At 49.5% G+C, this 144179-nt stretch overlaps 2 protein-coding genes, 1 long non-coding RNA gene and 1 pseudogene across 5 annotated transcripts in view; all 4 read right to left on the bottom strand.

Annotated features, from left to right (window-relative positions):
• Positions 1 to 58585: 58585 nt before the first annotated feature.
• Positions 58586 to 85487, bottom strand: LOC144179392 (uncharacterized). 2 transcript variants are annotated; one of them, XR_013324218.1, is made up of 5 exons: positions 85407 to 85487; positions 80798 to 80980; positions 76733 to 76943; positions 69247 to 69367; positions 59053 to 59190 (listed from the first exon to the last, which is right to left on the bottom strand). XR_013324218.1 is itself a non-coding variant. In XM_077707728.1 (4 exons), exons 1-4 carry the CDS (start codon positions 85470 to 85472, stop codon positions 58742 to 58744), a joined length of 909 nt encoding a protein of 302 aa, XP_077563854.1. In that variant the 5' UTR covers positions 85473 to 85487; the 3' UTR covers positions 58586 to 58741. The 2 variants fall into 2 exon arrangements, 1 of the variants encoding a protein (XP_077563854.1); XM_077707728.1 differs by lacking the exon at positions 69247 to 69367 and having other exon boundaries at positions 58586 to 59190.
• Positions 84284 to 85312, bottom strand: LOC144178851 (uncharacterized; annotated as a pseudogene).
• Positions 85488 to 111141: 25654 nt separating the features above from the next.
• On the bottom strand, positions 111142 to 136834 carry LOC144179391 (uncharacterized). Its single transcript, XR_013324217.1, has 4 exons — positions 128148 to 136834; positions 119003 to 119167; positions 113423 to 113669; positions 111142 to 112067 (listed from the first exon to the last, which is right to left on the bottom strand). It is a non-coding gene; the product is annotated as an uncharacterized LOC144179391 (long non-coding RNA).
• Positions 136835 to 140377: 3543 nt separating this feature from the next.
• The window catches only part of LOC144179390 (uncharacterized), a 20958-nt gene continuing 17156 nt past the window's right edge, over positions 140378 to 144179 (bottom strand). For both annotated transcript variants that reach the window (XM_077707725.1, XM_077707726.1), the window contains one exon: positions 140378 to 140937. In XM_077707725.1, the coding sequence (XP_077563851.1) occupies positions 140489 to 140937 (449 nt within the window). In that variant the 3' untranslated portion in view covers positions 140378 to 140488. The remainder of the gene's footprint in view (positions 140938 to 144179) is intronic.

Raw genomic sequence — 144179 nt, 5'->3', positions numbered from 1 at the left:
GAGAGAGGTGGGCGAGAGTGCCGCGGCCTACTGAAGGCTGCGCCCCGGGAATTCTCGGAAGACGCGCGGCCCGGTGGACTGTGGGCGTGGTGCAGCGCGGGGTTTCCGGGGAGAATGGGCTGAGAACTGGTGGTGGCCGGACGTACGGCCGGGACGCGGCGTCGGCCTTGAGGGCTGTGCTGGGGAGGCCGAGCGACGACGGCGGTGAACTTCGGGCCCCCGAAGATTCCTCAAGGAGGCGACAGTGCGCGGCCGGAGTTCACCCAAATTGCGTCGCTGATCAGCGGTGCCCCACCACAGACGACCGACAGCCTCCGTCACTCCGGCGAGACCATCAGCCGGACCGCAGCTAAGATGTTCTCCCCTTCTCCATCTTTCTTCGGACTCTTCCTATTCATCTTCTGTGTTGTATTTCCCTAAGCGGACTGCACGGGCTTATCCGCCTCCTTCAGTGCACCACGCGGTATGTGTTTCTAGCGGGCCTATTGTTAGTAGTTGGGGGAAGCCTCCAACCCCGCCTATTGTATACTCTACTGTCCCCTTCATTTACTGTCGTCTTCTCCTCGGGCTCGTAACGGCATGTACCTTTCCTTTCATTGGGATTAATGTACTTCGTGTCGGTGTCTTGGCAGCTCTGACCCCAACGGGGTGTCAACTGCAGTGTGTATTAACTCGTCAACCCTCCTGTCTGTCTGTTTCGAATTTCCTGTGAATGTGAAGTAAATGTCCGTTGTTTTGAAACTGTTTTCCCGTACCCCGTCTCGTGCCTCACGCCAGCGGCCAATCAGGCGTGGACCTATCGCCGGTTAGCAGGTTCGAACCACATTCTCGAATTCGCACGTAAGGGGGAGTTGTTTGTCGCTCCTCCCGTCCGAGACATCGGCCACTAAATTATTACCTCGCTCAATTCTGTGACAAACTGGCGGCCACTAAATTATTACCTCGCTCAATTCTGTGACAAACTGGCGTCCGCGACAGGACCGCTAACCACGATTGGCCCAGGGCGTGAGGCATAGGTTAGCACGAAGCAAGTGTTCTTTCTGCGACAGGCAGAATGAGAGTTTTGGAGCGTCTAGTCGCCCTTTGTAAAGATGCGCATCGAAGGGAGCGCTCTTCAGGAATTTTTTTTTTTGAGAAGAGAGAGGGAAGAGCGCGAGGGCGCCAACGGGAAGACGTGAGAGAGAGGGAGCGCGAGTCGCTTGAGTGGGAGATCGCGGTACACGATAAGGTTCGGCCGCCACGACATATGGTAGAGAAAGAGACAAGAGATGGAATTCCTGCGCTCGAGGAGCGAGACTGGTGGTAACGGGAGCGTTCTTTCGATGGATTGAAGCGGCTTCTTTCCGGGGCACCTGTTTTATGGAATTCCCGCGCTCGAGGAGCGAGACTGGTGGTATCGGGGGTAAGGGAAGCGCTCTTTCGATGGACTGAGGCGGCTTCTTTCCGGGGCACCTGTTTTACAGGTTGCCGGCTCCGACCAACCCTTGGTGCTTTGCACAGATGCCTCCAACAAGTGGAGGCGGGGTGATGTTACTGCAGTGAAAAGTAGCCGCGTTCCACCCTGGAGAATCTACGATCGGAAGTTGTTTCCGAGGGAACGCGCGTAGTCGGAAATAGAGGAGAGTCGCCTCCGGGCACTGAGATCCTTCAGCTCTTATGTACGGGAGGACCTATTCAAATATGAGACGTGTTTGGCTGTATCACCGTGAAGCTATATGTGGGTGCATCGTTCAGCGTGCCCCGTGCCACCCTTATGTGGTCTAGTTGTTGTCAGGTTTCTGGTAGTACTTTGGGGTTCTTTTTGTTATGTCTTCAATACACATACTCATGGGTGTAGGTATTGATGTATGAATAGTGTGTGTGTTTTTTTTTTCTCAACCTTATGTAGTTATGTACGCGTGTGCGAATATTTGTATTTTTTTTGGTACACAGTTTCTTTGTATTGTATACATGTGTTGTACTTCTGAGGGTCGCGCCTTTTGTCTAGGCCGGGTAATTGGGGTGATGGATTTTTTTTTGTGTGTACCCGAATTTCGCTTTGAATATTTGTAATGTTAATAGGGATAACATTCTTGATGGGGGGGTGGTGTCGCGAAATTCATGTCCCTCCTTGACGGGTTTTCTTGCCGCTCGCCATTTCTTGCCGTTCGCCGAGAGGAGCCGTACCGCAAAGCGAAGAAATGTTCTCGCCGCCATTGTCGCACCCGGGTCGGCTGGCCATGTGTTTCGGGGAGAGAGGTGGGCGAGAGTGCCGCGGCCTACTGAAGGCTGCGCCCCGGGAATTCTCGGAAGACGCGCGGCCCGGTGGACTGTGGGCGTGGTGCAGCGCGGGGTTTCCGGGGAGAATGGGCTGAGAACTGGTGGTGGCCGGACGTACGGCCGGGACGCGGCGTCGGCCTTGAGGGCTGTGCTGGGGAGGCCGAGCGACGACGGCGGTGAACTTCGGGCCCCCGAAGATTCCTCAAGGAGGCGACAGTGCGCGGCCGGAGTTCACCCAAATTGCGTCGCTGATCAGCGGTGCCCCACCACAGACGACCGACAGCCTCCGTCACTCCGGCGAGACCATCAGCCGGACCGCAGCTAAGATGTTCTCCCCTTCTCCATCTTTCTTCGGACTCTTCCTATTCATCTTCTGTGTTGTATTTCCCTAAGCGGACTGCACGGGCTTATCCGCCTCCTTCAGTGCACCACGCGGTATGTGTTTCTAGCGGGCCTATTGTTAGTAGTTGGGGGAAGCCTCCAACCCCGCCTATTGTATACTCTACTGTCCCCTTCATTTACTGTCGTCTTCTCCTCGGGCTCGTAACGGCATGTACCTTTTCTTTCATTGGGATTAATGTACTTCGTGTCGGTGTCTTGGCAGCTCTGACCCCAACGGGGTGTCAACTGCAGTGTGTATTAACTCGTCAACCCTCCTGTCTGTCTGTTTCGAATTTCCTGTGAATGTGAAGTAAATGTCCGTTGTTTTGAAACTGTTTTCCCGTACCCCGTCTCGTGCCTCACGCCAGCGGCCAATCAGGCGTGGACCTATCGCCGGTTAGCAGGTCCGAACCACATTCTCGAATTCGCACGTAAGGGGGAGTTGTTTGTCGCTCCTCCCGTCCGAGACATCGGCCACTAAATTATTACCTCGCTCAATTCTGTGACAAACTGGCGGCCACTAAATTATTACCTCGCTCAATTCTGTGACACTGTGCTGGCGCTTTATGAAACCAATTACCATTACGGTTAAATGCATTTCACGTCCCGTTGCTACCATAAATGTGTCTACGTCCGGCAGTAGAGGTAACATCAACACAAAAATACTGCAAAACACTTCATTAATTTCCAATGAGATTTTATGCTATTTATCCTTATTTCATCCTTAGAGCCAAAAAAGCTACCGCGAGATTGGAAGATTTCTTAAGTGGTCCCTGCGTTTAAAAGCGGAAACAAGCACTCGCCCGATAATTATCGTCCAATAGCCCTGACATGTATTTGTTGCAAGATGCTTGAACACATCATTGCATCTCATGTTTTCAGGCATCCATAATCTGATAATTTTTTCCCACACCAGCACATATTCACAAAATACTTTTCTTGTGAAACACAATTATTGGAATTTACTACCGACTTACACTTCAGCATCGACGCCAATCAGAAATTGACTGCATTTTCCTTGATTCCTCAACAGCGTTTGATCGTGTAGCGTATACTGTCGACTAATATCTAAACTATCAGTCCTTAAGCTAGACTCACTATCTCTGACTTGGATCCGTAGCTTCCTTTCTCTCCATCAACAGTGTACCAGTGGTCAATGATTTTTCTTCCCGTCGTTGCCGTGTTACTTCCGATGTTTTTCGTGGTAGTGTTCTTGGGTCTCTTTTATTTTTGATTTATAATAATGAATTTCCACATAATATATCATCGAGGACGCGCTTTTTGCCGGTGATTGTATTGTATACCGCACCATCACCAAATCTGTAGATCAAATAGCTCTTCAAAATGACCTGAACAATGTTATCCATCGTTATCAAATCTGGCTGACGTCTCGGAGCCTGTCCAAATACCAGCTTGTATCAATCAGTCCCAAGCGTAACAGTTCCACCTTTACATATCTCTGCCGTCGTGTTTCTATTCATGACTGGTGTATATAAGTCTCCCAGAGGCTTTACTGGTTAGCGACTCTGGGCAAAGCTAGAGGTTGGTCTCTGAAAAGGCTGTTTGCCGCCGCGAAGAACTTGCCAAATAATATTTCTGCAACAAATATTAAGCTGGAGAAAGAGTGAATAACCACAAACTGTCGAAAAAAGCTCCACAGTTCCAGAGTGCTTTGTGATCCTTCCGGGTGCGCTTCGCAATTTTCAGACTGTTGGAGAAACAGGTGCCCCTCACTGATCGAACGCATGAATCTGCGAAAGGGCCTGATTAACCTGAACTCCTTCTGCACAGGAACGGGCGCCACTACACCTGTAAGAGGCTGCTTGAACTTACCGAGATCGGGAAAAGCTTTTTTCACTTGACAGATCGGAATGCTCGAAGTCAAACATACATGATTCTTTGTAAGCGCGCAACGAAGGCAATCGCGGGGAGAGTTTCTTACGATTCCTCTATTAATATTGTATAAAAAATTAGCTCTGAGCTTGTCGACCAAAACCTCAGACCCGCTGGGAAACTCCTGAAGGTATTTTATCTCACTGCTATGATTCGTTACGCAAACAAGAACTTTATGGTCATCGAGGGCTTTCTCTAGTTCTGAGAGCGTGTCCATGTGGTCTGCTGGACGAAGCACTGTCACCAGCGATGTCAGCTGGCTCCTTAAATAAACCGAAAACGGAAGGATGCCGGCAAGCCATAAAGCATACACGAAATGCCGGACGTTTACGTTTCTTCGAAGCTGGTGCTCTAGCGAAGACGTGTTGAGGAAAGACGCCAACAAGAAAAAAGCCTCCTCTGCTGCGATGAATATATAATTGCGAGAAATTTGTGGGACTCGAGTGGCAGCAACCGTAAGTGCGCAAAGTATGAGGCAAGATGCTGTCAGAGCCATGCAAGAGGAACTTCCTATTGCCTCGGCCATGGACAAAACACGAGAGCTGTTAGCCAAAGAATAGAAAGTTCTGTATTCGAAAAACATGTCTGCAAAAGAAAACCACTCAAGCGTCGTGTCGTCAAATCCTACTCTGACCAAAATAATATCGATTTTCGCTTCATAAAAGGCATCGAATATTTCGTTGACACTCCGGTATCGAAGAAGCGTCAAGGTAACATTTTTCCGCAACAGCAGTTCTCTGACACTTTTATAATATGACATCTCACACCAGTCCTGATATTTGTGCGATAAGCAACCGACCACTACGTCTTCCCCAGAGAAGGCTTTAATTTTTGATACCTCAATGATATGTCGAGCCAAATTTCTGGAAGCTCGTAGGGCGGGTAATTCATCTTGGGGTTTAGAGAGGCAGCGGAGAATGGCAGGTGAAGCTGTTTTGTCAAGCCCCAATGTACACACGCTGTGGTAAGGGGGCACGGACAACGCGGAGTTAATAATTACCTGGAACATTTCTTCGTTCGCCAGCAGCACCCAGTGGGATAAAATACGGGAACGCGGGTCCGACATGACTTTTAGGATCATTTTTAAGTTCGGTAAGCAAGGACTGACGAAGACAACTGTCTTGACGTTAAAATGTCGATTCTGAATGATTAAGCTGACAACGCTGATGAGAGAAAATAGCTGATTTGTAGTGGCTCTCCAAACAGTGGCTTTCTGGTGGAAAAGCTTAGGCAAGGCGGACGCCGGTTCATGTGGGCTACAAAGCAGGACCACAATGTCATCGCCTTTAGTTATCCACGTGGAAATATATTGTTCTGTTGTTGTTGGTACGGCGCTAGTTCCAGACAGGAATAAAAGAATAACAAGAACGGGCAATGGCGTTACGTTTACAGTGCAGCTGTCAGTCACCATATTAGTGAACGTCATGCGCCAACAGTCGTGATGAAGTGCTAGCTTTAGGACTGTTAGACGACGCGTTCCACGAAAGTAGAAATTGTGAATTGTCGAGCTTGATTAACGGAGTAGAGAACAGCTATAACACTGGGGGTGCTATGTGCAAGAAACACGTATGCCGATACACAGAGGTGTGGCTAGTGAACAATTTAATTATTCAGGAAGGGCCGTTTATATAGAGAACGTTTTGCTGTAGTTAGTATTTGGTATCAATTATTGGTTTTTCTGCTTTGCCTTTCTTTCTCCTATATTCACGGCTGTGCCACGATGAAATACCTGCCTTATAAAACCCTTAAAACACGAAATTGCGCAAGCTTTTGGGCAATGTCAGTGCCTCAGAGATATTAGCGATCCCCGAAGGGGAAACCTCAACAGGGTACCTTATTCTTTTTCATGCACTAACGTACAGCGAATGCAAATAAAGAAGACGTAAAGTAAAAACAGTACAGTCTCACACACAGCCTCTTGGTGGAGGGGCGTACACTGGTCGGTGGCAGCGGTGCCTGGCTTTAGGCAGGGAAGAGGCTTCACTTCAGAGGATTACGGTGGCGTGGCAGGCGATTCAGACGATTGGGAAAGTGTATCGGTGGTCTTGCTTGGGCCTTCTCCGTGGCAGTCAGTGCGCACTGCTGCTGCGCACCGCGACACTTGAGATGGAAGTTCTAAGTGAACTGCGAGTACTGAAATGCGAATGCAGGAGTTAGATATGGGTGCGGGCGTTCGCGACAAACAAGCAAACAAAGTACAGAAAATGACGGTAAAGGAATGCCAAAAATGCGGAAAATTTTCACTGCCCGACCCCACTGAGCCCTCCTTGCCATATTTTTTTCTTTGAAGTCGTTTTCTGGTCTTCACTCAAATAAATTAAAAAATTTCATTAAATTGTGCTTGTACGTGTTGAGACTTAGTGTAACAGTGTTTAAGTTGCACGAAGGCCTGGGCTGCACATTTTAAAAAAGAAAACAACTCCTGGGTGAATTATTGGACACGTCGAAGTGACGAGGAAACTTTAAAGCCATTCAAAAGACCGTGAAAAAATGTACGCGAGGGGAGTGCAACCAGATCGATCTACTTGTTGTCTCTGGGGGGGGTGGGGGGGGTTCAGTATTTTTTGGATAAATTAGGAAATGGCGTGACACGGTCCGTTACAAGTGCGAGGTCCTTATCTCTCACCGCTTAACTCTTTCGCTACCGCCGGAAAATTGACTAATTTTAGGGGTCCAAGAAAACATTTTTTTTCCTGCTACAAAAATGGCTAGGCACTAATTGCAGGAACACAAAATGCAGATTATTTAACGGCCTTTCCAATAACACCAGTTTTTTAAAGGTTTTTATATATCATATTTGTAAAAAAAATATCCAAATCAAAATTTTTGTCGGGTCGTTGAAAAAAAAAAAAGATAAAAAAGGAGTTGTGTTTATCAAACCACCGGTAGTAGAAAAAAATTAGAATATACATTTTGTAGGGAAACATTTCAAAAACACGCCCTAGAAAAAATGTCGACTTGCGCGGAACAGTTCGTCAGATATAAAAAAAAAATGTTAGCATGCACGGTGCTCGTGTCATGCGGTGAAGCCAAACCTCCAATTCAAAATGTGCAATTTCGGGTGGTTTCCTGGAATAAACCTGGCGGTTTGTCATTATCAGAGGCACCAATTTGCACCCACATAGCGTAAAAACATCATGTCAATGGCTGACTTTGCATTTACAGCGAGCACAATATTTGGGACTAGCACGCGATGCGGAAAAAAACATGCATGAAGTTGAAAACGGAACGCCGTGGCTGGTGCTTGTTGTCGTTCACGGTCAGTTATCTCTCAAAGCATAAAGCTGAGCTTTATTATCATCTTCTTACTCGCAATTGTAGCCTTGCTCGCAAAAATGAGGTACAATGAGCTAGAATCGTGCCCTGCGATCTTTGGCCAAGTAGCAGTTGCGCGATGAAAAAGATCAGCACAACGAGCCTCCTCTATTGCAGCGCCACCTAACATTTTTCAAATGAAACAGTACAAAAACTTATCGGAGGCTCCGTCCGAATAGACAGTTCAACAAAGCAGCAACATTAGACCCCCGGATATACCCTCGCATGGAAACGAAACTGGAAGTCGAACAGCTGTTAGTGTAAGGCCGGTTTCAAGCGCTGTCCTGTGCGGAACAGATATCTGGCGACTGGGTGTGATCTTTTGACTTGCATCTGAAGTTCGTATTGCAGAAATCGGGTTAGGGTGGGGGAAATCAGGAGCGCCGTGCTTTGTTCGAGGATCAGTCGCGGACGCTCCAGGCGCCATGGCAGGTAGCCTTGAAGTTGGGTAACTGCATGCGTAGTAGCGCTAAATATGAATTTCGCGATGCAGAAACGATACCGAAACTGTTGTAAACTGTTTGCGAATGGTCCTGGGGTAAGTTTCCATCGAGCGGCCGTGGTATAACTACCACAGTACTTAGAACAACGTGCGCAAATGCAATAATACTGCCTAAAATCATAAAGTAGCTTTGCAACCAGGCACTGGTTGACATTTTCAGCCGATTTCTGGGATTATTACTGTCAGAGCACGAACCTGACGATTGAAAATCGTTCGCTAGTTCCCCATTCACGCCCTGATAGCAAAAAACAAGCGCTGGTGCAGAGTAATTACGAGTTGCACGCATTCTTCGTTGGTAGTCGTTACGCGCGATGACCACGCCCCTTTTCCACACCCAGGTGATTCAAAAGCGTGTCAAAAATCCCGTTTCCGTAGCAAAAATGAAAACAAAACTGATTTTGAAAGGCCATTTTCTGATCTAACTCCGAACAGATTTACTTGTTCGAGAAACGCCTGGAACGCTATGAAAAGGCGCTCCCAAAAGTATCGATCAAATTGATCGATTTTGATAGGCGCGGTAGCGAAAGAGTTTTAAGTGGGTGTATTGAGACGTTGGTGAGAGAGTAGAAGTTTTTAAAGGAGAGTTGCTTTTGGCGGGTGAGTGTTGGGCACTTGCAGGTGGTACGAGGCGTTATAAACGCCAGCAAAAAGCAGTGAAAAACAAACGGCCTGACATTTGAGACTAGTGTACAAAATTAAGCGGTTTTTATGCCTGGAGTGATTATACCTGGCGTAAGGGCGGTGCAGGGAGCGCAACACGTGCACTGTCAAAACACACTGGTGTGTAAGTGGCCGTAAAGACGTACTTCTGTGCGGTCCCCTCAAGGGGAAAATTTCTATTCTATGGAAAAATTAATGGACACGTCCAACTTGGGACACAAGAATAAAATCACGGAAAAAGGCGGAAGAAGAGAAACCCATCGACACCAAAATGACCACTCTTTCTATCTCTGGAATTTTGAGTAGTTTTCGATGTTTTGGCAACCTCCATTTCAAACAGGCATGACGCTGTTCCTGAATCGTGTAATGACCATCTTCACTACCGTGTAGCGGCCGTACGAATACTGTGTGTCCTAGTTTAGAGCTATAATTTTCCCTGGCTTGGAGCAAAGGGCATGACGAGGAACGCTCACAATACAAACAAGCAGAATAAAGTAATCCCACAAGAGCGTGCCCACGCAGTCGTACTTCAGAAATATTGGAAACTTGACCGAGTGTGTGACCCATTGGATGACCTCTTACACCACCCCATAAGGGCGTACAAATACGTATCAGCGTCGTCTCTATTGAAATAGGAACTGTTTGCTGCTGGGTGTAAAGAACCTTTCGAAGCATCGCGACAATTTCCAAATATTTGTAAGAACAGTAAAAATGAAGCACACGACGCGAGAATGTTCCCCTTCGCTTATGCTTTTTGCGATCGGGAGTAATTCCAACCGCGTTGTTCGCCCCAACTTGGAAATGGCATGGCAGAGCGGGTATTCAACGGGCAATGATCACCTAGAAACGCGTGAGTGTGGACATCGGCATCTTGGTGTTTTGTGTATTTCAGACGAATAACGGTTTTGAGTATGGAATAAAAAACCCGCCCAAGTGCCGATGCGGGTTCTAAACCATCCAGAAAACACACTGCCATAAAAGACAAGTCGCGAAAACTCCGTGCTGGTCCATTCCCTTGTACCACGAGTGTTTTTCACTGTTTTATTCGTACCAACTTATAAACAGTAGGGCCTGGGGCGTGATACGGACAATGACCTCATGCACTATTCTGTGAGCAATCGTAGAGACGTTTGTCCTGTTTTTGAAGTAGGAAAATCTTCCGTGTTCTAGTTGAAAGGAAGCAGGAAGTTGAAGGAAGAGGTGTACGTGCTTGTCCGAGTGTGCAGCTACAGCAATAAAAATGACAATATTCACCATCAACTGACGACCCAGACGAATGTAGCCACATTTCTTCGCTACATTGTTTCCTTAAAGATCAGCCCTTGGAGCAAATGTTACCTGTTTCCAGGCAATTGATCCGCAACAACAGCTATGAGAGGACAGTGTGTGTGGCACAACAACAAATGCACGGCGCTCTCAGAGCAACTTTTACCCTACCCAACGCGGTGGCCAAGCCGTCGAGCTGCTGGGAAAAGGACGCGGGTTCGATTCCCGGCCGTGGTGGTCAGTTTTCTGATAGAGTGGGAAAGCGAAATCACCCTTGTATTCGATATTTTGGGGAGCACGTTTGAAGATCCCCTACGTGGTCAAAATTATTCCGGAGCCCTCCACTACGGCGCCCCTCGTTGCCTGTGTATCGTCGGCGCGCTAAACATCTTAATCTATCAAAATGTGACTAGTGAAAACTGGGAAGTGTTGTTTATCTGTAGAGTGCAAAGAGAAACGAGCAGGGAAAATCTACGCTGAAAAAGTTTGGAAGACAGCATAAACGATGGCTCAACGAAAAAGTATCCGGCTAAACGCTCAAAATAATGGGTATATCCGGGCTACGAAAAGATAAATGAAGGTTTCCGGGACTATAATGGACAGTCCATCAGATCTGCAAGCCAACAAAAAAGAATAGCACGACAAAATTTCTTATCCGAGAAAAACGTTTCTTTCTTCTAAGAAACTACATTTATACCTGAAAAACGTTGATAAAAAATTCATACCTGAAATTCAAAACCTTTTGAAAAACACTGGTTTAATAATTCGTTTGTCTTTGTTATTAATAAAGCCAACTGCTGCTGCAGCACTTCGTTTCCAATGGGTTCGCTTGATCAGTTTTTTTGGGATTGTAGATATTTTTCCGTGAAAATATACCCACCGCAATTGCTTTTACAGCGTAAATAAAAATGACAAGGCATCTTTTCTTGATTCCAAGCAGTTGGTTGACTGTAGTAGGCGTTCCCGCATTATCAGTCGCGTAAGACGCGTTCGGGTAGGCTTTAAATATTATTAAGCTATAAGGGATCCCGTACCGAGGAAAAATAAACGACCGTTGGATCGGGAAGCAGCTGAAGGCAAGCGCACTGTGCAGCGTTTGCCTGGCCTTTTTACTATCTTAAAAACAGCTTGTTTCTCGTCATAATGTCAATAAAAATGTATAGCTCCTGTCACTACAGCGTAACATTAGAGCGAAGTTGGATTTTGCGTTTCAATGAAGAATGCTAACGGTGTGTGGTGGTCGTTCACAGGAGTCTTTCGAAGCAAGGAGTAGCAGACGACGCGCCGAGACAGATTTCAACCTTTCAACGCTACCGCAGCGCCATGGCCTGGTCGGCGGCAGCACCGGCCTGCGTCTAGGTACTGGAAGGCCGCGCTCTCTGCAAACTGACCCTAGGAATCTTTCTACGGGGGAGTGGGGCCTAAGTATTGCTGGACCCTTCGTCTCAGTGGACCTTTCATCTCGTTGGACATTTAGGCTCGATTGGACCTTCAGACTTGGTGGATCTTTCATCTCGTTGGACATTCATGCGCAATTGGACCTTCCGACTCGGTGGATCTTTCGTCTCGTTGGACATTCAGGCTCGATTGGACCTTTCGTCTCGTGGGATCTTTCGTCACGTTGGACATTCAGGCTCGATTGGACATTTCGTCTCGTTGGATCTTTCGTCTCGACGATCACGTGACGAATTGGACCTTTAGACCTGTTGGATCTTTCGTGTCGTTGGACATTCAGGCCACAAGCGCGATATCATTTTGTCCTTTTTTTCGCTGCATTTTCACCCTTTACACGTTTCATGTACGTATAAACGTTTTCCGTATTTTCTGCTTTATAGACTGAGTTGAAGTACTAACGTGTGTTTCGTCTCTTTACCTTTGTGTCTGTGTTAATGTTCGCTAGTACGCTGAATTTCTTAGTAACCAAATCGCCCAACTTAGCGCTTTAGTTAGACTTACAAGACAGAATTTAAGGAAAAACTGAAGCACAGCCCACCTTCACAGAATAAAGTCCGGAAATGCAAGAAAAAGCAAAGAATACTGCAAAAGGTTGAGTCTAATACAGTCTTCTTATTAGAAATAAAGCCAACAGAAGACTCACAGCCTCACGTTGAAAGGGCACAGACAGGTAGGCAGAATAGGCCAGCGAGTAGAGAAGCCGTGTTATGTGTCAGGGACAGCGTGGGAGCTTCTGCCACTCGGAAAGCGCATGCGCCAGCTAGGGATGCACTCAGCCTTGTCCCTTGCTCTGTGGTAAGCTGCCGCACTGTGCATCGCTACTTAGTGCCCCGCCAAATCTGATCTTGTAGGACGATGAGGTTGGAGTGATAAGAGGCAGAGCGGACGCTGGGTCAGAGATTGGCGCACCCCTTCAGCTGACACAAGCACAAAGGATGTGTTGGAAAGACTGCAAAGAAGGACGACAACACGTACCAACACGTACCAATAGTAAATGGCACGACACCAGTCCGTCCACTTGTAATTATTTGCGTCTGCAGCTGTTTGGAGCACCGCACTCACCTCAAGTGGAGCGGAAAATAGCGTGATGCTGTGCCCGATAAGTGCGAGGACTAAATACACTACTGTGTGAGTAGCCGTCACGACCTAAGTGTGTCTTATCTCGTGATGTGGGAAATTTCTACCGGGTGGGAGCGTTGTACAGGTGAAAGTGGTGAGGCAAGTGCTAAATAATCGGTAAAAACAAACTGATAACAGAGAACACCCCGAATGTGTGAATATGCTCTTTCTTTGATTGCATAGCCTATCCCTTGAGTTAGAAACTATCAAGTTACAGTGCGTGACAAGTGTGATGGCAAATATACGACCGCTTAAGTGACCACCAAGACATGCGAGTGTCCGATGGTTTGAATGGGTAAATATTTGTAAGTCGGAGTACTTAGCACCTCAAAGTCCCGACACAAGATAACAAGGACCTAAAAGGCCAAACAAAAGGCGATTCCGCGATACGACTATGCTTTGCTAATTTATTTAGAAAATTGGTTGACTCCGTGCGTGACACCCGTGAAAACCCCAATCAGCGCCATCTAAATGGTCGCCAAGATGCAGAGGCGTGCTGTTTTTCGAAGTAGCAGATTTCAGCAGATAAGAGTTTGAGGTAAGTCCAGGGAAAATAACATTTCCCATCACTGATAAAAAGTAAAATGAAAGGGTAAAGCCAGGACCTAGCTCCTCGAAATTATTTTGTACAAGTTCGTTTTGGTCCTTTCATTAACACTAATTTTAAATTGTGAGCACAAAAGGAGTGACCACATACACAAACGTGTGATTGGAAATAAAAATGTGTGCGTGCGCGTGTGCGTGTGCTTGTGCGTACGTGTGTGCGCATGCGTGTGCCTGTGTGTGTGTGTGTGTGTGTGCGTGTGTGTGCGTGCGTGCGTGCGTAGGTGGGTGGGTGGGTGGATGGGTGTCGAATCTACAACGATGGATAATGCGATGCTTTCCAAAGTCAGGTCCAACAGCACACTAACCAACCCAGAAGCGAGCGGATTAAAAGAGAGAGAGAGAGAGAGAGAGAGAGAGAGAGAGAGAGAGAGAGAGAGAGAGAGAGAGAGAGAGAGAGAGAGAGAGAGAGAGAGAGAGAGAGAGAACTCTTTAGTAAAGAGGAAAACGCAGAGAGGTTTGCTGACATCAGCTCGCCGACATGCTACTCTGACAGGGAAGGGAGGACAAGGGAAAAGGTAGTAGGTATAGTTAAGGAAAATACAAGTAGTAAAAAAAATAATAAAATAAGATACGGTCCTTCTTCGGGGTATTGATTTAGAAGTTTCCTCAAATGAAGGGACGGCTACAACTACCTTGACACAACAATGGTCTGGAGAAATTCGAATATTGCGGACATGACTTTCGAATTCGAATAGCGCGGAGAGAGGGGGCCATGGTCCAAGTACAAATTTCAGTGTCAATAGTCCTGGGTGGGGGAAATCAATTTGATGTTGTAAACGACACCTTGAATCGGCATAAGCAGAGCAATCTAGTAATATATGTTCGACAGTTTCACGTGAACCACAATTATCACAATATGGGCTGGATGGGCTTGAAAAGATTACCTCTGTTATTGGCACCCAAAAGACTACTAGTCCAATTAAAGAGCTCACAATTAATGGCAATAAAGTTGGGGGCACTTAATTATCTAATGCCTTTACTGAGTTCCTCGTAAATTTGCACCCGCCCTCTCACACGAGGGACTATCAAATATGCTTGGAAACAGCTTGCGCTGGCACCATATATTTAAGTCCTATTTCGGAGTCTGAAGTGTACTCGAGCCTTATGCACTTTAAAAATAGTCATTGCTCTGACGTTTTCGATTTTAAGGTTCAAGCCGTAAAATTTGTTGCTGATGTTATAACAGCGCCGCTAACCCACGTATGTAATCTCTGTATTGTCAATGGAAGCTTCCCAACTGAGTTACACACAGCTAAAGTGACTGTCATACACAAAAATGGGGACCGCAATGCCCTATTCAATTATAGGCCAATTTCTATATTGCCCATTTTTTTCTAAAGCACTCGAAAAGCTCATTCACACGCGTTTTACAGATTTTATCGACGAACACAATTTATCAACAGAATCTCAATATGGGTTCCGAAAAGGTCGTTCCACCGAAATCGCTCTTTTAGACCAAAAAGAATTTATACTGGCGAACATTCAACAGAAAACATTTCTGCTGGGAATCTTCATCAACTTCCCAAAAGCGTTTGATTTACTTAACCGAACGTTGCTCCTACAGAAATTACAATATTACGGAATCCGTGGGACAGCACTTGAAATCATGACAAAATATTTTGCTCACCGTAACCAATGTGTATCAATCAATAACCATGCATCTTTAACTAAACCGGCACTTTATGGGGTTCCTCAGGGAAGCATACTTGGCCCTTATCTATTTAACATGTATATTAATGATATAGTGCGAATCGATCAGTCAGTAAAATTTGTTGTCTACGCAGACGACACCAGGTTATTTCTCAGTGATAGTGATTGCAAAAAAACTGAGTAAGGCAACGAAATTTTGGTAAAATTAGCTGCGTGGTCCTCAGCAAATGGCCTCAGTATAAATACAGAAAAAACAAAAGCGGTAATTTTTAGAGCGAAAGGCAAGGGCATAACACCCGACGCGCTCTTTATGAACGGGACTAGAATCGAAGCAGTATACAGGATCAAAACGCTGGGTATAATTTTTTCTGAACATATGCTTTGGTATTTCCAGATTGATCATGTAATGACAAAGCTAGCCCGTACCGTTGCAATTTTCTATCGAACTCGGGACTTGCTTCCTACGAAAACCAAGCTTCTATTATATAATTCGCTGTTCTTGTCTTACATACTTTATTGCTTCCTTGTATGGGGCACCACAACCTTTTCAAACATCACCAAACTCGCACGTGTTCAAAACAAAACAGTTCGCATAATTTCAAATTCCCCTTTCGACACTTCAGCCGGTCCTCTGCTTGAAAAACTCAACCTGATTACTGCAGGCAATTTTTATGATTACCGCCTAAGCACGGCTTTAAGAAGCGAGGCAAAGCGTAGCGAGAGAGAAACTGTCAACGAAGTGAAGCAGATACGCGTCCAATTTTTTTTGTTTTGTTTTGTTACCCAGCTGTTTCTTTTTTGCTAAAGGAACGTTACGCGCGCAAAGGCCCGCTTTATGGCGCGTCTTCGCTTATGCGTAGCTGCGCTAGCCCTTATTGAGTGAAACATCGCAAAAGTGATTGGTGCTTGTTACGGTTGCGCGGGCGATAGCAGAATTGTTAGGCTCCACTGAACGCATCGATGGAAATCGGAACGCCGGTGCTGGAACGACCACGGCTGTGACGCAACGTGGCGCGGCTATGACGCAACGTGGCGCGGCTATGACGCAACACAATCCACTTTAATCCAATCCAATCCAAATCCAATTCAATCCAATCCAATCCAAGCCAACCCAACCCAACCCAATCGAATCCAATCCAATGCCCCTCGCGAGAGAGTGTTCGCTATCGGAGAGGAGAGGGGGTGAGCGGCGGAGAGCGCAGCTCGCGGGGCGAGGAGAATGGGGGAGGGGTGTGGACGGACAACAACAACGCCATATGGAGGGACAAGGCGAGTGAATGAGATGCAGTCCCATCTAAAAATTCAAATTTGGCGCCCTTGGAAGACCGCCTCATAGTCTCTACAATGGCAGAAAGAGGGCGCCAGGAGTCCGCTAGAAGTAGGAGTTCTTGTATAAACATCCCCCTCGCGAGGGGCACGATCACATGCAGAGCATTTCCGGGGGAGCACGACGTTAAGTAGTTTGCGTTACGTTAATGTTGTTGCACTTGTGGCAACTGCTGACGAGAGAGCGCTCGTCAGCAGTAATTTGAATGAGTCAACGATATAAGGCGCGTTAGTAGCGTCCCATGCTGTGTCGCCTTCGTGGCGCAGTGGTTAGAGCATCATGTACATTGCGTTCCGCCCGCAGGGTCGAGGGATCGAAACCTGGCGCCGGATAGTATTTTCTTTTTATATAGTAGGGAGGGGTGCGGTGCGGACTACGGACGCCAACGCGGGTGACATCGTGAGTTACTGAAATGCTCTGCATTTAAAATTCCTTACTAGTTTTGCGCAATTAATTCCCATTGTACCTGTGTACAACACTCGACATATTAAATATTGGACGGTCCGCTGTAGAACTAACTATGGTAATCAAATGTTGTCCCACCGTGTCCCCGAACTTCTTAATCAATTTATTGAACGTGGCGTTGACTTTCATTCTTTAAGGATTCCTGAGCTTTTACGTATGTACCTGTAATAATGATTGCTCTTTTCTTTCTCTCTCTCTCTCTCTTTTCACGAAGAGTACCAGTTCTGGTTATATATGCAAGCAATGTTCCGCTAGCCATTGTGTAAACGTTTTTTTTCTCATTTTTGTTTATTTACAACATTTGTTGTAACATCATTTTCTTTATAAATAGTTTACTGAATTTTACAGAAAAACACGGTCTTACTGAAATTGCCCTGTATTAGTTATACGCAAATGCTGTAGTATGTATACCGTCAGGCGCCATCTACTGCCCATACACCCGTACAGGGCGAGAGCTCGTCAAGCTGTCCATAGCAGCTTTTTCTCTCGTCCCGTCATGTCTTATAAAGAACATGAAATAAAGTTCTATTCTATTCTATTCTATGTCTGGCCGATCCGATGTAGATAGGAGTTTGTTAATGCTGCAATGGGACAAAGCCTATGCAACAACCCCGCCAAGAGGCGGGGTCGGCGTTCTGGCAGCCGTATTCTGATATACGGGTCTATGCAATGAAAAAAAAAAAAAAAACCTTAATAGTACTGCGGCAAGGACTATAAACGGTTCCTTTACGCCAGAGCTAGTGCCTTTTTCATTGTGGTGGCATCATGCTTCGTGAAGAATCTTCCTCGGGAAGATTTCCTTCAAGGGGAGAAACAGGAAATCTGTTTCTCATTTGAAGGCCCCTGCGGGCAGCCTCGTCCTCTTTCTCGTTTCCCATGATGCCACTGTAGCCTGGAAGACATTGCAAGGCTTCGCGATGTCCAGCGACATATGCAAGATGGTGTAAATACTTTACTTCGCGCTCGACGCGTTCGGGAAAACTGAAACTGCTAGCATGTTGTAAACTTTGGAGTGCTGCCCTTGAATCCGAGAGGAGTGTCCAAACTGTCGGCGGCAGGGGTGGAATGTACCTAAGGGCTTCTCTAATCCCGTATAGCTCCACCGACGCAGCCGAAGTCGTGGTCTGAAGTCGATTGGGAATACTTTGTCAGCTGATGGAATAAAAATTTCCGAGGAGCTGCATTAAGGTGTTGCCGATCCATCAATATAATTGTGAGCAGTTTGAATTGAATTGAAGTTTATTTTCTGAATACAGAAAAACGGAGGGAAGACAAAATGCGGCTAGCCTGACAGACGCCTTCCCTCCGAGTAGAGTTGACACGCAGGTATATCTTTATACAAACAAAACGAAACAAAAGAAAACGTGGCAATTCACAAAGCAGAACATGTCCCGAAAGTGTTTTGAAACGAAATTGGTTTACATACAAACTCTAAGCAAGATAAAAGGACACTGCTATGTATTGAAAATAAAGGCACATATCACAACGTCATTTGGTTTAAAATATTAAGTCATATCAGGATAAGCGCAGTATAACAATGACAAGAAAAATACCTTTTGTACTGGCGAGGAGAGAAACTCGTCGGCCAATATTAAGTAAATACCAGGCACAGAAACAAATTAGGCACACTGAACATTGCTTTCAATTATTGGAGTTTTAAATGTGTGATTTCATATCTTCTTTTCTAAATCTACTTGCATCCCTACCATATTTAAAAGAAAAGGAATTCGGTATTCTAAATATTGTCTGCCGTACTTGGTTCTTGTTTTTGGCACCTTCAGCTCTTGCCGGTGAAAACTGTATTAAGATGTATCAGATACGTTATCAGTGATGTAGTGTTTACGTATGTATATATATCGCAAAAGACTAAGATAATAAACTTGATTTGCTTTCAATAAGGAGTATTTTGTATAAAGGGGAGATGTTAGCAAATATTCCGCACGACCCGTGTAGCACTCAAAAATGCGCAATATCTTATTCTGCAATTTAGCAGTCTGCCATAATTCGTATTGCAATAGTAAAATGCAATAGTAAAATGCAATAGTGTAATCTTGAATAGAAAAATTAGTAGTACAAAGAAAGTTTCAGCCGTGTGGGAATCAATGAGGCTAACCTATACAGACAGCCTACAGACCCGAAAAGGTTTGTTGGTTTTCCTGTTTCAGTTTCACACCTTGAAAACTAATCTCAAAGCCAAGCGTTTTTGGCTTATTGATAGGGGCAAAGATTATGTGTTTGGTTTTATCAGGATTTAAGTGGAGCTTATTTAAAGTTAGCCAGGCGGATAACCGATTTAAGTACACATTGACTATGTTTTCAAGCTCGAAAAGGGTTCGAGCCGTAAAGAAAATGTTAGTATCATCGGTGTACATAATTACTTTAGGTGATAAGGTATGCTACAAAAGTCGTTCACATAAATTAAAAATAGCAAGGGTCCAAGGATAGGGCCCTGGGGTACGCTTCTTATCACTTTGATTTGGTCTGACCTGTCACCACACACTGACTTATTGACATCGATCAGTGAGGTAACTCTCTATTAACTTCAGTACCACCCCCCGTACACCATATTTTGAACTTTCGACAAAAGGTCATCATGGCACACCGAGTCGAACACTGCGTAAGTCCAAGAATAGTCTTAGAGTGCATAATCTGCTTTCAAAATTATGTACTATTTCGTACTTGATGCCAAGTAAAGCGGCTCCAGTAGATTTTCCTTTCTGAAAACCGAATCGCACATTGCTTATAATACTAAATTAACTAAAAAAATTATCTAGTCCAGTGCTTATTGCACTTTGGAATACTTTAGACAAGACTGGTAGAATTGAGATTGGCCTGCATAATTCTTTTTCACAACCACTCCTATAAAACAGGACAAATTCGTACTATTTTTAACTGGACAGAAAAAATTCCCGTATAGAATGTTCTATTAACAATAACTGCTCAGAAAGGGGATATGATACCTGTTACATGCTTAATAAATACAGATTTTAGATCATCAAAACCCGAAGCAACCCTGTTTTAAATATTCATAGTATTTTCCTTATTTCGTTAACTGTAACTTGGGTCCATGAGACAGAATTAGCTATTTGGTATGGGACTCTGAGACTCCCATATCCTCTGAGAACTGAGGATATGGGACTCTCAGATTCATCGCATCTTTCATCAGGCGCAACATAACTAGCACCAGCAAAGAACAAACAGCTGCATCGTAGGTTTTAAGGCCTGTGGTTGTCATTATATTTAGACAGCTCCGTTCTTTGTGGCCCCCTATAAGGTTATTAATTTCATTTGAAATTTTGTTGGGGTCATCACGTATATTACTGAAGCCGTTGATAGTACTCTAGTTTTGCTCTTTTCAGTTCAGCATTGAGCTGATTTCGGTACTTTTTAAATGCAGCAAAGCTATCCCGGTCTTAGGACTGCAGACAGTAATAATACATACTGTTCTTTTTGAAACCTTTTTAGAAGCGTTTTGTTGATTTAAGGCAAGCGTATATTTTTACATCTTGAGCTCTAACGGGCATGCTTGCTCATAGCACAGCAAAAGATTTTCTAAAAACAAGGTGTACGTCTTGTTCGGGTCTCTTTCTTTAAATATACAAGACTACGAAAGTGTTCCAATAATTGGTAATTTATCTTTCGAATATATTTTTCCGCGCGCAGTTGACGTCCATCAAACCTGAGTGATTCTAGACAATATACGGGTAAATGGCTTATCTCGGTTGATAGTACTCCAGCGGTGCAAAGCGGTGGTCGTTTGTTTGTGACACATATATCAAGAAGGAACGCAGTAGTTGACGCTATTCTAGTGGGTTCAGTAATAACGTTTTAACAACACAGAGGAATTTATTAGGTCCGTGAAGTGTCTCGATGAAGGGTCGTTCAAAAGCCTATTTATATTAACATCACCCATTATCACGAAGGTTAAGCTAGAAGAACTCAGAAACTGAAGTACATTGTCTAGGAACTCCAAAAAAACCTGCTTGCAGTCTGCTGGTGGCCTATATATTGGTAACAATCACAATCGTTTCCACGTGCACGGTGGGGCGTTCAACATTGGCGTCAAGAGAAGAAAAATCTGAAATCAGTTCATGGCTCGCTGGTATATTTCCATACGCAGCTACACCGCCGCCACGGCCATGTGTACGTTCAATTCCATAAGATACATAGTTTTGAAAATGTGGAGAAGTGAGCCAGGTCTCAGTAAATAGCCTTACATCAAAAGTTGCAAAGTAAGATCTGTCAACATGTGCAAGCGTCATCTGCAGTGGGCCAGTTTGAGGTAAAGTAAAGGCCGCTTATATCGAACACGGATATATCGAATTATTGCCTATATCGAGTCCTTGTATAATTCTGGTAAAAAGTAAATGCATTTAAAACTTTTTATATCGAACGGGACTTTGCTCACAATTGATATATCGAACTCTCCCGCGCGGGATTTTTTGCTCTCCTTTGGGATGCGGCAGGCTTTCCCGCAATACATCGGCGCGCAGCGGTGGCGCGGGTGTCGCTTGCGACTCCCGCGCGAGCTCGGGCGCGTCCAAACCGGCCGTGGCAGAGTAGACCAGCTCCTCGCATGCATGGAGCCGTTGGAGCCGTTGGAGCCGAAAGCGCCACAATGGGCGGTGCGGGCTGCGGTGTCACCGAACTTCAAGTCCGCGCCCCTCGCTGCGCGCACTTGCTCTGTTTGATGGGTTCGCCGTTATTCGCTTGTATCCATGCTTGTCTCCGCTCTGTCGAAGACGCCGAGGACAACGTATCGCTTCCGAGCATGAGCGAAGCCGTCGCTGCCGTGGCCATGCTACGGCGATACTGCAGTGCCATTGGGGGCAGCGGTCTTGTGCTGCTCAACTGTTTAGATACCGTGGAGCAATCAGTCACCAGCAACGCGTTGTGCTCCAAGAAGCAGGCTACACTCACGCGGTTCTTCCGCCCCAATAAATCAACGTTTTCTTTCCGAGAAAGTGCCGCATGAATAGTGAACTGCTGGGTGGTAAGAGCTCAGCGTTAGCTCGTGACTCCGTCGGCAAGATTGCTCTAATATAATTTTCCCCCTTCACTTTCTGTATCGAATTTTGCTATATCGAACTATTTTACAATCCTCGCGCTGTTCGATATAAGCGGGCTTTACTGTATATCGTTTTCGAATCAATTCCAGGTATGAATGATTTTATCCGGAGGGGCATCAGAGTCCAGGGTGGGAAGTTCCGTGGCATGGTCGGTGGTGCTTGAGTTAGAATTGAGTCATTAATACTTTTATTGTTTCTTCAAAGCTAGAATTATGGTTTTGAACAGCAATACGGGACAGCAAAAGGGCTCTTGCATGTAGTCAATGGCTCAAATGAACGCGGAGCGTTTCTTGCAGCCGTAGCACGTCCAAGGGGAGGCAATCGGCTTCAGAAGTTGACCCAGAACACAACGAGCCTTTAGGAAGTCCGAGACATTTTCTGAGGCAGTTATTCCTCGCCGCCTCCAGCTGTTTTCTGCTTGTAGCTATCAGTTGCTGCAGGACAGGAAGGCTATACGCAACACGCCGTCCACATACGCCTTCAACAGGAAAATCATGGAGCGCAATCGCTAACCCAGTGGCTACCAGCAGAATACGCAATAATTTGCGATGCTGTTGAAACTCGCGTCCTTAGCCTCTTCACTTCAGGGGCCCATGAGAGGTTTCTGTCTAACTGGATACCAGACATCTTTTGGTCCGTCCGGAATACAGAGGCCGGCCACCCAGATTAAAGAATAGCTATTTGTGCATTTGCGAGTGAATGCCATAGTGAAGCTTCTTTCTGAGGAAAGGTGGATCCCTTTAGGCACTAGGTATGCAGATATTTTTACAAGCGCCTTCTGAAGTTTGTTTTGCGGTACCGTCGGGGATTTTGATGCACTTCAAATACAGATGTCGCCCGTGTAGAGAGTGATCTGGACGCCACGGGTGAGACCACGCTTCAGGTAGATAAGCATGAGATTAAACAGTAGAGGGCTTAATACAGCTCCTTGAGGTACTCCTCTTTTTATTTCATGATATGATGTTGGGCCTTCTGCCATGCACATGAAGAGTTTTCGTCCTTCAAGGTAATTGGAAATTCATGCGTACAATCTTCCGGCTGGTGCAAGTGCAATAAGGAGGGCTAAAATTGCATCTTGATAAACTGAGTCGAATGCTGATTTAACGTCTAGAAACACTGCAATGGGTACATGTCCAGAATGCAGTTCTTCTACAGACGGTACAAGGGCAATGATGTCAATAGCCGATCTGTTTTGTCGAAATCCATTCATTTGAAAGTGATCAAGTTTTTTGGTTTCCATATATCAAGTGACTCTTTAAAAATCATCTTTTCCATTAATTTCCCAACGCCACTGAGTACGGCTATCGGTCGAAGGGAGTTGTAGCTTGTCGTGGTGTTCCAGGTTTTAAGAGAGGTAATTTTTGCCAGTTTCCAACCAGACGGGACGATGTCATGTAGTCACGCTCCATTATAATATTCTATAAGACGTATACCGGAATGCTTAGATAGATGAGAAATAGCCTCGTATGTAATTTCGTCATAAGCAGGATAGTAGCGTTTCCCGACGTCGGAAATCGCTGCGTTGAGTTCCTCTATTGTAAATGGGAGGTCCAAGGCGGGTGATGCAGCTGACGGAGGAACGATATCGTTGAACTGTGAGCGCATCTGCGTAGACGAGTTTGCCGACAGGAGCTTGCAGTATGCTGTTCAGCTGCTTCCATCTGGGAAATTTTTGTTGGAGCGATAGCGCGCTGAATTGGTGTAGCTGCGGGATATTGTTCCGCATGACCTTTACAACGCGCCAAATGTGTGACGAGGGTTTGAGAACATCTAAATTTGCGCAGAAGTCTTGCCATCGCTGCCTGCGTAACTTTTCCAAATGGCGTATCACATGTCCCTGTGCCTCGCGGCCTTGTTCAAGTGCTGGTTCGTCGCGCCTTCCACTCCGCGCGCCTGCGAATGGTTCGTAATATCTCGTATTCCCCATCCGTCTTGATGTTCAAACGCGTCCGCATCACATCACTCAATCTTACCGTACATAGAACATATTTCTTATCTGGTCGGTTTACTGCGCTGCAATTGTGCCCTCTAGTACTTTACTGACACGGTCAATTCACGGGTTTCCCCAGCGTTGGACAATCGTCGTCGTTAGATGGAGGGGTGTACTTCCTGTCTAATTTAACGTGTCCATGCGTCCCTCTCCAATACGAGCTCCTTCGACCATGGCGAAATGGTGTGATGGTATTGACGTCTGCTGCATAGCGAGAAGGACCCAGCTTCGGTTCCCACCAGGGGATGCGTTTTAATGTTCTTCACTTCACCCCCGAACGTCATCATTGTAAGAAGAAGTTGACTTTACTGCAGAGCGATTTGGGCGGACATCAGTGACAGACTGAAAGCTTCGCTTTAAAATCAACAAGCTGAGCAGCACACTCTCGCATTAATTTTAATTTCACGAAGGTCGGGACGTGGTTGTGGTTTGCAACAGGAAAAGAAAAGGAAATGCACTGGGGATACTTTGAGCTCGGCAGGGAGCTCACCTGCATACACCCCAGTGCAGTGGAAGGGAAACAGAGGAGGAGTGATAGGATAAAGTAGAGAGAGTGAGAAAGGTATAAAGAGAGCTGCCATTCTTAGAAAGCTCTCAGTCCGGGCACATCAGTCAATCGCTGCACTCCGGGCTACAGCTGCTGCGTGAGGCCGGTGGTCTCCAGGTAAAGGAGCATATGGGCGAAGACTTCCCGTTGGGCTGCTGCAGGCCCCTTCAGGAACAGAAGGTCCTCCATACCGGCGCTGGGAAGGCCTCGACGCTGGAGCGCTCGGTGGAGCTCTGCTCTCAAAACCACGTGGTGGGGGCAGAAGCAGAGTAGGTGCTCCAGCGTCTCCAGTTTGCAACAGTCCGCACATGTAGGGGAGTCCTTGCGCCCGTGTCGGTGCAGACGCTCCGCCACATTGCAGCAGACGAGCCGCATGCAGAGAAGCAGGGAGCGGGCGTCCCTGTTGATGCGTGCGGGCAACGATCGGGGTGCCAGGCAGCGCACGACCCGAGGGTCGGGGTGTATCGTCTGCACCATGCGAGCCAGGGCGGTGCGGGCCTCGTCGAACGCGGTGACGTCTTGGGGAACTGGGGTGTTAGAGCGACGGGTATGTCAAAGTAAGTGGGGACACAAGTCGGAAATTATCAGCAAAACTAAAAAAAACACGACACAGATCTGTTAAAGTGGTCCTGTTTCCGGTATCCAAAAATCTGAGGTATTGTAGTCCCCTAAGTTATTATAGCATGACCGGGTGAGAGCAACTTTTAATGTCTACAAACATCACCCTGTATGTGGATATGAAAATAAATGTGTCCCCCATGACCCAATCACACAAGAACAAGCCCTTTAACGCACTGTACGCCGAGTAGAATCAAATAGGTATCTGGGAGTGTGCATAAACAAAGAGAAGAAATGCTTAAGAGCACCCGAGGACCATCTAAAATAAAAATGACAGTGAAGCATAATAATGAAGCATAGAGCTCAGAAGCGGTATAACACATCCAAAGTAGTGCGAGGCATTGGGGGAGGTGTAAGGATCCCGCCCTCACCTCTCCTAATGCAGTACTCTGCCTAAAACCAGATGTGCTCTTGCGTGTACAAGTGAAGCAGAGAAAAATAGGCTGCTTGGGTTTGCGCGCGCATACCCAGACATGTAACCAAGCAGTTCATGGAAATATGGGAAAGGTGTACTGTGAGGTTCGAGAAATAAGAGTAAAATAACACTGTAAAAGAGATTAAGAGCAATAATTCCAAGGTAGATACTTTCACATGGCGGATCGTGGGCACAATCATGGACGTGAAACTGATTGTGGACACGAAGCGGTAAAGAAAGACTAGAAGTTTCAAGAAAAAAAAAAAAAAAAACATTGCGTTAAGGACAAAATTGTATGGGATTGCGTTTTCTTCTTAAAATGCAACACGAACTAGACCAACAACTTGCTTTACGAAGACTAGAAGATATGTAAAATTGGGTGGACAGGGAATGACGCCCAACATCAGCATAAAAGAGGCAAAGCAGGCCGAAAGAAATAAATAAACGAAAAAATAAAACGAATTTGAGAACTTCGCTGGGGACGAATGAAGTAAAATCTGTATGACCATTCTAAGGAAATTTCGTTGCTTATTGAGGAGACTCGAGCAAGTTACTTGCAAACAGAACCTTTGCTGTGAAGTATAACCTAGTTATGGGGTGTTTGTGGCCTGAGATAAAGAAATAGAATCAATCCGCATGTTGTATTTTGATGTGATTGCATTAATTTCAATCTATACACGAGGCGTATTGAGCTTCCCAGGATCAGAGCGCTTAAAAGTGATACGGAGAAAATACACTGCAAGGCGGCATAGATTACAACGGTGGTACAGAGTATAATGGCCACCTTAGAGAATGAAGCTTAGTCCCAGCCTGTCGCAAAGTGCGGCGCCAGAATTCAATTATGCGTTATAAATACATTAGGTCTTTGGCGTGACGACACACCCTGACATACAGGGGATGGCATTAGCAATGCATCAGTCAGTGGGGAGATCGGAGGAGGGCATGGGGAAGATGAGTGTGGCACAAGAGAGAGTGGCTGGGGAGAAGTGAGGGGAAGGGAAGAGGGGAGGAGAGTGAAGGATGGTAAATCAAGCAGCGGAACAGGGCCCACCGGGAAAGACAGATAAAGGCAGCAAGAAGGGTGTAGAGGAAACAGAACTGGGAATAGAAGGTCGTCGAAGAATGCGAGTACGACTGCAGTTCCGGAATATGAGAGGGGCCAGGACGGGAGGGGTGAGCAGACATTTAGGATGGTATTAGGTGAGAGAGGGAAGATATGAAGACTACAGCGAAAGGAGAAAGGCGAGGAGTAAAGGAGGATAAAGACAGAAGGCGCAAGGTTAAAACGAAGCTTATAAAAAAAACACAAAAAAACCCACAGCGCGAACGAAACAGGACCCGCTTGTGTCCCACGTGTTTCTTTCCTCGGTCCTGTTTCGTTCACGCTGTGTTTTTTTTTCATGAACATGAACCAACTATACTCGTGGAGAACTTTCTGTGGCGATGGAGGGAAAGCTGCGGGAGGGGGTGAGGGTGAAGTGGCCGGCCGAACCACGACATTTCGCTGCACAGTTGTAAGTAGTTCTACAAACATTATTAAATGGGCATAACCTATGCAATTCAAAAACATCTATTTCTTTTTTTAGCCTTGCATTGATAATGCCAATAAATCGCCAGAATATAATCGCCAGTAAGCATTACTTTTTAATAATTTTCGGTTTTGTTTGGTTGCGGAAATTACCACTGTTGGAGCGAAGGCTTTCTTCAGAAAAACAATGGCGTCTTCCTCGACAGCAGCTACTTTTCCGTCCAATATCCCGCCACTTAATTCGCCGCAAAAGATTTTCAAAAACCTTCACAACCAAAAGCTGTCAAAACAGACCAAGCAAGTTGCCTGCAACGCGTACGCCCAAGTGAGACTGACGGAACCAGGACTCTCCGTCGTTTCCGCATTTCGTTCGGTTAGCCAGCTTACTGGCGTAAGCGAGCGTACGGTCGCAGGGCTCAAGAATGAGGTTTTGCGTTGCACCGAAGTCCCCAATCGTTTGTCGACTGGGAAACCGCCTGCAGTTACAGGAAAGGCAAGAGTACAGCGGTACGAACGCTTCACCCTTGCTGCTCTCCGACGGAAAGTGCACCAGTACTTCATTCGCAACGAGGCGCCAACTGCAGAAAAGATCCTCAGCGATGTGACCAGCGACCCCGACATGGGGCTGCCGAAGCTGAGTGTCAGAACGATGCGTCGGCTTCTGAATGACATTGGCTTTGCTTTTCCGAAGCGAGAACGTAACTTTGCGCTTCTCGAAAGGGAGGACATCATTGTGTGGCGGCGGAAATATCTGTGGACCATTCGAGAAATGCGAAAGCAGAAACGGTACGTGGTTACTGTTTCGATTTGGCGGACAGATAGATAAATGTCAATTCCGTAGATTAAAAGAAAAGTTTCGTATGTAACATTATTTGACAGTTGAAATGTAACAAGAAAAAATAACGATGGAAGTTTTCGTACAGCCAAAGATTTTATTGCTGAGAGTTACTTATCTACACCGCTCGGCATGCATACTGGCGTTCACTTTATTTTTTTACTGGCGTTTTTCTGGACCTCTGCCTCTTGTTCGTATTTTGCGTGCTATTCTGGTTCAGCAAGTGAAGGGACAAGTATGCATCGACATGTTCTAATAATGTATGGATAGCACTCACTGACTGGATTTCGTTAGCCATGTGAGTGGTGTACGTTCCGCGAACTTTTTTTATTTTGGTACTTTGTGGTGACACCAAAAACTAAACATACCTGCCTGCGTAATAGAGTGATGTTGTGTGCAAGCAAGAAATGCCGTCTGTGTCTTAAAGGAGCCGTGAAGACAGAACGCAAGTTTGTGTTATTCGAAAGATTTGGTGTTTTATAGTGCCCCCAGCGCTTGTCCAAATGTGCAAACGGTGCTTTATTCACTGACAAATTATTTGAAGTTAACATTTTGATTTTCCCGCTAAATCGTGCGTTTTCGTGGTCTGAAATGACATCACAGGGCCTTGTTTACCGCTAGTTAACCTAGATGGTGCCGCCACACCGCGGCAAGCGGTTTTCTGCCTTTGGTTTGCTTGTGAACGTATTTTTACCTGGCTTGTTTTGTTCATGGAATTGTTTCGTGAAACATGGTGCTCGCTGGACAAATACGGTCACATAAGACATAGTCGCTTGCGTCAATCGGCCAGTGTCGTCTGAAACAACCCCAAAGCACCGTAGTCCTGTGCAGCTAAACCAAGCATAGTGCGCGCAGTACCAATAGCAGTACGCATCGGTACTTCTATGTTTACGTGTGTTTTCGTAACTTCCACTGTTTGTCCCACCATTCTTAGGGCTTTAAAAAGAATGTGCCCTAAATTTAAGCGCAAATAGCTCGTTCGGCAAGTTTATCAGCTCTGCCTAATTTGCGTTTGCTTTTGCCGCCCTCCGCCAATTGCAGAGCTGTCTGGTAGGACATCATAGGTTCTGTTGCGGGAAATGAAGAAGTGGGTCGCATGTCCATTCTCTTTTTTTCCTATTTATTTATTTATTTATTTATTTATTTATTTATTTATTTATTTATTTATTTATTTTATTGACATACTGCTAGCCTGATTGCCAGGCTTTAAGCAGGAGTGGGGAAATGCGGTACAAGAACACTCACCAAAATAACAGGAAGAGGAAAGACAGGTCGAGTGATTATACAATGGACAATACTATACAATATCGACATAGTTATATACACACACACTCGTATGCGCGGAAGAGCTAGTTACAACGCATGGTAATGACAAACGTATGCAAACAATGTAATAGGTAGGATCACAACGTACTTGGTGCAAACTAAAACAACAGAGAAGCAGATCGCAACATTTTTACCACAATACAAACTATAAAAAACAATTATGGCAGTTTGTTTAGGAACGCAGGTACAGAGTTGGAGTCAACAGTGCTAAACGGTAAAGCATTCCAATCAGCTGCTGTGCGCGGGTAAAAGGACTGTTTGAAAGCATCTGTACGACATGGCTTTCTTGACCTTTTTTGAGTCGTATGACCGGATTGAGTGCGGTTGGATTGGTTCTATGTATTTAGTTTTGGGTATGCCGAGTTTATCATAATATATGAGACATAATAGTTTTAACCTATCCCGGTAACGTCGGGCCTGCAATTTTTCCAAGTTTGTTGACTGTAAAAAGCTTGATGGAGATGTGTGCCAGTTATAAGTGTTAAAGATAAGCCTAACAGCTTTCCTCTATTAATTTTCTTTCTTATCAATATTAGACTGTGTGTAGGGATCCCAAACTGCTGCTGCATATTCGAACACAGGCCTGATATGTGTTTTGTATGCTAATAGCTTAAATTCGCGCTTTGATTTTTCAAGGGTTCTTTTGTAAGGTATCCAAGTTTTTTCATTGCTGAAGTAACGTAGAAAACCGCGCTAGTTGGTACATATTCATCTTCGCAGCACACAGATCACGGGACTAAGGGGAGAACAACACAGGACAAGTGCTTGCAAATGACTTATTGACTGGCAATTGCCTTATTCACAATGTGTGTTATGTGGTCGCTCCACCGGAAGTCAGAGGTAAAGACTACGCCAAAGTATTTGTACGTAGTTACTGCCTTTATACATCGATTATTGACATGGTATTGGAATATGAGCGGATGTTCTTTGCGAGTTAAAGTCATTGCAACCAACCGTTTTCTCTAAATTTATTGTCATTTGCCACGTTAAGCACCATTCCTGTATTTGGTTTAATGATGAGTTTAAAGTCATTTGGTCGCTGGAAGTTTTGATTTCATGGTATAATATGCAATCATCCGCAAATAGTTTTACTTGTATAGGCATGTTGCAGGCTATATCATTGAAAAACATTAGAAAGAGAAGTGGTCCTAAAACTGAACCCTGGGGGATTCCAGACTCTACATTGGGGGTTTGAAACTTGCTTCGTCAATGCATACCACTTGGCGCCTACATAACAGATACACTTTAATCCAAGCGATCAATGAATCAGTTTTCAAGATTGGTTTTAACTTAAGAATGAGTTTTGGATGCGACATTCGGTCAAAGGCTTTTTCAAAGTCCAAGAAAATTACATCTACTTGAAGTTGCCTGTCGATAGCGGATGCGAGATCATGGGTAGTTTCGAGCAGCTGTGTTATCGTAGAAAAGTTTCTACGAAAGCCGTACTGTTTATTGTCGATTAGCTTATTGTTTTCGAGATAGGCTGATATATGCTTGAATATTATGTGTTTAAACACTTTGACGTACGTGCACAATATCGATGTGGGCCGATAAGCACCGGGAAATGTTTCATTTGATTTTTTTTGTAACGGGATAATTTTTGCGTATTTCTAATCACTCGGAAATTCTGCGTGTGAGAGTGATTTCTTAAATATTAAACACAAATACTTAGCACTCCACACACCACACCTTACAAAAAAAACATTAGGTATCGCATCTATTCCCGGGGACTTCTTTACGTCTAGTTTAAGAAGAAGCAAAAAAATCCACTCCTCACTTATGTACCCGTCATCGATAGGCGGGGTGCCAACACAAGGAACAAAATAAGGAATGATCCCGTTATCAGCGGTAAACACTGAGCAAAAGTAACGATTGAGTGCTTCACAGATCTGTCTTTTCGTTAACAACAAGATTATCGACCATAATGCTAGGTATCGACTTTTTTTTAGTTGAAAAGTGGTGCCAAAACTTTCCAGGGGAAGAAACCAGATAATGTTTTAGGGTAAAGCGCTGATAATATTCTTTGGCTTTCTTTATAGTTCCTTTTAGGTCCAGGCGCAGGCTGCAAAGCTTGTCGGTGTTACAAGCGGTAGGGTTTCTCTTGCATTTCTTTCTCGCTTTTTGAAGCTTGCGTGATACGCGTATTATTGCCCTGTTCAACCATACATTCCAGTTGAGCACCACCTTTCTTTTGAACGGAACAAAGGAATTGATGCGCGTATAAACAATATTTTTGAAGTAACGCCAAGTGTAGTCCGCCAAGTACTCGTCTGATTCACAGAATGAAACAAATGATGAAAAAGAGCCTTCAAGAGCATCTTGTACGTCTAAGTCACTAGCGCGCGAGAAAATCCGGAATTCTGCACTCCTTATCCTTTATGACTGAAACAAATTTGCTTTGCAGCGTTAAGCATACCATTTTATGGTCCGAGATGCCCTCAAAATATGTACTTGTGGTTTTCGCCGAAGGACGTGCATGTTGACCAGGAATAGATCGAGGATGGATTCTGTGGAATTTTGACTGGGTGTAGGTTGTTTGACGAGTTGCGACAAATCGTAAAATAACACGAAATCGGCAAATGCCTGCGAGGAAGCAGAAAGAGCGCACGGGAAAACATTGTCCCAGCTAATGCATGGGAAATTGAAATCTCCGGCTAGCAAAATGTTGCATGGACGGTTTCTATAAGGGCATAAAAATGCATTAACCTTTTCGACGAACGGGTTGTCGGTGTTAGGAGGACGATAGAAGCCCCCTATTAGGCGGTTGCAATCGTTCAGGAAGAATTTAGCCAACCCGCATTCAACTCCAGTGATGTCGGGCAGCCTTGTCACGCGCAAAGTATTTTTAAACATAATGGCAACTCCACCACCAGGAGAATTCCTATCTTTTCCGAAGACTTTATAACCGGGGGGGGGGGTAGTATTTCAGAATCGCTAACATCGGAATGAAGCCATGTTTCGGTTATGATTAATATATGTGGTTTGTGTACCAAAATTATGGTTTCCAAGTCGGCGCTTTTGTTTATTATACTGCGGGCGTTGATGCGTATGCATCGGAGAGTTTTTTCAGTCTTTACGAGTGGTCATACGGTCTTTTTAGGCTCATTAGGTCTTCGTGAAATGGAGACTATTTTCATTTGAGTGCTGTCCCATGAAAGATGGCTCTGTTTACTTTTATCTTGTCGAAGAAAAGTTGAACTTTCGTGCCTGACTCCCTAGCGTCAGCTGCACTCTTCCAAAGGTGCCTTCTAATTTCCCTCGTGGCTGGTGCAAAATATTCAGATATCGAAATGTTGGACCCCTTAAAGTTGAAGCAGCTCTTGAGTACTGACAATTTTTGCCTGTGGTCAATCAGCCTGAGAATGATTGGTCGTGGTTTATCAGGTTGTTTCCGGCCTATTCGATGTATCCGCTCGACGAATGACACCGTCACGTCGTTCATTTTCGCCTGGAATATGTCGTCAACAACTTCTTTCGTGAGTGATTCAGCTGTTTCTTCTTCCTTTTCTGATACTCCCAATACGAGAATATTATTTTCGTCTTCCCCTGTCTTCTAAGTCTACACTTTGTTTTTCTAGCCTTGGAACAGTTTTTTTCGAGGGCAGACAGTTTACCACCGAATTCCTTAAGCTCGGAAACACAGGATTCAACAAGTTTTAGTTTGAGGTCAATCGCGTCCAGTCTTTTTTCAACATTCTTTTGGCCTTCTAGGAGTTGTCCCAATAATTGCTCTGCAGTTGGCCCAGGGTACGACTCGACGTCTCCATTTGGCAATAAGAGTGAAACAACAAACTCTTTGACATACAAGCACAAGACGGACAGGCTGTGAGGGCACGCCAACTGGATAAAGCATCGGTCGCTGGTTTTGATCGTAGAATGTGTTCACTGACCTGAACGAAAAACAGCAGTGGGTTCGTCATGGTTCTAGCTGGAGGCCAGCCGGCATTCCCACTGAAGATGTGCCAGCAGCGCAGGCTTCTTATATGCTCGGTTGTCGCTGTAGCGGTAGGTGGCTTCCAGGCTTCCGCGATGCGTGGTAGTTCTGCGCAGACCTCGTTAAAGAGTGGTTGAATGATCATCGGTGTTTGTCGTTCTTGATAGGCACCGGTAGCGTCCGCCGCTCCGAGCAAGGCAATATGTACGAAAAACAACAGCGGGTTCGTCATGGTTGTAGCTGGAGGCCAGCCGGCATGCCCACTTATTTGAGCTTATTTGAGCCGGCATGCCCACTTATTTGTAGCTTATTTGAGCGAAGTTTAAGTTAAAAGTGGTGTCAGTATGATTCTAACGAGGCAATCTTTTGAATAAACCAAACTTGTGTTTTCTCTTCATGGCTCCTTTAACTAACCCCTCTCCCCAAAGAAAAACTGACACGTATTCCTTTCATTTTCGCAGGACTATATACTACCTCGACGAGACTTGGGTCAATGCTGGGCACACCAAGGGCATGGTGTGGGAAGGCACCACTGTGTCAGCCCGTGAAGACACCTTTCGCAAGGGTCTAACTACTGGGCTTCGTGCACCAAGTGGCAAAGGTGGTCGGCTCATCATCCTTCATGCTGGAAGTGAGAAGGGCTTTGTGGACAGGGCATGTTTCATTTTCCGTGCGTCAGAGTGTTTCCACTGACTACCGCAGTGAAATGGATGGCCCACGCTTTGAGAAGTGGTTCGCAGAAGAACGTCTACCCAACATTGAGCCACGGAGTGTTACTGTCATGGACAATGCTCCGTACCACAGTGTTCAGATCGAAAAGCTGCCCTCGACGTCGTGGCACAAAGCCGACATTCAGTCTTGGTTGACTGCGAAAACCATCCCGTGGTGTGATGACCCGTTGAAGCCCGAGCTCCTTCGGCTGGTTAATGAGAACAAACACAAGTTTTTTGGATACCGCATTGAATCCCTGGCGAGAGTTGCTGGTCAGGGCATTGTTCGGCTTCCTCCTTACCACTGTGAATTCAACCCTATTGACATGGTGTGGAGCCAGTTTAAGGGGTATATTGCTGCCAACAACACTTCATTCACTCTCACTGAAGTTGAACGACTACTCAACGAAGCCACAGCCCTCGTGACTCGCGAAAATTGGGTCCGGGACTGCGCTCATGTGGAGCTTTTAGAGAAAGAGGCCTAGAAGCGGGATGATGCAATCGATACCAGAATCGACAACGTCGTGATTCCGCTTGGTTCCGACTCCAGAAGCTCCAGTGACTGCAGTGACAGTGAAATGAGCAATGCAGATGAACTGGGATGAAACCGGTGTGCACTGACTTATGTGGTGTCGGTCGTGTGTGGCGAGTGACGAGGTGCTTTGTTTACGGTTCTGGTGACCGGAAGCTTGGAAGTACGCTTTGTTGGTTATGTGGTGCTGCCCTTGTGTGGCAAGTGACGAGGTACTTGTTTTCCTTTCTGGTGGCCAGAAGCTTGGAAGTACGCTCTGCTGTTTTATGTGGTGCTACTTGTGTGAAACAACTTACAGGACACTTTGTTCACCTTTCTCATGCCGGCAACTTGGGAGGTAGCTGCGCACATGGTGCTGGATTTGTGCATCACCAGGCAATCATTATGAGTGCTTGTTGTCAGTATGCGAATTACCCTTCAGATTGTCGGTTGTGGGTGGCAGCTAAGATGCACTTGCTGTACCTTTGTCATGCATAAAATGTAACCTGAGGACGAATGCTGGTAGCAAGCAGGGAGGAGTGGCACGTCACATATCCTGTTTCACCCTGAAGAAATGCAATTGGAAAATTTGATTACAACCCAATATGTTGTAAACAGCCTTTGAAAATAGCAGTTACATGTGCATAAAATGACATGACCTGAAGAATTATCTGGCAAGCACTGCGAGATGGTAGTGATGACGTCCAGAAATGTGTTGTTGAGTTGTCTATGATTTGTAATTGTTTCAGTCATCTGGAAAAAAATATACTACCATCAGTTGCACATTGTAGGTGAGGTAACCATTTGTACTCACTTGCACATGTTTTGTTGACCTTTTTGACTACAGAGGGTAGATTGCTGAAGTAAAAGATCATGTCCAGCTCAAATGATCTCTTTGAATTGCGTATTTCCAGGCTTAAATGGCGAGGAGTAATACGAATCGTCAATGCCTCACTTTCAAATGTAGAAATGCTCTGGGTTTCCTTGCTACCAGCCTTAGCTTTTGTAAAAATACTAGCTTCCCGAGGCCCTGGGATATGTGGTCGAACACCCAAAAGGTAACGGTACGCTGTCATGAAACAGAATTTACAGAAATGTTCACTGACATGGGGATGGGCAGTGTTACTTTGTCATGTTTGTGTTGCAATGTCTGGTACATCTATGTTGTTTTCACATTTATCATGAAGAAATTACTGTACACCGTACTCAGTGACTGCGAATAACTGCTAACAGAGCCACAAATTCTTGTTTGGAAGTACGTGTCTGCGTGGCTTTGAGTGCTCAAGTGGGCTTCAAAGATGGGGCCACGGTTTTAAATGTTTACTCCTGTGACTGGGGTTCGTGTGCCTGTTTGTGGTTGTGTGGCTACTTGTAGTGACTTCCAGATTTTGTCCAGCTGGTTATGCAGGAAATAAATAAATGAAAAACATCACATTCTTTATTCTGCTTCAATTTTTCCCGTAGACACAATATTCCTGCTAACTAATGCTCACGGTGTACCGATGTCATACTGTTTGCAACTGGCGGTGGCAGCCCTGAGTGTCGGAGTTTGACTGCTTGTTCTGGAATTGTGTGGGCGAAACCTGGCCATAGCCACAAAATTGCCCATTTTTGCGAAATTTTGGAGCACTTTAGCGATGGTGGGGTGTCACGTCGCCGCCAAATGAAAATTGGTGAATTGGATGGGCAGGACCATTACTGGTCAACCCACGTGGGCTTGGAAACCAGTAAGTGCAAGGTGAGGCCAACATCAAATTTACAGCCATGAATTCCGGTCAGCTAGTTTTAATGTAAAGCCAGCCATGCTCCCACAACATTGATGTAAGTGACAAAGAACGGAGGCTGTTGCAACCAATTGGAATGTTGATGAGGAGTTAGCGGCTACACGCAGCCTACGCGAATTCTGTTGCCTGGTTTGGAAGTCATTTGACATTTTGCTGACAGGCCCAGTTGCGGGGCTCTGGAGACGGTGCTTTTTTCGGCAAGTGAGCCAAGGAGTGCGCGAGTGACCAGACATTAAAAAATGAAAAGGTGATGGCTTAACCACCAATCTGAGAACGGCACAATATGTTGGCATTTGGCAAACTTAGCTAATGCAATGCACTTTAGGATGTCAGTGAGCACATTACTAGCAAAATGTTTACTCACCATTTGTTTTTAAACTTTACGACCAGCGCTAACTGTGCAGGTGTTTACACAGCGTTACGTTTTTCAGCCGTCCAAGTGCTGACACGCCTTTATGCTGTAAAAAGGCAACTTAGCCAGTGCAGTACGACCGCTATCCTCAGGTATGAAGCCTGCACCGCGTAGGATAGCGAGACACGCCCGAAAGCCTGCACGATGTTCATCAAAGATATTGGAATAGGAGAGGGTTGGGATTGAGCGCAGGATTCATGGGTTCCGCTGCGCGAGCTTCCCCTATACGCTTTCCGAGCAGCGGGTCACCGAAACTTCTTGACGGCTGCCTATCTCAGCGCGATCCAAATGGGATTTCACTATGCGGCATAGTGTGCGCGTGCTGCAGTAACAGTATATCGAGCCTGCGCTATGTAAGCATGCTACACGTGCCCGTGGTGCTGCCCAGTTTTCGGCTAAAGAAGAGTTTAAAGATCAGTGCCTGCCCTCAAAACTGCAGCGCTGACAAAATTGACGGCGTTTCTGGACGGTTCAGAGTTCGACGGTACCGTGCACGCTATAATATATTAAGTCGGTCCGAGTTCTCCAGTGAAAGCGTTGGCCTTTGCTTAGAATCAAACGAAACGTAGAGAAGGAGACGTCAATATGCCTGCATGATTGGTGATTGCGGTTCAGCGAGCTCAACCACAGAGCTGAAGCGAAGAAACGAACTGTAGCAAATGCGTAAGCGTCACGCCGAAACCGAAACGGAAATTAGTTTACTGGAAACTACTTTGGCGCAGTAACACAAAGCAGTTCACCCCCCCTCCCCCCCCCTCCCCCCGCGTAGCTTTGTCTCCGTTGCCAGAGTCCTTTTAAAACACTGTAACCGGGGTGGGTGGTGCAAGGGGGTCGTTGTGAGAACGAGAAATAGGAAAATGTGAAGGTAATTTGAAGTCGGGTTCAAGTATAACGCGGGGTATAACATTATCATAGTGTGTCGTTTTTGAAGTCCCCTCTACCAATCGAATACCCTGCAGCTCAACAAGGGGGCGACTCGACGGCACTTGACAAAATTATTACACGGCACTTTGCCTTGTGTACGTTCTTCCCATCGATAGTCTGAGAACAAATTAAGCTAGGAGTGGCCTACGCCAATTCCTACTTCCGAACTGTGTGCTTCGTGCCATTACTCTTATGTTCATTTCATGCCGACTCCTGTTCTACATTTCAAATAGCGTTTGTCATTGTTGTCGCACACAAGAACTTTCCCGTGAGCGTCTTCCGGTGGCCCTAGAGCTCTAGGGAAACCCCAACATTTGATGCTTTGGCGGCGTTTGTTCAATCACAGCGCGCGTTGCATGTGGTGTGGGAGTTGAGTGTCTGTCAGTACAGATTTTGCGGAGACTGTAGATTCGCCTTGTGCTACAGCTGATCGGACACTGTCGTGGGTCTGCCGGGCCCGCTTCCAGACGGCAGTGGTGGTGTAAAACTGAACGTAGTATGTCGCGTTCAACGGGTTTGGTGTCGCTCGCCATTCTAACCAATGCGCCATCGGTTCAGTATTTGTTGTCTCCGGAGGAGGGTTCATGCGTAAGCGTTGTTGCAGAACAAAACATCCTCGAGGATGCCAGACCACGCACCGGAATTTATATGTAAAGTGCATTGCGGGTATTGCTTACGGATTCCCCTTAGTTTGTTGTAGGTCAGAGCATAGGCATAGAGTTTTCATTTTCCGTTCGGAGCAATCCGTTCGGTCAAAACACGCCCCCCCCCCCGCACACACACACACGCACACACACGCACACACACGCACACACACGCACACACGCACGCACGCACGCACGCACGCACACAGAATAATCTGCGCGCATACATTTTTATGACGCTAACCAGCTTTCCGCCCGGGCTTTTGTCCGCACCCTTTACAGCAAAGTGCTAGCACGCCCCTCTCCTTCCATTGATTGACTGATGACGAGGTTTAACGCGCCGAAGCTACACAGGCGATGAGGCGGCGCGCTGTAGTGGAGGGCTCCGGATTAATTTTGACCACCTGGGGATCTTTAACGTGCGCTGAAATATCGAGCACACGGGCGGTATCGCTTTCCCCTCCTCCAGGAATCGAACCCGCGTCCTCGTGCTCGGCAGCAGAACACCTTAGCCACTGAGAAACAACAGAGGGTCCCCCTCCTTAAAAAAAAGAACTCCCCATGAAACCACTGCTTATCTTCATTCGTTTGTAATCTGGGAAAATGAGGCCCCATGAGTGACAACGTACGCTTACACAAGAATACTCTTTCCAATTTTTCTACTCCATGAAAATATTCGCAGGATTGCCATCACCTTTCCCTCGCTATTACTACTACAACTCATTTTTAAGTGCGAATGCACTTTATAAGCGACCCCGAACCTTCCGCCGTCCGCATAGCAACAGCTGCGGGTGCGCGCGCTTTTCGTCTTCCTTAGCAACGGGGGGAGATGGGCGCGCGCTGCCTGGCCGCTGACATGGCACATACCCACGTGGGAGATTGGCCAGGAATAAGTGCGAATGCACTTCTTAAGCGAGCCTGAATCGTCGCGCTCGCATAGCGCCTCCTCTCCCCCCTCGCCTACTCTCCTAAAGCCCCTTTACTACTCTCCAGCTCGCAACACCCTCTCTCGGCGCGCCAGCCAGGCCACTACACTATATAAAAAAAAAACAGCATCCGGCGCCAGGTTTCGATCTGCGGACTTTGCGGCCGCAGCGCGACGCTCTACCGACTAAGCCACGGACGCGACTTTTTTTTTTTTGGTAACAATAACTTTATTTACAAATATATACAGAACAGTATGCAGTGATTACAGTGGTTTCCGAGCGCATCAGAACATGGCTTCAGTTTAACATAAAAATGAGGCGATCGGCTATCATGCGAGGAGAGGGTCAGAATGCTTTGCCAAGTAACTGTAAGCCAATCGGGGAGTATTGCCCGCGAAGTCACAGAGCGTTTGTGAAACTTAAGCAAGAGAGATTGCCAACAGGGCTACTGTGTCATTGCACAAAGTTTGAAGTGAACGGGATAGAGGGAAGGGAGAAAATAGAGCTCTTGGGTAAAGCCATTTCTTGGTATAACTGGACACCAGCGTTACCCGGGGCTAGCCCTCAAATTGCGTCCCATCTCCTCTGCTGTTGTGACTTGAAATCCATGAGTGCTCGCGTTCCCCGTTCCAGTGCGTCGCGTAGCTCGGAGTCTGCCTCATCCCCGTCGAGGGCGGCAATTGCCCATTGTGCCTTTTGGACGAAGTGTCGCCACGCCGGTCGGGGGCGCTCAGTACATTCGACGGCGTCGACTCTCGCCCTCCATAGCGAGTGGAGCCCTATTACGTGGACACAGTCGCGAAGGAGCGGGCGTTCCGAGGCCGCGTCTAGGAACTTCAGATTTGTCCAAGTGATTCTCCAGCGCGTGTTGAAGGAGCACTGCAGCTCATCCCAGAAGTAGAACGCCGTGTTACAGTCCATGAATACGTGCTCGGCCGTTTCCCTCCCTCCGCACAGCAGACAGTTGGCCCCTCCTGGCAAAAAAAAAAACCGCGTTCCTCCTGTCTTGCCTTTGTAGGCAGTATACACGTGTGAAAGCGGAAGAAAAAGTCCTTCGAGCCGGTCGGGATAGGGAGCTTCCGTACTCGCCGCAGGACGTCACTTTTCGGCCGACCAAGGGGTGGCAGGCGGTACATGGGCGGTGGGAGGGTCTGCTCTACAAGGTCCCAATACAGCTTCCTTGGTTTCACTGAGCAGAGGTATTCCCACGAGAAGCGCTCCTGTAAGAGGGCCACCGCCCCCACCACTTCTCTGTAAAAAGCTGTTGCACGGGCACCACCTAGGAGCTCCACTGTTGTTGCGAGCCAAGGGGCGAGGTGCAACGCGCCTACATTTTGCACTGCCGCCTGGAGGAAGCCATCTCGGTGATCTCGGAAGTACAAAAATCGTTGCACGGTTAGTTTAAGCTCTAAATTAACGAGCCCAAGCCCCCCGGCTTCAGCGCTCCAGAAAACGTTGGTGCGGCGCATGGGCTCATACGTGGATCGCCAGACTAAAACAGCGAACAACCGATGTAACTTGGCCACTGAGCCTGCGTCAATGGTCGAGACTCGGGCCGCGTACAAGATGGCTGGGTATACCACGGCGTTGCAGACATGTGCCCTAGAGAAAAGGGCAATATGTCGCGCTCTCCAAGGTTCCAAGTTCCTTCCAGCAGCTGCCAGTTTCGTCTGCCACCTGGGGGCGGTGGCTGTGCGGTTTTCTAGGTTTACCCCGAGGTAGCGGGTGATGGCCTCCCTCCATCGAACTCCGTAGAGTTGTTGTGGTTTGGTGGGCCATTCCCCTAGCCATGCGCCCTCTGACTTCAAAAGATTGAGTTGGGCCCCCGAGAATCGACAAAATGCCTCAGCCAGTGCGACGACCTCCCCTGCCTGCTCTCTCGAGGAGCACACAAACGCAACATCGTCCGCATAGGCCAACACCTTCAGCTCTTCGTCGCCGAGAACCAAGCCTTTGGTTGACTTGGACGCTATTGCCATCCTGCAAAGTGGTTCAATATACAATGCGAAAAGGATCGGGGACATAGGGCAGCCCTGCCTGACTGACCTTCCGATGTCCATGGGCGCCCCCACCTCCCCGTTTATGATGATGCTGGTGGTGATGGCGGTGTAGCAAATTTTTATCCACTCGACCATTGTATCCCCTACCCCACATTGACCGAGGAGCGTGAACAGGAAGGCGTGGTCAACCTGGTCGAAGGCCTTTTTAAGGTCGAGTTGTAGGACAGCTAAGGGGTGAATGCCTGATTCCGCCACCTCACAGATGGTCCGCATGCGGTGCAGGTTGGTGTTGATGGAGCGTCCCTTAAACCCGCATGTCTGGTGAGGACCCACAACACTACTGAGGGCTGTCTCGAGGCGTTGGGCCAGGATGCGGGCTAGGATTTTATAGTCGGTGGAAAGAAGACTGATAGGCCTGAAGTCTTCCACGTTGGGTGGTGTGTTATGGGAGGTTTTTTTGGGAATGAGTACTAGGTTACTGCTCCGCATTGAGGGTGGTAGCAGTTTGGTTCTTTTGATGTTTTCAAAGACCGCCGCCAATACCGGGCTGATCTCTTCACGAAACACCTGATAGAATTCCGAGATTATGCCGTCAGGCCCCGGTGACTTATTCTTTGAGAGTTTCTTGATCGCGCGCTTGACCTCTTCTACCGATATGGGTTCGTTTATTGTGGCCTTTACGTCCTCTGCAACCGTTGGCAGCGCGCCTGTGACTTCCGGTGGAGGAGCCTCAAGATGAGCGTGCGGGGAAAACAGCCTTGCGTAGTATTCACTGAAGGCCGTCTCCACCTCCTCGCTCCCACTAGCAAGACCACCGGCGTGGTTCACCTCGGGAATCCTTTTAGTGGCGGTCTTTGCTCGTTCGAAGGCGCCGAAAAGCTTCGATGGCTGTGCCTCGGACTCCACTCGTTGCTCCCTGCTCCGCACAAGAGCCCCCCAATACCGTTTTTCGAGCTCAGCGCGGATGTCGTCTTTCACGTTACGGATGTCTTCAGAGAATTCCCCCGGCCTCTCCTCGTCCGCTTCTACGAGGGAGCGCAGGCACTCCACCAGTCGATTTACTTTCGCCATTCTGTCTCTCGCCTCTTGTCGCCCGATTGTGATTGCTGCATCTTTGACATGCTGTTTGAAGCGCTCCCACGCAGCTCCATCAATGGGCGCAGTGCTCATTGCTTCAATTTCACCTCTTACGCGATCGACGAAGGACGCGTGTTCGAGGACCGTGGAGTTCATCAGCCAACGGCTGCCGGCTTTTTTTCTGATTTCACGCTCAGCTCGGATGGTACATGTCACCAAGCTGTGGTCCGAGAACGCGACAGGAGTGACGGCGTAATCGATCACTAATGGCAACGCGTCCCCCGTCAAGTAAATCCGGTCGAGGCGGGCCTGTGACGTGCCTCGCCATCTAGTGAAGCGGGTGGTTGACCAGCCACGCTGAAGGGCCACGTCGGCCAGGTCGCCCCCTCGAAGGACCGCTTTCAAAATCCGCGCCGACGCATCCACTACACCCTTAGCACCTGCTCTGTCGCTGGCGTTTACAACGCGGTTAAAGTCGCCCGCTAGGACAACACGGCCCGGGACCACTAGGATGTCCCGAATAGAAGAGAAGAAGTCGGTCCGCGCCTGCGTATCATTAGGCGCATAGACGCACACAAAGCGTGTAAGCTCCCCTCCCACCAGGACGTCGACGGAACAAAAGCGTCCGTCCTTCGCCAGCTCGCAGTCGATTACTGTTAAGAATTCGTGTTTCCGGATTAGAATTGCGGTACCACCCGCTCGGGTGGGTGTGAGGGTGTAAAAACACCAAAACTGGTGGCCGAAAAATCGTACAAAATTTTGAGCGTCCTCTCGAGAGGCAATTTTGGTTTTCTGTAAAAAGGCCACATCTATTTTTTTTTTCATTCAGGAGGTCAACTAGCCAATGTTTCCTTTTCTGTGAGGTTAGACTTACCACATTTAAAGTGGCAAGCGTGACTGCGTTCTGGTGTGATGTCATGGTGTGAAAAGCGCTTACCGGTCAGGACGTCAAGTCGAGCTTCCCCCAGCGGTCGTTGACCCGGTATCTCCATGGCTCGGTTTGTTGGTGACTGCACCGCCGTGTTTCCCGCGTGCCTTCCGCCGCGTCTCAACTCCCGTGATGTTATCGGGTTTGCGCGATGCTGCGGCGGCCTTCGTCGGGAGCTCGTCGTCCGCGTCGTCACAGCTGGTCCCTCCTGGCTGGTCGTTCAGGAGGGCCGCCTCCTCTCCCTCAACGTCGGCGGGTTTCGCCTCCTCACTCCGCTGCTCGTCGTCCGCCGCGGGCTTGGCGTTGGTCAGGGAAGCTTCGCCACCCCGCTCCGAGACCGTTTCCTTGAGTTCACGGGGCGCGCCGCTCTCGTGGGCCCCGTCGCTGACCATTTCTCTACTCACGCCCGGCATCGCTGGCGTCTCCTCCTTTTCCTTGCAAGGCGTTTGGGAAGGGGCCACTTGCTTCCTGGTGTTAGGGCGGCCTCGTTGTGGTTCCTTCTGCCTGCCGGTCGCCTCGGGGGGAAGGGGGCGGACGTCGTCGACGCTGCTGGCATTCTCCTCTGTCCCTTTTGTTCCCACCGTCCTGGCGGCGGTAATCCCGGCTGCGAGGGGTGGGGAGCGGTGTGTCTCGTTTCCGTTCCCTCTCTCGGCGTGCGCGTTGGGCTCGGAGCTGACTGAAGGTCGGAGGCCGGACGTCTCGTTGTCTTCGCTCTTCTCTTCTCTCTTCCCCTCTGCCTCGTGTAGCTGGCCTGCTTCTTGCGCCGGAACGTCGGTGTTGACTGGAGCCGAAGGCACGTGCGGGGATGCCTGGAGAGGGGTTGGTGGGTGAGCGGCTGCCTCAGGTCGCTCGGTGCTCATCATCGCCGCCATGTCATCGGCGTCCATGTACTCCTCGAGATTCCTCGCGGGCGTTCTCTCCTTCGCTCTGGACGCATACGACTGCGTGCAGTTAGTTTCGTGATGCCCGTAAGCGCGGCACGCGCGGCACCATGGAGTTGAGCAGTTTTTCCGATAGTGTCCGGTGTGGTAGCATCGGAGGCAGAGCGACGGCCGTCCGGGCACCTCGATTAGAATGGGGCAACCGTTGAGAGTCGCCTGATGAGGGATCGCCTCCAGGGATGTCGGGGTTGAGGGAATCACGTGGAAGATCCTCGTGGTGCCGGTCATGTGCGTGAGGCCGGATTTCTGCCACCCCTCACGAACCACTCTTTGCACTCGGCCAAAACGTTCGAACTGCCGGATGAGCAGCTCGTCTGGGACTTTTGGCGGTACCCAGTGCACCCGTACCGCGATTTCTCGGCGGTTGGGGTTGATCACAAGGCGGTTGGGGTGATCTCCGTGCGTGCTGCCAGCTCCTCCATGTCCGCTTCCGATGTGAATGTCACCATCCATAGGTGATTAAACTGAAAGGGACCGAGGCATTCGATCTTCTGTAGGTCCGTGATGTCACGAAGTGTGGACGCGAAATCTTCCACTGACGTTGATATCAGTGTTAGTAACGCGCCTTATATCTTTAACGCATTCAAACTACGTCGTCAGCGGCGTGCGTTGGCGACTCAGCGGCGTTATAGCGGCTTGATAACTGCGTGGTGTACACGTGATACTACAAACCCGCTAGTTCTGCATTCTCTCACGTGACTGCGCCTCCTCTCCCTTCACTCCGGTCGGCGCTTCGCAGCTGCGGTGCGCTGCGGTGCGGTGCGCTCCTCCTCTCGAACATACACGTTAATTCACCAAGATTTCCGCAGAGGGACAAACGAGGCGTGTTAAGCCGAACGTGATCACGAGGGGGTGTTAATGTAACTAACGGGCAAAATGCCACCAAACTTCAACAAACTCCCCCTCATAGCATCACCCCGTGCTTCGCACTTCCTCATACTCCCCTTCGGGGAAATGCGGGGGAATTTTTTTGTACTATAATGAGCAATATGAAAGGGAACACAGGAACGCGTGGCAAACAGCCTCGAAACAGACTCGGAGCGATACGCGGACGGCGCTGTGAAAAACGAAGGGGGAAAAGAGGACGCTCTTCCACTAACTGTTGACACCCCTACCACGGTGGACTTTCTACAAAGCCGCAGCTTACGTCATTTCACCGATAATATGGTATCGTCAGACAGCCGATTAGACGAACCGCGGGAATGGGAACAGTTATTAGAACAGCGTCCTTCTTTCCACTTTGTTTCCGACGGCGGCCGCTGCGTATCACTTATAGCTGGGTCTGAGGGTGTTTTCTACGCGTTCCTGTGTTCCCTTTCATATTGCTCATAATAGTACATTTACATTTTGACACCTACGCTCCACCGAGCTATTTCATAGTGTAATTGTAGGTGGAGATGCCAAGAAGTTTCGCGGCCGCACGTTCGCCAGTCCCGATCCGCATGACTTTTTCAACAAGACGCCATAGAAAACGCCAACGTGCACAGGTTTTGTAGCGTAAGCTACACTGGTCGAGGTTGAGCAGTTTTGCGTGGACCTTGAAGGACCGTTGTGCGCAAGCGCGAGGAGCGTTGAATTGGATCGGATCGGATCGGATTGAATTGGATTTGCTTGGATTGGATTTGGATCGGATTGGATTGGATTAAATTGGATTGTATTGGATTGGAAATCCCATCCAAATAGAGTACGGGTGTGCAGAGGATTGGGTCTGCACATTCGCCGGTCTGCGCATTCCAGAGAAGTGACGTCATAGCTGCGGCAGACGCACTGGCGCCGGCGCGTATCCAGCTGGGCGCTGTTACGAATCGGCCAGCGCCACCGTACTTTCCCGCATCACTCCTCGGCTGTGCGGCGAAGCCACGGCGTGCGCCTTTCAGCCGTCAGGCGCCACCATGTCGATGACTCATCATTCAAGTTTCGACAAGCCGGGCCAGACGCCTCGCTTTCAACGCGCTTCAAACTCCGACGGTTGCCAACGGCGCGCCGAGATTTGTTCAAGGACACAGAGGCCTCGCGATCTCAGCGGAGTCCTCCTCTCTCCCCTCTCTCGGACTCAACGTGCGCCGAGGCTCTCACGAATCTGGAAAGAGCGTTGTGTGTGCCTGTGACGTTCGTGGCGTGTTGCCGCTTGTTGGCGTTTTGACCGTTACGGCGTTTGGGTATAAATAGAATTTAGAACCCGCCCAAGCGCTGTAACCCATTCCTGTTTGAGCAGCGAATCCATGCTGTTACTCTGCTTGAGTCCTGTATTGTAACCTCGCCCGTCGGGGCATTGTTCTTTCGGTTCGGCTCCCCTCTCGCTATGAAGTAAACAGTTACGGTAGCCTACGGCTTCTGGACTTCTTCACGGCTGCAACAGCGGCTGGCCGCTCGCATCATACACGCTACCTCTCGTATGTCGGAGCCCACGGAGCTCTGACCGGGTGCCCCCGCCCAGTCGCAACAACTGGTGGCAGCGGTGAGATGACACGGTTGCAACAACTGGTTGGCAGCGGTCGGATGGCAACTTCGTAACACCTGAAGCCAGCGGTGGGAGACCCAACACCACGGACGTCAAGGCGGCTTCGGACTTCGCAGAATTCACGGCGGTCAAGGGTGAGTGCGGGACTTTTCTTCACTGAGTTTCACCAGGCTTCTGAGGATAGATGGTAGGGCGTGTGTTTTTGTCGAGTGGGTTATTCGCGCAAAACATTTTTGGAGCAGTGGGAAAGCAGTACTCTAGACCGGCCATGAATTTGAAGGCGTTGAAAAAACCGCAGTTGTTGGAGCTTGCAAAAGAGTGGCGCTTGGATCTTACGGACGCGCTGAGAAAGCCAGAGCTGATACAGGCTATACTCGCTGTTGGGGCTGACGATGACGAGCTGTCGGAGTGCATTGAGCTTATCAATGACTGGGAGACCGCTAAGCGTCAGGCTGCAGAGGCAGAGGCTGAGCGCCAGCGTAAGGAGCTCGAGAGGCAGGAACAGGAACGAGTACAGGAGCTCGAGAGGCAGAAACAAGAACAGGAACGCAAGGAAAGGATGCGCGATCTGGAACTCAAACACGAGGAAAAGATGCGATGGTACGCCCTCGATATCGAGCGAATTCGAAGGGAAAGAAAGAAGCTCGAAAAGGAGAGACTCCAACGTTTGCGAGGAAAGCACCGTGCCAGCGCTGCCAGGAGCAGACGCTCGGGAGTGCGAGTCGGAAGCGACGGTTTCGGCCCAGCAGCGCGGCGAGGTGGCTAAGAGAGATAGCAGAGATAGCGCATTTCCGGAGGCTCACGACAGAGGGCGATGTAAGTCCACTGAGAGCGGAATTGTGTCTGTGTTGGTTTCGGAGATCTCGGCAGGGTGTTTAGATGGTTCAAATTCGCGGGAGGCCTTGGGAGCGGCTACCGGTCTGAACATGAACATTTCGCGAGATAGCGAGGTTTCGCTGGAGAGCGTAAACCATGAGGCTACCGAAAGGCAACACAAGTCCGCTGAAACGGAGGTCGTGTCTTCGGACGGCGGCAGTCCAGAAGAGACCAACGTTGTGGCAAAGCCTGCTGCCGAGGCAGCGAACGGTTTGCACGGTTCAGTTGGGAGAAATGACGATCTCGCCACTGAGCAAGCCGATTCCGTTCTGCCACCAGCTCAAGTAGCTGACCTCGAGCAACGGCCAGCCGAGCTCGTAGAGATTGAGGTGTCTGGGGCGGCTCAGCCGTCTCTTGAGACAGGGCACCTTGAGTGTAGTGTAGAGCTGACAGTGAGAAAGGAGAACGGCAACACACTTCGGCCTTCGCGTGCTGAGGCTGTCGCCAAAAGCGTGAGGGACGACGAGGTAGTGACTGTTGGGAACTGCAAGGTGTCCAATGAGCTCGTCGTGCCCTTGTCACTCCCAGCTGATGCTCCCAATGATAGGCCAACATCGGCTGAGCTAGTTGAGGCTGCGGTGTCGCCTGCGGCTGAGCCGAAGTCGGGAACCGACCAGCCTATAGAAGAGAACGTAAACGCGTTCCGATGTTCGCTTGCCGAACGCGTTCGAAAAAAGGCTAGCAAGAAGGATAGAGGAAAACTTCCGGGCGTACTTGTGGTGCATGTTTCAATGCAACACGTCGAGAGGCAAAGCCGTGAGCTCGCTTCGCGCCAAGGGAACGCCGCCTCCAAAAAGGAGTGCGCGCCTCTCGTTTGAACGTTGGAAAATCTCGTTCGCTCCTCCGCGCGCTCGACCTTTGTCGAACAAGACGACCGGTGACCTTTCACGCGGTCGCAGCAGCGTTCAGAGAACGGGCGCACCTAAAGTACGGTACAAAAAGGGGAAAGCTCAGGGCAATGACGAGAGCTCAAAGCGCAGCTCTCTGCGCGAGAAGTGGCCTGTAGACGCCTGACTTTCTCAATTTCATTGTTTTTCCTGAAGCAGGTTTCGCCCTTTACGATTACGTTTTTTTGTGTGGGACATTTCCAATCACGCGAAATGTCACCTTTCAAGTTTGTTTACTTGTTTAAAGTACTGCTGGGATAAAATATAACTAGAGTAGTTAGTTATTAGCGTATTTTATCGCAACTAAAAGCCTGGTAGATGTTCAGTGTGGATTTGTCTTCGCACTTGCCGGCGATGCGGTTGTGTCTTCCTGTGTTGTTCTGTTGCTTGCCTGACCAAGCCAGAGCTGTTCTTGGGGAGCCACTACTCGTCCAGTGATCGGCCCTGTGAAGCTCCAGCACGGTGTCGTACAGCCCAGACCTGGAGTCGAGCGTCTGCCGAGCAGTTCTCTTCGAAAGCATCCCTCCGGACAACGGTTGAAGACCCTTATCCATCGGGATCTCGGACCCCCGGCGGAGAAGCATTTGCGAATCGGCCAGCGCCGCCGTACTTTCCCGCATTACTCCTCGGCTGTGCGGCGAAGCCACTGCGTGCGCCTTTCAGCCGTCAGGCGCCACCATGTCAGTGACTCATCATTCAAGTTTCGACAAGCCGGGCCAGACGCCTCGCTTTCAACGCGCTTCGAACTCCGCCGGTTGCCAGCGGCGCGCCGAGACTTGTTCAAGGACACAGAGGCCTCGCGATCTCAGCGGAGTCCTCCGCTGTCCCCTCTCTCGGACTCAACGTGCGGCGAGGCTACCGACGACTCACGAACTCTGGAAAGAGCGTTGTGTGTGTCTGTGACGTTCGTGGCGTGTTGCCGCTTGTTGGCGTTTTGACCGTTACGGCTTTTGGGTATAAATATAACCCACCCAAGCACTGTAACCCATTCCTGTTTGAGCAGCGAATCCATGCTGTCACTCTGCTAGAGTCCTGTATTGTAACCTCGGCCGTCGGGGCATTGTTTTTTGGCTTCGGCTCACCGCTCGCTATGAAGTAAACAGTTACGTTAGCCTACGGCTTCTGGACTTCTTCACGGCTGCAACAGCGGCTGGCCGCTCGCATCATACACGCTACCACTCGTATGTCGGAGCCCACGGAGCTGGGATCGGGCGCCCCCACTCGGTCGCAACAGCACCTCTGTTGCGGAGTAGCCATGTCTGACGCTGCACCGGAGCCGCTTGATAGGCGTTTCGCGTGGCTCCTTGATAGCCGCGCTGCGCATGCGCGAGGAGCAGTGACTGGACTGGAGTGGACTGGACTGGACTAGACCGGACCAGACCGGACCGGGCTGTACTGTACTGGACTTAATTGAATTTGATTGGATTAGATTGAAAATGGTTTTAGCAGCAGTAAGCATGGTAATCAGCTAATTCTAGACAACCAGGAAACCTACGAATATCCAGCTGAACCTAAGCTCACGCCACGTATATCCTGGCATAGCCTAGCTCAGCCACTGCTAATTTTTCTTTTTTCTTTTCGTGAGAAGGGGCTCTTTTTGTAATCTCCTAGAGGGGACACTAGTGGCAGAAAGGGAATTTTCCCTGAGTAACCGGAAAGAGAAAGATGCCCACCATGCGCGTACCCGCCTCTTTTTTCTGGGGTGGGGTGGGTGGGCGGGGGCTTTAAGGTTTCAAACACGCACTCGGTAGTTTACCAACCTCCTTGTAGTTTACAAGCGCCTTTGAGGTTTCTCTGATGATATTAGTGTTGATTATATGGGTTGCCTGATGCCAGGGGAAGTTGCGAGGTGGACGAAAATGAGGACTGCACTTGATGAGATCTGTGCCCGTGATGCAGGACGTAATGCGCGCACGGGCGCCTTGTGCATGCTGGCATTACATAACGTTACGATAGCTCCACTTGTGTTAAATCAACGCGTGTACATGATGAGTGTGGCTTCCACAATAACATCATTTATTTGGCTAACATTTTGGTCCAGTCACAATGTCGATTGTATCATAATGAGTTTTCCCTTGGTGTTCTGAAATAGTTACATTATTGTCGCTCAAGTTTCCCATGCATGCTTGATGCACAAAGGCTGTTTGACTGAACTTAGCCGTGTACCACTTTGTAACTTGTCTGGTCCGGGCAACCCCTCTAAGTCTGGGTCGCATTCTTTGTTAAGGTGGAGAAAGTCATCGCTCTGCTCACGCTTAAATTCATGTAGAACTTTAACTTTATCAAGAAAGATACAGTCATGCCAGGTTAATTTGAACTAGAAGGGCATCTTAAATTAGTTCGAATTAAGCGGAGTGTGAATTAGCGCAGGCGGGCGCTATAAGCGGTCGCTGAGCCGTGCCGCAGGGGCTAGACCCCAGAAAAATCACACTTGGACTTGTTATCGGGAATAGCGCGCGATGAGGCGGGTGATTTCGAGAATTCAGAAAATGGCACCTTGCAACGACGTGTGCCGGAACATTGGAGATGCCGGCGGCGCCCGCTGTGCCAGCGAAAACCTGCGATGCACCAGCGCGGTGGCGTTCGATTGTGCTTGTCTGTCGTTTTGAGTCTCTAATAAATATGGTTTGGTTTTGCAGTGCATTCTATTCACTATGGGCCGACTTCCATCTCTGGGGAGCGGTATAATCTGGGGCTGCTAGTTGGAATTAACCGCTGTGAACACTGACGCGACCGAATGAGCGGAGGTTTTCCTGCGTTTAATATTCACAGTGTTGTGTCACGACCAGGGCGTCAGTTCGACTTAACTGTAAGTTTGAATTAACGGAGTTTGAATCAAAGAGCTTGTACCGTAATAACTCAAAGACGGCGGCATCTGATCATGGTCTTGCAGGTAGTCGTGTTCTGTGCAAGTTAACTAATTCTTGCTTGGTTTGGAATTTTCTTGTGAGATTCGTGAAAGGTACTATAATAAGCCCAACTATTTTGATTTCAAACATTAGGAAAGGACGTATTTTTAACGGATGCCGGCGCTGCCATTATTTAGTCCAGCGTACCAATTACCGGTTATAAAGATTCACGATAATGCAGCTCTTTGGAGCGTTTGAGCTTCGGTGCAATTGTTTTAAGTGTATGGCTCATACAAAACTTGTACTTCTCATTAGGGACGCGAGAAATCGAAATTATCTTGGGAAGATCTTTGGTGTACCACAAAACAGGGAACATAAGCAGTTGTACAGACCCAGCACCAGGTTCGGGCGTTGGTCGATCCTCGAATGAAGTCAGCGTTTTGTTCCCCGCTTTGCATCAAGAAAACATGCATAACGGCATGATCCCGCCGTATTTAAATGCTACTTGCTACAGTACTTCAGTAGGAGACTGACCGTAATTGGCACAGCTCAAGAGAAGAAGAGCAGGGAGAAACGCGAACGGAAATGCCGAGAAGTTATCCAGGCTTAGAGCCCGGATACTCGGCACTGTGGAAGGGATGTTCAGGGGATGAAAGAGAGGGCAGGCGAAAAAGAGGGGATAGGAGCGGGGACGCCCACACACATTAGTCCATTTGTTGGCAAGTCTAGCTTTGGTTGACAGCGACCATGATGTCAAAATGAAACGTTTTCAGGCTACTAAGCTAAGCAACACATCCGCGATTGGCAAAAAAAAGCAAAGTTGTTTAGGGTGATAACTACTCAGTCATTTTTGTTACTTAGGCAATGCGGACGATTGTTCGAAAATTCCTATATGTGATAAAGAAAATTTTTTAGAGTATACTCTAAAAAATTGATGCGAATGAAGCGACTATTTGTCTTGCATGTGTTGCCTTTAAACAGCCCTATCATTGCTGGACACACTCCTCCGGGCCCGCGGGACGTCTGCATGATTTAGTCGGCACAGCGGGCTGCAAAGCTTTCCGAACGCCTCTGGCGACCACCTTATAGTGTCGTCTTCTGATGAGGCCCGAGACTCTTTCACACCTCCATTGCTCTTGCAGGCATCCATTTGCTTGGTATCGACTGTAAGATGTGGTACTCTCACACTGCCGCATATCAGCCTTGACTTTTCCCCTACCCTACTTTGGTTTGGCGCATTACACCCTGTGCTGCCGCAAGTAGCTCTTGGCCACTCCTTTCTCGGCTGCTAATTATGTTTTCGTGCTCACGAGTGACACACCATGATGCTTCTTACTGTTAGGATTTTTAAAGACGATAGTCTTTGTTGGGCTACTTCAACCCAGAAATTTTGGTCTGGCCGAGATCGCCGAAGCCGAGCGAACCACACAGTTCGTAAGACTCACCCAGACAAAGACAGGCCGCACAATCCTGGCCCGCATTGGTTACACCCCCCCCGGCCACATCGGCCCTGCACCCACCGGCCCACTGCCACTAGTCTTCAGCCGACGGCTCAGGATCCCCCCGCTGCCCAAACACATGCACCCCGACGCCAACCCTGAACGTCGCCTAGCCCGCGCGAAGGCCCTAACCAAGATGTACGCACAAGACACAAGCGCTTACTACGTCGACGCCGCACCATACCCCGGCAGACCAGATTCTTACGCGGTCGCCGTCATATCAGCTGCCACGGGAGCCCTCAAGACAGCCGCAAGCATACGTACAACACACACGACTCTGGCCGAGGAGTTCGCTATCGCTCTGGCCCTCACCCAACTTCCGTGCACCACGATCATCAGCGACTCTCGCTTAGCGATCCTCCGTTTCGCCACCAACCAGTTAGCCCCCGCCACCCTAGGGATCTGCACCCCCTCCCGGGCACCCGCAAAGCTCGCCCGACTCACGTGGTTCCCGGCCCACACCGACCTAACGAACGGCGGAACTGTTAACAGGAATGCGGAGGCGGACGCTGCGGCACGCACGCTTACCAGTCGCGCAGCCGTACACGACCCCGCACGTTCCGTCCAACAGCTCCCCCCCAAACCCACGCCGCTCCTCACATACGGTGAGATTCTAGCCTGGTACCGCGACACCAGATGAAAGTACCCACCGCCGCACCCCGACCTCCCACGAGCGGAGTCCACGATACTCCGTCAATTCCAAACGGAAGCGATATGGACCCCCGTATTCGCAAAGCACATCTGCCCCACGGTTTACCCGACCGACCACTGTCAACACTGCTACGCAGCCAGGGCTACAACACCACATCTTTTATGGGACTGCATGCCCCCAGAAGACACCCAAGACCCAATGCCACCAAGCATGGCACTCGCCATAAGAAGCGACGACATCGGCCATCAACGCGGCACGGTCCGGCAGGTGATGGACATCCTCGCGCGGCAACGGCCGAAAGCGCCGTCTCCACCGAGACGCGCAGTGAGTAGGCGGCCGTAGCGGGGAGGTCCACCACGCACCTCGCCGCCCCATCCCTTCTTTCCCCGCCCCACTACTGCTGGACATGATAATAAATGTTTTATCTCTCTCTCTTGGTCTGTCTGTATGTCTGTATGTCTGTCTGTCTGTCCGTCTGTCTGTCTGTGACTCGATTCAGCCACCCGGCCAAAGCAAAGCAATGCCTGCGCAATATTCTTATATAGTCACAGCTAAATCTACCCGTCTTGGTCCGGTGTAATGTTCATACTTGTCAACATTGTTGAAGAAGAACAAGACATTACGCAAATATGAGACAACAAATCAATACAGAAGTGATATTTGCAGTGTTCCTTTATAAAAAAACATCCCCCTCGCGATGGACACGATCAAATGCAAAGCATTTCCGCGGGGGGCGCGCCTGCAAGTCGTATGGATTACGTATTGGTTGTTGTTGTAATTGTTGTCTTCCAGCGTAGACATTGTCGATGAAGTCGCTGGTGAAACGTGAAACGTGCCGTGAACCCCCTGCCGCGGCTATGACGCAACGTGGAGCGGCTATGACGCAACGTGGCGCGGCTATGACGCAACACAATCCAACACAATCCACTTTAATCCAATCCAATCCAAATTCAAACCAATCCAATCCAATCCAAGCCAAGCCAAGCCAAGCCAATCCTAACCAATCCAATTGAATCCAATCCAATGCCCCTCGCGAGAGAGTGTTATAGCGCCAAAATCGCGCCACCACACGAACGCGTGATGTTGACGTCACGATCACGCCACAGATGTTAGCGACCGGAGCACGCGGGGACGACATATGTGGTTTAAGCGCGAACCGACCGCGGCGAGAGAGCGCGATGCGAGCGCCCCCACCTGTTCTTGCGCGCGAACCGACTGTTGATCAGCGCGAACCCAACGCGGCGAGAGAGGGTGTTGCGCACGTCCCCACCTGTTGTGCGCCCGAACCGAACGCGGCGAGAGAGGGCGTTGCGAGCGGAGAGAAGGCGAGGAGGACGCGGGGGAGAGGGCGCACCTGTGGCCGACGGTTGAATGAGTCAAGGATATAAGGCGTGTTCGTAACCTTCCATTCTGTGTCGGCTTTGTGGTGCAGTGGGTAGAGTACCATGTACCTTGCGTTCCGCCCGCAGAGTCGTTGGTTCGAAACCTGGCGCCGGTAAGTGTTATTTTTTTATATAGTGTAGGGGGTGCGGTGCGGACTACGGACGCCAACGCGGGTGACATCGTGAGTTACTGAAATGCTCTGCATTTAATAATGTAACAGTTGTGGGTCTAGGCAGTGCACCGCAGCCCGGGAGGGGTGAGGGTTCGTAGCTGTCTAGTATACTCTTGAGAGGGCCTGTGGTGGGTAACGTATTTTATCTCCGACATTTATTTGTGATGCTAGACTATAACTGGGCATTGAAAGAACGATACTCTTTTTGCGTCCACAAAACTTCCAAGAATGCAAATAAGAGTTGAAGGAAAGAATATGCCAGAAAGTCACGTTCGTTTCCTCGCACAAGTACGAATGTTCTTCACTTGCGCACGCCCCTGTGATAACCTCAAAATTAAAGTATCACAATGCGTGCATGCGTTGGCATGAAACGTGCTAAAGAAGTCACTATAACGGGAAACACCATGCGACAGCCGCTACCGTAAAAGGGAGGGGGGGGTAGCGTGCCTGTAAAAACTGTGGGGGCCAAGCCCCTCCAATCGGGGCGAGGGCGATCCTCGCGCGACTCTCTTATCTCCCTACGAGGCGACGGGGGGATGCGCGCAGGAGACTCCCCGGAGAGAGCGCCCTTGGGACGCGCAGCGATCGCACGGTACGTAACCTTTCGGTCACTTTTGGCCGTTTCTTGCATTGGCCGTTGTTTCCCACTTCTGTGGGTCACGGCACCCACCGTGTCGATTTGCGCATCGCTCGATTAGCGTCAGTGCGTTTATCTAGGATGTCCGGCGAGTCTCCGTGGGCATATTCCACTCCTTTGTGGGTTGCCCCCGCGTCCGCGATGTGACGGCTTGCGCCGTCTAAGGTCAGCGGACAAGCGCCGATGCCACCTGGTCGAAATGCCACCCGGCTTGAAATGTGTAGCGGCCACAGACAGCCCCCTTCCCCTATGCCAGCGAGCGTTGCGGCCGGCCAGCGCCGGCGGGCGCTAACTGGTGCCCGACTACGGGCTGGGCACACGCTGGCGGGTGTATGCCCCAGGGACTAGGTGCGGAGTGCAGTATAGCGTTTGTATCGTGGTTACCCGCGTAATAAACCCCCTGTACTATGAAAGGTATCGCTTCCCTGTGAAGTGACTGAAAGCGTACACGCGCGGCAAGAGTCGTGGATCGCTCTCGAACCCGTTGTGGGCAGTGTCTCTCGGCAGGGCAAGTTCGGTGCTGTACGAGAGCAGTGAGAATAACGACGGCGTGTTATTCTATTGTTCTATTCTGTTCCTTAATGCTAGTGTCAAGGATTAAGGATAGGATATCCCCACATTTCTGGCGCCCAACGTGGGGCAGCGTTTGATTGTTCATTTGCTGCCATACCGTAGCGAGCTTTGCTTGTGCAATCGCCTGGCCGCGCCAGGCGCGCTAGTTGCGTGCAGTGTACGTTCCGGAAGGAGCCCGCATTCGGGCTGCCGGCCGGACCGGCTCCTCGTTTTGTGGATGCCGGCGGAGCTCGAGAGCGCGAGGTTTTCTTTGCTTCGAGCATGAGAACATAGGGCTTTTGTCCTGTGTTCGATTTTAAGTTTGATTTTGACGCAACCCACGCTCGGGTGCTAAATGAGATGCTTGAATTCGAGTAACCTCATTCCACAACGCAGAGTATTCAAGCTAGTGCTTGATCTCGTATCTATACGGATTAATGCGACCGGTTCCCTCTGTGGGGATGCCATGTATCGTAGGTATTCACCCCGAAGAGCTAGCCACGGCTTTGGGCGGAACGATTCCTTTTTCCGAGCAGTTTCTCGGCTGCCTTTGGTAGGCGGAGCGCCGTGACGTTGACTTGCTTTGCAACGGGCGCTGGGGACAGGGACCAGCTTGTATTGCTGGTGGTCCCGGGGATGAGGGTCTCGCTTGGCCGAGTGGGGGCTCGTGGTGTAATACACGCCACTGTTAATGAGTATGAACAGTTAAAGGCGGAAGTCCCGAAAAGTCAGATATGCGCATGTTTGCGTTGTTGTCTTGGCTCGCCTTGGCCATACAGTCTGGTAGGCTCGAAGATCTTTTAAATGATCAGTCGCAGTGTCACGGGCAGGTGCGAAGTGGAACGCTTTAGTTTTTTTTCCAATTGGGTCTCCCACTGTCGGGAGACACCTGGCCTATTATGACCTTAGTCATGTGGCCCCAGCATAGCGTCGAAATTGTGCACCTGGATTATTCCTAGGGCACGTCGCAATACCGCACCCGGCTGCGCTATTCCGTTTCGGCTACTTTCCTACGGGGGCGTGGCCTTCGGGGCCTCGGACATCTGTGACGTCGACGGCGCGATGCCTTCACATCCGCTGCACGCTTTGCAGGGGCAGTGGCAGCAAGAGAGCTGCCCCAAATAAATTTTACGATTTACCTGTCAAACATCCAAACTGTGAACGGGAACATATGCGCTTTGGGATTATTATGTTAGGCGCCGAAAAATTTTCGAATCCACGCCCGCATCCATGCGAAATCACGCTCTACCCTAGCCTATTTCTGGGAATGGGGCGCACAAAAATGGACTGGCGCCAAGTGTTGGGGACGGTGACCAGGTGCGTCTGCTCAGGGCATAACCTATAATATTTCGAAGGACCGCGCGGCCTGCTTTGGTTTGGGCAAGTCGAAGGCGTTGACTGGAAAGGTGTCCTTCGATGAGCTCCTCTATGGTATTGTGGAGCCCCATGCTAAGCAGTTTGGCCGTAGACGTGCTCATCGGGAGACCCAAAGCTTGTTTTGTTGCTTTACGAATGAGGCGATCGAGTTTGTCGGTGTCGGTTCGTGTTGGGGCAATATATGGCGCGACGTAAGTGAGGCGGGAGATGACAAACGCCTGAACGAGCCGAAGAGCATCTTTTTCTTTCATTCCTTGGTGCCGGTTGGTGATGCGACGAATCATATATATTACATGATCAGTGGCTTTACTTGTTGTGAAGTGTTTGGTCGTTTCTAGTGTTGGCTTGGATAGTAAGACCCAGGATCTTCAGGGCTTTAGCCGGTTGTATAGTGTGTCCGTCGAGGGTAATCGAGATTTTGTCAGGGTCAGAGTTGAGGCTGTGCTTACGAACTATAGTTAATTCGGACTTTTGAGGATAACAGCGGAGGCCATTGGCTTGGGCATACGCGTTCACTGTGTCCGCAGCCCGTTGGAGAGTTTCTTGAATTCCCCCAAGGGAATCGGGGCCCGTCCACAGGGTGATATCATCCGCATAAAGGGCATGTCGAAGGCTGGGTATTTGCTCTAGGACAGCGGGCAGGCCAATGAATGCGATGGACGGGTGGCCCCCGCTACATGCCGACTTTTGAATGAACATCCGCCTGCCCATCGGGTGGACATTGTGTGGACTCCCGCCCACTCTGCACTGACGGGCAACAATTTTGCTCTTTCCTACACAGTACTCTGATAAGTGTAAATTCTACCACGAACCAGGAACTCTGACACACATATTATTCGACTGCACAAAAAACTCGGACATTCCGCCCCTGAACCCGTCCCCTTCCCCTGAGCAGTGGGAGATACTGCTGTCCAGCTGTCGACCTGAGGACCAGCTCTTGCTTGTGACCAGGGCTACGGCAGCCTGGACAGCACATGGGCTCCTGGACTGAGGAACCACTCTCACAATATTGCGTAATAAAGTTGTCTCTCTCTCTCTCTCCCTACCCTAGCCGATCCGCTGATCGAAGAAAAATGTCGTGTACCGTGTGCGATTCACAAGCTGTGCTACACTGTAGCTGCTGCTCCGTAAAGTTTCTCTGATCCGGCTAAATCTTTTATAGCATGTCGTTTAAAGTCAGCTTCTTCTGCAACAAACCAGCCATACAAAAAAGCCCGACACACTTAAAGGCATGTATATTTATGAGTAACTGTAGTAATAACACACTGTTTATCAATATGGCATGGGTCTACATATTTAATCGAGTTGGTAAATACATAAAAAATATATAGCTGTCATTCAGCAATATTCTGGTTTGAAATCCTTGCGTCGACGCTGCCTTAGCCATCTGGGCCGCGTTGGCCATCAGGGCCACGGGGGCCGTCTGCGCCGCCTGGTCCACCTTTCCCACCCAAGCCTCCTGCACCACCTGAGCCACCTGAACCCCCTGGTGCGCCTCCTGGTCCGCCCGCGCCGCCTCCGCCTCCTGGGCCACCCCTGCCGCCTGGGCCGATTCCCGGGCTGCCTGTGCCACCTGCGCCGCCTGCACCCCCTGCGGCTCCTGGTACGCCTGCGCCGCCTGGACCACCTGCGCCGCCTGGGCCGGCCGATCCCCCTGGTCCAATTCCCGGGCCGCCTGTGCCACCTGCGCCGCCTGCACCACCTGGTCCTCCTGGTACGCCTGCGCCACCTGGACCACCTGCGCCGCCTGGGCTGCCCGGGCCCCCTGGGCCGCCTGGCCCACCGGGTTGGCCTGGGCCACCGGGACTGCCTGCGCTGCCTGGGCCACCTGGACCACATGCGCAGCGACAAATCACGATTGCTCTCCTTCTCTAGAGTCTACCGATAAATTTTATTTCATTTATACACGCTCAGCGCCATACAGGCGTTTTATTTCATTACATTTTCTTACACTCAACGCCCAAGGTTAAGACGTAACAAAGGGTGGTGGGGTAATCAAGAAAAAAAACAGCAGCAACATGTTGTTGTTAAATCTTTTATTCAAAAAGGGAAGGCCGGAGGCCTTGGGGGGGAGTTGGGAGGGGAGGATTTATGGTTGAAGGGGGCTCGTATGAGTTCGTGGTCTTCGGGAGGCGGCATCAGTTTTCCACAGGACAATTGTTCAGCATTGAATGGTCCATTCACTGGTGTAGGACATCGCTATATAACTCGCGCTAGACCGCTCTTAGTGGCGAACCGTATTATAAGGTTAAAGGTGTGTTCATCTAATGTGAGGGGATCGATACGGGTTGAGGGATCTGGGTTTGGGGAAGTGAAATTCCGGTATCGAGAGAGTTTGGGGCATATCCAGACTAGGTGGTGCAAATCAGCCGTGACGGCTTGCTGACAGTATGGACATTTTGGGTTGATGTGGGGGTAGTACCATTTGCGAATTGTTTCCGGTGAAAATGATGCATCTGTATAGAATTTGTTAATAAATATTTCTTGGGTTCTTGTAAGGGAAGGCCTGTTGGAAACGTGATCCTTCGGCGTAAGTTGCTTCAGTCGGAGTTTCTTTTCGTGTTTGTATGCCCTTGACTACTTGATGTACGACCACCATCAACCTATACCAACAAAGATCAGAATATTAACCGATTGCTACGAAGCATTTTAAGAACTTCGACGACCATTTTCAACGCACCCTTCCGTAAACCAAATTATCCGGCAAACAATGACCCTACAACTGCATGGCATTCAAGTCCGCATAGACGGGACTCCTGGCCATGATTTGGCGGCACCGGGGAATCAGCTGCGCAGGAGGCTTGCTCTTTCCTATCCTCCGCTGACCTCGCCGTCTCCCAGCCTTCAGACCTTCCTGAATGCTTGGACACGACCGAAAATATCAGCGTACCCCCCGCCATTCGCATACAGCAGCAACATACAGAGGGACTAAAAAAGAAAAAAATTGCAATGAATGAACCTACTCATAAACTACCCAGTTGAAGGTGGCAGGCCCAAGTGATGCAGACTATGGAAGCGGGAAGGCTGTACCGTGCACACTGGTTTAACGAACGACAGAGTCGTGATACTGTTCAGTTCTGCAGGGTGATACACCAACTTTGAGGTTGTGGTCAACTGGAGAAAACACTTAAGTGTAGTCAGCAAACAGTGGTTGTTTAAGAATTTCGTTTTTGTACTAAATTTTGTACGTACTTAAGCTTGAAACAAGATTTAAATGCTTTTTTTATTTCTGTCACACTGGACAGATCCGCACAGTTCGATAGTGTTGATCTTGTTGAAAAAGAAGACGCCTCGCCTCCCTCGTTCCCATCATCATCATCGTGATCATGTTCGATTGAAGCACGCTTCAGAACAGGTCTCGGCGGCTTGTCCCTTTTCCCACATTTTTGTTGCCGAAACCCGTTGCTCGACGTTCTCCGAGCTTGCGACGAACCGCCGGGAGAACAGGGAACAAGGGACCTCCAGAGGTGAGCCACACCGAGCGGATTTTGGCTTACTTGCGACCGCCTTCTCCCCTCTGGGGAAAAAATGAAGCCACCATACCAGCGAACCCGTTCAGAAAGGTTGGGCGAGCTAAAGAAGAAGAAATCAACCGGACCCATTCGTGCTGCACATTTGCTGAAACACATGAGATGCGCCTTCGCCGCTGCGTACCTGCCAGAATTCTCGCGCTGGCCTTTTGCCCGTGAGTCCGATCCCATCATCAACGACGTGTGTGACGCTGGACTGCATCATGGAGGCCCTATACGAAAGGCAGCGGATCGTACGGGAGAAACTGGCAGATGTGATCGGCAAGGTAGAAGACTTTCTTCGCCTGGAGCATCCACCGATACGTGAGTTGACTCACATGTTGGAAACTTTGACTGACCAAAACGATTGCCTGGGAAATATTAACCGGGAAATAGAAAATACCGTCGACATTGAAAAGCTCGAAACGGAGATGTTTGACGCCTTTGATTTTGAAGGCAGGGTAATATCGGCGAAAGTCCAACTGGAAATGAAGATCACCCATCCCAAAACTAACCCACAAGCTCGCATAGCGTCCGTCAAAGCCCGAATTTCGTCAGGCCTCCGACAGCACCGAACGGGTGGAGATATAGATACGAAAAATATGGAAACACCGAATGGAAAGAGCAATGTTGGCCTCCCAAATCACAGATGCCAGTACAATCCAGCATCCAATTTGCAAGATATATTGCCAATGAAGAACGGCTGTCTTGGGTGCTGTGCCGCGGATGCTTCGTGCCATCTGGCGGACAATGACTGCTCAGAGCAGGGTGGGTTTCTCCTGGGTGAAGAGAGCCTAGAGCAAGCGGAAAACACCGTTGATTCGACCGCTGGCTATAAGATACAAAGAATGACAAATCCGGCAGTTGAAGTATCCGACCACGAGAAATCACAAGAAGCCGACAGCAGCGGACTATCTGAAGGGCCAGAGAAAAAAGCTACTATTTTTCTTGATCATCCGCACATGTTTCCTAGAGTAAAAGATCGCATCAAACCTCTGAAATGTCACCATAAAGGCATAAAAGGAACAACCACACCGATAGAGAATAAATTTAGGAGTGGTTTGCTTCGCAATGTGGCACAAGTCAGACGCAAGCGGCACCAGTGGATGCGTTGTGGCAAAATGCAGAGGATGCACCGAGTCGCTAACAGACCCAGGGCGAAAGAGAGAGTTAAGCGAAAGCCAAGTCAAAAGGAAACAATGCCTTCGATTCCAAACTCCTCGAGGCTACTATAGGCGTTACAAATAGCGCAAACGTCTATGAAGAACGGAAAAGCCTACCGGCGAAAAAAGGGTATTGGATCCACTGGTGAACTCGTCGGTTCAAGGGCTCTCAGCTACACACAAGATTCAGCAGCTGCTCATCGAGGCCAGAGTTCCAAGCTTCGGCTGGCTAACAAGCATCGATTTCATCGGTGGAAGCAGAAGCGGCGAGCTCCCTGACCCTTCTTCCTTCAACGGATTTGAATTATTGGCACCTTTCAACTGGACTGCTTATCGGCCATGGACTCTAGCACGCCGTGATACTTTTAGCCATCTTCGCGCGGGGGAGGATGTTGAAAAAGAAGACGCCTCGCCTCCCTCGTGCCTATCATCATCATCGTGATCATGTTCGATTAAAGCACGCTTCAGAACGGGTCTCGGCGAGCGAAGCACAAGCGGGCCTCACGAGGAGCCGTAAACTCAAGGATCATCAATGAAGTCAACCAGGTCCTGCAGTCGAATCAGTTCGACCTTTCGGGACTTCGAATCCTGCACGGACGCCTGCGTGCCAGCAACTTGGATCTTCGAGACCTGAACAACGAAGTTGAAAGAAACCTGACCGATGACCCAGCGGCGGACAACTAGGCCGTGGTCATGCAGTACGACGACGCCGCGAACAGCACGTTGGCGTTGCTCGAGCACCACATTGAAATACTGCAGATCGCTGCAACGCCTCCGTCTTCGCTTCCACCTTCCGCTGGGGCCACTGCGTCTTCAGAGACAGCACTTAGCGGACACCAACTCCCAACGCGTGAGTTCGGAGCGAGGCTTCCGAAGTTGGAGCTTCTTCGATTTGACAGCGCAGTGAGCAAATGGCAGTCCTTTTGGGACATGTTTCGGCATGCAGTGCACGAGAACACGAAGCTGTCCAACGCTGATCGCTTCCATTACTTGATCTCCCTACTGGATGAATCTGCTGCGCAAGCCGTTGCTGGAATTCAGGTGACCGACTCCTGCTATGATAATGCGCTCGAAATTCTCAAGCGCCGGTTTGGGAACGTCAAAATAATCGAGCACAAATACCTGGAGAATTTGCGAATGCTCAAACCTGTTAGCTCAGCCAGCAACGTGCCTGCTTTGCGGAAGCTTTTGGACACGGTGGAGCTGAACCGGAGGGGCCTGCATAGCTTGGGCATCACAGAGGCTTCGTACACAGCTATGCTGAACGAGGTGCTGCTCAAAGTTATCCCAGCCGACATTGTGGTAGAATATTACAAAAAAGAAAACACGGAGAATGCCACAGGAACTACCCAGACTTCGTCTGATGAACTCGACAGGCTACTCAAGTTTCTCCGAATCGAGGTCGAGTGCCGAGAAAAGACTTCCCTCCTCAACGATTGGCGGAAGTCATCTGAACGCGATACCCCAGTCTTCAACCGGTCCCCAAAGAAGCAGACTCCGACTCCTGCCGCGGCGTGTCTTCAGAACAAGACGAACCCTCTTCCCTCGTCTTGCCTTTTCTGCTCCGCCACGCAGCACAAGACTGAGGACTGCACGAGCGACATTACCCTGGCAGAGAAGCGCAACCAACTGGCGTCCGACGGTCGTTGCTTCCGGTGCCCGGCTAGAGGTCATGTAGTTCGTGATTGCCGACGAAGAGTGCAATGTCAGACATGCAAATGGCGACACGCCTCAGCTATGTGCAACACTCGTTATGCGAAGACTTCGTCATCCAACAGTGCTCAAAGGTCCAATGCTACGATGCGGGTAGCCACCCGAGGCTCTTCAGCTCCTCGTCTAATAAATGATTGATTGATTGTGGGGTTTAACGCGCCGACGCAACGCAGGCGATGAGGCGCGCCGTAGTGGAGGGCTCCGGATTAATTTTGACCACCTGGGGATCTTTATCGTGCGCCGAAATCTCGTACACACGGGCGTTTTTGCTTTTCGCCTCCATCAGAAAAGCGGCCGCCGCGGCCGGGACTCGTCTAATAAATGACGTGCTACTCCAAACGTTTCGAGCATGGATGACGACGCCGGAACGTTGTTGTTACATACGTGGAGTACTTGAAAATGGGAGCCAGAGAACGTTCGTGAGAGAGAGTGTTGTTTCTAAGCTGAAGCTTCCTGCTGTTGCCGAAACCGAAGTTGCCATCAGTGCCTTTGGTAGAACCAGCGGCCCGAACCGTCGGTACAAAATAGTAAAGTTTGGGCTCCGCAGTCAGCACGCCAGCCTGACTGTCGACATTCAAGCTATCGTCGTGCCCTTCATATGCGAAGAGATGGCTGAGCCACCTAGTGATATCCCGTTTCTACAAGCCATGGCTGCCGATGGAAAACATCTGGTGGACGAAGTCGTATATCCCGGCATTAATCATGAGCCAGGCGTGAGTGTTCTCAGTGGCTCAGATCAACTCTGGAAGTTGATGTCGAGTACCAGAGAAACTAAGTGGGACGAAGGCAATCCTGCATTGATCGCAACTAGCACAAAGATGGGCTGGACTGTGCAAGGCCCTTTACCTCGCGGTGGAGGTACACGCAACAAAGCGAGCAGCCAAGTGTGCGTTCTTCGAACGAATTCCCACTTTAGCGGCGAGATTTTCCCGCCACTGCAAAGAGTTCCGGACCTCCAAGACCCAAGTCCTCAGGTGAATTCCTCCGAAACGATCAGTCCGGACGACCTAGCCAGCAAAGGCATGTCTGCACAGAGCCTGTTTATGATTGACATGTGGCGACATGGGCCTGAATGGCAAGCTGGTGCCGAAGAAGCGTCACCGCCAGGCAACGGTATTTCCAGAGAGTCGTCGGATGTTGTACGTGACTTTTCCCAGGGGACCCGCATTCATGACCTGCAACCTTTTTTGGAAAATCATGAAATACTGAGATTCAATACACGTTCTGACAACGTGGTGGCTTCAAAAGAGGCAGTCTACCCGATCCTGCAACCCCCCAATCATCATTGCCGGAAGCTCATCATCGACAGCATGCACCGGACCATGCCCATAGTGATATCAACGGTACTCCTGCGCAACTGCTTGAACAGGTTTTGGTTATTGGGCAGACAATGTGTTGGAAGTGTCATTTCTAAATCAAAGTGTGTGCTGGTACAGCTGTTGTGGCGTTGCAGTTGGGGAAGGAAACTAGGAACTTTGTCGGGCGCGGAGCATATTGTAAACTGTAGATAACCACGGTGCACTTATCGATCGATAATCATGTTTGGGCATGCAAAGTCGTTTACCAGGAGGTAGAGAAATGACGAGGCAAGTAGCTGTTGTGCCCGTTGGAGTTGGGCGAGTGAACTTTGTCGGGCGCGGAGGATGCTGTAAATTGTATTTGAACTTCGCGATGAACTGTCACGTGGTTAAAAAGAGCCGCGCAAGGAAGACGAGGATGAAGAGGCTGTACGTGCAGCACGCAGCGCGAGCTGTGCTTTTGCTTTGTCTTCGAAAAAACACGACGACGCTTGCTGCGATGGATGCCAGGTTTTGTGTCTCTTTTCTTCGGCGCCACTAAAAGCCGAAGCGCGGTTTTCCCACAGATCTAGCAACACGGTTTTGTTGTTACTGCAGTGTTGGAGTAAGCTGGTTTGTACCAGCTAGGGTCCCAGACAGATGAGGCATATTCGATTTTCAGTCGCATGAGTGTCTATATTTAACACTATGATAACATATAGCCGGCACCATTATAGGTATACATATAACCGGCACCGGCATATATATGTTGGAACCGTTGTTATCTATATCTTAGCGCCGGTGCTATATATTATATAACACCCGCGACATGACATATAGCCGGTGCAACAAGTTGCGACAAAAACATTACACCATCTTCCCTTAGGGGAACCCTGAGTAGTATGCAAAGCAGCCATGGGGTCGATTCAAGTGCCCATTATTTTCAGATCGTCGTTTCCGTTAGGTTGAGGTATGTGGCTACCGTTATATTTACAGTTTGGTTTCCATGGTAAATACCACACTTTTCACTAACCGGAACTACGAAATGGGAAATTGCGTTGAGCCCATGGCTGTTTCGCATACTACTCAGGGTTCCCCTACGGGAAGATGGTGTAATTTTATTAGATGCGACGAGACTATGTCCCTCCCTTTTCGTTGTTGCGCCGTCCACACCCCCACTGCGCATGCTCGGCTTGCTGAACGTCCGGTGGTGTCTTACCCTTTAATGGCTCTTGGAGCGACAGTGTTACCGGTGTCTTCCTGGGCCGGCCCGAGATGAGTCGAGCATGCGCAGTGGGGGTGTGGACGGCGCCACAACAAGGGAGGGACATAGCCCCGACCATGAGATGCTGGAGCGACAGTGTTGCCGGTGTCTTCCTTGGCCGGCACGAGACGAGCACGCTTCCCCTTAAAGGGCTCCTGGAGCGGCAGAGTTGCCGGTGTCTTCCAGGGCCGGTGGATGGACGGACGACGGACGACGGAACCGAGAGCAAGATATGCTTTGCATCTAAAAAAAACAGACATCTTTACGCCGTGAACGATGCCCAGTGTGCGAAGCACTGGGATGCAAGTTGTGTATTGCCTGTGTGATGAGCGTCATCGTCCGTGCGTGCTGATGCACTCTGAGTTTTAAATGATTTTGAGGTGCAGTAAATGCACTGTAAATGACAAGCGCCACACGAAAGACAATTCGCGTCCCAGTACTTCGCACCCTTGGCCTCGTTCACAGGGTGGAGATGTGTGATTTTATTGGCCCGAATTCGGCTGACGTGACAGTAGTCACTGTCGTTTCAACTGTAATTGCCACTGCTCGTTTTCCGCGAAATATCGTTGACAGTTTATGGTTTTTGCTTTGTTTTTGCGTTTTGAACCTTTTGAAATTCGCGCTCTTTGCTACTTCAGTTTGCGGCGCTGTCCCCAGATGGTGCTCGGACGGTACTACAGTATGCGCCGCTCTCGATAGATGGCGCGCGGATTTCGCTTACAATGATGTGCGCGTGGACAGCAACGGGCATTGCGAAGTCCAAAGGTGCTTCGCGCCTAAAAATCCAGGGGTAAGGTTGGCAGTGTTGCATATGTTTATAACGTGACTTTCCCAGGAGAAATTATGGGTAATATGAACTTCAAGATATTTATGCATAGTCACTTAGGTTAAAGGTGAGCCACTGAGTTAATAAGTGAGTGGTTTGGTGGGGCTATTTGCTTGCGAAGCTCTCTGAAGTTATATTTGTTAACCGTCACACTAATCGTTCTTACACCCTTTTTGGCCAAAAAGGGTGTAAGAATCGTGTCCCATGTCGAACCGCTTAAAGGGTGTTTTGGCTAAAAAAGAGTGTAAAGATGAAAAAGGGTGTTCGTGTGAACACCCTAACAAAGGGTGTAAGGTTGCTCAACACCCTAAAATAAGAGAGTGGGCAGTGGAGCTACGCGTCACGATGTGGATGGGCCGAGAGCGCAGCATCACATACACACACATTCTACATGCACAAGTCACACTTGACCACGGGGCGGCCTCTGTAGCATCCACCGTGGTCCCGCGTAATTCGCGCCAACAGCGCCAAATCCTCACGTAGAGGTACGTGGCGTCTGAAAAACGTTGCATTTATCGTCATGGCAACGAGTGGAAATGGGGGAAAGGGGGTTGGTGACATCGCGGAGGCTGCTGACGTCATTTTTTACGAGGCAGCCGGGCCGGGCCGCGAGGCGCCGGCCGCAGCAACCGACGCTCGCCCAACTTTCGCGCCGGCCGCTGCTCATGGCACCAGGCGCGAAAGTTGGACGAGCGGCGGTGATGCCTCGGAATGGCCGCCGCCCGTCGTTTGGTATGTGTGTGTAGTAACGGGTTTAATAATTGAACAAAGAAAACATATAGTGCGTTTTCTGGTGTCGAATTGTTCTCTTTGTGGCGATAATAATTGAAGCGTTACATGTCTTTTCGGTTTTCTTTTATTCAAAATTCATATGAGGACATCTTTGATTCTAAGTCATGAAAAAACATGCGCTACACTCATATATTGCACATACACGTTATGAACACACTATTGGACTCTAAGCGAAATTATGACATGCTAATTTAGGCATACAATATTGCACAATAGGAAAAAAACGTGCGAGATACACATTTAGGTACACAATAATGGATTACGCAAGCAGAACGTCGAAAGTTTTAGTCACTATACAGATTTCTTTTCCCGCACACCTCGGCGGGAGGAGAAAAGAACTTGACAGGTCCCAATGAATTTATTCTTATTTCTTGGGCTCGCCTCGAGACAGGAATATTCTTAGACATTCAAGAAATTCGTTTCAGTTCAGAGACACAGTAATCGGGAACCTATAAATTAAAAGAAAGCACGCACAGGTATGCTTCAAGGCCTGCCTTTTTGGCCAGTTAACGCAAACTCTGAAATAAAGCGTTAACCCGGGCATTAAACTGCATACACTGCCGAGAAATCATGTTCACACCAACAAAATTCAGCGAGAAAAAACTGTTGCAACACTATTGACCACTTATTGCTGGATTATATCTGCGTACAAAAATAATGCGCAGCCACGTCGTATAGCACAGAACACAATCGCAGCACAAATCGAACGCACCGTCTTTTCCGTGGTCTTTTCTTTTAATGGCCCGTGAACAGTGTCATTACCGGGGGGAGGGGGGGGGGGCGAGAAGACGCGCGCAAAAAAAAAAGCCTTCCTGTATTGTAAGCCGAATGTACTGTGGTCATTACTTGCAGATATCGGCTAGGTTGTCGCAAGCTACTCTCTGGCTCGTGTCTGGGCCGCGCCTCTTATCTCATCCTGTCCGATAAGCCATGACGATTCTAACTTAGAACTATAGAACAGCAAGGCCACTCGTGATAAGATGACAAGGCGCGGGCGCGCACCTTAGATTGAAGAGCAAATCCGGCAATGCTACTTTGTTTTTTTTTGTTTTTGTTTTTAATGAGCGAAGCGCTTGTAATGGGGGCTGCAGACAACGCATGTATTTCGGCTTGGCCTTCCACTGATCCCTGTGCAAATCGAGTGGCATTCAACACCGCGGTATTACGCCAGATTTTTCGGAGCACTGAAGCAACGCTTGGCAGCAGTTTTGCCGCAAATATCCGTTTTTGGAGCAAAATGGCACAGGAAGAATTTGTCAGATCACACCGCCCCAACGCCAACAATCGCCGTCGTAATAGATACGAAGTCAATGACAAGAAGCGCGTACAGTTGAGCTTGCCTTATTTGTGAGCAGGTGCAGCGTGATGACTTTGTAAGGATTGAGGCGATTCACCAGAGGAAACGTCCAATGAAGTCTCAAACCTTCCTAGACTTGGGGCCCCAACCAATACTCACACCCACTGCACGAAACAACAATAAAAATACATTGATAAGAATCCTGAATCGACGTTCAAGGAGTTACTAAGGCAATCATAAAACGGCAATGCCGCCTCAAATTCGCCTTTTGAGCAAGAGTGTGCGCGCCGAACGCGCGTTTACTTCTATTAAAACTTTGTGTACCTGCAAGGCTGGGATATATTTACACATTAGTTTCCACTCTAAGACGACTGACATGTCTCATTAACTTTTCGTTACATGCACGAACTATTTTGAAAACAGAAGAGTGCGATTGGTCGGCTTTTTTTGGCAATCACTACAACTTGTAAAAAGTTAATTTGCTTACCTGTCATCTTTGGAGAAGACGAGAAACTTGGCCGAACTGTTTCGCCCAGTGTTGCTGCACCAGAGAGCTGCGCAGCACTGGTGACACTCCTTCCCCCGCGGCCCCATATTTAGAATACATTCGAATATATTTTATAATGCAGTGAACCTTTCAGCCCGTGGAGGCATTTAGACAACCCGCGCAGCCATTCCCACGCCGGCTCGCTTACGCACGCACCGAACTGGTCCGCCGCGGGCACCAAGAGAAAGAAAAAAAAAATATTGGCGCCGGTGAGCTGTTGCGCATGCATGAAGATACGGTGGCTAGAATTCTAGCCACCTTAGTGAGGAGGTGCGGAAGCATGCACGGCGTGGAAAGAAAGAAACGCTGAGAGAAAGGGAAGGGCCACGCCGCAGCACCCTGCCGCTAGGATCGCCACAATTTCGGAAACCGAAACTAGCCAGAGTCACCGACCAGTGACTTGATCATCAAATGAATTGAACAAGGAAACCAACTGTATGCATGAGGACAGCGAGTACATACTTACTTAGAAATACATCTGCTGTTCATGCTTTTATAGCAAGCAGAGGCAAGTCCTCCAATAGAGCCGTTGGACTTGTCGCAAAAATAAGATAATTTAGCGCTAATTTCGGAATTACGCATTTTAATGTAACCATATACAAATCAGCATGCGGATTTGCAAAAACGTTTTAATCGAGGGGTAGTTATTATGCTCAATGGGTCATAGAATTTCATCAAATACTAGACAAATCCCCGCCATCTCAACACCCTTTTTTCCCGAAAGTGTGTAAAGCTATAAATTAGGGTGTTCGAAACTAAGAAAAAGAGTGTAAGAGACCTCCAGATTTGGAGGTATTTCGTACCCGTTTACACGGGTGGAGAGAACATTTTCTACAAGCGGAGTATGTTTTGTACCTCACGATGTTTCACACAACATAAATTGGCATAATTTATTACAAGTGAAGCTTTTTAACATTGAACTAGGTTCGGTGGCGTTAGCAAAAAAGACAGAGAAAACGAACTGCACCCCCTCTAAAGGGTGCACCACAGCATATAGGTATTATACCAGTGAAGCCGGCTTTGTAGCCTGTCCGAGCGTTATCACAGAAGGCGCAAGCGCATACGTACCTTTAATACACCATTTCAATGGTGCTAGTCTTTTTTGGATTATAAAACGCAAAAAGAATTGGCGCAGCTGGCAATGGTGGTGCAAGGCTGGAGAAACAGCATAGGTGGGGGTCGACCTAGCTTGTTTCTCGGATCCGCTGTCAGTGGGGGTGACACACTGGAACAGCCTTGTAAAATACGGTTACACTTGGCCTCGCCCCTGAGAGCTTATCCTGACTTAGCAAGAACGTCGCCAAGCGTAGAAAACGTAACAAAACTTAGCGACACCGGAAGAAACTAGGTGGACCCGCAGCTGCGCTGTTTTTTAGATGCGAAGCACCTCCCTCCGCCGTGCGGCGTCCACGCCCCCACTGCGCATGCTCGGCTTGCTGAACACCCGGTGGTGTCTTACCCTTTAAGGGCTCCTGGAGCGACAGTGTTGCCGGTGTCTTCCTGGGCTGGCACGAGACGAGCACGCTTCCCCTTTAAGGGCTCCTGGAGCGACAGTGTTGCCGGTGTCTTCCTGGGTCGGCACGAGACGAGCATGCTTCACGCGCCTTCGACGTTTCACCGTCGGCGGCGGCGTCGGCGTGCGTCGGCGAGTCTCGGCGGGCCGTGATTACAAGAAGCCCACAACCATCCGGGGAACGTGCATCGACCTCATCTTCAGCAACTTTAGGGTTCATCCACTACAACAGTCCTTGACTTTACATTTCACAGACCATAAGGCGGTCATAATTAAAGCGGAACGCCTACCACAGCTCGATGTCACCTACGTTGAACATGATGATGATAACGCCTAAATAAAGACTAACTCATACCACATACGTCTCTCTCTCTCTCTCTTTAATTCCTCGCCACTCTAACACACCCCACCCCGCTCCTATAAAATTACACCATCTTCCCGTAGGGGAACCCTGAGTAGTATGCGAAGCAGCCATGGGGTCAATGCAATTTCCCATTTCGTAGTTCCGGTAAGTGAAAAGTTTGGTAGTTACCATGGAAACCAAACGGTAAATATAACGGTGACTACGTACCTCAACCTAACGGAAACGACGAACTGAAAACTAATGGGCACTTGAATCGACCCCATGGCTGCTTTGTATACTACTCAGGGTTCCCCTCCGGGAAGATGGTGTAATTGTTTTGCAACTGAACATTTTTTCAGCACCCTACAGAAAGCCAAGCGTGTTGCCGTCGTTCAACACCCTTTTTGCCACACAAGTATAGTTTTTTTTATTTTAAATGTTCAAATTGATATTTCACGTGCCAAAGCTGAACTTGGGGTATGGGACACATCGTATATGGAAACGAGCGATCATTTCAGACGAACAGTCTTTTATTTGCTTTTGAATATTTCTTACGAGTAGAGGAGGGTATGAGGAGATGTCTTGTTCTTTACAGTGCAATTATACATGTATGCATGGCCTTATTCAATGAACAGCTGAACACATTTTACACACCGGTTCAACACCCTAAGAAAAACCAAGGGTGTTGAAATTGATCAACACCCCTTTTTTCACACAAAAAGGGTGTAGAGCTAGGAAAAGGGTGTTGAGATTCAAGAAAAAATCGTGTAATGGGCTCCCAACACCCTTTTCCCACTTAATCTACACCCTGTTTGGCCAAAAAGGGTGTAAAACAGTTTGGTGTGTTTATCCTAGGCACTATGTTTCGCGTCATTTCGAAATGTTATTAAGGTCAGTTTGAAGACTCTAGGTATCATATTAGTTCGAAATATAATCTTATCAGTATCAGGATTAAGGACAAAATAGGGCCTAACACTGACCCTTGCGGAACACCGGTTGTCGCCGTGAAACACCTGCACCGCTGAGACCTAGATTACAAAGCCAGAGGGAGGGCTGAGGTATGCTGGTAGATTCTCTTACTCAAAAGCGCCCGTAGCCGCAGGATCAACTTTGGTGGGGGCCAGGGAACACCTGTGTTTGTGCGTGCGTACGTGCCTGTGTGCGCGCGTGTGAGTACATTTCCTAACCAGTTTCTGGAAAAAGTTTGATCATATGCAAATGTCGTTTCAAATCGCGCGCCATCAGCCGCAAAGGGTTCGCACAACATCCGACAGATGGCGACGAGTGTACTGGCCAGTAGGAAGACGCATTGAAACATCCCCCTCGCGAGGGGCACGATCAAATGCAGAGCATTTCCGGGGGCGCACGACGTTAAATAGTTTGCGTTACGTTAATGTTGTTGCACTTGTGGCAACTGCTGACGAGAGAGCGCTCGTCAGCAGTAATTTGAACGAGTCAACGATATAAGGCGCGTTCATAGCCTAGCATTTTGTGTCGGCTTTGTGGCGCAGTGGTTAGAGTACCTTGTACATTGCGTTCCGCCCGCAGGGTCGAGGGATCGAAACCTGGCGCCGGATAGTGTTTCTTTTTTTATATAGTAGGGAGGGGTGTGGTGCGGACTACGGACGCCAACACGGGTGACATCATCAGTTACTGAAATGCTCTGCATTTAAAATCCCGGGTCATCTCCACTAACGTGAAACCTGAAGAGGGGCGAAGCATGGAGCTGTAAGTGTATTCTTGGCGCCTTGGCGTTTTGGCCAACGGAGATGAAACTGTTAGGCAAAGAGGTATACAGCTTTGCTGTAAAAGTCTCTTGTCTTTGAAGGACGAAGCTCTCCAGCGTGAGGCGTGAACGCGTGTCGCGGTGTTTTTTTAGTACGCGTAATGGTCTAGCGCGAGGCGTAAACGAGTGTTTCCAGTGTTTAAGTACCGGGACTACATGAAACGACGATTACGACGACGACGACAGGAGACGCCAGCAGCCCCAGCTCCTAAGGGTCTTCGCCCCTGTAAGAAGGCTATAGCAGGCTTTCAATGTTTTGCGCATATAGGTTGATACTAACAAAAATTGATACCGAGCAAAAAAAAAATCTCTTTTCGATCTTTTATGTAAGTTGTTAACGGAGCTTTTTTTAGGTTAGAGAAGATACAAAGCAGTTAGGTTTTCGCAAAAATAAATCTGCTTAAAGTGTGTATGCGTGAGCGTGTACGCAGCATGCACCAGTATATACACGTACAGTCTTTGTCAAAATTTTCTAGGTCTGCCGAAAGTGCACAGGCCGCGAAAAATCCAATGTAGTACAAGCTTAGTTCCCGAGCGAGGCTGAAGCCTTTTATGCCGGAAAATACCATTCCCTCTTAATGTCATCAAATATTTTGTTACATTTCAAGCTTCCAGCTAAATTCTTCGAATTCTTTGCGGTTCAGAAGGCTTAGGCTTGGCATTGAAAATTGTGACGAAGGATGTACATTCTCATATATCAGCCGGAGGTCACAAAAAACCCCCATATTTTTTGTAGACGGGGGAGCGCAGTTATTATCAACTTTTGCCACTGACACATGCCCTACTCCCTGCCCTCCACATCAACTGGGCAAGCAGCATCGTTTCAAAAGGGGTCATCATATCAGCACATTGTTTCTTGAATGGGAAGTTGAGACTCTGTTCCCATACTTTCCAGTTTTGCGATTGCAGATGGGTAGAGACAACATGCATGCATTTATCGAGTTTTAGTGAAGTTGAGGGAAGGCAGCTACAGGGAAGCTGTCACAACGCTTCAAAAGGCCGAATGGTATTCTCGGTTCGAACGTGGTGACATAGCACTCGGATACCGCATACCCTAAACGCCCTTTAAACAAGGAGATAATCAAGTTGGTACAAAATTTGTCACGCAATAAATTAAATGTAGTTGCTCTTTGCCGATTAATTCGTTGGAAGCATTTACCGCAGTTTTTGACAGTAGATGTCAACGCGCTCTTACAAAGGAACTTCACATTACAGAGTGAGGGCTAGTTTCCTCCCCGTTTTCTCTCTGAGGCTCAGCCTGCCGCCCTTTTGGATGTGAACTGTGAGCTGAAGCCCACTAGCAACGGATCGAGATATTTTGTCGAAATTCGCCTGAGGTCAAGAATTATGGGGCTGCGGGTGCGACCATTGGAAACCACGTAGCAACCTTTTTTTTTTAAATGCAGAGAATTTCAGTAACTCATGATGTCACCCGCGCTGACGTCCGTAGTCCGCACCGTCGTTGTCCCTACTATATAAAAGAAAATTCTATCCGGCGCCCGGTTTCGATCCCTCGACCCTGCGGGCGGAACGCAATGTACATGGTGCTCTACCCACTGCGCCACAAAGCCGACACAGAATGGGACGCTACTACCGCGCCTTATATCGTTGACTCATTCAAATTACTGCTGACGTGCGCTCTCTCGTCAGCAGTTGCCACAAGTGCAACAACATTAACGTAACGCAAACTACTTAACGTCGTGCGCCCCCGGAAATGCTCTGCATTTGATCGTGCCCCTCGCGAGGGGGATGTTTCGCACTTGATCGCGCTTCCACTGCTCTCTGCGCATGCGCCCCGTCGCTATAGCGACGGAGGCGCGTCGTCTGCTTCCCTGACGCCGTGGCGCCAAATTGAAACGGGTGGTGAGCGGTGGTGCCGCACGCCGCTCGTCGAAACGCGCCGTCGGAAGCGAGAAACGTCATCGCCACATCTACGATCGAGATCAATAAATGCAAACGTAAAGCGCCAGACATTCGGCGCATTTACCTCGTCCTAGCCATTCTTGCTTAGCAACAATTACGCAACATGTACAAACGATAATGAGGGATGCGTTATCATCTCTTACGTCTAAAAACACACCGCAAATTTTTATTATCACCATCACCATCTTTGTGCAAAAATATGCCATCCGGATGTTTTGCGCAAACAGATGGGCGATTTCCTAATCGATTGTCCACTAGGGTGGGCTATAGCCGCCTTAGCACATCCCCACATCGTAACACACACGAGAAGTCCACAAAGTTAGAAAAAAATGTGAAAGAAGAAATCGACCTTGCCGGTCACCTGTTGTCGCCTGCTTGAGACGAAATAAATGAAGCTCATAAATAAGGCACAATCGTACGGAGGAGAACGAGCAAGGAGGCATGTAAAGAGTTGGTAGCGTTTTTCGCTGCAATACCATGGAATGTATTGCTCAAAATTATTTATTGCATGCTTCGAATCTGCATATTAGTCTTGAAATAAAGGGGCGGTGCTCTGCAGGATCACCAAGAAAATCTGAAATTTACCGACATCATTAAAGTCACTCCCTCATGGCGCGAAGAAGAGCTGCAACCAGCAGTTTTATATACAGACGGGGATTTCTTGCATGCGGTTAAATATGACATGAGTGGAGGCGCTGTGCCAGTTGGCAGCACTGCTCGTGGGTGAAAGTTTATTGGTAAAACATAACGCTTACGATTTTAGGCGAAAAAAAAAAACATGTACTAACAACAAGAGAACATCGAAAAACAAAGTACCCACAACTTATTTTTGGTGCTACGTAGAACTTGGAGTGGCACCGAAAAGAGTCTTTTTGGAATAGTGACAACATCATGTCGGCTATGAGACACATTCCATTCGTCTGCGTAAACGCTGCGACATATCTGAGAGCACCCGAACTCGGAAGCGAATAAAGAAAATGCTATATGCCAACATTATGGCTTAGGACAAGCTGAAACTGTGCATTTTATGGATAGCCTTGGCGGAGAAAATAGCGTACGTAATATGAAGGGACATTTTGAACTCCGCGTTTCTGTCTCGTATAAAGTTGAATTTAAGTGAAAAGTTTGCTATTTGCATACCCCATCAGAGGGAAGATTTCCCCAGCAGTGCACGTCCAGCTAGTTACTTAGTAAAAAAAAATATGGTGATGATGGTTGGAGTTTTTTGGCGCAAGGCCAGCTGGGGCAAAGAGCGCCAAACAAAAAGTAAAAAAAAGAGCGCAATGGGTGGGCACAAAGAAACACAGTAGAGTGTCCATACTCTACTGTGTTTCTCTGTCCTTGTCCATTGCGCTCTTTTTAATTCTGTGAAGCCACGAAAAAACTCACCCAACAAAGCCTTCTACTAGTCACTTACCCAGAACTAAATATTCTTCCGGAGAAGCTGGTGATTGCGTCAGCTCGTAGCACGGCCCAGGGTGGCTGACCTCCACGGAGTTGCTAAGATGGCTGTCGCCCTCGCACCGGGCCCGTTCGAAGTCGCAGCGCGTCAGGTAAGTACGGCCGTCCGAGCCACAGAAGGGCTCTTCCGCCTTGCACGGCTCTGTCGACGGCGGGCATTCTTCCTGCTGCGTGGAAGAGAACAGAGAATGGTTGCGACAAAAGGGTTTGAACTTTGGGGTAGTCGTCCAAGCGCTGACCCGCTCAAAAGCTCGGGGGTTGGCGGCGATAGCGCCCAGTTCAAACGAGGTGGCACCCAGCAGTCAGTGCATGGGTGAGAGCAGCACTCTAAGCGTAAAGGCGCCCTTCCGGCCATGGAAGTTGGGTGACATCGCAAGGCTCTAAACTCGAGGAACAACCTGGAGACGAGGATGAATTTTCCGACTTCTTAGGTGAGGTGTTTGTCCGACCCACTTCCGAGAGTCTGCAAGAGTTGTTAGGAATAAACCTACCCTGATAGCTGAACAAAAACGTGACGCAACACTTCAGAACATTAAGTTGGGCTGAAGCGAAGGAGTTGCAAAGAAAAATGTTCTTTATCAGGAAAGTGGTGGTATACTGTATCGTAGGTACAGGGATAGGAAGGGAGTGCAGTTTGATCAGTTGGTTGTGCCAGGGGCTTATTGCAAGAACCTCTTGCACCTGGTTCATGGCAGCCCGTGGTCCGGGCACTTAGGTGTAAAAAAACTAAGTACCGGCTACTACAGGAATACTACTTGCCAGGGTGCTTCCGCGATGCTGAGGAGTTTGTTCGAACGTGTGAGACGTGCCAACGGCTGGGTAAGCAGGGCGATAAGGCACGGGCTCCTATGAAACTGGTGCCCATAATCTCCGAGCCATTTAGACGCCTCGTTATTGACACGGTAGGTCCTCTTCCGGCAACCGATTCCGGTCATTGTCATATCCTCACCTCCCTTTGCCCCGCTACAAAGTTCCATGAGGGGGTCCGGACAGTTTATCGAACGCCGTTTTGTCGAAAGCCGTTTTATGGAAGCCGTTTTATCGAACGCCGGATGTTTCAGTGCGGCGGCCACCAATCGCACAAAGAAGACTCTGTGATGTCATAAAAAAGTTACCAGAAAGTGGCCAGGGAGTCACCAATGCTTTTCATGTTTTTTTTTTAAATTGCCACTATTTTTAAGCTTGCGATAGAATTGGCACCACTGTTATCAGGACAAAGTAGTCTCTCTAATGAACCGAACTTGTATTTTGTTGAGTGGAAAGGGAGCTTCGCATTACTTGCCACTCAGCGCTCACGCACCTACGGCGTCCTGTTACTCCCTGCCTGTTCGACAAGTCCGAAACCTGCACCAAGAGTAAATGGCGAGGGCACGCCGGGGAGCTCCGTGCCCCGGCCGCACGGCGATTTGTGCGCGGCGTTTTGCTGAGCGCGTGCAGGCACTTATGCTTGCGTGCACCAAGAGGTCAGGGGTCGCCCCCTACGTCCAGGGGCGTAGCCAGGATTTTTTTTTTTGGGGGGAGGGGGGGGGGGGGGGCGGTTGACCAAAAGGTGGGAGGGGGAAATATGTATACTAGGCAAGGCTTTTCGAGCGTTGTTTTCAAAGGAAGCTTGAAATAACGTACTTCAACATGCGATCTGTGTATGCTGAACGCTATCAGTAAAGCACACCTTATGGACGTTATATGATGATGATGATGCTGCTGATGATGACCAAAATTCCCGTTCGCCGGTATATGGGTAGGCCACGCGTGATTCGTTCGTCCGTACAGCAGGAGGTTATGCGGGCACGCGCTCGTGAGCGTGATGATGAGTGTGCTCGTGACTGTAGGGTGGTCCCCGAAGTTTGTCAGGCGGAAGTGGAGGCCACCACTGTGTGTTTACTTTCAAGATTCGTGTTTTAGATTTTCTTCTAGGAAAGGGACTAATAAGTTTTCTTATCAGCTATGAAGTACAGTCGAGCACGATTTGAAGGTTATCGCGCCAGCATCGAGCGGCCAAGCATGTCACCGGCCTCGTAGGCCGGTGGCACGCTTGGGCAAGTGTGGCAAGAGTGCGAAATGTTGATTTTCACGGTCCCGGGACGAAACCGTAGGCCGCCTACGGTTTCGTTTCGGAACCATGAAAATCGTGATTTCGCACTCTTCTCTCCCTTGTTGGCTGTTCCATGCTGCAACAATGGCCCGCACGACCGACTTGACCTTCTTTGGGTTTCAAGCTCTACATTCGTTGTTATCAAGCACAGACTTGGCTGCCTTTTATCTACGCCGACGATAACGAAACTGGCGTGGAAGATTTGCTAAAGCTGTTGTTCTGTCTGCTTCATTAGAAGGAGTAGCTTTCCCGCGATAACCTTCGAATCAAAGTGGACTGTACTATTATTAGAAATATGAAAGGGAGCACTGGAACGCGTGGCCAACAGCGTCGAAACAGACTCGGAGCGATACGCGGATGGCGCTGTTAAAAACAAAGGGGGAAATTAGGGCGCTCTTCCACTAACTGTTGGCACTCCCACCGCGCTGGCATTCCGACAAAGCAGCAGCCTACGCCATTTCGCCGATAATATGGTATCGTCGAGACGCACGGCAGGAATGGGGACAGTTGTTGGAACAGCGTCCCCCTTTCCACTTCGTTTCCGACGGCGGCCGCTGCGTATCACTCATAGCTGGGTCTGAGGGTGTTTTCTACGCGTTCCTGTGCTCCCTTTCATATTGCTCATTATAGTACGTGCGGCACCTTCGTATACTATGGCGGTGAAGCTAGCAAACGAACGTCCTCGTCCTTAAGTAATTACCTTTTTGTTATTTTTTGCGCTGGTAACGTGAATAGTAAACTTACGCTTAACGAAAACCCTTATTGCACTGCTGTTGAATGTTGAGCTTGTTGCACGTTTGTCAAGTTTCATTCTATTTCTAGCCGTTAAATCAAAACAGACATAGCTTCAGTAAAAGTCCGGTTAAGCAAATACGTGATGCTGATTCTAACCAAGAGGGAGGTCAAGGAAACAATGGAATAGTGCCAGAAAGAAAAAGCTCCGCAATAAAGAGAATAGTACAGTTTTGTTGATGTGGAGGAAATACAAGATGGGCAGAGCAATGCTTTTCATAAATTATGGAACCGCAATAGTCAATGAAATGCGATGTCGGCAGAAAAATAAACTTATCAAGGATTGATGGTTGACTGAACAATATACAGTGATACGCTCTGTCATGTTATCACACTTTGTACGGCGGTCCCAGAGATTGGTTTTGGGGGGGGGGGGGGGGAATTTTTTTTTTGGGGGGGGGGGGCGGAGGTGGGGGGAGGGCGAATAAAGAACCGCTCCCCTTGCGGCAATTCTGCGGAGGAGGTGATAACCATGCAGGCGTGTGCGCGTATGCCGTGTGAACGCACAAACCACTTAGCGACAGAGTGGTTTTTGGCGCCCCTTAGGCGGTGTAACGGCAGGCTAGAAGAGCCCGCATTTCTGACGGTCGCAACACGCCGTTTGCGGCCTCGCGCTAGTGGAATGCTTTAAAAAACTAAAAATAAGAAGCTGAGGACCTCTTTGGGGGGGGGGGGGGGGGGCGATCGCCCCCTTCGCCCGCCCCCCACCCCTTGGGACCGCCACTGGTGTAAAGACAAGGGATGACACGTTAAAGCCCAGACCACATGTATGCCTATATGAGGCTTTTCCTGCTGTTCCGCCAGCGAAACAGCGGGACTGCCTGGATAGGCTCGCGGCAGGTTCCTGGCGCAGCTCGGTGTATCCGGCGCGAAATGCAGCCGGGCTGTATATGTTGACATGTACAGCATTTGGAGCAGGCACAGGGATCAGACGTTGACGTAGCCCTTGTTATTAGCTTTATATGAACAAGAATGTCCTTAAACCTGCAGGTTAATTCCTCGCCTGCAGGCGACTTCAGGTTGGTCTTCAGGCTACTTGAACCGCACCCCAGCCTGGCACGAAACATTTCGGGGGGGGGGGGGGGGGGGCACGGGCCCGGTGTGCCGCCCCTGGCTATGCCTCTGCCTAAGTCTCACCTGGGGAGCCAGCGTCGGGTTCGCAGCCGTTGCAACGAGGGTGAGCACGACGGCAAACGCGGCGAGCAGGGCCATGTCTCTACAGGTAGATACCACAAAGGCGAATCTGGCGCCAGCGTCAAAGCGACTCGCTGGAGGCCATGTCGCGGTGGAGAGGAGGGTCCCGCCGCAAGTCAACACCGGCTGGAAAAGGCAGAAGGCCTTAGCTCTCTTTCCGTGAGGTCACACGATAGGGCGCTTGGCAAAAACATCGGAGAACTGTTCAAGGGCCGATCTGGCGCAGATGCGCAGAACGAGCATGCGTGTACCTAAAATAAATTTGACGCAAAGAAAATTATAGGAGCAAAATATTTATTTACACAATCTAGTTTCGTTTTGTGTCTGTGCCAGGTTGGGTGCAATAGACCCTATGCAAAATGCGCCCCGCCATCTCACGTCGACTCCGGTAACTAGGTCCGCCATTTTGGTACGGTCGTTTGAAACCGAAACCAATTAGCAAAACATAGAAGGCGGGCATTGACCGCTCTTGGTGATGGACTACAATGCCGGAGCATTGCTTCGTGCCGCAGAGCACGCAATGCGGAAATACCGGTTCAAATCGAGAAAAGGTACGTGAAGTTCCACGCTTTTGAACGAACTTTGTGACGCGAACTGTGCCGGCGCGAGCAGACACGCTGGGCGCGGTGCGCTTGAAGCGAATATTTGTCGTTGGTTCGCTAAGTGCGGGGTTCCGTAGTCGCTGTCCGTATGAAAAATACAGCTGTGTTGGAGTTCTGTTGTCCAGCCTTTGTATTCTAAATGAAGCCTGAGCGTGCGCCGCCTAGTCACGCGACTGACAGCGGCGCTCGACCGGGAAAAAGTACCACACGTTGCCAAAATTAGGCTGTTTCTTTACTCGTCCCTGTGGCTCTGCGCCCGCTTCATTTCATTGTTAAATGGTACCGCGTAGTCCCTACACGAGCTTTTATCTTACCTAGGGCTGTAAACAAACTTTTCTTGCCGCACTACGCCGTCACGGCGCGGTTGAAAATTTCCTCTGTGGCGGGCGCGCACGGAATGGGAGTGTGTTGTTGGTTTCTTTACGTTGCATTTAGCCGCGTGTCGTTGCAGAAGTGGCGAACACTGTTTTATGATGATCTAACGGTGGAATAATCGAGCTTTTGCACTTGGTTCCCGATTTGCCGGGCTGAAAGGTTTGTTGTTACGTCAAGTTAACTTGGTGCCCATTGTCATTCCATGTATTTACTGTCGAATATTTTGTGACTAAAATACACTCACTCCTCTAGTTTGTCACATGCTGCATGCATGCCTCCGACGTAATGATAGTGGACATTGATGTAGGTAGCTGAGACAATTTTCAAGTTTTATTCAAAAAGAAAAAAAGAAAACGGCCACAGTTGCATCAGGCCGCCGCGCATCAGCTTGAGTGCTTTTGCGTTTTTGTGGATATAACTGTGGATATAAATGGAACAAAAAGAAGCATTCGCACACCCCTGCATGTCGCGGTCTAGTAAACACGACGTTGCCCAGCCTCTGCGTGCTTTCGAGATGACCATGGCGAAATGTGGCATGAATGCTTGCTGGTAGCTCATGGTGACCCTTCAGGTGCCATGCCAGTCCTTGTTTCTGTCACTGGGGGGGGGGGGGGGGGGGATTTTATCGCGGGCTTCTCCAGTCAATGTTTTGGACACTCGCTGGCTTGATGCCCTGCTGTCTCGGACGTCCCCACTGTTGTGGCAGCTCAGTGCACGCAAGCTCCGGTGGCGCCTCTTAAAACCTTCGGCTTGCAAGAGGGCGAGTAGGTGCACAGCAGCCAGGATGTGACTCCATGCTCCACTGCAACCCGCCGGGCACTCGCACGATGCCTCCCCAATCGCCCCACTGTCCGTCTCAAAGGTGAGGCACACAACATAGGGCCGGCCACTTTTCTTCTGGGAGCGAAAGCAGCTGCTGAGCACATGGATGAGGCCCAACCTGCAAGAACAGAGAGAGTATCAGTAAATAACACTCAGGGAAGGACAGGATAAAAGGATAGTCCGCTACAGTTTATGGCAAAGGGACAGAGCAGAAAGCAGTGGCCGTAAGGAACAGACTCAAAATGACCAGATTTTGTGTCTTGCTTAACACTGTTGTAAGGGCAATAATCTACACCTCAAACAGCAATGATGTCAAAATTGTTTGTCAAGTTCGAGCGTGCAAGTATCTCTGCATGCTTTGTTAATGCATTTTTCAAGAGAAGGAAGGTTAACATTTAAAAACCTCAGCGTGGGTAATGATGTATACCAGTACCCGCATAATCGTGTTCGTCCAATAATATGATTATCTGGAACTTACTTCCAGAATCTTTCGAGATAAACAGGTAAACATTCGGGCTATACCGATGACCCATCGAATTAAAAAAAATCTTCTAGTTCAGTGAGTTCGAGCTAACGAGGTTTTACTGTATTATCTATTCGTGCACACCAAAAACATGTGCTTTAAAAACAAACACAACCACCCCCCCCCCCCGCCAAAAAAGGAGAAGAAAGACACACAAACAGATTTTTGCGTAGAGCATGCGCAATAAATAATGAACACACACAAAAAAAGAAAACTCAAGGCATATGTGCGCTTTTGTAGTTGACTTCGCCGCAAAGCACGATTGCTTTGCGGCAAACGCGCGGGCGGACGACCGTCACGGAAAACGGCCGCAACCTTTCCGTAAACATCTTCGCCAAAAATCATCCCGTAAATTCGATGTACAGCATTTGAAAATACCTAATCCACCCACTAGCGGTACGGTCTGGCGATTGTCTCTTTCAGGGTTACTGCGACAGGGTCGCCGCTACGCATTTGCGTGGTAAACAACAATGAACAAAGTGCTCTACAAATGCTCATACCGGTTAACTCGCGTCAAGTAAAAACAAAGAAGGATTTACTTACTGCAAGTCGCACGTGTTTGTCCGCACCGATGAAGGCGAGCAATGCGCCTCGGTGGCTAGGCGGCATGCCCTGCTTCGCTGCCGCTCGGATGGGTCTTCACGCGGCACCCGGAGTGGTATGAGTCTTCAGACACACTTGGCAGCGCAGGCAAGTCCTTCGTCCAGAATCCGCGGTTGAGAGCCGGAAAACACCGTCCAGTTTGAGCCATACCGCGTTACCGTCACCTACTCTTCCACAGTAAACAATACGGGACTTCCCGATCGGCGCCCGTACCAATATGGCCGACGGTCTAGTTTACATCAGTGTTGCTAGATCACCAAGCAGTTTCGCATAGGGTCTATACACCTATTTGTTTTGGAGAGTTGCCGCTTTCCTTTTTGTTTTTACTTACCAGCAGAATCGACAAGTTTGTCGTTCAGTTTGCCATAGAAGTTCTTTAGCAAAACGTTCGTGCTGCACAGCACAATGTGTTTTAGCTCTGTTTCACTCGTGTGACCATTTTCACAGGCGTCGAAGTCAGATTGTTCTTCGTTGGCCAGCATCTTCGGTAGTATTACCCCCTTTTTAATCAAAAAATGGTTTTATGTGGACTTCGTCTATCATTACGGTCGCAAAGCACTGGTCGCCTTTTATGTCACAAATTCCCCTCGTTATGTAACTAAGGAATGTTTCACTGGGATGTTTTTGTAGAGGGCTCATAACATACGACGAGCACACTGACCTGATTGTCATAGCATGTGGCAAGGTGATGCTTCCATGCCTGCGTATGTAAGCGTACGCATGGGGCGATATTGTGAAGAGGAGGCAGTAAAACACCATGAAATCAGCAGAGTAGCGTCTGCGCTGTTTTCTTGCTAGGTGTAAAGTGACCTGCTGTTTCAGAAAACGAATGCAGTCGCTGCTGTCTTCTTCTTGGGACGTCGACAATTGACCTAGCAGTAAACAAACAGCGTCGCAAATTTCTGCGACTGAGTTAGACTTCAGCCCCCCGTCCCACTTCTCGATGCTTTCGAGGAGTTGCACGATATCCCGTTTACTACTCGCAGTTTCAGAAACGCACACATCTGCACCTAGCTTTTTATGGCCGCTTTCATTGCATGTACCGTCACGCTCAAGTCTCCTTTGACGCTAACAGAGTACTTTAGCCAGGGCGCTTCATCTTCGACGAGGTGAATTAAAAAAAAAATCCTCTAATTTTTCTTGATTATGTGCCAGAAATTCTTCTCCTAGTTCCTCAAGTAGCTGGCTAGTTCGCTTAAGGCATTTACTTTATTCTCTTCGCGAGCTCTGCCAATCGCCTCGTTGGATTCAGCGATGGCTTTCTGCACGGCAGCATGCTCCATGCGCGCCAGGCTTGGAGTCAGGCTCTTCCCTCTTCGTAGCTTCCCTACAAATATAGCCTGGACAATTCGGGAACTTCGAAGGTACAGCGTCCTGGCGAAGGCGCACATGAGTTAGCGGCGCTGTCATGGTGCGGCCAGAGGCTTTATCTGTATGCGTGGCTACACGGATAATATCCTCATTCGCGAAGTGAAGTTCATATACCTGGAAAAAAATTACCTCCAATAAGCAAGCCCATCGGTGCTTGACATACAAAAGTGCGTCTTGTGAGCCAGTTGCACGTGCACGTGTATCCTCTTGCAATGAAAGAGCAATTCTATACAAAAATGAAAAAAAAGAAGCTTACCCTGGAATTCTCGGTGACACGTTTTCTCGCGGCACCGCGTGCATCAATGCATTCCTCAGTCTTCATTCCTTCGGTAACTTGAACATGGGTACCTTCGTGTCCCCGGTGTAGTTGCCGAGGCAGCGGGGTACCACGACGGCTGGATGGTGGCGGTACAGCACTTGCACGGCATCTCAGCGGACTTACTTCGACACTGCCAAAACTCGCACACACGAAAACACTCACAGGAACACGCAAAAAACGAGCGACTGGACAGCAAAGAGATTCACGCGGAAAAAGACACGCCGATGAAGGCTCAATATGCGGGGCAGTAGGGGCACCCTGCAGCCGGACGTGTGGTGTGGTGACGTCGCGGTGACAGGTGGGGTGATCCCCTCCGTGGGGCTGGGCTCGTCAGCCGTCCTATCCATCCGCCCCATTAGCTGACGTAGCGCGAGTGGAAAGGGAGAAGAATTGATGCCTTCTCCCTTTCCAGTCGGTGTTGAACAAGTCTGGATACTAGCAATAAAAAGTACAACCAAAGTCGCCCCACTTTTCGCCGTGTGGAACGGAGGGAACGAGCAGCATAAACGGATTGCGAAAGCTGCCTGGGTGGCGACGGGCCGGCTCCTAAATTCTTTTTTCCTCCATGCCTTGCGGCAGAGCCAATTTAATACGCTGCGCTTGCCGTTCAGGCGTCACGGTGTGTTTGTTGGTTTGTTTGTTTAATTGCTTGCTTGCTTGCTTGCTTGCTTGCTTGCTTGCTTGCGTGCTTGCTTGCTTGCATATAGGCGGCAGCTGCCGAAGGAGGCATCGTCCGCCGGGGCAGGAACTTTAGCTTTGCCTGCCGAGTTCGCGAAAGATAACAAGAAAGGCGCCGTTCGTCATTTTCAATTTCCACCCGCAGTAGTCGGCAGTGCAAATTTGGCGAATGACGAGTATCACGCATTCAATTAGACTGAAAAATGGCATCTGCGCTGGAACAGTGCGCAGCGCAAACGCCATCCCCGACCCTGCATTTCATTGCTAAAGCCGGCGATACAGCAAGCGTTAGCGTAGAAGGTGCTGGGACTTCCTTCTTCCTCACCGGCAGCAGACGACGCTATCATAAAAGGGTTGAGAGTTGGGCGAGTTGGTAATGATGCAACTTGAAAAACAAACTGCGCGCAAATTAACGGGGACAAGAACACATGAAGACGGCAGAAGCGCAGTGCCGTCTTGTGCCATCTTCATGTGTTGTTGTCCCCGTTAATTTACGCGCAGTTTGTTTTTCTAGACGCTAATCATCATCATTAGAGAGATTTAGCATACCGGGTACCGTCCGCTAACAATACGGCGGCGGGTAGTGGGGCCCGACTGGGAAGGTAAAAATTCGTTCCAGTGGGGCGGCCTTCGCCATGCCCGCGCATTCTCTCCACTGAGGGGCAACCTCCTCGCCCTTCCCGCGTGCGCATGCGTGGTCGGGTCCAGGTAACCCTCCACCGTAGCCTGAGCCTCCGATAGCCGCTATGCTTAAACTCTCTATTCATTAATCTCGTCACGAGCCGCCGCATGCTCTCGTGGCTGCGCCACTGGTCGGCGACTTTGGCTAGTTTCGGTTTCCGAAATTGAGGCGATCCTAGCGGCAGGGTGCTGCGGCGTGGCCCTTCTCTTTCCCTCAGAGTTTCTTTTCACACCTTCAACGCTACCGTGCCTCCTCACGCATGCGCAAAAGCTCACCGGCGCCAATATTTTTTTTCTTTCTGTCGGCGCGCACGGCGGGCCAGTTTGGTGCGTGCGTGCGTGAGCGAGCCGGCGTGTGAAAGGTTGCGCGGGTTGCCTAAACGCCTCCACGGGGCTAAAGTTTCGCTGTATTATAAAATATATTCCAATGTATTCTAAATATGGTGCCGCGAAGGAAGGAATGTTACCAGTCCTGCGCAGCTCTGTGGTGCAGCAACACAGGGCGAAACAGTTTGGCCAAGTTTCTCGCCTTCTCCAAATACGACAGGTGAGCAAATTAGCTTTGTACAAGTTATAGTGAACTCTGCAAAAGCCGACCGATTTCACTCTTTTGTTTTCAAAATACTTCGCGCATGTAACGTGAAGTTAATCAGACGTACATGTCAGTCGTCTTGGAGTGGAAACTAATGTATAAATATATACCAGCTCTGCAGGTACGCAAAGTTTTCATTGAAGTGAACGCGTCTTTGGCGCGCACACTTTTGCTCGTAAGATCAATTCGTGGTGGCATTGCCGTTTTTTGATTGCCTTAGTAACTGCTTGAACGTCGAATATGCATATCAAGGTATTTTTTGTTGTTTCGTGCAGCAGGTATGCGTCTTGGTTTGGGCCCCAAGTCGAGGACGGTTTGCGACTTCATTGGACGTTTCCTCTGGTGACTCACCTCAATCCCTCCAATGTCATCACGACGCACCTGCTCACAAAGAAGGCAAGCTCACCTGTACGCGCTTCTTGCCGTTCACGGCGTACCTACTACCACGGCGATTGGTGGCGTGGTGGTGCTGCGCCCTAAGCATTTTTTCCTCCGCCGTCTTGCTCCAAAACGTATATTTTCGGCGAAACTACTGCCAAGCGTTGCTTCAGTGCTCCAAAAAATCTCACGCGTCAATGCGCGTGGATATTGACAGGGAGTAGTGGAAGGCCAAGCCGAAATACATGCTTTGTCTAGAGCAGCCATTGCAAGCGTTTCGATCATTAAAAAAATTACACCACCTTCCCACGTGGGAACCCGAGGGCATGCGAAGCCGTGGAGTAGTAGCGTGTTAATTGGTTGTTAGAGTAAAGACACGTGTAGTAGCGTATTAAATGTCTTCTTTATTTATCGAGTAGTGGGGAACGTTTTGTGGCTTCTTGTTCTCGAAGCGAGGAATCCGCTGTTCGACGCTGGCGTTTTTAAGCGTTGTCACGTTGCCGAACTCCATCTGTATTAGCTACTCGCCGCTGGCGTTTCAAAGCGGCTTCTCGTTCTCGAAGCGAGGAATCCGCTGCTCGACGCTACCGTTTACGTTCGGCGTAGCGAGCTCTCCTCTGTGCAGCCTTGTCTTCGGAGGTGCTCGCGGTTCTGACAGTGTGCTGGCTGGCGCTAGTTGGAGGTCTGCCAGCCTGTTCACTGGCGGAATCGTTGGCGTCCATTTGCAGTCATCGTACGGCGCAGTACCGAAGAAGCAACTGAGCGGAGCGCGGACGGGTTCATTTGCAGAGCAGGAGTGGAGAGGAGGAGCAGCGCGCATGCGCGTTATTGGACAGCTGGTGTGCAGAGAGGAGAGGAGAGCAGCGCGCGCTAAGCGCACAGGTTGTGTGGAGAGGAGGAGGGGAGAGAAAGCGGCGTTATCACAGCTGTTGTGGAGAGGAGGATAGGTGTGGACGCCGGACGACGGAGGGTCGACTAAGGGATGCTTTGCATAAAAAAATAAAGCCAAGTAGCATTGCCGGCTTTACTGTTCAATCTAACCTGCGCGCCAGCGCCTTGTCAGCTTATCGCGAGTGGGTTTGCTATTCCATAGTTCTGAAGTTAGAATCTTCGTGCCGTATCGGACAGGATGAGATAAGAGGCGCTGCCCAGACACGAACTAGAGGGTAGCTTGTAACAACCTGGCCTATATCTGCAAGTAATGAGCTCGGTACATGCAGCTTACAATACCGAAAAGCTTTTACAGCAAAGCTTTGTACCTCTATCCCCCAAGGGTTCTTTCGCGACTGTTAGTGTCACCAGAAAACTCCCGCGAAGAAATAAAAGAATTTCCTGCACCGCCAGGAATCGAACCTGGAACTAACAGAGCAAAAAAGCAAGAGCCCGTCGTCTTACCGATTAAGCTACGAGCCCACGTAGAGTCGGGGAAGACAAGTGGTGCACTCACCAAGCACATCTAGGGGTATAACCCCTGCATTCATGCTAAATGCCACGCGAAAGCGACTAAAGGAAGCTCACACCAACCCATGGCATCTCACTTCTAGTACGCCAATGGGCCTGTGGCTTCCAGTGTTCACGTAAAAATCTTAGCTCCTTGTCGTCCCCCCTCACGCCAATCGATACCTCAATGAACACATTCAAATACTACTGGATGGCCAGGCCATCACTCAAAGCCCCAGCATCAAGATCCTGGGCCTCCATCTTTAGGCCAACACCAAGAATGACGTATCCTTGCACCGCCTCAAACACACCATCAATAAATCATACACATGATCAGGCGAGTTGCCACCAAGAAGCGAGGCCTCAAGGAATCCCATACCGTTCGATTAGTTCAAGCTTTTGTCCTCTCGAGAATCACTTACGTCAACCCCGTGTCTTCTTCTCGGCAAGGAGGACGTAAACATGCCTTATATAATGATTATAAAGGTGGTTGAGCAAGTCATTGGTCTTCTAATGAGTGCGTCCACAGAGACCCTGCTTAGCACGGGGCTCTACAACACGGTGGAAGAGCTGATAGAGGGCCATCTTTCTATCCTTAAGCTTCGAATGAGCAGAACTGTGGCGGGTCGCCTTATCTTTCACGAGGTTCGCTGGGCAGCACAGAATGTCACTCCGCTTGATGTACTCCTGGACGTTTTGGTGACAAGAAACAAAGATGCTCGCTTTGCTTAGAAATATGAGCCCCTCAGACTACACGGGTCGCCGACAAGGACGGGCTCAAGCGCTCAACACCACCCTCGGTGGGGATCATGCAGTTAGCTACACAGACACCTCCCAACATCGAGGGCAGCAGTACGCCATCATCGTGGCTACTTTCAGAACCAACCTCCTTGCTTGTGCCTCACTCAAGACCGAAGACATGACGGCAGCAGAAGAGGCAGCCATCGCCTTGGCTCTCACTCAACCATGGGTTCGTAAGGTAGTCAGCACTTCCCAACAAGCCTACCGGAATTACCTGTTGAGTTTGGGGTCCCAAACCGCACTGCGTGTGCTAAAAAAACCACTCCCCAAATGGTTCCATTCAGCTCATCTGGATGCCCGCTCATGCTTCCATGGAAGGCAACGAATACGTCCACCAAGCCGTACTTTTAGCCCCCTGCTATGAAGCTGCGTGATGACGGTCACCCGCTTGTCTCAATCATTGACGTAAACCGGCATTATCGCCTTGTGAGACAGACCCTACCTTCGCCTTACCCTGACCTTTCCATAGAACAACAACCTACCCTACGGCTCATACAATCCGGCTCATTCCCACACCCGACGCGTCTTCACTTAATGCACCCGAATCGCTACGACGCTGAATGTAAACTTTGCTCAGAAGTAGGAACACTCTGCCACATAATCGGGCTTTGCGACTTTAGCCCTGAACACCCTCCTCTCTTTCCGTCAACTACCGAACAAGAGCCATGGGAGATGCTGCTGTGCGGCCCCTCTCTGCCTACCCAACTTCAGCTGGTAGAGAGAGCACACGTGGCGCGGACTGAATATGGGCTACAGTGAAGGAGGAACCACTCCCCTGGGCCACACTCTAGGCCATTCAGGAATTTGAATAGAAGCATTTCCTCCTTCTGCCTATCCTACTCCTCCTCCTGATCCTGCTCCGTCTCTGTCGCTGATCTCATCGCCTCCGTTCGCGACGGCAGAGACGGAGAAGTGAGATCGCCTAATACCGGGTTTGAGCTTTAATTTCGTGAATGCCGTTTCCACTCATGTGCTATACCAATACAACTCAACCAACCACCGTTCATGCTTCATGCATTAATTTAGCCTTACCAAGAATATCGGTTTGAAGGAGTAGAGGGTAAGGGTATGCAAAGCGAATTTCCCTTCTCTCTGGCTTCAATATTTGTAGAGTGAAGTGAGTGAATTATGTGACGTCGCATTAGTAAGCATTGTGGGTGCCGTTCACAGCTTTGCTTTCCAAACACATTCACAGGGTGGATTGGCGTTAATTTTTTTTTCTTGTCTTCTCCCCCTCGCCTCCCCCACCCCCGGTAAGCAGACTGTGCACGCGCCATTAAAGAAAAGACGGGTGCGTTGTATTTGTGTTTCTATGGTGTTCTGTGTTCTAGACGTGGTTGCGCATTATTTTTGTACGTAGATATAATCCAGCAATGAGTGTCTATTGTGCGGTCGTTGTGTTGCAAGAGTTTTCTCTCGCTGCATTTTGTTGGTGTGGACATGATTTCTCGGAAGATTATGCTGGTTAATGGGCGGGTCAACGCTGTATTTCAGAGTTTGCGTTAACTCGCCCGAAAGGCAGTGCTTGAAGCATACGTGCGCATGCTCCCTTTTAAATTATAGGTTCCCGATTACTGTGTCTCTGAACTGAAACGAATTTTTTAACGTCTAAGGAACATTCCTGTCTCGATGTGAGCCCAAGAAATAAGTATGCATTGAGTGAAACTTTCAAGTTATTTTCTCCTCCCGCCGAGGTGCGCGCGAAACAAAATCTGTGTAGGGACTAGGACTTTCAAAGTTCTTCTTTCGTAATCAAGTATTGTGACTCTAAATGCGTGTAGAACGCTTTTTTTCCCTATTGTGAAATTTTGTATGCCTAAATTTGCAGATTTCATATTTTTGCTTAGAGTCCAATACTGTGTACATAAAATGTATGTGCAATATATGAGTGTAGTACATGTGTTTTCATGAGTTCGAATCAAAGACGTCGTCATACGAATTTTAAATAAACGCAGAACAAAAAATTACGCCCACCTCCCCTCGCGGGAACCCTGGTGTGATGCAACGCATCTCATGGTGGGTTCCATTGGCGTTTTCCATCGTATTGATGACGCTTATAGCAGGGATTCTCACGCGAAGGGGAGGTGGGCGTAATTTTCCATTTTCACCGTGCAATGCACATGCAGTACACGTATGCTCAGGTACGGTCTTTATTGCAGACGAGAATGAGTGCCTTGTGGTCTGTAAAGTGCACAGTTAGGGGCTCGACATCAAGCAATCGCCGAGTACTGGGAGAGAGTGCAAGCGTAACGCGGACGACCGTCGACTGAGACCGTCGGAGCGCGGCATGCCGCATTATATTCAGAGTGCCCGAAGGAGAGGGGACCGCGGAGAGAGAGAGAGTACTGCACATGCTCAGCGCGCGCAGCGCCGAGCGCTGCGCCAACCCGCAACTGTTTGGGAGAGAGTGTTCGCTATCGGAGAGAGGAGGGGAGGAGAAGCGCTGTTGTGCGGTCAACGCCGGACAGACGCAGGAAGGACAGAGGGGCGAGCATGAGATGCGTTGCATCTAAAAAGAATGTTTGTGTAACGCTCCAATTAATATCGCCACAAAGACAACAATTCGACACCAGAAAACTGTTGCCTACATGTTTTCTTCGTTCAATTATTAAACACGTTACTGCCCACATACCAAGCGACGGGCGGCGGCCATTTCGAGTCATCGCCGCCGCTTGTCCAACTTTCGCGCCTGGGGCCATTCCCGAGCGGCCTATGAGGCAGAGACCGGCGGCAGGCGCGAAAGTTGGGCGAGCGTCGGTTTCAGAGGCTGGCGCGCGTCGGCCCCGCCGCGATATTACGTTTCGTCTACTTTCCAACGGGGGCGTGGCCTTCGGGGCCGCTGACATCTCTGACGGCACGCTGCCGTCACATCCGCTGCACGCTTTGCAGTAGCAGTGGAAGCAACGCAGCTGCCCCAAATAAATTTTACGATGTACCTGTGAAACTTCTAAACGGTAAACGGGAACATATGCGCTTTTGAAATGATTACGTTAGGCGCCGAAAAATTTTCGAATCCACGCCCGCATCCATTGCGAAGTCACGCTCTAGCCTAGACGCTCCGCTGAGCGAAGAAAAATGTCGCGCACTGTGTGCGATTAACAAGCTGTCCTACACTGGGCCTGTTCGATTTGAGTTCAAGCGACTGTTTCGCCTTTCGCGGCATACTGTGGCAGCCCTGGTCGCCGAGTTTAAAAGCTCGGCTTTCTACCCAGAAGGACTGCGTGGACACCCCAAAATGCCTGCCGAGAAGACAGTACTCATCGCCCTTTCATACATCGGGACCCAGTGTACCATGATAAATTGTATACTGTCAGTGTACCCAGTGACCCAGTGTCAGTGTACCCAGTGATCGCTGACAAATTTGATGTCAGCGAATCGTCTGTTCATGCTGCGGTCTACCGAGTCATCAGATTCCTGCTCTCGATCAGCGGACGCGAAATCTGCTGGCATGACCTAGCCGAACGGGAGCGGAACAAGCAGGCGTTTGACGCCCTCGCTCGTCGTGCAAACGGAGGGCTGCCGGACGTGATCGGCGCGATTGATGGGTGCCATGTCCGCATTTCTAGACCCTCGGAGTCCAAAGAGAGTTACTATATTCGCAAGAAGTTTCACTCTTTCGTACTCCAGGGGATCTTCAATGCGGACATGGTGTTCATCGACGTGTTCTCTGGCTTTCCCGGCAGCGCCCACGACGCCAGAGTGCTGCGTGAGAGCTTTTTCTTTCCGGTGGCAGCATCGAAATGCGAAGGTGAGAAAAATAATGTTTAGCCAGCTGGCGAGAGAGAAACATCAGGTAGGTTGACCAGCATACACAGAAATTCGCGCACTTACTGCAATGAAGCGTAGAATGCCAGAAACGTACATATTGCATGTATACCTCTGGCGGTGAGCAGACGAATAATTTGTCTTCGATTCTCGGGGATTAATCGACCAAACTGAGTCAGTAGATCAAGTTTCTCGACCAAGACAGCTAACTTGGCAGATGCCTGCAGTTGCGCTACGCACATGCTTAGCTGCTTCCGCGAAAGCTCCTATTACATCGCATTCAAATTCACTTGCCGGGGGATACATCTTGGGCGACTCGGCGTACCCGCTGCTTCCATGGTTGCTGCCGCCTTACCGGCAGACGCCCGCCTTTCAGCCATCGATGCAAGTGTTCAAAACCGTTTACAGCAAGCAACGGGGGGGCCGTGGAAGGTGCCTTCGGCATCCTGAAGCGCCTTCATTACATCGATGTGGCCAGGGTGCAGCACGCGGTGGAGAGAGAGAGAAAATGACTTTATTGAGAAATAAATATCCTGCGGAGGTGGGTTCAAGTGCGACGCAGGGCACCCCCACCCCGACTATACTGTCGTCCTCGCGACGATGCCTCGGCCCGGGCGGCGCCACAAAGGTCTCCGGGGGTCACCCCCCGTTCCCCTCGCCTGCGCCTCCCTGCGCTTCTGCCGGCCGAAAGCCGCCTCGAGCCGCTGGATTGTCCTTCGCTGTGTTTCGTACTCGTGAGAGTTCATCGAGTCCGTGGCTTCCTGGGGCAGACTCTCGTCATACCCCCGCGCACTGTGTTCCGCACAACCCCACAGCAAGTGGGCCACCGTCGCGTTCGCACACGCGCACTCACTACACTTTGCATCCACACGCGCACTCACTACACTTTACGTCCACCTCGGGGCACACGCATCGCGCCAACACCGGAGTCAGTACCGAGTCGGTCTGCAATTGTCTATACAGGACGGCTTCGGCTCGGGTGAGCCTCGGGTGCGGCGGCGGCCGCTCCCTCCTGCCGAGCCTGTACCACTGCAGGATTTCTCCACCGTTGAGTAGAGGTTGTTGCTCCGTTGGCTCGTGGCCTCCGCGATCGGCTGCCGGCGGCGCGCCGTTGCTCCGGCCGTCCCATTCGGCGCGTCCCCCAGCAAAAACCTGTAATTTTGCTAACTCCGACTCACGCCGCGAGGCGGCGCCGTTAGCCTAAGGTTGAAGCGAGGCTCATCTGACCGACACTGCCTGCGATTTCAGGTGTTCGTCAGTTTTCGTTGTCGAGTTTTCACTGCAGACAAACCTTGAGTATGCGCTCGATGTGTTTTCACTCGTTCCTGCAAGAAGCACAAAGTTAAGGTACGTATGTTGTTTAAAGGGCACATGTTCGTTTTCTATGCAGCCGGTTTGGTTACGTGTAAGTCGAATGAGGCAGCCCAAACTCTTTTCGCATTTCGTGCAGTTTGAATGCCAGTGTGCTGCATTCTTTTGTCACTTTTACGGCCTTTTCGCGAGCTTTCACGGCGCTTTACCTTTTTGTGCCTTGCAGGCTGTTTCGAAAGTACTTGGCCACAGTGCGCGCGTGTTGTTTCACGGCGCGTGTGCTTGCGTGTGCGGTCGCGTGCGCACGCGTGCATGTTACGTGTGCGTGGGGGTTCGTGCGCGTGTGTGGCGTGCGGGTGTGTGCGTGCGTATGTGGGTGGGTTCGCGGCGTGTGTTTATGTGTGTGTGTGTGTGTAGGTTCGCACGTGCGCGCGCGCGTGTGTGTGTGTGCCTGCGCTTCTGGGTGTGTTCGCGGCGCGTGTCAATGTGTGTGTGTGTAGGTTCGCACGTGCGCGCGCGTGTGCGTGCGTATGTGGGTGCGTTCGCGGCGCGTGTTAATGCGTGTGTGTAGGTTCGCAAGTGCGTGTGTGCGGGTGCGTATATGAGTGGGTTCGCGGCGCGTGTTCATGTGTGTGTGTGAAGGTGCGCGCGTGTGCGTGCGTGCGTATGTGGATGGGTTGGCGGCGCGTGTTAATGAGTGTGTGCGTGTAGGTTCGCACGTGCGCGCGCGCGTGTGAATGTGTGTGTGCGCGTGCGTGTCCGTGTATGTGAGACAGAGAGAGAGATAGAGAGAAAGAGAGATAAATGAAGTCTCATGTATAAACTTGTATGCAAGTCACTACTCTGCAATGTGCTCCGTGTACAGAATTGCGCAATGCAGAAAAACATGCTGCAAATTGTCCTTTTTTTTCTTGCTGTAAATAAAGTATAACGTATCCTGAAATGATTTTGTTTGTCCTCTTGCCCAGATGTAGCTTCGGTGCATTAGCCTCCAATGTTTTTGGCAAGCGCGGGAAAAAGTGTTCTACTGAGTTCAAGGACGCGGGTTCGATTCGCGGCCGCTTTTCTGCTGGAGGCGAAAGCGAAAGAGCCCGTGTGTTCCAGATTTCGGCGCTCGTTAAAAATCCCCACTTGCTCCCACCCTCACCCAAACCTTCTTTCGCGCAACAATAGATTTGCCCCCTCAAGGTAAAATCCTGCCGACGCCCATAACCAGGTGGTCACAATTAATCCGGAGCCCTCTACTACGGCGCGCCTCATCGCCTATGTAGCGTCGACGCGTTAAACCTCATAATCAATAAAAAATTGACCCAGTTCCAGCCAGGCAACTTCAACGAAAGCATTGCAGGAAGTTTGTCTTACCCAACACTGGATTGGAACAACGCTTTGTAAGACACCTATGCGCCGTGAAAGATTACTCTTCACTTAACAATTTTTCTCTTGAATGAATGCAAACAAAATAAGTGATATCGTTGGTACACACAAAAAAAAAATCAATGCACTGCGCTCTTTCTTTGTATCACGCGCTCTTTCACGTACTAAAATAACAAATACAAGTTTTCCAGAAATAAAACAAGACGCCTTATCGTTTTAAATATGCGTGACCACAAAAATAAAAATTACTGACGTGCAATGAATCCACTTACGCTTCACAGCGGCCCTAGTCCACGTCAAAAATTAAACGGCTAATAATTAATGGCACCTTTAACTACTTCTATCTACTGCATGGATGAGCGGTTCTAATTTTATATTATACGTCTCACACAGGCTGCGAAGGCCGAGTTTTCCTCCTGTGCGCCCGCCCGCGCCACGGAAAGCGACCTTAGGCTACGCGCGCCGCGATGCGGCAGAAAACGGCGAAACAGCCTCTTCGGAATTACGCTCTCTCCGGGCGATTGGGACGGCCGGAGCAACGGCGCGCCGCCGGCAGCCGATCGCGGAGGCCACGGTTGGCTCTTCACCGTCCGTTCGTGAGACGCGGGGTGGCGCCGCGCGACCGGAAAGTTCACGCGCGACGGCGTCCGCTGTCTCGTTGCGGTTTGGGTACGCTCCCGTCGCGGTCCCCGAGTGCGCCGGGAACCACCAGACGTAAGTGACCTGCTCGCAGGTGCCCCCCGCACGGGCACCACCAGCTATCTTCACGGCCTGCGCGCACACCGCGTTCTTCGCATATCCCGATATGGCTGTCCTAGAGTCAGTCAAGATCGTGGTACATTCTGGATCCGCCAGCGCGATCGCGACCTCTTCCGCCTGCGCGGCGGTCGAGACCCTCACGCTGCAGGCGCTGCGCGTCTCTCCGGTCCTGGCCGACACCGCTACGGTCACGTACGTGTTCGGGCGGCCCGGGCACCTCGCCGCGTCCACGTAAGTGGCCCCGGCGTCGTCGTTGTAGATCTCGGCCAGCGCCTTGGCCCTGGCCACTCGCCGTTCTCGGTTGCTGTCGGGGTGTACGTTCCGCGGCAGCGGCAGCACCCGCACTCTTATCCGCACCTCCTCCGGTAGGCCGTTCTTCTCCTGTAGTCTTCTGCCCGGACCCAGGCCCAAGCTTTTCAGAATCTTTCTTCCGGTCCGCGTGGTCTGCAGTCTTTCCAGCTGAGACGCTCGCTGGGACTTCCCGATCTCCTCTAGCGTGTTGTGGACGCCCAGCTCCAGCAGCTTCTGCGTGCTGGCGCTGTTCAGGAGCCCCAGCGCCACCTTGTACGTCTTGCGGATCGCCGCGTTGATGCGGTCCCTCTAGTTGCGCTTCCACGGGTGAAAGGCGCCCACGTAGGCAACGTGGCTCGTGGCGGAGGACCGCACCAACCGCAACAGGCTCTTCTCCTTCATGCCGCTGTGTCTTGATCAGTTTGGTGGCCATCCCCATCTTTGTGATTACTCTCTCCACCGTGGCTCCGTTGCCGCCGTTCGCCTCCAGCAGCATCCCGAGCACTCGCAGCTTGCTGACTCTGGGGATCTCCGTCCCATCGCACGTGAACAACTTGATCTTACTCGCCTCTTCCTCGGCTCTCTTGCGGTACCTGCCCGGCGGTGGAATCACCAGTAACTCGGACTTTTGCGGGGAGCACTTTAGTCCGGTGCCCGCCAGCTGCTGTTCGATCGCCGCTATCGCCTCCTGCAGCGAACTCTCGATGTGGCCGTCGCTCCCCCCGGGGACCCACAGCGTAATGTCGTCTGCATATATCGTGTGTCGAACCTGCAGGATCCCCGAGAGGCGTTTGGCCACCCCGATCATCACCAGGTTGAACAGCACCGGCGAGATCACCGCTCCCTGGGGGTACCCACGCTGCCCAGCTCTCTCTCCGGCAGCTCCAGGTCCCCCGCTTGTAGTTCCACCGTCCGGTGCGACAGAAAGTCGCGGATGTAGTCGTGGGACCTCTTGCCCAGACCCAGTTCCGAAACCTGCGCCAATATGGCCGAGTGCCTGGCTTTATCGAAAGCACTCTGCAGGTCCAGGCCCAGCACGGCTCTGTTGTCCTGCGACGTTGTCGGACGCTCTAGTATCTCGTGCTGCAGTTGTATCATTGCGTCCTGCGTGCTGAGCCTCTCTCGGAACCCTAGCATCGAGTCCGGGTAGAGGCCCTTCTCCTCCAGATACCGCTGCCATCTGTTGTTCAACACGTGCTCCAGGACTTTACCGACGCACGACGTGAGGGAAATCGGCCGCATGTTCTCGATACCGGGCGGCTTACCCGGCTTGGGTATCAGTATTGTCTTGGCCGCCTTCCACTGCCTCGGCAATCTTCCCTCGCGCCAGCATCGGTTGAAATACCCCGTCAGCGCTTCTGTCGGCCCGTCGCCCAGGTTTCGCAGGGCTTTGTTGGTGATTCCGTCGGGGCCCGCCGCGGACTTGCAGTTGAGGTTCTGCAGCGCCGCGCGGACCTCACACTCCTCAATGTCGCGGTCCAGGTCCGGGTTGCTCGGGCCTCTGTAGTAGCCGTGGCTCTCGCTGGGAGTGCTAGGGAGATATTTATCGTTGAGCCATTTACACGTCTCTTCCTTCCCCAACTTCTTCGTCGCGCAGTGCATGATCTGGGCGAGTCGGTGCTGCTGGTAACTCTTGCTGTTGGTATCGTCCAGCAAGTGCCTCAGTAGTTTCCATGTGCGGCTCTGGTGGAGCTGTTCGTCCGCCTCTCTGCAGATGGCGTGCCACTGCTGGGTGCACAGCTGGCGACTGTATCGCTCTATCTCCCTGCCGATCTCGGCGGCCTTCTTCCTGAGATTCCTGTTGTTTCTGTTCTTACGCCAGCGCCTCTGCAGGGCCTGTCTGGCCTCTATCAGGTGCGCCAGGCGGCTGTCCATTTTCTGTACTTCTTCGTCGGTCTCCAGCTCCGTGGTCGCTCCCTTGATCTTGCGCTTCAGGGCGTCCGACCAGCTCTCGATGTCTGCGATTTCCTCGCCGAGCTCCTCGCTCTCCTCTCGGAAGCGATCCCAGTTCGTGAGCTTGTGTTTGCGCTTGCCCCTGCCGACCTCGTCTGCCGACGCCGGCAGGTCCAGCTCGATTATGAAGTGGTCGCTCCCGAGGTTCTGCCCCGTGTTCTTCCATGCCACCCCGCCTCTGGCCTCTTTCCTCTTGCGGACGAAGGACAGGTCCGGGCTGGTGTCGTGGGTTATGGACGTGCCGATGCGTGTGGGCGCCGCTTCGTCCGAATACAGGACTAAACCGGCCTCCTCCGCCGCCTCGAGCAGGGCCTTACCCTTCGCAGTCGTGCGGCTGTACCCGAGCTCCTTGTGTGCGGCGTTAAAATCGCCGCACATCGCCACCGTGTCTCTGCCAGCAAGCTTCAGCATTTTATGCATGGCCGTCTTGAACTTCTGCTGCCTGTGGCCCGGGTTGCTGTATACGTTGAGAAAGTACACCGACTCCTTTTTCTTTTTCCCGATCACTACTTCGGTCGCGCAGTACTCGATGGCGCTGCGCCCGAGGAGGTCGTCGTGCTTGACGAACGTTATCCCCTTCCAGACGAACGTGCACACGCCCTGCGCCTCTCCCTTGTCTCTTTCTCTGGCGCTGGGAGGGCTGGCGTGCGCCCGGTAGCCCGGGAGGGACGGCGCGTTCTCGGCGTGGGTTTCCTGGACGAGGATCACGTCCGGGGGTCTCTCCAAACTCTTGATGTACTGCTGCAACACCGCCCGCCGACACTGGAGCCCGTTCGCGTTCCAGTGCCACACTCTCAGGCTCGCTTTCGTTCGTGATTTACTGGCCATGGTTCGGTGTTGGTTGGTTCGCTTGTACGTACTGCCCCGGTGTGACCTCGTCTCCATCCAGCATCCTGTGAAGGTACTCCTGTATCTTATCGAGTCTCGCATTCACGTTCGCCTCGAAAGCGTCCATCCGCTTTTCCAGCCTGCTGATGCGTGCGGCGCACCTCCTTAGGCGCAGCTCCAAGCTCACGAGCCTCTGCTTCTGCGCCCCTTGTATTCCTTCTTCCCCGCAAGGCGGGTCCTGATCTTCGTCCATCTCGGTTTCCGTTTCAACCGCGTCGCTCCGACCTTCGCGCTTCTGCAGCGCCTTCATCTTCGTCGGAGGCTCCGCGTCTTCTTCCTTTTGCGCCGGCCTCTCCGGCCGACGCTCCTCGGATCTTGTCATCGCTCCGCCACGTGGCCCCTGTTCTCTTCCAGAATTTCTAGTAACTTTATCACCCGCTCGAGCTTTTGGCTGAGGCTCGCGTTTTCCGCTTTCAGCGCGGCTACCTGCTCTTGCAGTCTGTCGACTCTTTCGTCACGATGTTGCAACATCCCTCTCCGCTGCCGCGGTGACCTCGAACGCCTCCTTCCTTTCGGTGCGCCGGCGATCTCCGCCCACATCACGTGCTGGCGCGACTGTGACGTGGCTTTCGACGGCCTATCGCCGCTCTTCCCGCGCGTTTTTCGGGCCGCCGATTGGCTCCTGTCACGGGCGCCTCGGCTTGCCGACCTGTTGCCGGGTCGTTGCTCCCGCTTCTTGCTGCCGCTGCGACCTCGCTGCTGCAGGAGCGGCGGGAATTCCCCTTCGCTTCTAGAAATTTCTTTCCTTGCTGACGAGGCATATTTCGTCTGCTGGCGGCTCCACTGCCGCCGCCGCACCAAGTATGGCGTCTTGAAGCGGTTGCTGCAGCTTTCCGCCCCTGTCGGGTGAGCACCCCCGCACAATCTGCAGCGCGGTTTGCACGTTTCTGCGCGGTTCTCGCTCCGATTTTGCTTTCCGCACGCGAAACACACGCTCTTTTCGGGCTGCGGGCACACGTCCGGTCTGTGCCTTACTCCGCCGCAGCACTTGCAAACTTCGCGGTGTTGCCTATACAGACTGCACCTAACGAGCACGGATCCGTATTTCACCGTCGTCGGCACTTTCTCGCCCTGAAAGAGCACGACGATTGCCGACGACTTGCCGATCCTTCGGGCGTCTATCGCCGTTGGATTGTAATCGTTCACGATGTTCTCTATTATTTCTTCCTGCGTGTTCTCCGTGGACATGTTGCGAATCACGCCTTTTACCGTGCCGTCCGGCGCCGCCTGATAGGCATACACTTCGTACTCGCGGCTGCCGATCGTTAGAGCCTCGATTCTCGCGTATTTCGAGATTCTCTCCTCTGCGGGAATGCTCACGATTATGATGTTTTGGGCCACGTTGAGGCACACCGTGTCTTGCATGGCCGTCTCTCTTGCGATGCCCGTGGCCACCATAATTGCGGTCGCCAACTCGGTCGGTCTGACCTTCCCTACCTGCAGTCCCCCTCTTGGTCTGATGATAATTTTGTGCTCTTCGCGGGGGATGCTGTTGGGCATTCTCGCCGCTCTCGACATGCTTGCATTCACCTTCTTCACGAATTTCTCCTTCGATTGTAGAGACGTGTTCGCCTTTGCGGCGGGCTTACCGGTCGACGGTGGAGATCGCGGAGCCTCCGCTCGTCGCTGCTGTGGCTTTCTCCGCTGGGTCGTCCACCCCGCGAAATCGCCCGGCGAGAGCTCCTCTCCCGGCACCGCCACGGCCGTCCGACCTCCGCTGCGGTCCAATTGTACTTGCATTTCCTCGTCCCGCTCTCCGAAGGCCTCCATGGTAGCTTCCTCGCTGAATCCCGTCGGTGCGGGCTCCCCTCCAGTCGACATCGGCTCGAGCGCCGTCGCCGACGGCCCGGCCTGGCCGTACTCGTACTAGGCCTAAGTTAGGCTTAGCGGAGCGGCCACGCCGCAAACATGAACAGGGCCGTAAAATTCGGAAACTCACAAGAACTCACCGAATTTTTGGTATTGCCAGGTCCGCTGAGCGAAGCCTAACACACTGGTGAAAAATGGGCACTGTGGGACCAATTAGTCCGCAATTATGGCTCATTAACTGCGGAGCCGATGTAGCACACGTCCGCTCGCTCCGGCTGCTCGCAGCGCCCCCTCCACGCGGTGGAGATTGTTGTTGCCGCCTGTGTGCTGCACAACATGGCGATGAGGTGCTGCGACACTCCTGAAGAGCTCGCGGGCACCGACAGCAGCACAGATGTGTCGCCTACCGACTGGGGCGACGATGGCGACACGTCGGCAATGGCCAGCTCCTTGCGGGACAGGCTTGCGCAGGCCTTGTAGGATGCTCGGACTTTTTATTTTTTTTCCTTCATGGCTTTTCCACTGTTACTTGACCTGGGCTCCCACTGCGAGCCCGTGACGTTTTGTATTTTATTTCTGCCATGTTTCGGTATTTGTACTCGCTTCTTGCAGCTCCATGACCTGGGCTTCCACTGAGATTTTACGACCTTTTGTATTTTATTTCAGTAATGTTTCCGCTATTCGGATGAACGTGCTTCTTGCAGTTCTATGACATGGGCTTCCACTGCGAGCCCGTGACGTTTTGTAATTTACTTCTGCCATGCTTCCGCTATTCGGATGAACTTGCTTCTTGCAGTTCTATGACCTGTTATGTTTCAGTTATTTGGGGATAATTTGTTTTTTGCTGTTTCATGACCTGGTCTTTTACCGTGAGCCCAGTACTTTTGCTATCGTGTATTCGTATTCTCAAGTCACCACTACGGGGCCGTGGTTCTCAAATGGGATTCCATAAACCCACGAGCAAACATTTTTCTCCCGGTCTTTGGCGCCCAGCCTCAGGCCATGGCACATTTACATTGTACGCACCGCACAACTAGTGCACTTAGGTGAACCCATTTCACTCTTACTCACAACCGGTCAGGGGTTCTCGTAAAAAGCTTTGAAGTTAATTGTGCTGGGTGAGTAGGGACGCCTATTTTCCTTTTAGGCCGCTCAGTGATATGATAGTCTCCAGAGTAGTGTCTGCGAAGGATAGAGTGAAAATCACGCTTCATCTGAGCACGCTCAGGTTCCACATCAGGGGCTACATCCCACAATTAGGACCAGACACCTAGCTTGTGGCCTCCTTTCAAGCTGATGTGAATAGGTACGCACGAGATCGTGCCGGAGTGAAAAATGCGTTGATAGAGCTCCAGGAAACCAAAGTAATGAAGGCAAAACTTGCATTTGCTTACCGTGATTAAGTTGGGCTGTAAATGCACAAAATATCCTCATTTTTGTATGAGTGGAATGGCTTCGAAACGTGCCTCGATGTTTTCTGAACGCCTGTTGTGAGCACGCTTTTTCGGTCGGGGCTGGTGTTTTTGAAACACAAATACCGAAACAGGTGCAATGGTAGCGCAGAGATTTTGCTTTGTGTGCGGCTGTGCCGCGTATCGATGAACTGGCTGACACAAAGTGATGAGGCAGTGTTGTTAATTAAAGGCACCTGTTTCACGCTTCAGTTGTGTTAATTACCTTAGGTATCCCCCCCCCCTGATTCTTCTGCAAGGGGTCCCATCGCTTGCATAAGCCCACAAGGAGTCCCCGTCCCGCATCGATGCCTGAGAACCACCGCTGTGGAGCATTACTTCACGCTACTCCTCAGGTTGCTCGGCCCCACAAGCGGTGTAGAAGGCACCACAGAGAATAACATATGAAAAAATGTTTCTTCTGTGCAGCAATGACCACTTTGTACAAATCGTGAATACAATATCAGAAACACAGTAATAAAAAAACGTATGTGTTGAACAATGTTAGACAACTGGGCATGAATGGAGCTTTAAATATTAGAATAATTAGGTCCAACTAAGATTCTGCCATGAGGCAACGTCAGCAAGGTGTCACGCACAATTGTAGCCTGAACAGGTGAAAGAAAGACAAAGCAACGGCTGCAATAAATAAACAAATAATATATATATATATATGTGACGTCCCGCAGATGGATGGTGCAGGGCAGTTGACCGGAATGGGAGATTAGCCACCAAGAGACAGTGCGGTGCGATAGTGGTGGACGAGGAAGAAGAAGTTGTTAATAAAGGTGTTGGTTCGATGGACGCCATGTCTCCTGCGTTACACACACACATACACACACACACACACACACACACACACACACACATATATATATATATATATATATATATATATATATATATATATATATATATATATATATATATATATATATATATTGCCGCATGCTCGCCAAACGCCTCAGAGCTAAGCGCGTACCACAGGCGCACGCCGGTGTTGCCGCGACGCGCGAACCATCAATTATACACCCGGCCAGCCCTCGCATGATCACCAAGTGGACTGGACCGCCACGTGCGGGACGGAGGTTGACGAAGACGCTGGGCGCGCGGGTGGTGTGACACGCTGAGCAGCGAGCAAGGTCACTTTTTTTGTTCTCTTGTCTACGGGCCCAAGTGCGCCCCAAATAAATCAGTTTGATTAGGCCTATTCGCCTTTGTCTACGTGACAAACTGGTGGAGGTGCGGGTTACTCCTATCCCATGCTTCGAACGCCATCGAAGAGCCGCAACGCGAGCCCTTCGAAGCCTCCTCTTGTGGAAACTCCCGTTCACCGGGCGAGCCGGCGGCTTCAAGGAGCGTCGCCAGAGTTTGGACTTCTCCAAGAAACCAGAGCCAGGACCGGTGCACCACAAACCCAGCAGCAATGTACGGCCACCCCCGTCATCAGTTTCCAGAACCCTCGGAACCCGAAATCGTTCCATGGCGAACTATTCGAAGACGCGGAAGACTGGCTAGACCAGTTCGAACGAGTAGCTGCCTTTATTCAGTGGGACGACGCGGCGAAGTCAAAACACGTGTACTTCAGCCTAGAAAATGGTGCCCGCACGTGGTTTGAGAACAATGAACGGAGGTTAAAGATGTGGACGGAATTTCGAAGCTAGTTTCTGCAAGCACATGGAAATAGCGACCGCCGAGAGAACACCGAGCGCGAGCTGCAATCCCGGGTTTAGCTCCCCAACGAAAGCGTGACCATGTACGCGGAAGACATGGAACGCCTCTTCAGAAGAGCTGATCCCGCCATGGCCGAAGAAAAAAAGGTACGACACCTCATGCGCGGGGTAAAGGAACAGCTGTTCGGAGGCCTTGTTCGAAGCCCGCCCAAGACTGTGCGGGAATTTATTACCAAAGCTACTATGACAGAAAGAACGCTACGGCAGCCTGCAAGCCTGTATGAGCGCCAAGCTAATTTCGCATCGCACTCCGGTGGCTTTGGCAACCCGCTCGAGAACCCTGATGAACTTCGATAGCTGATTTGCTCAATAGTCAGCGAGGAACTACAAAAACTCCGCGACAGCCGCCAACCCTCGATTGGTTCTATTGCTAGCGTCGTTCGTGACGAGGTGCAACACGCCCTGCGAGCGCCTCCTGTCCATGCTGATCCGCCAGTGATGGTTCCCGACCCTCTGCACATGAGCTATGCAGACGCTCTCCGGCGTCCTGCTACCGCAGCAGCTCCTCTTGTGTACCCCGGACCCATCATCCCCGTGCAGTCGGCGCACTCCGCAGCAGCTCCTTCTGTGTACTCTGTACCCGGACCCCGCATACCTTTGCAGTCGGCGCAGTCGGCTGCGTACGTTGGGGACCGACGAAGGAAGACGGATGTGTGGCGCACTCCGGATTTGCAGCCTCTCTGCTACCATTGTGGCGAAGCAGGACACTTGTACAGGAAGTGTCGTTACCAACGACTCGGACTGCGGGGCTTTGCCATCTCCTCGTCCGCGTCCCGGCCAAAGACCCCAGGCCATTGCAGAGTACATTGCACAACAGCGCCCCGTACTCTCACCGCAACGCCATCAATCAAGGTCGCCGTCTCCACGCCGGGTCTCTCCAAGGCGTTCGAGTTATACAAGTGCCCCACGGGGACTGTCCCCAAGCCCTGTCCAGGAAAACTAGGGGCAGCGGCCTTTAGAGGCGAGGTCGCTGAAGGAAGAGTTGCTGAACGGCTTCCACCGATGGCTCCAACGCAGCACGCAGTAACGGCGACGGCGAAACCTTGTGATAATGGTCGGTTGTCTTTAGATATACGAGTGTTAATTGACTGTCATACAGTTAATGCGTTGGTGGATACCGGAGCGGACTATTCCATCATGAGTGGTAGGCTTACTAGAGGACTGAAAAAAGTTACGACGCCATGGTGGGGACCGAAAATTCGAACCGCTGGAGGGCACATAGTCACCCCACTCGGCGTGTGCACCGCCCGCGTGAGTATTCGTGAATCGACGTTCGTCGCCAACTTCCTCATAATGCCCGAATGCGCTCGCGACCTGATACTCGGCATGGACTTTCTCCGCGAACATGCTGCGGTGATAAACCTTCGGGAACGCCGAATCGCGTTTGCTACTGAGCAGGCAGCTGAGAAAAGTGACAACAATGGTTGCAGACGGGAACTTCGCGTCATTGAAGAAGGGGTAAACGTGCCACCGTGAACGAGCGTGCTCGTTCAGGTTGAGTGCGCTGAAATGAAAAATGGTGAAGTCATTGCGGAAGGCAACCATTCGCTTTTGCTCACAGCACACATCTGTGTCGCGAGGGGCATTGTGCAGCTTCGTGATGGTCGGGCAGAATTACTCGTCCCAATTTCGGCTACGAAAACAGACGCCTCTTTCGCGGAACCACTGTTGCTTACGTCGACGAAATTACTGAGGTTGTGGAATGCTTCGCATTCGAAGAAGATCGCGGTTATTGCAATAGGAAGCCCACGCTCGAAAACGTCGACATCAATCCGGAGCTTTCTGAAGAACAAAAACAGAGACTCGGGGAACTGCTGTCCAAGTTTCAAGATTGCTTCACCTCATCCACCAAACTACGTCGAACACCTATTACGAAACGCCGCATCATACCAGAAGATGCAAGTCCTATACGACAACAGCCTTACCGCGTCTCCTCAAAGGAGCGGGAGGCAATCGAAACACAGGTAAAGGGAATGCTTGAAGATGACATCATCCAGCCGTCAAGCAGCCCATGGTCGTCCCCAGTGGTTGTCGTTAGAAAGAAGGACGGAACGCTACGCTTCTGCGTCGATTACAGAAAATTGAACAGCGTGACGAAAAAGGACACGTATCCACTGCCGCGCATAGATGACTCGTTGGACAGACTTCGGCGATCCAAGTATTTTTCTTCCATCGACCTCAGGAGTGGCTACTGGCAGATCGAAGTAGACGAAAGGGATCGGGAGAAGACAGCCTTTGTCACCCCCGATGGATTGTATGAATTCAAAATACTCCCTTTCAGTCTATGCTCGGCTCCAGCCACTTTCCAGAGGATGATGGATACCGTCCTCACCGGTCTGAAATGGCAGACGTGTCTCGTCTACTTAGACGACGTCGTCGTTTTTTCCGAAACTTTTAAACAACACCTACAGCGACTGAAAAAGGTATTGGAAGCGGTTCAATCGGCTAGCCTCTCATTGAAGCCGGAAAAATGCCACTTCGGGTTCACCGAATTGAAGTTCCTAGGGCATGTGGTGAGCGCAGACGCAGTGCGACCGGACCCAGAAAAAACAGCTGCCGTGGTTTCCTATCCTGCCCCACGAGATAAGAAAGGCGTGCGACGCTTTCTGGGTCTTTGCGCCTATTACCGCCGCTTCATCAGCAACTTTTCAAGGATCGCTGAACCCCTCACGCGCCTAACCAGGGAGGACGTCCCATTTTTGTGGACCGAGGAACAAGAGGAAGCCTTCAGAGAACTGCGTCATCGTGTACAGTCGCCTCCCGTGCTCACAAATTTCAACGAGTAGGTTCAAACCGAGCTCCACACGGACGCCAGCAGCATGGGACTGGGCGCGGTGCTAGTTCAGTGGCAAGAAGGAGCCGAGGAGGTCATTGGAAGCGGTTTGGAAGCATACGCAAGTCGTGCGCTTTCGCGAGCAGAATCGAATTACTGTACCACTGAAAGGGAATGCCTTGCTGTGATCTGGGCAATAACGAAATTCCGCCCGTACCTTTACGGCCGCCCTTTTAAAGTAATAACTGACCACCATTCCCTGTGTTGGTTAGCCAACCTGAAAGACCCTTTCGGGCGCCTCGCACGTTGGAGCTTGCGAGACGCCCGGAAGGGTCTTTCCCGGCCAATAGAACCACCCGCCAAGCCTTTCGAGCAGATAGGCATGGACCTGCTAGGACCCTTCCCATTATGGGCTTCTGGAAACAAATAGATCGTAGTCGCAACGGACTACTTGACTCGCTACGCCGAGACAAAACCTCTATCGCGAGGAACAGCAGCTGAAGTGGCCAAATTCTTCATCGAAAACATCGTCTTATCGTTTCTCCATGGCGATTCATCCAGGCAGCGGATAAAATTTTTCTGTAGTTTGTGCTCATGCCAATCATAGCCTGCGTGTACTAAGTCCACAGTTAAATTCTATAATGTCATAACTCTCAGCGAAGTGCAGGTTTCACACGCAATAAGTCCAGGCATTTTATCCAGGCATATTAATACGAAATGAGATAAGTTCTGAACTTCCATGAACCTGCCAAGATTATTGAAGTTTTTGTTCTTTTATAAAAGTGAACTGAAGTCAAAAATAGCCCCACAAGTCCAGAAAATGGGGATGGAACAATCTGTGTATTATATCTGGTATATATTTCTACTGAGCTGTGTGCAAGTGTGCCATGAGCAAACACCCCATGAGCCTTAAACCTGAAGAGGCTGATTTATCCTGTTATTCCGCAGGTAATGAAAGTGAAGTCGGCCGCACAAACCTTCAGCAGCTCTGTCAGCAAAGCCCTGGTCTTTGCATCGAAACTTCGCCTACTGGAGGTCGCCGGCTGCAGTGGCACAGCACAGTTCATTGCCGCTATTGACCGGTATGAGTACCACCACTGTTTTAAAATTGCCCCTTAAAGTGCATGAATAACGTGACCTTTCAAGCTTTCATGTAATGCCCTGCACTCGAATCAGTACAGTTAACCCTATGTTGGAAGAGCTGAAAAATATGGTTAATTTGCACTTAATATAAAGAACACCGTCTGAGGCTATCAACTTCCAACCAGGCTATTAATGCGCATTGCATTGTCTCTTCTGCATTGCCTCTTAAACAGTAGTAAACAAAAGGTCACCCTCAGTTTTCTCAAAAGCAGCTTTGGCACCACTAGGTGGGTAGTGCAAACACAATGTAGATGGGCATTGCAGACAGGTTCTACCACAGGATCTTCTACCACAGTGGTTCTCAGCCATGACTGCCCGAGGACGCGTTTTGGGCTTCCGAAAGTGGTTGGGGACCCCACAATGGAGCATACGTTGATCGGGGGCCATAATGTCAAACAATTTGCACTTGCAGCTCACGTCACCCACACACACATATCCAAAGCCCGCCTTTTCTGCTTGACGTTATTGTTGATGTGCGTTTTAATGTTCAACAATTTGCTCTTGAATCTAAAAGTCTTCTAAACACCTTAATGCTGCCTTTTCTGGGTCTGTTCTTTTTCCTCCTCATTGTTGGCGTGTTGCGGAAAAAGCAGGTGGCAAAAAATGTGCTATGTGGAGAAACTATTTGTACATGTAATGCGGCGAGGCCGCCTTTTTGCACTGCAAGCTAGTGCTGGCCAAATCGAGAAAAGAATGGTGGGGGGAAAAGTTTTGAGGGAGGCTTCGCGGACCGCCATTTGAGAACTGTTGTAGTAAAGAAGCTGCCTTCCTGCCCTTGCGAAGGTGCCATGTATACTGATCAAAGAGACTATGACAGGCCTGAGACCATACATAAAAAGCTGTTATTAGGTGCTCTCATGGTGTGAAGAAGTGATTAAAGCAAAATGGTGTCATCATCATGTGACAAACAAATCTTAATAAATGCAGATGAATAACTGATTAGTTAGCATGGACACAAATGCATTATTTCACCCACAAACTGTCTTAAACAGAGCGAAAAGGACCAGCATCCAGGTCGCTTACTATCCAATTAGATCATTTACTACACTACCTTTTGCTATGCAAAAAAACTTTTTTGTGGCGATTGTATATGATCCACAAACTAATGAACATCACACCTAATGTCTTCTTAGTATCTGAAAAGCGTTACACTGTACTTTAAACACAAAGACACAGCTTAAAATCAACTTCAGTGTAGCATTCAAAACATAAGAATCTAAAATGACACTTTAATAAAAGAAAGAGGTACTAATTCAATCAGCAGTGTAGATACAGGCAATAAGCAGGATATATTTAGAGACTCCAAGATTTCTTTCATCACCAAGGAAAGGGACAAATAAAAAAGGACTGTTTTACCCCATGCCCAGCATTTTTAAGTGCAATGCACTTCTTAAGCGACCCTGAACCTGCGTCCACCGGCGATGTCCGCGCACGTGGAGATGGGCGCGCGCAGCCTGGCCGCTGACATGGCACATACCCACGTGGGCGATTGGCCAGGAATCTCCTCGTCTTCCTTGGCAACGGGGGGAGATGGGCGCGCTGCCTGGCCGCTGACATGGCACATACCCACGTGGGGGATTGGCCAAGAATCGGGCGTGAGAAGGGCTAATGCACTTGCTTAAAGGAGTACTGACACGAAATTTCAAAGCTGAGATCCGCTCTAGCAATCAAGTACAACGACAACACAAATAGGTGTCTGTGAATAAATGCATCTTTCTTTCTTTGTAGTTGTGTGTGTGTGTGTGTGTGATCTCTCTTTCGCGAACATGACCGAACCGCGCAAATTCAACTCGTGCATTCGCACTTTCACATTCTTCCCCTCAGGGAAATGCGGGGAATTTTTTTACAAAAAATTGCTTTGTTTGCTGCGCTACATGTGCTAAGAAAATCGACCAAAGCGAAGTCCTAAAAAATAAACTGACACGATGCTCGCACGTGCCCATGTTCTCTAAGTCTCATGTACTTCACAAGTATGCGATTGTAACTTTGTTCAAACATGACACTCTCTTATGTCCTGCCGATGAGTGTTAAATGCCTCAAAGTTGTAGCCGTCGCTCATGTGGATTACACAAAAAATGCCAACATTGACGGCCATGTAATTGTGAATCCCTCAAACTTTCGCACTTCCTGCTTTAAACCGGTATGGATCTACAAATGACTTGGAAGTCGCAGTAATAACCTCACAGTTTGCTTGAATCCACATTGATGTTGGGACAAAGTTGTGTCCCTAGAATAAGAGCAGTCCAAATCATCAAGCAAAAAGGTCACGAAATGGTTTCTACAATACTTGTCAGCTTGGTTGGGACAGCTGGGCCCTGCAGGAGGAGAAGCATGCTGGCAGTCACCTGCCAGCATGCAACCCCGCTGGCGTGTCAGCATGCAAAATACTTGCACAAGGCATGAACACGTATGCTGTGTGCAAGATAGCTCACAAGATTGCATAGGCATTCGCCAGTGGCGGGCAGTTACCTAGTCCCAAGAAGTGAAACGAATTCATACGATGCCCATAGGCTACGCCTAACAGTTACCTGATTTTCCACGGCCTTCGACCTGTTGAATTCCCGCAGCCCTGTTGCCTCTGGCTACAAAGTCCCACTGCGACCAGCCACATTACAGTGGCAGAAGGCAGCCATTGAGTCCGTGGGCCAGGAGCTGATGAAGCTGCAGCTGGTGACGGGAAAGCCAGTGGTGCAAGACGGCCGACGAACGTCGGTCATCTCCCTGGCATTCACGCTCAAAAGCGTCTCCCAGCTGGCAGTAACGTTGTTTGGCTCCAACCTGTGCAGGTGAGAATAACGGGGAGCTTATGGAATGCAGCCAAATGTCACATCACAAAGCCTGCACAGAACAGGCTAATTCAAAATTTAAGCGCAAAGTTGGGGTGCAATAGGTGGTTTGTGTTAACCATGCCAAGACTGTACTTGTGAATAGGGGCGTAACCAGACCAGGGTTTCGGGGTTTGAACCCCCTCCGAAATTTTCCCAGGCCGCACGAAAGCAAGACTTAGTGTTCCTTTTAGGAAAAATCCTCCCTTCCAATCACCCATCAACCCCGACTCCCCATCGCGGAAAAGAATTCTGGCTGTGGCCCTGCCTGTGGAAATGCACAACCTTGTTATGTGTACAGCAGGAGAGGTATTGATAACTATTGTTGCTCTGAAAAGAAGCCATTATACAGATACAGTTTGACAATGCTACACAAGTGGGAAAAACTAAAATGAGTCCACAGCTGTTATAAATGAAATCTTGCTTTTAACTGGTTTAACTGGTTAATCGGCTTAGGTGACAGCTCGCCAAACAAAGTGAAATCATATAAGAAAGAGGCTAGTTCTCAGCCATTTTTGAGGTCTTCTTAGTGGCAGGATGTTAGCAAGCCATTGCCCTTTCCTGGACAAAAAGAACACATTATATAAAACCCTCTCTAGGTATCATTCATGAAAAGTACGCCATGCACGCCACTAATCTTTGCATGCACAGAAATTGTGCTCAAGGGATGCTGATGTGAGAATACTTCATGGCAGTACTATTTTGACGCAAAGTCACGTGCATAAGTAGCGTGCTTAAGCGAGATTCAATTTTACTGCAATGAGGGGAATTCAGTACAACTGGTGATGTGGGAATTGAATAGTCAGGTGTGAAAATGATAGATGCAGATAAGATAGCTGAAATTGTAACAAATCAATTAAATTCAGCACTCGTCTCGTGGCCCCCAGAGACACCACAACATTTCTCTTCGATTCGCAATTTTTCCTTCATATGCAAGAGGTGTTCAGTATAAATCGTACCGGTTGTTTGAAATGAGACAAGAGTGTGCAGGTGTAGGTAAAAAGTGCTTGGCTGGTTCAACACATTTACAGCACAGCAACTGCACTATTGTGAATTGGGGCAGATTATACACCTCAGTACCGCAATGCACGCTAATTACATCGCTATAATGCCATGGTAAGGCCATGTGCTAGGTTATAGTGAAGGAAGGGACAAATTTACAATAGATCAAATAATTCCGAACGAGGCTAAGGCACATACAGCCCTGAATGAGTCACGTTCAGCAAAACCGCAATGAATACCAGTTGTGCTAGTTTCAAGTTACTTAGACAAGTCAAGTACAAACAACCATGAAAAGTGGTGAAATACCTGCAATCATAACTTCTGTGCACCCAGGTACATATGTACAGCCAACCTGGACCAGGACCCACTGAAATGTATTTCAGCTGCGTCCGGCAATGGGCGGCTGGAACAACAACCCCTCAGCTTCAGAGTTCCGCCACGCATACCGAAGGACCCTGGTTCATGCAGCTGTGGGCGGCTCACAAAACGCCAATGTGACCCCACAGCAGGAAGGCATCATGTTGGCCAGGAACCAAGGAAACAGCAACAGCACCTGCGACGGAGACAGTGATGAGGCTGCGGACCCAGAAGCAGCAGTGGTACCAGCTGCGCTGGACCATGACTACTTCGCTGTGACTACATTTGCAAGCGAAATAGTTAAGTACATCGGCGGCTTCGAAGTGCGAAGCGTGACCAAGCCCCTGCACTGTGCCGAATGCGCAGGACTCCTTGTGTCCACCAGCATCACAAGTGTACTGACCTTACTCAAGGACAACGGTGGGCTTAGAGAGCCTTCCCACTTTGTGCACGCAGCCCTTCACGCAGCTGAGCAGGTCCTGCGCCAAAGCCCACCTACCCCGGGGGAGCAAGTGAATCGGCTCACGCTTCGGGCTTTTCAGGGGCTCCTCCAGCGGAACCCTACCATGCTCCAGCAGCTCGAGAAATACCACGATGAGCCTCATCACGTCATCAACCTGACAAAAGTGGTGATCCAAAAATACATGGTACTCTGCATCCGGGCAATTGAACGGCAGATCTCTGAGCAAAGTAGAGGCACATACGTTAGGCACATTATTACAAAGCGGGTGCTGCTTACCCACCAGTGATTGCTCCTAGCGCCACAAAAAAGAATCTTTTTTTGCTTAATTTCTTGATTTAAATGTCTGAAACTGACAGGCCAAATGCACTGGTTAAAACACCCCCACTTTATTTTCTGTTAGCAAGTCCACTAGCTTTCTTGTGTTGTGGTGTATTTATCCATGAATAACAGACAAATGCAGCCACTATGACACGCGACTGCCTGCAAGCCTTTTGTGTTTTACTGCAGCAGCGGCTGTCGATATTACTCATCACACAGATGATCAGTCATACTTACTGAGAAAACATTGCAGTGATTTTAGGGGGACTTTCTGGACCGACACTGAGTTCGATGGTGTGGTGTGCGACAGACTGTGGTAGTAGAACGATTTCACGGTAACTCGTACGTCCGGGACGCGTGAAGAAAGAATGTGCAGTGGTTTTGTTTATGCGTGACTTCCTGAAAGGGCTAACACGGCAGAGTTAAAGACCACAGGACGATCAAGGATTTCTTACTGTGCAGTGCCGTTCCACAGCTGCAGTGCCAGGAACACGGAAATTTTAGGGGGACTTTCTGGACCGACACTGTGCATTCGATGGTTTGGTGTGCAACAGACTGTGGTAGTAGAACGATTTCACGGTAACTCGTACGTCCGGGACGCGTGAAGAAAGAATGTGCAGTGGTTTTGTTTATGCGTGACTTCCTGAAAGGGCTAACACGGCAGAGTTAAAGACCACAGGACGTGCAAGGATTCCTTACTGTGCAGTGCTGTGCCACAGCTGCAGTGCCAGGAGCACGGAAATTTTAGGGGGACTTTCTGGACCGACGCTGTGCATTCGATGGTGTGGTGTGCGCCAGACTGTGGTGGGAGAACGATTTGAGGGTAACCGGTATGTCCATGATGCGTGAAGCACGAACGTGCAGTGGTTGCGTTGATGCGTGCCTTCGGGAAAGGGCTGACACGGCAGGGTTCAAGAGCACAGGACGTGCAAGAATTCCTTACTGTGCAGTGCCGTGCCACAGGTGCAGTGCCAGGAACACGGAAATTTTAGGGGGACTTTCTGGACCGACACTGTGCATTCGATGGTGTGGTGTGCGACAGACTGTGGTAGTAGAACGATTTGATGGTAACTCGTACGTCCGTGATGCGTGAAGGAAGAATGTGCAGTGGTTGTGTTGATGCGTGCCTTCCTGAAAGGGCTGACACGGCAGGGTTCAAGACCGCAGGACGTGCAAGGATTCCTTACTGTGCAGTGCCGTGCCACGGCTGCAGTGCCAGGAACACGGAAATTTTAGGGGGACTTTCTGGACCGGCCCTGTGCATTCGATGGTGTGGTGTGCGCCAGACTGTGGTGGGAGAACGATTTGAGGGTAACCGGTTCGTCCGTGATGCGTGAAGCACGAACGTGTTGATACGTGGCTTCCTGAAAGGGCTGACACGGCAGGGTTCAAGACCACAGGACCCACAAGGATTCCCTACTGTGCACTGCCGTCCCACAGCTCCACCGCCAGGAACACGGACATTTTAGGGGGACTTTCTGGAGCGGCACTGTGCATTCGATGGTGTGGTGTGCGACAGACTGGTGGGAGAACGATTTGAGGGTAACTGGTACGTCCGTGATGGGTGAAGCACGAACGGGCAGTGGTTGTGTTGATGCGTGCCTTCCTGAAAGGGCTGACACGGCAGGGTTCAAGACCACAGGACCCACAAGGATTCCCTACTGTGCACTGCCGTCCCACAGCACCACCGCCAGGAACACGGGCATTTTAGGGGGACTTTCTGGAGCGGCACTGTGCATTCGATGGTGTGGTGTGCGACAGACTGGTGGGAGAACGATTTGAGGGTAACTGGTACGTCCGTGATGCGTGAAGCACGAACGGGCAGTGGTTGTGTTGATGCGTGCCTTCCTGAAAGGGCTGACACGGCAGGGTTTAAGACCACAGGACCCACAAGGATTCCCTACTGTGCACTGCCGTCCCACAGCTCCACCGCCAGGAACACGGACATTTTAGGGGGACTTTCTGGAGCGGCACTGTGCATTCGATGGTGTGGTGTGCGACAGACTGGTGGGAGAACGATTTGAGGGTAACTGGTACGTCCGTGATGCGTGAAGCACGAACGGGCAGTGGTTGTGTTGATGCGTGCCTTCCTGAAAGGGCTGACACGGCAGGGTTCAAGACCACAGGACCCACAAGGATTCCCTACTGTGCACTGCCGTCCCACAGCTCCACCGCCAGGGACACGGACATTTTAGGGGGACTTTCTGGAGCGGCACTGTGCATTCGATGGTGTGGTGTGCGACAGACTGGTGGGAGAACGATTTGAGGGTAACTGGTACGTCCGTGATGCGTGAAGCACGAACGGGCAGTGGTTGTGTTGATGCGTGCCTTCCTGAAAGGGCTGACACGGCAGGGTTCAAGAGCACAAGACGTGCAAGAATTCCTTACTGTGCAGTGCCGTGCCATAGCTGCAGTGCCAGGAACACTGAAATTTTAGGGGGACTTTCTGGACCGGCACTGTGCATTTGATTGTGTGGTGTGCGCCACATGGTGGGGGGAGAACAATTTGAGAGTAACCGGTACGTCCGTGATGCGTGAACACGAACGTGCAGTGGTTGCGTTGATGCGTGCCTTCCTGAAAGGGCTGACACGGCAGGGTTCAAGACCACAGGACCCACAAGGATTCCCTACTGTGCACTGCCGTCCCACAGCTCCACCGCCAGGAACACGGACATTTTAGGGGGACTTTCTGGAGCGGCACTGTGCATTCGATGGTGTGGTGTGCGACAGACTGGTGGGAGAACGATTTGAGGGTAACTGGTACGTCCGTGATGCGTGAAGCACGAACGGGCAGTGGTTGTGTTGATGCGTGCCTTCCTGAAAGGGCTGACACTGCAGGGTTCAAGACCACAGGACCCACAAGGATTCCCTACTGTGCACTGCCGTCCCACAGCTCCACCGCCAGGAACACGGACATTTTAGGGGGACTTTCTGGAGCGGCACTGTGCATTCGATGGTGTGGTGTGCGACAGACTGGTGGGAGAACGATTTGAGGGTAACTGGTACGTCCGTGATGCGTGAAGCACGAACGGGCAGTGGTTGTGTTGATGCGTGCCTTCCTGAAAGGGCTGACACGGCAGGGTTCAAGAGCACAAGACGTGCAAGAATTCCTTACTGTGCAGTGCCGTGCCACAGCTGCAGTGCCAGGAACACTGAAATTTTAGGGGGACTTTCTGGACCGGCACTGTGCATTCGATGGCATGGTGTGCGCCAGACTGTGGTGGGAGAACGATTTGAGGGTAACTGGTACGTCCGTGATGCGTGAAGCACGAACGGGCAGTGGTTGTGTTGATGCGTGCCTTCCTGAAAGGGCTGACACGGCAGGGTTCAAGACCAGAGGACCCACAAGGATTCCCTACTGTGCACTGCCATCCCACAGCTCCACCGCCAGGAACACGGAAATTTTAGGGGGACTTTCTGGACCGACACTGTGCATTCGATGGCATGGTGTGCGCCAGACTGTGGTGGGAGAACGATTTGAGGGTAACCGGTACGTCCGTGATGCGTGAAGCACGAACGGGCAGTGGTTGTGCTGATGCGTGCCTTCCTGAAAGGGCTGACACGGCAGGGTTCAAGAGCACCGGACGTGCAAGAATTCCTTACTGTGCAGTGCCGTGCCACAGCTGCAGTGCCAGGAACACGGAAATTTTAGGGGGACTTTCTGGACCGACACTGTGCATTCGATGGCATGGTGTGCGCCAGACTGTGGTGGGAGAACGATTTGAGAGTAACCGGTACGTCCGTGATGAGTGAAGCACGAACGTGCAGTGTTTGGGTTGATGCGTGCCTTCCTGAAAGGGCTGACACGGCAGGGTTCAAGACCACAGGACGTGCAAGGATTCTTTACTGTGCACTGCCGTTCCACAGCTGCAGTGCCAGGAACACGGAAATTTTAGGGGGACTTTCTGGACCGGCACTGTGCATTCGATGGTGTGGTGTGCGCCAGACTGTGGTGGGAGAACGATTTGAGGGTAACCGGTACGTTCGTGATGCGTGAAGCACGAACGAGCAGTGGTTGCGTTGATGCGTGCCTTCCTGAAAGGGCTGACACGGCAGGGTTCAAGACCACAGGACGTGCAAGGATTCCGTACTGTACAGTGCCGTGCCACAGCTGCAGTGCCAGGAACACGGAAATTTTAGGGGGACTTTCTGGACCGACACTGTGCATTCGATGGTGTGGTGTGCGACAGACTGTGGTAGTAGAACGATTTGACGGTAACTCGTACGTCCGTGATGCGTGAAGCAAGAACGTGCAGTGGTTGTGTTGACGCGTGGCTGGATGCGTGCCAAGGTCAGGTTCAAGAGTGCGGCGCATTGAAGATACACGTACCACCCCAGGTGCTATACAGCTCAGCTAGCTGGTGACCCACGTGAATGGGGTATAAAGGGGCTCGAATTTTTTAGCCTACAAATATTCCCTGAAACTATGCCGACAATTGGCTCAACAGCTATTCATTTAGGCAATTCACCAGTACGAACTTGTTTTGGATAGCGGGAAGTGCATCGACTGCCTTCATATTTTACTTTACGGGGAAAATGATATAAGAAGCGGCTTTCAAGAAATTGTTTGGATATACCAGATGACATTAAAGACACCTAAAGTGCAGGCACTGGAGCAACAGCACGTGCAACCGCCCTGTGTGCAAGCCTCACTAAAGCCACCACAGGGAGAGCTGGTACTGGGAAGTGTGAGTAGTGACGCGAGAGTTTAGTAAACATCGAGCACAGCTGTGGATATGTACACTTACGTGTCGATAGGCCTTCATAGTGGGCCTCATCGGTTATCAGTCTCGTACTGACCGCGGACTGCTAGGATCGCAATCGCACTATTGGCTTTTTCGTGTATCCCCAAGGGACATCCTTCCCGAAGGTAGTCCTTGGACTGCTTGCGGACTGGTAAATTGACGAATGCACTGCAAACAGAGGAACGTTTTAATTTGTTTCGAAGCAAAATAGTGTCCACTTCAAGACAAATCAATGTGCAGTGGGGTTCGATTTGAAGGTTTTTCACTCGAGTGGCGAAAAAACAAGCAGCAGCGCTATAGTACGGGCTGTAGAGTGGTTGTATCATGCAACAGACTACGAGGGGAAGAAGGCAGCGCTATCTTTATTTCAAAAATTCTGAAATCGTCCGTTATGCATCTTAGAAGTCCCGTCGATCGATGCTCCGTCGATCACCTTGATCGTGACTACACAACAACGTCTAAAGTAGCCGCAAGGGCCGCAAGATAGTACGGCTAGCTATGTTTATCCGTCGAGTACAACCGACAAGTAAACACATACAACTAGCGTAGCTGCAAGGGCCGCAAGAGAGTACGGCTAGATATGTTTATTCGTAGAGCGCAACCGACAAGTAAGCACATACAACTAGCAAACCCAAAGAACGCTCGTACACTCCAACTGATCACGTGGGCCATAGATACAAATGGAGCTACTGTTTACAGTTGCCGCGATCTTCGGAGAACCAAGGAAATGGCGAGCGCTAACACTGATAACTCGCAAAGAGTTGTACTACGCATAAATGCACAACAACAGTTACGGCAACCGACAATCCGAGACACGTAAAAGTTTCGACTGATTTTCCCTGGACTGATCACAGCTAGGAGAACGGCTCTTAGCACCTACATTGGCATCGAATAAACAAAAGAAAAGTATGAACTATCAAGGAAGACCGTTTACCTCGTATGGTTTTCTGGCGTCACTGGTGCCCGGCGAGATATTAGTAGGCGAGCGGCAGGAAAAGATTCAGCCACACGTTTCTTTCACTCCTCCATGATCAATTTTCGGTACGATTATACAGTTTCTTTGCACATTGTAAGAAACCCTATGATCACGCACATCCCGCTCTTCAACCAAACACACCATGGCACATGGCTACTACACAACAAGATAATTCGGCTGCCGCGTTAGCCAATTCCAATTCCAATTCCATGTTCCCCCCCTTCCCCGTCAGAAAAAAAAACAAAATCAAAATGTAGGGAACAAGACCTGCTCCAGCTAGGCTATGGCAGGTTTAAAGCCAATATAAAATAAACAAATAGGGCGAAAAGCCAAACAAACATTTTTAAGAAAAACCAATTTGGTGATTAAAAAAAAATACCCCGACGTACGTAACAGCAGGACAACCAAGCAAAGTTTAAAAGACTAACTAAGCGCGAAGGAACATCAAACAAAGCATAGGGAAGAACGTTCTCAAGTCAGTTCGGCACAAAAGATCGCACAACGTAGCAGTTCCACTCTCAAGTGTGTACAGCACCCTCAAAGAAAGCCCGAGTCAGAGCTGAGGCGGCATTATCAACTCTCACAGACACCAGGTCACACGCTGTAGCACGAGGACCTTGGGCACACAATATCGCGGAGGTGCAGTCCATGGGTGGCACGTATCTGATGATTCTGATTGTGGGGTTTAACGCGCCGACGCAACGCAGGCGATGAGGCGCGCCGTAGTGGAGGGCTCCGGATTAATTTTGACCACCTGGGGATCTTTATCGTGCGCCGAAATCTCGTACACACGGGCGTTTTTGCTTTTCGCCTCCATCAGAAAAGCGGCCGCCGCGGCCGGGAATCGAACCCGCGACCTCGTGCTCAGCAGCGCAACGCCTTAGCCACTGAGCCACCGCGGCGGGTGGCACGTATCTAGGTGTTAGTTCTACTAAAAAGGCGGCAAGCGGGGGTGAAGGTATAAAAGAAACACCGAGAAAAAAAAACCACTGTACACACGTAAGCGTCACACCTCGGGCATAGATCGGGAAATAAAATCGGTGAGGTCCATAAGAATCTTCACGGCTGTTGAACTGTCCAAAAGGTGACGAAGCTGTGGTGGCTGTAACGGTGAATTCGACAGCCGACGAAGTCTCTGAATATAGCTGGCCGTTTTCGGGCATTCTGTTAAATAGTGCCCAACCGAAGTGGCAGGCGCACCACAGAAGCACTGACAGTTTGGCGTGAGTTGTAGACGGTGAAAGTAATGAGGAAATCGACCGTGTCCAGTTATCAGGTGAGCTAGCTTCTTGGAAGGCGGGAAATAGGAAGGAAGGTCCAATACACTGGGAGTCCATCGATATAATTCAGTGTCGCAGTTGTTAGTACTCCACGTCTCCTGCCATACCAAGCGACCGACCTTCATCAGCAAAGAACGCACTCTGGTTCTCAACCACCTTCCACGAACCTCCTCTCCTCTTGTGGCAGCACTGCGGGCGACAGTATCCGCAAGCTCATTCCCCCACACACCAGAGTGAGCTGGCACGTGGTATATAGATACAGGCAGTAAATTTGAGAGCAGGGAAATATTCTCTTTTAGGCGATGAATGGTAGCGGACTGATTAAATGGATTATTGAGAGCCAATAAAAGCGACAGACTGTCTGAGTAGATACTGACGGGGCAGGAAGGTCTGTCGTCCAAGAGAAACAGTACGAGTTGTTGCATGGCAATCACCTCGGCATCAAAGGAGGTGGTTGGACACGCCAGACGGAACCTCCTCACCGCATACACATGGTCTGCCCCATTCAAAATAACAAAGGCTGCTCCTGATGCAGTCGACGTGTGTGATCCGTCTGTGAAGGCGTGCAGAGTGGAGACGTACAGCCTGCGGTTTGCTTCCGTTCTGGTGAGACGGTCGTAAGGGACACGAAGTCGTCGCGCAGGGTGTGTGTCGACCTTGATGGGCAGGTCCACATCAGGAGGATCGAACGATGCCGTGTTGAAGGTCACTGATTGCTGGTGATGAAACAATAGAAACATGCGTACTGTGATGTCTAGGTGGATGTGAAGCGGAAGCGCATCGGCAAGGACTTCTAGGGCGGCGGTCCGTGTGGTAGTATACGCCCCGGTGACGGCGAATAATGAAGATCTTAGCAGCGAGTGTACGCGGGCTTTCAGTAGATGGTGTTGGTTGATGTGCCACCATGCAGGCGCTGCGTATGAGACTGCTGGAAGGACCACAAGGTGATGTAACTGACGGAGATGAGATCGACTGACTATGGTATGCATGCGGGCAAATCTTGTGAGCGAAACTGCCATCTTTTCAACTGTGAATTTCAAGTGGTTTGTGTGCGCCACGAATGTGAGGTGACTGTCGAAAATCACTTCGAGGAGTTTCATTTCCGTCACCTGCTTGATAACTGCGCCGTTGAGCTTGATGGTTGGTTTCCTAATAGCCCCGCGGTCACCTTTGGAGACAAGAAGGCAGGAGCAATTAGCGGGGTTCAACTTTAATTTTGCGGCTCCGGCCCAAGCAGTTATCCTAGAGAGGGCTACGTCAGCAGTCGCCTCCAATTGTCGACGCGTACGACCATGAATAATGATCACGGTGTCATCCGCATACGCTTGGATGTATGCATCTTGAGGCATGGGCAGGCAAAGCATATCATACACATATGCGTTCCACAAAAGTGGGCTGATAGGAGAGCCCTGAGGAGAGCCTTTTGAAGTGGCATGGGTAGTGCTTCCTGAAAATGTGTCAAAGGAGACGGTGCGACCCTTTAGAAATGATTCCAGGAGCTGGTAGATGTTGCGGGGGCAATGATGAGATCGGAAAAAATATAATAATCGGGGATGCCAGATGCTATCAAATGCGCCTGTAAAGTCTAGTGAGATTACGAGTGAAAGTCCCCCACTGTCTTTATGCTGCTGCAGTCGATTGCGTAAAGCAAATAAGGCAGACGTCGTGCTTTGACCGGTAGTGAAACCATATTGCTGTGGATGAAGTAAGCGAGATCGTTGTAGGAAATAATATAAGCGGCCATTTAACATTCTTTCCAAAAGCTTGCCAATCATAGATGTCATGCATATTGTCCGGTACGAAGAAGGTGCAGTGGGTGAGCGTCCTGGTTTTAACAGAAAGGTGACACGTGCTTGTTTCCAGGGGGGGGGGGGGGAAAGTGACCGTTCGCGAGACAACAGTTGAAAAGACACAGTAAAAAATTAGGAATATGATGAACGAAAAGACGAACCATGGGAGTTGTGACACCGTCGAGACCTGGCGCTGCATTAGCATTTAAATTTCGAGAGGCCAATTGCAGTTCTTCTAGCGTGAATGCATCATCTTGTTCTTCCGCGGGGTATGGAGTTGAAGCCACTATGGTTCTAATTGCCATGTGGGCCAGGGTGTCATCACGTTCATCAACAGGAAAGTGAGTCCGCATAAGCAGATCCGCCGACTGTATTGTGGATGTTGTCGAAGTGTCGTCCGTCACAAGTAGTGAAGGCAAAACAGAGGGCGCTCTAAGCTGGTTAAACGCCACTTTAAAAGGTGGTCCAAAAAGGTTCTTGCCGGACGCTCTCGAGCATGCCTGTCGCACAGCCTTGTCTTTTGCAAGCTGAATATTTTCCCTGTACGCAGCAAGTCGCCGATAGTAAATGAATTTGTAATCCGCTCGTAAAAAGGGGTCGCGACACTGCTGGTACCGGCGGCGCAACACTCGCACGGCTGATCTCTCTCTCGCAATGGCGTCACTCCACCACATGTTTCCCTTGTGCTGCTTCGGAAGCCGCTCAAACTTTCTTTTGAGACAGTCCAGCTTAGAGTAAAATTTGTCCAATGACGAGTTGAGGGCGCTTGGTGTAGCAATATCTTGATGAGTGAAACCTTCAATCCAGTCATCACTTGCTAATTCTTCAACCAGATGTTGTAATGCGGCCTTGCTTAAGCGTTTTTTCTGCGGTAATTGCACCATTCTGGGACCAAATACCACATATTTATGATCAGATTGAGTTGGTGTGTCTCGAACTTCCCACAAGGGGTTGCCATCCCAGATTGTTCCGGAAACGAGGGTGAGATCAATCCAAGACTCTGAATATGCATTGTGAAATGTGGCTATGGACATGGGGTCGTTTAATATTCGGAGGTGCGCCCCATGAATGAAATGAGCAAGCTGAATGCCACGAGAGTTTAGAACGGTGCCGCCCCAAAGAGGATTCCTAGCATTAAAATCGCCCGCCAGCAGCAAGTTCGGTACTCGGTGGCGCTGAAGAACGTCTTCAATACCGGACAACGTAAAGTCAAGAGGTACAGATGGAGCCGCGTAAACGGCTATTAGGAGCAAGGTGAACTCCTGGTGCTGAAGTCGGAGAGCCACGATGTATGGAGACACTGCCAAGGGGAATACGTCGAATCTGCGCTTAGGTATGAGAACCATACAACGTGGGGTGGCTGAGTTGAGGAAACAGAGCCAATTGGGCGGCACTCCGGGCACTGTTGATCCACGAGCGTAAGGGTCAGACACAATAGCCACATCAATGTGCTCCGCTTCGATGAAATCAACAAGGTGAGAAGTAGCTGCACGGGTGTGATCCAAATTTGCCTGAATAAATTTTAAGAAAGTCATTTGATATATTCTTGTGACAGTGAGCCGGAAACAAAATGTTATGTTATGCAGAGACAACGGGGGAAGAGCAAAATGCCTGGGTGCATTCATAAATGGTTTTTTGACGCATGCGTGAGACTCTTGATTCTACAGTGTAGCAGCAAGGCGCATTGAAGACGTGATCTGAACGACGCCCCGCTGCGCGACACTCCCTGCAAACAACCTTTTCCTTGTCAGCCAAAGTGCAGTCTGCAGTGGCATGCTCTTCGGCGCAGTATGTGCAGCATACACTTTCTGAATTGCATCGTACCGCTACGTGACCGTAAGTACAACAGCGGCTGCACGCTGCCACGTAAAATTTTCCTTTATGGGACATGACGTCCATCCAACCAATAGACGGTCCTTTCTTTTCAAGATGTTGCACACAGAAGGCGAAACTTCCACGATATGTACGTTGTTGCCCGTGCAGTCTTTGAAATAAGTCCTGTGTTTGAAGTCTTCTTCTGGGATCTCTAATCCATTTCGAGCATTGATGTTTGTGCGGAGTAGGCCGGGAACAACGCTTGGGTCAACTCCACTGATCTTAAACTGGGGAAGGCGGCGTGGAGGGCGGGTGACTTTGATTGCAGCTTTCAATTGTACATTTCCTTCAATTGCTTTTTCCAAATTGTCAATGGATGCGCGGTCTGCAGATATCACTGTGAGCCCTGAACGGTTGGGGATAAGTTTCACCTGTTTGACGCCAATTCCTGATGGATCATTTCCGAAAGTCGCTTTTAACAATGTGATAGTTTCGGGGCCGGGATGAACAGAAGGAAGCAACGGAGAAATGTGCAGTACATGATTCGGATCCGAGGCGAAGCTGACGGCGTTATCTGGGCGTTGTTGCGTGGGCTGAGGAGGAGCAAGCGATGGTGCGGGACCCCGAGAGCCAGGAAAGACATTCTGGTGGTCTCTAACAGCGTTCACATATGACCGCCGCGGCATAGAAGGTTGTTGGGTGGCTTCACACTCTCGACACTCAGCTAGTTGTGAACGAAGTTCGTCAATTGTTCCTTCGGCACGAGAAAGCTTTGTGCGAAGCGCCATGAACATTGCCTGAATGTCAAAGAACACTTGCATGATTCTTTCACGCGAGGGACATGGCACTTTGTGCTTGCTGTCGCTGAGGATATTAATTAGTAGCTTCCCTTTGTCACATAGAAGAGAGGTATCTTCCTCTTTTTCTGTGGATAATCCCTCCAAAAGGTGTGTTGAAGATACCGGAGAACTTCCACCGCCACTGGTACCAGCTGAGGCATGTCCCCGCGGGGAATTGTCCCCCTCCAGCTGATGATGAGTATCAAGGGGATTGTCTCTTGGTAAAGATTCTTGCTCTTTACCACGTCTATGACACGACACAGCCCATAGAACTCGAAAAACAGTGAGGAAAACAAACCCACCCTGACGCTTAAGAATCCAATAACCGTGCCAAGCCAATACAGATGTCTTCCCATAACCCCCCCACAGCGACATGGATTCCCAGGCGCAGTTTCCTCTCTAGTATGCTTACTAAGGAACTCTATGGTTCTAGATGACGAACAGCTGTATAGCTTTTATTGGCGATGTGCTTCAAGCTGCACCCGAAAGGTCCACATGTCAACAATGGACCTGTATTGTCTAATAATATTTGGTGCTTCCTGTATCTGGGCCAGCCCTCGAAGTTTCTCTGTATTTGTCTCATGCCTTAGCAAACAAATCCCAATTGAGCTATTTAAATCCAGCCCTGTAAAACCGGCTTCACTAAGCACAAACGCATTGCTAGAAACACATCTAATAAGGGGAAATATAAGCAGTGTGGCAACAAAATGTGGGGTTCTAAAGCCTTTTTTAAAAACCCAATTAGTGAATTACGTCACGCTTTTCTATTCTTATCGAGTCTGAAGGTACGAGTCTATCATAATTACGCATGTTAATTTGTCTGATTATGTGTTTACTTAGCATGTATTAGGTACTGCACTTGTTTCATTAAGGGCAGACTTGACAAAGAATGTAACACTGTTGCACTTCTCGTTATTGAACTTTTTTTTGTGAAAAGAAATACTGAAATGTCCCCGTAAATGCTGCTTGTCCGGTACCGTTTTCACAATTTTCACAACAGTTCGTACAGTGTCCACCATGTGCCCCTAGGAGACAGTCAAAGACTCGTGCAGGCATGCACAAAAAATTTTGATGCATATCAAACAATTGGGTACCACTGCTATAGTTACATGTTTTCTGAGCATGCCTAGACTGGAGCTATTACAAATTACCTATTTGGTGTATAAGGGTGGGTATTTTGTGAAGCAACCAGTTTTGCAAAAAGAACTTTATTTTATGTTAGGTGAAAGTGATTAGCTTTGTGCCTGATAGCCCTTAGACTGCAATTCTCTGAATACTTCAAATCTAACCAATTGTACACCCACCCAATTTTCACCGGAGCGTCGACCGTTTGGTCGATCAGCGCCTCGCGATGGAGTGATACGGCAAACTCGGCGAGAGTAGCCGCATGCGCACTAAGCAAAGGCCGCTGCTGTCGTTGTCTGCTAGGCTGTTCGAAGAGCAGACGGCCGCCCCCAATTTTTGTTATTTGCTTATCACACTGCCTGCCATACTCGGAAGTTTTCGAGACCGGGCACGTAGCGCCAACTGAAAACAGAGTAATCAGCGTTGCTGAACTAACCTTGCGCCTGAACGAACTTTGTGTTTGGCAACGCTGATCACTCTGGTTTCAGTTGGCGCCACGTGCCCGGTCTTGGATAAAAATTTCGAGTATGGCAGGCAGTGTGATAAGCAAATAACAAAAAATGGGGTGGCCGTCTGCTCTTGGAACAGTCTGCTCTTGGAGAAGTAGATGAAACGAAACGCGCTATCCCGTTTCGTCTACTTTCCAATGGGGGCGTGGCCTTCCGGGCCTCTGACGTATTTGACGTCGAGGCCGCGCAGCCATCACATCCGCTGCACCCTTTTTAGTGGCAGTAGCAGCAGCGGAGCTGTCCCAAATACATTTTATAATTCACCTGTAAAGCTTCTAAACTGTTCATCGGTAATATATGTGCTTTTGCAATGATTTTGTTTAGCTCCGAAAAAATTTTGAATCCACGCCAGCATTCATTGCGCAGTCACGCTATATACGATCCGAAATGCTGTGTGCCAGCTGCTGACAGCTGCCGTGGTGCGTGCCAGCTGTGCAACAAATCCTCCCGGTTCTGTGTGTGCAACCCCAGAACCGCCCGCTGGGTTGGGTGGGTGGTGGTGACTTTAAAAAAATTCCCGCGCCTTCTCGCGAGGGGAACACGAGTAAATGCAGAGCATTGGGGCCTCAGTACTGGTTGAAGGCAGTGTTGCTTCCATCGCTTCTTCCGTGATGCTGGAGTAGCAGACACGAGTAAACGTGTGGGCGAGCGTCAACCAAGCAAGGAAGGAGCAACGCAGTGACTGAAGCACGAGCGACCGCTAGACGCTTTATATTTGCAGCGCGCGCAGTAGAGGGAGAGCAGTACGGGGGGAGAGCGCGCATGCGCAAGCAGCGCGCGCCCTTCCACGCGCCACCGCGCTGCTATCACGCACCTGTTACGCCGAGACCGCGACGGAGCGAACGGGCTGACTACGACGCATGCGCACGCCAGCTGCTGTTGAGAGAGAGGAGTGAAGGAGGAGAGGCGCACCTGCTGCGGACGCGGAGCTGTTGACACCGTCCGACGCAGGAAGAGGCGAGCCTAAGAAATGCTCTGCATTTAAAATTGCGCGTTGTGCTTCAGAAGACTTATCATTGCCCGATGCTGAAGGACGGTGCGAGATCCCCAGCCAAATTTTTGAAGCCCGCGATTGCCCGTATTATTGCCAGGAAATTTTCTACGTGCCGTGATGTGTCTGTTTTTTTATTTATGCATTAAGATGAGTGAACCTGTTTCGTATGTCCAAATGCATCGCTGTTTATCTTGGATTTTGTAGTGATCAAGGCGGAGCGGCACTATATGTTCTTGTATGCGCGCTGAAAGAAACAAACCAGGATTTTCATGTCGGGCTAAGCAAGCATACTAGATTTCCAATGGTTGAACAATGCCATGTCCAGATTAACAAAGTCTGCAGTTTCGCCATTATGTTATTGTGAATTTGTTTATGCCTGCTGTACTCACTCAGCTTGCGCACTGGCAGCGATTATGGCGAGACAATTGCACGGTCTCGACGGGTTGAATGTGTAACCCGACTTCGTTAGCGCGAGTGGTAAAAAATGCATTCAAGTGCTACCCTCTGAAATCTTTCAAGTAGTACTAGAAAGGCGAGTGCACCTTTGGGCAAATTTGAACTATTTCTAGCAAAACTATTGAACTATTTCTAGCAAAAGTTTCTGTGTTCAGAAGAAAAATTTTGTTTCATTGTTTTTTACGTTGCATGTAAAATTTTTAAACTCCACTGGTCTTACTAACCAGCACTGTAACATTGTTCTGTTTATATCCAAAGAATGCGCTTGAATACGAGCAATTTTTGCGCATAATTTTCGTCATTTCTTTTTGATTTCGTAGCCATTAGAGCGTGGACAAGAGGTTCCATACAGTTCTTTCTCGTAATTTGTAGTTGTGCAACGCTTAGTGATCACAGAGCTGGTGCAGTGGGGTTATTGTTTGGGTGACCGAACGTTTTTTTAGTGCATCTGTATATTTATGGAGTGAAAGTGCAGTGCTTTTGTTTTTTGACGCTCGGTGAAATGTAATGCCAATGGAGTTTGCAAACGTAAGCTCTGTGAACAACGTTAATGCATTTACAAACGTAAATGCTGTGAACATTCTTCTCTCTGCATATACAATGAAGGTGCTTTGAAGTACACAGTTTACAAGAATTTTTTCATGCCCCATAAATATGAAGCAGCCATATTCTAAACTGCAGTTGCAACAAAGTGTAACTCAAATTAGGAGCACCTGTCTAAAACTAATGCCATTGAAAGAGTGTAGTGTAGGTTAATTTTCACTGTTCAAATGCATTGGTTGCAATTTTTTGCAGCATCAAATCTACCTTTTGCCTTGCCACGGGAAGGTTGTGCATGACTCGATATTTTTACGTCATGTTTGGCTCTGTATTTGTGACTGTGGCCAGTTCTTGACGCTGCTTTTCTAGTACATCCCCTCTGGGAAAACACAAGTACACACATACTCAGCATCAATTACCAGTAGCCTATTTAAGTCCACTGCGGGGGGAAGGCCTCTCCCATTGACCTCCAATAGCTCCTGTCCTGGCAACCCGATTCCATTCTTTACCCCAAGATTTTTTACTTCGTCTTTCATCGAGTTACCTTGGTAATACTGGTTGTCATTTCATCACATTACATGGTCAGCCCAAGTCTACTTTTTCTTAGGTAACAACTATACTATCCTACACGCGAGTTTGTTTCCCAATCCAAAGCAGCTGTTTTCCTGGCCTTAAGTGTTACTCCCAACATTCTTCATTTCATTGCATATTCAGCCAACATTAGTTTTCTTTCTGGTTCTTTAAGTAAGCCGCCGTTCTGCCATATCTCATCACCGACAGCCTGCATTGGTTTTATACTATTCCTTTTAGTGTTGCTATGCACACTGCTCACGTGAATATTCTTCCACATACCCCATTGACACAAGTGAATGCATACATTTTGATATTTGTGCATGACATCTTTCAGTTTTTCTACATTATTCCCATTATGTATTGTAATGCGATAGCATGTCTTTGGGAGTGGGAGTCTTTTTTGTTACCTTTTTGACTTCCGTTCTTTATTGTAAAAAAAATTAGATAAACCACTTTTAAATGCTTTAAGTCATACTTGTGTACAAGAAGTGGTGCTGTCCTCTAGGCTTTGAGGATGTTGACAGGCACTGAAACTAATAAACTATAAAAAAGTAGAAGTAAAGAAAGCTGTCATTCAGCCTAGCTAAGAACTGAGTGTCACATAATTAGAATGCTAGCCTTAATTTCTGACCATCGGCAATGCATCCTGTCAAGGCAAACCGGAATATTGCTGATGACAGTTATATATTTTGCATGTGTTGACCAACTCTATTAAACATGTAGACCCATGCCATATTGATAAACAGTGGTTATTGCTAAAGTTCCTCATAAGTATACATGCCCTTTAGTGGGTCGGGCTTTTTTGTATGGCTGGTTCGTTGCAGAAGAAGCTGAGTTTAAAACACATGCTATACAAAAACTTTAGCCGGCTGTGCTTGACGTAACCCAAAGTGAAAAGTTAAAATTATGTCTTATGTAACCTTATCCATATGCTTCAAGTTACGTCTGATGTAACCTGCAATTAACTTTAAAAAAAATCTGGTATAATCTACAGTAAAGAATTACTCCCATTTGACAAAACCCGAAATTGAATCCATTTGTCCTTCAGTCATATGCACTGCGTATTATTAAAAATTTTGTTTCTTGCACAATAGTGGATTGAAATTCTCTCTCCCGAGGTGTTCACAAGAAGCAAATCCTCTGAAAACTTTGAAGGACAGCTAGATTTGTTGTTGATGTGGACACTGCGTATACACCTTTTAACCCTGCTGCAACCTGCAATGCCTAGCAGTGTTGTAAACAAATATATAAATACGTAAATGTATATGAAAGTTACGTTCACAATGAAAGGTCAAGTAAAAAAATTTTTTGCGTCTGACGGAACCAAACTACAGTGATGCTTTATGTAATCTATGCAACTTTACTCGAAAACAACACTGTTGCTGCATACGACAGACCCACTGCAACCTGAGTTTGGGGTTTAACGAGCCAACGCTACACAGGCAATTAGGCGCACTGCAGTGGAAGGCTCTGGATTAATTTTTGCCACCTGGGGATCTTTAACGTACACGGAAATCTCGAACACACGGGCATTTTTGCTTTTTGCCTCCATCAGAAAAGCGGCCGCCGCGGCCAGGAATCAAACCCACGTCCTTGGGCTCAGCTGCACAACGCCTTAGCCACCCACTGCGACCTAGTGTTTGCTTAAAATGTCAGAAGCACGCTTGTCGTCATCGTAGAATACGTGTGTGAACAAACCTTCAGGACTGCTTGACCAGGCACGTGACACATCACGGGGTCCACTAGTCGGTGGAGCCCGCCAACATTATTTGATGACATGAGTTAAGGGAGCAATCAAAGCTGCACCAGATGTTTCTGTACAATGCGTCACTCTGGAAGCTGCACCAGATGTTTCTGTACAACCCAAAGCATCGCAATAGAATTTCCACGGCGTCTGGGTAACGCCGGTTACAGCCTGGCATTAGATGCAGCAGCTGACCCATCCAGCAGCGACCAAAGGTAATGAAACTTCTGTCCATTGTTCAGGCTGGTATTTTCATGGACGGCTGCCTTAAAAGAGCCATGAAGAGAAAACACAAGTTTGGTTCATTCAAAATATTGCCTCGTTAGAATCATACTGACACCACATTTAACGTAAACTTAGCTCAAATAAGCTATATAATTAGGAAAAAAAGGGAATGGCCATGCGAGCCACAAGCTCATTTTCCGCAACAGAACCTATGATACTAGCCAGCTCTTCGATTTTAGGAGGCCGGCAAAAGCAAACGCCAATTAGGCAGAGCTGATAAGCTTGCTGAACGAGCTATTTGCGCTTAAATATGGGGCACGTTCTTTTTAAAGCAGTAAGAGTGGGCGGACAAAAAGTGGAAGTTACGAAAGCACACGTAAATATCGAAGTACCGATGCGTACTGCTGTTGGTACTGTGCTCACTATGCTTGGTTTAGCTGCACAGGACTGCGAGGCTTGACGACCCTGGCCGATTGACGCAAGCAATGGTGTCTTACGCGACCATCTCTGTCGAGCGAGCATTATGTTTCACGAAACGATTCTTTTCTCCCTGAACAAAAACGCGCCCGGTTTAAATGTGGTCAAAAACAAACCAAAGGCAGAAAATGGCTTGCAACTGTATGATGGTGCCATCTAGGTTCACTAAGCGGTAAACAAGGCTTCCCAATCAGCTGCAGAGAGGTCGACTCTTGTGATGTCATTGCAGACCACGAAAACACACAATTTAGCGGGAAAATCAAAATTTTAACTTACATAGTTACTCATTGAATAAAGAATCGTTCACATCCGCACAAGCGCTGGGGCACTATCAAACACGAAATCTTTCGAATAAAATAAACTTGTATTTGTCTTCATGGCTCCTTCAAACTGCATCCAAAAGCTGAGCCACTGGCACAACTCCCCACTGAATGTTTGGAGCTGCAGCGTTGGGAGCTACATGGAGTTTCGATGGAGATGACACTCATCACTCTGGAATCCACTACAGAAGGTGCTGGGGCTGTAGATCCTGGCAGACGTTGATCATTCCATAGCGATCTCTTCTTAGCCTTTAGCTCACCCAGCATGCCTTTGGTGGCATCATCATACCTCATAATTGTGTCGAACTCGTCGTGAGGTAAACGTTTTTAACATCGGCATTCAGCTTGCTCAACTCATCGTTGTTGGGCTGCAGCCACTCTATGAGTGAGCCTGAAGTTTCCACATCAGGAGTATCCAACACCGTCTTGGCTTCATTTAAAAACCTTGTGTTTTGTTGTTGATGAGCTGTTCTTTACTTTCAGCTAGTGCATTCTTCTTTCCGGATTATAACAATGCCTCCTCCACATTGTGGTCCCCAACGTTGCTCTTACCGATTGGACACGATAGTTTGGTTTAGTATCCCCGACTTCTTCCTTCTCGGCAGTCCAGGCACCATAATATGATTAAAAGCGGCCAAGTCCACTAATTGTAAAGAATAGCAGTATTTACATTAGATAGCTAAGAATGTCCATGGCTTCTGATGATCCTCGACTTCTTTGTTCAGACCAAGGCTGCCCCCTTGGCCCATCCTTCTCTTCATCTGGGTTATCTCTATGTATCCGACAACTTAAAATGCAACAACCGGCATGCCTGAAAGAATCCTCAGTACCACATACATTCATAACTTGGTCTGAGCTTACACCCCTGTATAACTAATGTTTTTGCGGTAGATTTGAAGGCATTAGCTTGGAGTCATAGGTTTATAAGCTAAGAACAAGCTATGTAGGATATGGTGAGAATAATGTGAGCAGGAAATCTGTGTTTTTATAGCCACATTTGGCACCTTACACATCAGAGGCAGTGCAAACAAACATTAAAAATGGAAACTGAACGACCTAACATATTAGAAATCATTGGTGGCAGGACAAGCCCAGCTAAACAAACAAAATCAATGAGTGACACAAAACAAACAGGTGCCTGAAATGTACCATTGCAGAGTAACACAAGACAAACAGCTGCCAACAATGTACACCCGCCCAATTTTTTGCCAATATTACCGGAGCGTAGACCGTTCGGTCGATCAGCGCCTCGTGATGGAGTGACACGGCAAACTCGGCAAGAGTAGCCGCATGCGCACTATAAGCAAAGGCCGCTGCTGCCGCCGTTGGCTAGGCTGTTCCAAGAGAAGACGGCCACCCCATTTTTTAAGTGCGAATGCACTTCTTAAGCGACCCTGAATCACGCGTCCACCGCCGTCCGTCCGTCCGCACCACATACCCACTTAGGGCGATTGGCCAAGAAGAGTTCCTAATTTCTTTAGCACATACCCACTTAGGGCGATTGGCCAAGTAATCTGAATCACGCGTCCACCGCCGTCCGTCCGTCCGCACCACATACCCACTTAGGGCGATTGGCCAAGAAGAGTTCCTAATTTCTTTAGCACATACCCACTTAGGGCGATTGGCCAAGACTCGGGCGTGAGAAGGGCTAATGCACCAGCTTAAAGGAGTACTGACACGAAATTTCAAAGCTGAGATCCGCTCTAGTAATCAAGTACAACGACAACACAAATAGGTGTCTGTGAATAAATGCATCTTTCTTTCTTTGTAGTTGTGTGTGTGTGTGTGATCTCTCTTTCGCGAACATTACCGAACCGCGCTAATTCAACTCCTGCATTCGCACTTTCACATTCTTCCCCTCGGGGAAATGCGGGGAAATTTTTGTTATTCGCTTATCACACTGCCTGCCATACTCCAAATTTTTCTTCAAGACCGGGCACGTGGCGCCAACTGAAACCAGAGTAATCAGCATTGCCAAACGCAAAGTTTGTTCAGCGCAAGGTTAGTTCGCCAACGCTGATTATTCTGTTTTCAGTTCGCGCTACGGGCCCGGTCTGGAAAACTTTCGAGTATGGCAGGCAGTGTGATAAGCAAATGACAAAAATTGGGGGCGGCCGTCTGCTCTTCGAACAGCCTAGAAGACGACGGCAGCAGCGGCTTTTGCTTAGTGCGCATGTGGCTACTCTCGCCGAGTTTGCCGTATCACTCCATCACGAGGCGCTGATCGACCAAACGGTCGACGCTCTGGTGAAAATTGGGCGGGTGTACAATTGGTAGATTTCAAGTATTCAGAGAATTGCAGTCTAAGGGCTATCAGAGGCAAAGCTAATCCGTTTCAGCTAACATAAAATAGTTCTTTTTGCAAAACTGGTTGCTTCACAAAATGCACACCCTTATACACCAAAGCAGTAATTTTTAATAGCTCCAGTCTAGACATGCTCAGAAAACATGTAACTATGCAGTGGTACCCAAATTTTTTGATATGTATCAAAATTTTTTGTGCATGCCTCCACAAGTCTTTGACTGTCTGCTAGGGGCACAAGGTGGACACTGTAAGAACTGTTGTGAAAATTGTGAAAACTGTATTGGACGAGCAGTATTTAAGGGGCCATTTCAGTATTTCTTTTCACTAAAAAAATTCAATGACGAGAAGTGTAACAGTGTTACATTCTTTGGCAAGTCTGCCCGCAAAATCTGCCCTTGATGGAAAAAAGTGCAGTACCTAATACATTCTAAGTAAACACATAATCAGACAAATTAAAATGCGTAATTATGATATACGCGTACCTTCAGACTCGATAAGAATAGAAAAGCGTGACGTAATTCACTAATTGGGTATATAAAAAAGGCTTTAGAACCCCACAGTTTGTTGTCACACTGCTTATATTTCCTCTTATTAGAGGTGTTTCTAGCAATGCGTTGTGCTTAGTGAAGCCGGTTTTACAGGGCTGGATTTAAATACCTCAATTAGGATTTGTTTGCTAACGCATGAGACAAATGCAGAGAAACTTAGTGGGCTGGCCCAGATACAGGAAGCGTAATAATATTAGATAATACAGGTCCACTGTTGACGTGTCGACCTTTTGGGTACAGCTTGAAGCACATCGGCAATGAAAGCAATACAGCTGTTCGTCATCTAGAACAGTCAACGTCACGCACGGCACCTGCCCACTGAATACCTCTATCCCACAAAAGAAAAAAGAAGCGTTCACAAAAGATAACAATGCTGCGCACCACGTTTTCAGGTGTCACGAAGCACAGCACGATATTTGGCTTTCCAGAACTGCCGGTAAGAACCTCACCCACCAACAGTTGCTTGGCAGAGCTGGCACATTTCATTCCAATTCCCGAACAGAAAGCAGACAGCTTACCAGCAGTCAACTTACATGCTTGAAGCAAGAGAAACTGGAACTACACAGCGGCTCCCACCACAGGCATGCAACCGCAGCCGAAAGCCTCGTAGCGCGCATGTTAGCGCAAGCGCAGTTTCGAAAAAGCTACTAATGCATTGTTATTAGAAACTTTACGCAATTTAAAAAGGAAACAAAAGCATAGTCAAAACTGGAAAATTGTGCAATATATTTGAATTAAACAAGTGCGTTTGCTAGAATACGAAAAAGATCGGCGCCGGCGTCGGCATTATCTTTTAATTTAGGTAGTACTACACGCTATTTTTCGTCTTAAAGGCATTGTTAAAGGCATTATGAACGTATTTAACCACTGGGAACCTTGCACGCTTGATTAGCCTGAGATGATCAGCTTTGTTTGATGCTTGCAGAGCGGATAAACGAACACAGTGCCACTCCGCCTTGGTTGGTAAGAAAACCAAAAGGTAAGCGGCGATGCGTTTGGGCATACGAAACATGTTCGCTAAGGCGTCGGGTACACCGTATAGCGTAAATAAAAATAAAAAAACGAACACACCAAGTCACGCAGTAAATCCTCTGACGATGAAATGGAAGATCGCAGGTTCGGAAAGTTGGGCTGGAAATCTCGCACGGTTTCTCAGAACCTCACAATACAACGGCTTATGAAGCATACGGCGCACTTTCATCACAGTCACCACCACCCACCCAACCCAGCGAGGGGTATTGTGGTAGCACAGCTCAGCGAAACTTTACGGCGAAGCAGCGACAGTGCAGCACAGCTTGTTAATCGCACACAGTGCGCGACTTTTTTCTTCGCTCAACGGATCGGCTAGGCTAGAGCGTGACTTCGCAATGGATGCGGGCGTGGATTTGAAAATTGTTCGGCGCCTTACGTAATCATTTCAAAAGCGCATATGTTCCTGTTTACAGTTTAGAAGTTTTACAGGTAGATCGTAAAATTTATTTGGAGCTGCTCCGTTGCTTCAGTTGCCACTGCAAAGCGTGCAGCGGATGTGACGGCAACGCGCCGTCGACGTCAGAGATGTCAGCGGCCCCGAAGGCCACACCCCGTTGGAAACTAGACGAAACGTAATATCGCCACCAGGCTTGTCCGTGGCGTGGCCCGAGCACCTTCGGTACGTCTGACCGTTCTGGGTGGTTACATTGTACCGTTTCTGCCGACATCACCTTTGTGGAGTCGCCTGGTCTGATAACGGTCATAGCCGATTGATGACCCCGCACGCGCACACCAGCCTCTGAACAATCCTCCCGAGATCCCGAGCCAGTTGACCCTTTCTCCAGCCCGCTATGTGAGTGAGAGAACGCATGTTTCTTATTGTGAATTCTTTGCTCTGTTTTTTTTTAATGTTAGGGCGTTGTTAACATGCGTGAAGCTCTTCGTATGGCTGTTCGTAACTTTGTTTTAGGAATTGTGCATTTATTTGTCTATAGTCACAAACATCCTGTGCAGAATAGTGTAAAAAAAGTTTAGTTTTTAAAACGAAAAAAAAGGACGAGGCATGGCTGTTCCGTTGGCCGTAGAGGGGGGAACTCCGGGCTGTTGCAAGGCTGCCTCTGTCCCCTCCTTCGGTTCTTGGAAATTCTGAGGGTGGTTTAGTTTGTATTTTGTTTTGGGCTTCTCCGCGGCAGAGCGACGCGGGTTAGAGCAGTAACGTTGGGTTAGAGGGGGTGATGGCACCCTTGCTTGGGCGAGTCTGTATTGGTTTCCCTCAGCCTCTAGTCTCTTGTCGCCGCCGTGATCCGGCTCGTCCTTGCGTAGACAAGGGGGGGAGTTAGGGAGCTTTTCGGCATTTTGCACGCGTAAGCGGCATCTCTTGGCGTGCCATCTGCATTTTGTGTGTGGGATGAGTGAGTTATTATCCGTCGGTTCGTTCGCCGCGCTTTCTCGGCCGTTAGTATCCTCGCGCGAGTTCCTCCTCTCCCTCCTCTCCCTACGAGGCGACGGGGGGTGCGCGCAGGAGACTGCCCGGAGACCACCCTTGGGACGCGCAGCGATCGCACGGTACGTACATGCCTTTCGGCCACTTTTGGCCGTTTCTTGCATTGGCCGTTGTTTCCCACTTCCGTGGGTCACGGCACCCACCGTGTCGATTGTCGCATGCCTCGATTACCGTCAGTGCGTTTATCTAGGATGTCCGAGAGTCTCCGCGGGTGTATTACACTGCTTGGTGGGTTGCCCCCGCGTCCGCGATGTGACGGCTTGCGCCGTCTAAGGTCAGCGGACGAGCGCCGATGCCGCCCGGTCGAGTCCAGTGGCTTGAAATGTGTAGGGGCCACAGAGAGACCCCTTCCCCTATGCCAGCGAGCGTTGCGGCCGCCAGCGCCGGCGGGCGCTAACAGCTGCCCGACTACGGGCTGGGCACATGCTGGCGGGTGTATGCCCCAGGGGCTAGGTGCATAGTGCAGTGTAGCATTTGTGTAGTATCGTGGTTGTCCGCTTAATAAACCCCCTGTACTATGAAAGGTGTCGCTTCCCTGTGAAGTCACTGAAGGCGTACACGCGCAGCGAGAGTCGTGGCTCGCTCTCGAACGCGTTGTGGGCAGTGTCTCTCGGCAAAGCAAGTTCGGTGCTGTACAAGACCAGTGAGAATAACGACGGCGTGTTATTCTGTTATTCTATTCTGTTCCTTAATGCTAATGTCAAGGACTAAACATAGGATATGCCCACATTTCTGGCGACCAACGTGGGGCAGCGTTTGACTGTTCATTTGCTGCCATACCGTAGCGAGCTTTGCTTGTGCAATCGGCTGGCCGCGCCAGGCGCGCTAGTTGCGTGCAGTGTACGTTCCGGTGAGAGCCCGCATTCGGGTCGCCGGCTGGACCGGCTCCTCGTTTTGTGGATGCCGCCGGAGCTCGAGAGCGCGAGGTTTTCTTTGCTTCGATTTGATTGATTGTAGGGTTTAATGCGCCGACGCAACGCAGGCGATGAGGCGCGCCGTAGTGGAGGGCTCCGGATTAATTTTGACCGCCTGGGGATCTTTAACGTGCGCCGAAATCTCGTACACACGGGCGTTTTTGCTTTTCGCCTCCATCAGAAAAGCGGCCGCCGCGGCCGGGAATCGAACCCGCGACCTTGTGCTCAGCAGCGCAACGCCTTAGCCACTGAGCCACCGCGGCGGGTTTCTTTGCTTCGAGCATGAGAACATAGGCTTTTTGTGCTGTGTTCGATTTTAAGGTTGATTTTGACGCAAAACACACTCGGGTGCTAAATGAGATGCTTGAATTCGAGTAACCTCATTCCACAACGCAGAGTATTCAAGCTAGTGCTTGATCTCGTATCTATACGGATTAATGCGACCGGTTCCCTCTGTGGGGATGTCATGTATCGTAGGTATTCACCCCAAAGAGCTAGCCACGGCTTTGGGCGGAACGATTCCTTTTCCCGAGCAGTTTCTCGGCCGCCTTTGTTAGGTGGAGCGCCGTGACGTTGACTCTCTTTGCAACGGGCCCTGGGGACAGGCACCAGCTTGTATTGCTTGTGGTCCCGGGGATGAGGGTCTCGCTAGGCCGAGTGGGGGCTCGGGGTGTAATACACGCCACCGTTAATGAGTATGAACTTTTAAAGGCGGAAGTCCCGAAAAGTCAGATATGCGCAAATTTGCGTTGTTGTCTTGGCTCGCCTTGGCCATACAGTCTGGTAGGCTCGAAGATCTTTTAAATGATCAGTCGCAGTGTCACGGGCAGGTGCGAAGTGGGACGCTTTAGTTTTTTTTTTTCAATTGGGTTTCCCATTGTTGGGAGACACCTGGCCAATGATGACCTTTGTCATGTGCCGACAGCATAGCGTGAAAATTGTGCACCTGGATTATTCCTACAGCACGTCGCAATACCGCACCCGCCTGCGCTATTCTGTTTCGTCTACCTTCCAACGGGGGCGTGGCCTTCGGGGCCTCGGAGATCTGTGACGTCAACGGCGCGCTGCCTTCACATCCGCTGCACACTTTGCAGTGGCAGTGGCAGCAACAGAGCTGCCCCAAATAGATTTTACGATTTACCTGTCAAACATCCAAACTGTAAACGGGAACATATGCGCTTTGGGATTATTATGTTACGCGCCGAAAAATTTTCGAATCCATGCCCGCATTCATTGCGAAATCACGCTGTACCCTATCCGATCCGCTGATCGAAGAAAAATGTCGTGTACCGTGTGCGATTCACAAGCTGTGCTACACTGTAGCTGCTGCTCCGTAAATTTCTCTGATCCGGGTAAATTTTTATAGCATGGGGTTTAAAGTCAGCTTCTTCTGCAACAAACCAGCCATACAAAAAAGCCCGACACACTTAAAGGCGTGTATATTTATGAGTAACTGTAGTAATAACACACTGTTTATCAATATATCATGGGTCTACATATTTAATCAAGTTGGTAAATACATAAAAAATATATAGCTGTCATTCAGCAGTATTCTGGCTTGCAATCCTTGCGTCGACGCTGCCTTAGCCATCTGGGCCGCGTTGGCCATCAGGGCCACGGGGGCCGTCTTGGCCGCCTGGTCCACCTTTGCCACCCAAGCCTCCTGCACCACCTGGGCCACCTGAACCCCCTGGTGCGCCTCCTGGTCCGCCCGTTCCGCCTGGGCCTCCTGTGCCACCCGTGCTGCCTGGGCCGATTCCCGGGCTCCCCGTGCCACCGTTGCCGCCTGCACCACCTGCGCCTCCTGGTACGCCTGCGCCGCCTGGACCACCAGCGCCGCCTGGACCACCTGCGCCGGCTGGTCCGATTCCCGGGCCGCCTGTGCCACCTGCGCCGCCTGCACCACCTGGTCCTCCTGGTACGCCTGCGCCACCTGGACCGCCTGCGCCGCCTGGGCTGCCCGGCCCCCCTGGGCCGCCTGGCCCACCGGGTTGGCCTGGGCCGCCGGGACTGCCTGCGCTGCCTGGGCCACCTGGACCACATGAGCAGCGACAAAGCACGATTGTCCTCCTTCTCTAGAGTCCACCGATAAATTTTATTTCATTTATATACGCTCAGCGCAATTAAGGCGTTTTATTCCATTACATTTTCTTACACTCAACGCCCAAGGTTCAGACGTAACTAAGGGTGGTGGGGTAATCAAGAAAAAAACAGCAGCAACATGCAGAGGGACTAAAAAATAAAAAAATTGCAATGAATGAACCTGATCATAAACTGCCCACTTGCAGGTGGCAGGCCCCAGTGATGCAGACGGGAAGGCTGTTCCCGTGTACACTTGTTTTCGAACGACAGAGTCGTGATACTGTTCAGATCTGCAGGGTGATACACAAACCTTGAGGTTGTGGTCAACTGGAGAAAACACTTAAGTGTGGTCAGCAAACAGTGGTTGTTTAAGAATTTCGTTATTGTACTAAATTTTGTACGTACACAAGCTTGAAACAAGATTTAAATGCTTTTTTTTTATTTCTGTCACACTGGACAGATGCGCACAGTTCGATAGTGTTAATCTAGCAACACGGTTTTGTAGTTAATGCAGTGTTGGAGTAAGCTAGTTTGTACCAGCTAGGGTCCAAGACAGATGAGGGATATTCGATTTTCAGTCGCATGAGTGTCTATATTTAACACTATGATAACATTTAACCGGCACCATTATATGTATAACATATAACAAGCACCGGCATATATATGTTGGCACCGTTGTTACCTATATCTTAGCGCCGATGCTATGTATTATATAACACCTGCTACATGACATATAGCCGGTGCAAAACGTTTTGACAAAAAAAATTTCCCGCATTTCCCCGAGGGGAAGAATGTGAAAGTGCGAATGCACGAGTTGAATTTGCGCGGTTCGGTAATGTTCGCGAAAGAGAGATCACACACACACACATAACTACAAAGAAAGAAAGATGCATTTATTCACAGACACCTATTTGTGTTGTCGTTGTACTTGATTGCTAGAGCGGATCTCAGCTTTGAAATTTCGTGTCAGTACTCCTTTAAGCGGGTGCATTAGCCCTTCTCACGCCCGATCACTGGCCAATCCCCCACGTGGGTATGTGCCATGTCAGCGGCCAGGCAGCGCGCGCCCATCTCCCCCCGTTGCTAGGGAAGACGAGGAGTGCGCGCACCCCCAGCTGTTGCTATGCGGACTACGGCGGCGGACGATTCAGGCTCGCTTAAGAAGTGCATTCGCACTTAAAAAAATTACACCATCTTCCTTTAGGGGAACCCTGACTAGTATGCAAAGCAGCCATGGGCTACATTCAAGTGCCCATTAGTTTTCAGTTCGTCGTTTCCATTAGGTTGAGGTACGTAGCTACCGTTATATTTACAGTTTGGTTTCTATGGTAACTACCACACTTTTTACTAACCGGAACTACGAAATGAGAAATTGGGTTGAGCCCATGGCTGTTTCGCATACTACTCAGGGTTCCCGCACGTGAAGATGGTGCAATTTTGTTAGATGCGACGGGGCTATGTCCCCCCTTTTTGTTGTTGCGCCGTCCACACCCCCACTGCGCATGCTCGGCTTGCTGAACGCCCGGTGGTGTCTTTCCGTTTAATGGCTCCTGGAGCGACAGTGTTACCGGTGTCTTCCTGGGCCGGCCCGAGATGAGTCGAGCATGCGCAGTGGGGGTGTGGACGGCGCCACAACAAGGGAGGGACCATGAGATGCTGGAACGACAGTGTTGCTGGTGTCTTGCCGTGTTGCCGTCGTTCAACACCCTTTTTTGCCACACAAGTATAGTTTTTTTTTATTTTAAATGTTCAAATTGATATTTCACGTGGCAAAGCTGAAGTTGAGGTATGGGACACATCGTATATGGAAACGAGGGATCATTTGAGATGAATAGTCTTTTATTTGCTTTTGAATATTTCTTGCGAGTAGAGGAGGGTATGATGAGATGTCGTGCTCTTTACAGTGCAATTATACATGTATGCATGGCCTTATTCAATGAACAGCTGAACACATTTTACACACCGTTTCAACACCCTAAGAAAAACCAAGGGTGTTGAAATTGATCAGCACCCTTTTTTTCACACAAAAAGGGTGTAGAGCTAGGAAAAGGGTGTTGAGATTCAAGAAAAAAATCGTGTAATGGGCTCCCAACACCCTTTTCCCACTTATGCTACACCCTTTTTGGCCAAAAAGGGTGTAAAAAAGTTTGGTGTGTTTATTGTAGGCACTATGTGTCGCGCCATTTCGAAATGTTATTAAGGTCAGTTTGAAGACTCGCGGTATCATATTAGAAATACAATCTTATCAGTATCAGGATTAAGGATAAAAGAGGGCCTAACACTGAGCCTTCCGGAACACCGGATGTCGCCGTGAAACACCTGCACCACTCAGACCTAGATTACAAAGCCAGAGGGAGGGCTGAGGTATGCTGGTGGATTCTCTTGCTCAAAAGCGCCCGTAGCCGCAGGATAAACTTTTGTGGGGGCCAGGGAACACCTGTGTTTGTGCGTGCGTACGTGCCTGTGTGCGCGCGTGTGAGTACATTTCCTAACCAGTTTCTGGAAAAACCCCGGGCCATCTCCACTAACGTGAAACCTGAAGAGGGGCGAAGCATGCAGCGTATAAGTGTATTCTTGGCGCCTTGGCGTTTTGGCAACGGAGATGAAACTGTTGGGGGGTAGAGGTATACAGCTTTGCTGTAAACGTCTCTTGTCTTTGAAGGACGAAGCTCTCCAGCGTGAGGCGTAAACGAGTGTCGCGGTGTTTTTTTAGGACGCGTTACGGTCTAGCGCGAGACGTAAACGAGTGTTTAAGTACCGGTGTTGCCGGTGTTCAAGTACCGTGACTACATAAAACGAGGATTACGACGACGACGACGACAGGAGACGCCAGCAGCCCCAGCTCCTAAGGGGCCTCGCTACTGCAAGAAGGCTATAGCAGGCTTTCAATGTTTTGCGCATATAGGTTGATACTAACAAAAATTGACACCGAGCAAAAAAAAATCTCTTTTCGATCTTTTATGTGAGTTGTTAACGGCGCCTTTTTTTTAGGTTAGACAAGATACAAAACAGTTAGGTTTTCGCAAAAATAAATCTGCTCAAAGTGTGTATGCGGGAGCGTGTAATGAGCATGCACAAGTATATACACGTACAGTCTTTGTCAAAATTTTCTAGGCCGGTCGAAAGCGCACAGGCCGTGAAAAATTCAATGTAGTACAACAAGCTTACTTCCCGAGCGAGGCTGAAGCCTTT

The sequence above is a fragment of the Haemaphysalis longicornis genome, unplaced genomic scaffold (genome assembly GCF_048455015.1).
Source record: "Haemaphysalis longicornis isolate Haplotype H1 unplaced genomic scaffold, Haemaphysalis longicornis Haplotype H1 scaffold_4, whole genome shotgun sequence".
NCBI lineage: Eukaryota > Metazoa > Arthropoda > Arachnida > Ixodida > Ixodidae > Haemaphysalis > Haemaphysalis longicornis.
This window is presented reverse-complemented; position numbering and strand designations above follow the sequence as displayed.

Coding starts and splice junctions, on each gene's coding strand:
- LOC144179392 (XM_077707728.1), bottom strand. CDS start 85,472: ATGAAGACTGAGGAATGCATTGATGCACGCGGTGCCGCGAGAAAACGT. Junction 76,944..80,797: donor ACCCGACGCTGGCTCCCCAG/GTGAGACTTAGG, acceptor TCTTCCACGCAG/CAGGAAGAATGCCCGCCGTC. Junction 59,191..76,732: donor GGAAGAATATTTAGTTCTGG/GTAAGTGACTAG, acceptor CATGTGGTCCAG/GTGGCCCAGGCAGCGCAGGC.